General features: G+C 42.0%; 8 protein-coding genes across 14 annotated transcripts; 3 read left to right on the top strand and 5 right to left on the bottom strand.

Annotated features, from left to right (window-relative positions):
* The first annotated feature begins 2,871 nt into the window (after positions 1–2,871).
* On the top strand, positions 2,872–9,427 carry LOC116222545. 2 transcript variants are annotated; one of them, XM_031577017.2, is made up of 6 exons: positions 2,875–3,059; positions 3,720–3,751; positions 5,708–6,677; positions 6,773–6,931; positions 8,523–8,609; positions 9,019–9,424. In XM_031577017.2, the coding sequence occupies exons 1-6, from the start codon at positions 2,958–2,960 to the stop codon at positions 9,346–9,348; spliced, it is 1,680 nt and encodes a 559-aa protein (XP_031432877.1). In that variant the 5' UTR covers positions 2,875–2,957; the 3' UTR covers positions 9,349–9,424. The 2 variants fall into 2 exon arrangements, with proteins under 2 accessions (XP_031432878.1, XP_031432877.1); XM_031577018.2 differs by lacking the exon at positions 8,523–8,609 and having other exon boundaries at positions 2,872–3,059; positions 9,019–9,427.
* Positions 9,428–16,381: 6,954 nt separating this feature from the next.
* LOC105896114 (ankyrin repeat domain-containing protein 34A) lies at positions 16,382–25,965 on the top strand. 3 transcript variants are annotated; one of them, XM_031576713.2, is made up of 4 exons: positions 16,382–16,729; positions 17,126–17,193; positions 21,200–21,443; positions 22,474–25,965. In XM_031576713.2, exon 4 carries the CDS (start codon positions 22,574–22,576, stop codon positions 24,149–24,151), a length of 1,578 nt encoding a protein of 525 aa, XP_031432573.1. In that variant the 5' UTR covers positions 16,382–16,729; positions 17,126–17,193; positions 21,200–21,443; positions 22,474–22,573; the 3' UTR covers positions 24,152–25,965. The 3 variants fall into 3 exon arrangements, with proteins under 3 accessions (XP_031432573.1, XP_031432572.1, XP_012678291.1); XM_031576712.2 differs by lacking the exon at positions 21,200–21,443; XM_012822837.3 differs by lacking the exons at positions 17,126–17,193; positions 21,200–21,443 and having other exon boundaries at positions 16,388–16,729.
* Positions 25,966–33,166: 7,201 nt separating this feature from the next.
* LOC116222307 (membrane-spanning 4-domains subfamily A member 4A-like) lies at positions 33,167–55,672 on the bottom strand. Of its 4 annotated transcripts, none has more exons than XM_031575812.2 (8): positions 55,078–55,672; positions 53,928–54,111; positions 53,713–53,839; positions 53,430–53,486; positions 35,120–35,272; positions 34,901–35,002; positions 33,454–33,531; positions 33,167–33,346 (listed from the first exon to the last, which is right to left on the bottom strand). In XM_031575812.2, the coding sequence occupies exons 2-8, from the start codon at positions 54,038–54,040 to the stop codon at positions 33,287–33,289; spliced, it is 690 nt and encodes a 229-aa protein (XP_031431672.1). In that variant the 5' UTR covers positions 54,041–54,111; positions 55,078–55,672; the 3' UTR covers positions 33,167–33,286. The 4 variants fall into 4 exon arrangements, with proteins under 4 accessions (XP_031431672.1, XP_031431671.1, XP_031431670.1 ...); XM_031575811.2 differs by having other exon boundaries at positions 53,713–53,823; XM_031575810.2 differs by having other exon boundaries at positions 53,928–55,672.
* A 9,810-nt stretch (positions 55,673–65,482) lies between these two features.
* LOC105896113 (membrane-spanning 4-domains subfamily A member 4A-like) lies at positions 65,483–103,090 on the bottom strand. Its single transcript, XM_031575808.1, has 8 exons — positions 103,043–103,090; positions 69,255–69,453; positions 69,040–69,150; positions 68,736–68,792; positions 66,712–66,870; positions 66,483–66,596; positions 66,279–66,356; positions 65,483–66,173 (listed from the first exon to the last, which is right to left on the bottom strand). Exons 2-8 carry the CDS (start codon positions 69,426–69,428, stop codon positions 66,060–66,062), a joined length of 807 nt encoding a protein of 268 aa, XP_031431668.1. The 5' UTR covers positions 69,429–69,453; positions 103,043–103,090; the 3' UTR covers positions 65,483–66,059.
* Positions 74,698–86,056, bottom strand: LOC116222306 (membrane-spanning 4-domains subfamily A member 4A-like). Its single transcript, XM_031575809.2, has 8 exons — positions 85,897–86,056; positions 78,221–78,419; positions 77,979–78,089; positions 77,730–77,786; positions 75,915–76,073; positions 75,690–75,803; positions 75,486–75,563; positions 74,698–75,383 (listed from the first exon to the last, which is right to left on the bottom strand). The coding sequence occupies exons 2-8, from the start codon at positions 78,392–78,394 to the stop codon at positions 75,270–75,272; spliced, it is 807 nt and encodes a 268-aa protein (XP_031431669.1). The 5' UTR covers positions 78,395–78,419; positions 85,897–86,056; the 3' UTR covers positions 74,698–75,269.
* Positions 94,572–101,648, bottom strand: LOC116222309 (membrane-spanning 4-domains subfamily A member 4A-like). Its single transcript, XM_031575815.2, has 5 exons — positions 101,432–101,648; positions 95,804–95,953; positions 95,571–95,684; positions 95,366–95,443; positions 94,572–95,258 (listed from the first exon to the last, which is right to left on the bottom strand). The coding sequence occupies exons 2-5, from the start codon at positions 95,933–95,935 to the stop codon at positions 95,178–95,180; spliced, it is 405 nt and encodes a 134-aa protein (XP_031431675.1). The 5' UTR covers positions 95,936–95,953; positions 101,432–101,648; the 3' UTR covers positions 94,572–95,177.
* Positions 103,091–103,234: 144 nt separating the features above from the next.
* Positions 103,235–103,975, top strand: LOC105910031 (transmembrane 6 superfamily member 2-like). The gene is given in 3 exon segments (XM_042709210.1): positions 103,235–103,742; positions 103,745–103,920; positions 103,922–103,975. Coding segments are annotated over 3 exon segments (714 nt in total). The 5' UTR covers positions 103,235–103,258.
* A 3,065-nt stretch (positions 103,976–107,040) lies between these two features.
* Positions 107,041–113,715, bottom strand: LOC105910030 (membrane-spanning 4-domains subfamily A member 4D-like). The gene is made up of 6 exons (XM_042709209.1): positions 113,557–113,715; positions 113,305–113,409; positions 113,110–113,166; positions 110,523–110,771; positions 107,201–107,281; positions 107,041–107,115 (listed from the first exon to the last, which is right to left on the bottom strand). The coding sequence occupies exons 1-6, from the start codon at positions 113,713–113,715 to the stop codon at positions 107,041–107,043; spliced, it is 726 nt and encodes a 241-aa protein (XP_042565143.1).
* Positions 113,716–125,279: the final 11,564 nt, after the last annotated feature.

Below are 125,279 nucleotides of genomic sequence, written 5' to 3'. Positions count from 1 at the left end.
CGCATACAATGTTGGCTACAAATAGGCTCGTAAAATTCTTGTGGTCTTGACTTCATAATAATAATATCCATAATTATTATAAGTAATAATAATATCCTAAATATATCCTAATATCCTATCACTTATTTCCCTACCAGTTATCAAACTATAGCCTATAAGGCCACGGTGCAGTTAATCTTTGAAACGTTTAATTGACTACTGACCACTAAAACTGGCTTAAAATTAAATTTAAAAAGTGGGCTCATTGTTTGGTGCAGCCCGAACACCCCAAAGCCGATGAAAGGCGCCTCTAGTCTAATTTAATTTTGAAAGAAAGCGCCTCATTCTTCCCTTAAAAATGCACAAAATCAAAGACGCAATAGGCTACAGCATTGTCATTACTTTGCCTCCTATTGTGCTTTTTGATATTCTTGGAATTACAAGGAGACCTGCACTCTGGGAACTAAGTGATCTTGGTGGGCATAGGGGACCTGCACTCTGGGAAGTATGTGATCTTGGTGGGCATAGGGGAGGTTTTTCTACATCTTGGAGGGATAGGACTTTTTTTATTTTGGCAATGTTGCGTAGGTGAAAAAATTATATCTTTGAGATCCGTTTTATGTGTGAGTCAAGTTGGAGGTCTTGGTTGATAATTACGGCAAGGTTTTTGATACTACTGTTGGACGTTAAGGAGATGGCATCGAGTGTGGGTAGATGGCTAGATAGTGTCACAATAGGGCCTACAAGCATAACCCCATTCTTATCTGAGTTAAGGAACAGGAAGTTGTTAGTCATCCAAGCTTTTACATCATGCAGGCAGGCTTCTATCTTGGGTAGCTGTACAATTTCATCAGGTTTCAGGGATAGGTAAAGTTGTGTGTCATCAGCATAGTAATGGATGCCATGTTAATGCCATGATTCCTTATGACAGCACCTTAAGGTAGCATATACAAGGAGAAGAGCAAGGGTCCAAGCACAGCGCCTTGGGGAACACCATAATTTACACTGGTGTGATAGGATGACTTATTATGGACATGAAGAAATTGATGACGATCAGAAAGGTAAGACCTAAGCCAGGATAGGGCACAGCCTTTGATACCAACAAGTTTATGTAACAAAATATGATGATCTATAGTGTTGAAAGCAGCACTAAGGTCTAGAAGAACCAGTATTGAAATGCACCCATGATCAAATGCGATTGGTTTTTATGTAGAAAGGAAGTAAGTTGCATTGCAATTACTTTTTCAAGTATTTTTGACAAGAAACGGAGGTTGGATATAGGGCTATATAGTTAGCCAGATTATCAGCATAAAGGTTAGGTTTCTTGAATTCTATTTGGCTGCTATTTTAAATGATTGTGGAACCTATCCTGAAATTAATGAATTGTTCATTACTTTAAGTAGTGTGTCATTTAATAAGGGTAGTGTGTGTTTAAGTAGTGTTGTGGCGATAGGGTCTAGTAGGAACGTTGATTACATTTACATTTAGAAATTTAGCAGACGCTTTTATCCAAAGCGACGTACAAAGGATAGAACAATCAAGCTACGAGCAATAGAGACCTAGTGTAACAATAAATACTACTTTACATAAGAAATATAAAAAGTGCAGGAATGTAACTATGATTTAGATGAGAAGATCACTGAATGAGTTCAGGGAGGTCAATGGGTGTGAAGGATTCTAGGAGTGCAACAGGTTGTGGGTTCCAAGTTTTTAAAGTTTCAAGTATTTATTTGTCAGATGCACAGAAAAACAGAGTCAGACTGGGCACTGAAATTCTTAGGACAAGACACCGTACAACAAACTACCATAGCATAACATAAATTCCATAACATAACATATAAGTACACTGTAAAACGTAACAACTGTCCTTACTGAAAATATACAATTAATTGGACTCAGTTTTTGTTTTTTGTTGAGTTTACTTGTCTAAACTGAGTGTTATTAACTTTTTGGGTGAAAAAGTTAACAAACTCACTGAAATCTAGTCAACTACACTTAAACGGCTTTAGTTTGCTTAAGTTTGTGGTACAAGCTTAAGCTACAAGTTAAAATAACCATTCAAATAAAGTAAACTGCACTTAAACTGCTTAACCCTGCGCTACAAGCTCTGCCATTGTATATATGATACCTGCATATTGAGTAAAATGAACTCACATTTTATTTCTTGTCCTATTAACTTGTCTGAACTAAGTAGCCTATTATTGAATTTTAGATAAGGTCTACTTTTCTCAACCAAGTCAAGTAAACTGTAAGCCTAGCCAAGGGTACTTGATTTGCTGAAGTTTGTGCTACTGAATAAACAGGCTACTATTATTTAGCCTATTTTTTAAATGAAAAAGGCTATCTTGAAGACTTGCAATATTGTCTTTAAACTGGCCAGATTGCCATAACCTTACAGGACTGAAAAAAGACTGAAGTGTGCGATGACTAGCGTTCATTATTATTATTATTACAAATGCAGTACAAAATGTACAGCAACATGCAGCCTACACATAGCCTAACTGCATACAAAATACAAAGCAAGAGGTCACTTCATAAAAGTCCATAGCCTAGATAGCACAATGCATACAGGTGTCCAGGGCCAAAGAATTAGAAGAAAACTCAATTGATCTCATGTAAGTATTAAATTCCCCAATAAAAGATAAAAACAATGGTTTCCTTTCCAGGAATTTACATTATGAATGTAGAATTTTGCAATGAAAAGAAGTAGCCTAAGTTAGGCTAATTGTGAAGTCCTTTTTAGTGACATCATTGTCCTTAGGAAATCCAAAGTAAACATATTTTAGCGTTAAGATAAACTCTCTGAAAATGTTCCTCCTAACAAAGTTGGAAAAGTCTATCCAAAAGACCTTAATATACAGTATATGCATTCCCAGAGAGGTCGGGGACTTTTACGACTGTTGGTGACGTCAAGCCATAAGTTACGCAGCACTCGTGCATTCTTGTTACAAACGTCTGATCGACGAAGCAAGCACTCTATGACACGAAACAGAACATCTCTGGCATTTCGGTTATTTTTTGGTTTTGGAGTAGAACGGCGTCTCGGACGGTGCAGTATCACTCATTTACAACTTCTGCTGGTAAGTAACATGCTCCTTAAAATAATAGATGTAGCGCTGACATTTCAATGTTGTTTTCCTTCAAATGCTAGTTTATTGCTTGATACGGACCAGCTAGCCTGCTAGCTTCGAGTTCAAGGCGGGTTCCTTCGGTTGCCGCGCATTTGAAAAGTTGTACTAAACCAATTGTTCGATTAATAATGTTTTTCTAACCAGCAACTTACAGCTATATGCTATACACATACAATTTCACTGTCGTGCTAAACTGTGGCTAGGTAAAATGGCTTATATTTACTCAAATGCCAATTATATTCAATTTTAACGGTTAGCGATATAGCAGCTGTATCTAGCTAGCTTAGATCGCTTTTATGAAGGCAGATAGCAGGCTTAATCAAAAGTAGTTCCTCGTGTAACTTTCCAGAGGGAAGACTAAGGCGCTAAAACAGTTAGCACTACCCCCAAGATAAGCTGCTCTTTTATGCAGATGCAGATTTTGGTCGAGTTGCTACATGCGGGCATTTTACTTGATGTCAGCCTAGTTTTATGTAATTTTGCTTAAATGGTCATCATTTCATATGAAGTCACCGTTGCCACTATGTTGTGTAGAAAAAAAATCACTGCTGAAGCCTAATTATAATGTTGTATCCTAATGAGTCATTTTGTCTTTTTCTTTTGTTGCAGAATCAGATGGAAGAAAGGAATGCATTGGCCTTGTAAGTCCTGCACATTTGTCTCATCCAAAAGAGGCCAGCTGCTGAAGCATTGTAGACTAAAGCATGGTGGTCTTACCAGATCTTGCCCAATACTATGCCTCCATCAAAAGTGCTTATGCACATTCAACTCGTTTAATGCCCTGAAAGTGCACTTATCAAAATGTCACTTTCAGATCACACACACCGAAGAAAGAGAGCATGAGCACATATTTAACTGTCAGCTGTGTGAGTTTAATGAGACATGTACAGAACAGGACTTTCTCAGACACTTGCGCCAACATCTAAAATTATTCCAAAAAATTGAATGTCCCTATTTAGACTGCGATTTTGAGACAAATGTCTATTCTACTTTTAACACACTTAAAAGTAGAAATCATAATCAGACCTCTATTGATGTTAATCTGGCGTTCAAGCCAGAGATAGTTTCCCAGCTCTCCTGCTCTGAAGAGAGCGCTCCTGTTGCATCTTTAGATGAACTCACTAGTGAGGATGAGGAAATGGCAGACATTGATGTTCAGGACTTGGATATCCAACTGGAGCACAATTAGCAACATTGTTCCTTAAAATGCAGGCAATTTTGAATATCCCTGAGAGTGCAACGCAAGAAGTAGTCCAGGAGGTCAGTCAACTATTTGTGCTTTCTGAACCTTTAGTGTATACTGCCATTGAGGGGATTTTCAAACAGCATTATCCTGATGTTGACAGTAGTGTTATCAAGGAGATAATGAGGGCTGTTGCTGAGACTAATGCATTTCTGAAGCACACATCTACAGGGGGGGTCTCTATCAACGTCTAGAAGGAGAGAATCTTTCTTTGCCAAAGAATTTCCAGTAGTGGAACCTGTGGAATATGGCAGTAAGCATAGTCAAACATTAGTTTACATTCCATTGCTTCAAATGCTCCAGGCTTTGCTGAGAAAAGATGAGATTTTAGACAAGTTTCTTTCTGCAAGTTGCTCTCAATTGGGTGATTTTTGTGACCACAGGGATGGTTCTGCTTTTCACAACAATGCCATACTAACTGATGAGGAGTTTAGAATTGCCATTGGCTTGTATATTGATGATTTTGAGGTTGTGAACCCGTTGGGGACAGCAAGGAAAAAGCACAAATTGTGTGCTATAAACTTGGAATCTAGATAATCTTGCTCCAAAGAACCGCTCATGTCTTCATGCCATACAGTTAGCAGTTTTATGCAAGGCTACTGTAATTAAGGAAAAAGGATACCGTGAGGTTCTGCAGCCCCTCATAAAAGACCTGGTGTCATTAGAGGAGCATGGGGTGTACATTGAGAAGCTAGGTACAAGTGTAAAGGGAACTGTGTTGTATGTCGCAGCTGACAATCTGGCTGCCCATTCCCTTGCTGGTTTTCAGGAGAGCTTTTCTGGTCACAGGGTGTGTAGGTTTTGCATGGCTAGTAAGGAGGAGATTCAGGATTTTGAGGTCAGCTCAGGTTATTTCACCTTGAGAAACAAGGAGGATCATGATAGGCATGTTCAGGATGTGATGCAGGACTCCTCAAAGGCACTGGAATATGGAGTTAAAAGAGAGTGTATTCTTACAGAGAATCTCTGTTATTTCCATGCTGTTCATGGATATCCGCCTGATATATTGCATGATTTTCTGGAGGGAATTGTACCTTTTGAGTTAGCTCTGTGTATTAAAGATCTGATAAAGAATAAATACATAACCCTTGAAGTGTTGAATCGTGCAATCAAGGAATTCCCATATTCCTTCTCAGACAAAGTAAATTGAGAGGAAAGTGGTTTGTTTCTCCAAAGCGTTACATCTTCTGCTAATTACGCATAGGCCTAGCCTTTCCTGTAATTACTTTTAATTCATTTGATCAGTTGTGAATAGTCTGTCATACTTGATATGAGTAGTGGCAGCAGTACTCAGCTGACAGTTAAATGTTGTATTGCCACCCTCAAAACACAACGTAAATATTTTGTTTTGTAGGATTATGGAAGACAAATGGCATATCAGAGTATTTGTGACTAATGAAGCCATTAGAAAGGTCACTTTAGATGGAAAACCAAGCAATGTTGAAACATTGCTCTCAGTTCTGAAACTTAAATTGGGACTACAGTGTGATTTCACTTCACAATATGAAGACCCTCTCTTTGGCAATGCCCTCTGCAACCTGACTGATATGTCAGACTTACCAGAACGGCCTACAATCAAGATCATCAGTTCTCTGGCCCTCACTCCAGCTCACTCCAGCTCTTTGAGCACCTGTAGCACAGATATCCTGAGCCCAAGAAACAAAGATACCCATAGGCATGATCCTTGGCCTTCTGAATTTGAAATCCAAGAATTCTCTGTTGACATCAATTACAGGCTTAGACAAGGCGACCTTGTCTACATGAGAGATGGCACGCTGTTACAAATGTCTCGGGACATGAAACATGCAATCCTAGAAAGACTTGCAGAGGCCATGTATAAGTATATGGCATACCCCCGAGATTATCACTTTGATGAAGTTGCAGCTGCTCTCGTCAAGAAACACCCTTGTTTGAGGGAGCCTGGATCCTATAGTGGATATTGTGGATGGAAAAATAGTTTAAAGTTTAAAATGGGAAACTACCGCACCAAGTTAAGGAGATCTGGAATGGCTGATGTCAAAGTGAATGGCTGCAGAAGGCGCAGGGATTTCCCGGACGAGGATCCGCCAAGCCTCAACATCAAAAAGGCTAAAAGGAATGAGACTAACTTTTTACCCAATTTCCCTGATGGAGAGGATGAAGTTTCTCTTGAGGCAATTAGGCGTGAGCTTGACATGGACGCTAAAAAAAGCTTACCTGATGTGATTGGCATTAGAAAGAAGATGGATCAGACCTTCGCACTTAGAAGAAAGGAAATTGTGGAGGAGCAACCACCTGTGTCGAGAATAGTGGAGCGATGGCCAGCGCTCTTCACGGAAACTCAAGTAAGAGACTATGCATAGATAATTGTAAGTACAATTTATAGCAGATCATCCCCCATAAAATGTTGTTTCTTAAAGTTGTTTGTGTATGTTTTCAGATTTATGATGAATTCTCAAGAGTTGCCAGCAAGAATCTTCGTCAACAGTTCTATGAAGCACTGGACCGTCACACACCCAGCCTGATTCAAATGATGAAGTCCAAAAGAGGAAAAGTGGGCCAATCCCTTGAAGGCTTTCTCCACCAGATTGATACTCAGGTGATGATCATTTCTCATCCTGTAAGCAGTATAAATTCAATGCATTGACAATGTTCTACAGCTCCGCTTCTCTGAAAGACAGAGTTTCTCAAATGTTTCTTTTTGAATGAATTTGTCCTTTGTGTGATTATGCATTTGAAGCTATTTTTATCGGTAAAGGCTCCGTCACACCATGACGTTCTGGTCAACGTTCTCTGAACTTTCTAATCGTTCAATTTCGAGCGTTCTAGGGCGATGTGGACACATCTGGCGTGTTACTAACAAAAGAATAGCGTAGGACTGACACATGACTAGCGTGGGACTGACGCATGAGGAGTGTGTAACACCGACCAAGTGACGTGTCACTGGTCCGCGACAAACGTGTGCTGACGTGTCACTCCAGCGCGACAAACGATAAGTCAACATTAGAAGAGCGTGTTAAAGGTGTAATTAACGTGTGAATAATGACAGAAAAGCGTTTTGCGGCGTGTGGGTTTTATGGTCAAACGGGTATAAAACGCTGGAAAATCATAGTGGATTCAGTTGATCTGAACAGTGAACATCATGCCTCCAAGACCACGAAAAGGTGTGAGGGGGGCTTCTGCTACTAGCGCTGCTGAAAGTAAGAAGAATACAAAGCCTCTTTCACTAGCAATGTCTTCGGACAAAGATTTACTTTTATTATTACTGTGATTTACGAAATAACGGGCGTTATTCCTGGGGTTTTATGTTATTAAAATAAATGATTTAAATTTGACACTGAATTTGTGTTTCTCAATGTTTATTATTAGAAAACATCAACACATCCACACACATTGTCCATGTCACAAGAGTCTTCATATCATATCCATCTGCCATGGAACAGCACCAGCTATAACAGTGCTCAGCTATGTTCAAGTTCAGTACATCTACTTCATGCTGGCTCAAGCAAGCAAATACCCTCCACTCCGCTTTTCGCTAGATTATGCAATGACCTTGCATGACATGATAGCATTGGATATGTAGATGTATAGTGCACAGAATGACGTTTGCAATGATGTAAGTTGCGTTTGTTGATCACGTATGGTTAATAACATATTAATTGTATGTAAGATCTTCCCTTGGTGAAAAAACTTTCGCCAATATCTTCCTACGAGAGATGGGTTAGGTGCTCAAATTTCCCTCGATCAAAGAGGACGTTAGTAGGCATGTCCAAACTAAAAATCACGTCTCAGGATTGCTGCGCACATAAGTTATTTCGGGTGCATCAACTGTAGGTACTCGGTCTACCCTACCCAACGACTGACTACGATAGCCAAACGCGTGCAAAGTTAATAAAACGTTCCACGAAAGTTCTCCAGCGTTTAAATTAAACGTTGATGAACGCTGATCTCCATGAGAACTTTTGTGCATGTTCAAAACTTTTTTTTTGGACCAGCGTTCTCCTCCGATCACCGACGATTACAGCGTTCACCAGCTTTCACACAAAGCTCTTCTGGCGCAATACCAGCGACCATGGACGATTACCAACGTTTCCTCTAACATCATAGAACGTTGACCAGAACGTCATGGTGTGACGGGGCCTTAACGGAAATGTACTAATTTTCCCCTGGAATTGTTTTTGCATGTCTAGAACATCACTGTGACACGGACCGTTGTGCTGCGACGTCTGCCAATGTTTCTTGGAGATGATGACAGTGAGTTCTGCAGGACTTGCTTTGTAAGTTTTTTTTTTTTTTTTTTTCTTTTTTTTTTTTTCTTCAATTTATTTCTCACACACACTGCCATATAACTGATATACCTGAGGTGACTAAGAAGTGGTTTGATTGGACATTGAATATGGAATGCCTCCAATCCTTTGGAAATGTGCAAATATCTTTTAATAGTCCATATTTCCACCGTATTCACTTCTTTTTAACACACTCCTGGGTTAACTACTACACATTTTTCTGAACCTAATTTTACATGTTAACATAGTTTTACTTTCAGACAACATTTATTGGTGGATGGATTTTTCTCTCTCTTCGCTGACTTGCTCACACGTGCTTACTCATCATCTTGTGTATGTCTATTTACTGATTCTGTCCTCATCTATTGTCTCACACAGTATTGTGTTGATTTCTATGCAGGACTCGGACAACGGAGAGGACTCAGCCCATGTGCCAGTGGGCATACTTACCGTCATCCCAGAGGATGATCCAACGCCTAATGCTGCTGATTTGCACTTGCACCCTAGCAGCGTTGCGGTCATTCTTGAGGGGGACCTAGTCTTGGATGACTTGTCTTCATATCCAGAGGCGTTTTGTCTTTTGTTTGGACTTGTATATGCATTGCACCTTGACTATCCCAGATCAATGAGGTATTCATTTGAGTTCATTCAAAAGATCCTCTTGGATATTGGGCAAAACAAACTCAGCCCAAAAATGCAAACCTTAAAAAATGCTCTCATGAACTCATAAGCACAGGGCACGAAATCAGAAGTTGTTAAGTTACTGTTCAGAAGTTCAATAAACTTACGTATTTCAAGGTAATCGGTTTCCTCATTTTATCCAAGTTCACAGAACTTACAATTGCAGGGTATTTGAGTTCAATTTACTTTGAGAAATGTAGTATTGCTGATTGCTTTTTACTCATGTACTTGAGTTATGAGAACTTAGTTTCTTTGGTAAGTGCCTTTATTTGAGCCAAGTTCACTTTACTTAAGTATGCCAAGTACACTTTACTTAGTTTTCTCTTATTTTCACAACTGAAGTGAACTGAGTATTGCCTACTCACTGTGTGCTAGTTTATTTTAAGTGAACAAGTCACTTAGTTTAACCTAAACAGATACGTTCTTTTGAGTATTGCCTACTCACTGTGCTAGTTTATTTTAAGTGAACAAGTCACTTAGTTTAACTTAAACAGATACGTTCTTTTACTTAATTTTTTCAAGGTAATCGGTTTCCACAATTTTTTTAAGTAAAGTTAACTTATCAGGTTTTACAGTGTACTCTGAACATAGATTACACATATAATAAATATACAAATAAATATACAATACAATCTGCTAAACATATAATACACATATAGTAACCTATACTAACCTAATATACCTATACTAACCTAAAGACAAATCAAATGTGCCTGGTTTCAGATAGTGCAATATTACTGATAGTGCAAACAGTACAAAACTGTAACATGTAAAGTGTAAAGTGGCGAGACTGTATCACTGTCCATTTAAAAGCCTGATGGCCCTTGGAAAGAAACTGCTCTCCAATCTACGGGTGCGAGATCGAATACTTCGGTAACGTCTACCAGAAGGCAAAGGGGAAAAAAGTCTAAAGGATGGATGGTAGCAGTCTTTAAGGATCCTGCCAGCTTTTTTTTGCCAGGGTGTTACAGAGGTAGTCATAGTTCATCCTGGAAGGGCTATAGGGTCATGGAGGGGTAGGAGATGGTGAATTTCTTCTCTTATTATTAAAATGTTATTGAAAAGGTCATGAAATCGTTACTGCTACAGGTTAGAACAGAATGTTCTATTGTATTGTGGTTTTTGTTAGTCTAGAAATGGTGTTAAAGAGAAACCTTGGATTCTGTTTTTTATTTTTAGTCAATGATGAATAGTAAGCTGATTTCGCATCCTAAAATGCTCTTTCATAGCTTACAAGACTATCCTTCCACACCAGGTGGAATACCTCAAGTTTGGTGGAGTACCATTTTTTTTCTAGTTTCTGTGTAATTTGTTTAAGTGCACGAATCTGGTCAGTGCACCATTGGGTGAGTTTTTTCTGTTTTCTTATTCTTTTTTTTCAGTGGTGCAACAGTGTCAAGGGTTGAGTGAAGCACACATATGACGCCTTCTGTTAGTAGGTCGATATGAGGTGGGAATGTTTTTACGCCACTTTCAGTGCCAGGAGTAAGAGCTACTGTGCAGCTGGTAGTTTTGACATGAATTCTGCTGTAGTCTTGTCAGATAAACAACGGCTGTAGAAAGTGGGTTAATACCGATATTGTGCAGAGTTCTAATTGCAAGTTGAATGTAATTAGGTGATGATCTGGAAGGACAGTATTTTGAGGTAGAACTATAGGGTGGTCAATTTCTAAACCATATGTTGTTACAAATTCAATGATGTGGTTGTGGTAATGAGTTGGCGTGTTTACATGTTCGGGAAAACTCTATTAGTGATTGGAAGTTATTGTAAGGCTATTATTTTCATTGTCCATGTGGATATTAAAATCTCCCATTATGAGGACTAGAACCAAGGTGGATAGGAAGCCTGAGAACTCGGATAAAAATTCAGTGTAGAGGCCAGGTGGCCTATATAGTGTCACAAGAGTGACTGAATTGGTGGTTTTCCAGTTTGGATGTGTAAGATGAATTACGATAGCTTCGAATGATTTGAATTTAAATTATGATCTTGGGGAAATATCTAAGTTGGCATGGGAAATTGTTGGTACTCCACCTTCACGTCCTGTACTGCAGGGCATGTGGCAGGTAACATGACTTGGAGGCGTAGACTCATTTAAGGCTAGGAATTCGTCTGGATTTAGCCAGTTTTTAGTTAGAAAAAGTATTTCAATATGGTTGTCTGTTATCAACTCATTTACAAGTAGGGATGGGTATCGTTCGGTTTTTATCCGATACCGGTACATAACCGATACTTTTAAAACGATACCGGTGCCTAAACAGTGCCGGAACCGATACTTTTTTTTTTTTAAGCACAAAGCGACGATTGACAACATTAAAGAAAGACTTTTTTTATTGCCAAGGCAATTTTTTTTCTTCAAATTGAACAATATATTAACTGTTTAAAGTATATTATAAATATAAATACATACAAAACACTTGGCTTCCAACTACAGCTTCAAACTTTTTAACTTCAAACTATGAACATTATATTAACTGTAAACAACAGTTTATAGTATACTTAAATAAATACAAAAAACAGCTTCAAACTTCTTTTGCAAAAATATGAGCATATTTGCCTTTGGAGTCAAAAATGTATTATTTTGTTTGCATTTATTTCATGAAATTTCACCATTTTATGATTTGTTTATACCTATCTTTTCTATCTTGTTCATAGTTAATCTTGTTACTTGAACACACTGAGTACGAGAAAATGTGTACTGCCCCTTTAAGAGACTACCGTTGGTAGTTTATCTGTCATCTCCGTTTATTTTTCAGTCTTCAGTTGCTGATCTGCCGTTGACTCTTGCCTTCTCTCCCCTCTTTTCACGCAATTATTTTGTTGCATTTGCTGCACGTCGCGATGTTTGAATCTTTTTATGCGAAATACAGCCACACTTTTGACCGTTTACCTTTCGGTATTTTCTTTGTTAAAAGGTTGATGGCTAGGTCTGTTTGTGCTTGCCTGCTCTTCACTGTCATAAGACTGTTGCTATGGAAACACCAATGAGCGTGAGCGACACAGGACAAAGTTTACATTGGAAGCTGGGGCAGTTTTACATGTGCCCCACGGAATCTGCCTAGCGACCGTGTTCAATTGGCTCAGGCACCGAAATGAAGCACCGAAATCTGCGTTGCATTTCGGTCCGGGTAGGTACTGGTTGTATTGGAACCGGTTCCATATTGGTACCGGTTCTCGGTACCCAACCCTATTTACAAGTGCAGCTTTTGATGTTAATAAGGCCCAACTTTAGGTTTTTACTGGTAGCGTTTTGCACAGATATCGGGTTTTTTTTTTTATCTTTATCAGATAATACCCTTATCAGTGTGATTTACAGTGTGCTTAGATGCTCTGGGTAAAAATACCGTTTGTATGCGATTAAATATGGGCAATGATTCTATTGGGGCAGCAGAGGTTAGTATAGGGCAGAGGTGTAAAAAGTACTGAAATGTTGTACTCAAGTAAAAGTACAATTACTTTGATGACATTTTACTTAAGTACAAGTAAAATTACCCATCTAAAAATCTACTCAAGTAAAAGTAAAAAGTAGTTCATTTAAAATGTACTTTAAGTAAAAGTTACTTAGTTACTTTCCACAACTTGATGGGGGCCGCTCCTATATAGTGCAAAAAATGACAAGGGGTCATAAATCCAATACAAAAACTAGTTATTTTTTATTAAAGGAGAATCTTTAGAAATATAAGTGCAATGACATTAAACATGTCAAACATTAAACATGTCAACACAACATTTAAGAACTTTTGGGAGGACATGTCAAGACATGACAGCTAAAATAAAAAGTTAAAATACCGCTGCCCCACTTAAACTTTGGTTACTTTACTTGTGTCCACCTTTAGAGCATTAGTCTACAAACTTCTTGTTGAGTTTGAGCAGCAGCTGATATAAGATGAGTAGAGTTCATCCGGGCTAGCTTTGCATTGAACAGCAATCCAGCACAGCTGAAGAGTCGCTCGCAGGCGGCCGAGGCAGGTAGGCCAGTATTGGATTTCAGGGACAGTTTTTTGATATTCTGAAAGGCGTTCAGCAGATCCATATTGACTGAGACACAGGCTAGGTACCCTTCTAACTCCCCTGTACCTTCTGACCTTCTGGACTTCATTGAGGAAAATAAATCATCTTCATCTGATGAATGTTGTCCAACTTGCTCCAGCCTCCAACATCCGGTCAAGGTGTTGTCTGACATAGACTAGACCTGTAGAATGACAAACAACATTTCTGACAATTAAGTATTGAGCTGCCATCAAGATTCAAGAGTGCATCATAACACAGAAATAGCTATAAATAGCTACTTGAGATGACAGACCTACAGTATACAGAATTATAGCATTATTTTCTATTTCTACATGCATCACAATTCATAATCCTCAATTCTTGCTAACCGGGACCCCTTAGCATGAACATGAAAGACGTGCACGTTGCAAAGCCACCACTTATCGTTATCAATATCTGACTAAACATCGTGATAAATTGCAGATAACGACACGCAGGAAACGATGGTGTGCGCATTCACATTGTTCTGTTTCAAGGCATGGGAGGCAGCCAAATGATTAGCCTAATATCAGTTTATGTGGTGTATTGCTGATGACTGATCTGCAGTTTTTAACACAATATGAGAGACTGAACATAATAATTCTATGACCTGAAACGAATGGAAGACAGGAATGGTATTATTAGTCTATTGGATGACCGCTGTCGACGTTAGCATACTCAGGTCGGTTGCAAGTGCTAGCCAAAATTAGGCTACTACCTACTAGTGCCATGAAACGCATATTTTGCTTAATGGAGCAAAGCTAACTAAATGACAAAAACGCTGTCTGAACTACTAATGGAAAGGGACAAATACTGTACTTACCAACACATGCTTGCGCAGATTTGAAGATGAATTTGTATAAGCAGAAAGTTCTGACTGACGGATTAGGCACAGTTTACACAGCATATAGCTGTTGCCTCTTTTACGTTGGAAGGCAAACTGCTTGCTGAGATGTGCCACGGGTTTTCTTCATCTTCTTTAATTTCAACTGGCGGAAAGTTCGGTGCTTCAGCTTGTTGGTGGTCCGCAGCTTGTTGGTAGTCCGCACTATCATCTTCCTCCATATCTATCTCTCGTGACTCGGCACCGTACTGGCGCCTTGCATCGACTCCATCATCCACTCTATGCAGCATCCACCACTGCAGTGAGCATTGTGGTGCGCGATTCCTGCCTTGAACTATGTTTTTTTTTTTACTCAGTAACGGATGTAATTTCCAATGTAGCGAAGTACAATACTTCAGTCAAAATCTACTTAAGTAAAAGTAAAATTACCGATTTAAAAAACTACTTAAAAATTACAAAATACACAAAAAAACTACTCAATTACAGTAACGTGAGTAAAAGTAATTAGTTACTTTACACCTCTGGTATAGGGTAGTAGTTCTGCCTCCTAGTGTAACATAGCTAACTATCTGACCTGGTTGAAAATATGATTGTATGGACATTCTAGGGATGATAATGTGTGGGTGAATTAAGGTGAAACGTTTGTGTAGGTGATCTTATAATATAAGGTTTAGCTTTTTACAAACACGTACGGCCATTGATAACAGTTCTATTATGATTCAGTTTGTGATATTTCTGGAGTTAACTGGAAATAGCAAAAGCTAGGAATTTCATTTTTGTCTACATCCCTCTGATACAAACATAACTCTCACTCCAACTCTATCTTGTACTTTTTAATCATATTTTTTTTAGATATACTGGGTCTAAAGTAAACATTTGCATTTTATTGTACAGAATCGAATGCAGGGTCTCTCAAGCAGTTATTTAACTAGCACAAAAAATATTTTGACCATTTCCCAAAACCCCATTCAATCTCGCATAGGGATTTTTGTTTGAAACCGGAACTTGTGAAGTATTCTCTATTGTCATGAAGTATCTTACTCCGCCTATCTAAAAATATTGGCTGGACGCTAGTTTCCCTCTGTGCAGAAAGTGCTACACCGGGTGTTGTATTGAAAAAGGTATAGGCCCAGTCGAATAAACAAGTCATGCCGCACTCTGGCCCAGTGCAGCACAAAGGCCGCCAGTTGAATACGGCAAAACTATATGGTTTCCCCTCCATGTGCATGTCCATGTCACTGTGGGAACGCTTATGCAGGAATCTAGTGAATCAGTTGCCATAGAAACTGTGCTCCGTAATAGCAACAGTCACCGAATTAGTCTAGTATTTATGGACTGCACCCCCCACCCCACCTGCCCACACGCTTTAGCGCCTGATATGAGTGTACCTACAATTTTCAAAGTATAGCCTACTTTTTATCCGGTATGAAAAATGTGTCAATGTTTGTGCATGTTAATAACTATTTTACAAATTCATCATCAATGATGTATTGCAGGCTTCGTGTCCACTCAGAGTTTATAATTTTGGTACTTGGGGGTTGTAGTGATGGCCAAGATTGACATGGACCAAAGGAAGACTGTTGTGCTTTAGACTTGAAAATAAGCCCAATTGATCTGGTTTTAACCTTGTCAAGCCCACCATTGCACACAGAAATGGTGAAGAACTAGGCTACGCTTAGAACGACCCTTACACTTATACACATCTTTAAGACAAAGGCCTGGGTTTAATTGAACACTTATTGCAATGTAATACCACATATATTAATAATTGTAATTATACTATAGGCTACAATTTACAGTTAGATGCAGCTGACATTTGTCATCTTCAGTCAGTTTCCATACTGTGCATCTTAAATTCCATTCTACAAATAGTCTACTGTGAGGGTAGGCTTAGCCTAATGAACAGACTTAGATTACACCAATCATGCAGATACAAACATACAGACATGTCCCTACAAACATTGTTGTTACAAACCCCCAGTAGGCTATTCTTTTGAGTTGTGACAAGAATAACCAACTGCTTGCAAGTTGGTCATAATGCCTTATAAGTGGGCTTAAGTTATTAAACTAGGCTAGATATATTTATTTGTAAATGGGTTATGAAAAATTTTTCATTTTTTGTGCACTTCTTATCACATACAAACAGTTTGACTAACTGGCGGTTGGTAATATTCTGCCCATTCTCTGGAGTTCTTTAATTTAATATAAACCAGGCATGTCCCTGACAACCCGTTTTGGCACTGCTTTTCAGTCAGTGAGCTCTAACGCATGCAAACATCAATGCGCCACCGGACAGCGTCTATCTCCATGATTATTCTTGGAGCAGAGTGGGAGCGCATCACCTCTCACTCCCACGATGCTGCTGCCCACTCTCCACCCCCGCCAAGACGCCCGTCTCCTAAACTCGTAGTCGCGGGAGACTTGGGGGGAGGGGATTCAAAATGAATACAGAGCAGTTCCAGTTTGGAATACCTGCTTAGCATTTAAACCAATAAATCTGGACAGAGGTAGATCAAAACTGTTGGCCAATGGAATACAGAAAAGCGCACAAAAGGCAAGGTAAGAACATATATTGAAATAGACTACTATTGGAATGCTGAACGCGAAGCCTATGTTGCTTCAATAATCTGGATTACATTTAGTGTCATTTTTGGACTGTCCTTTTTGCATAGCTTAATACAATGGATATGTCGGACGAAAGCCTACACGTTGGAAATGAGCTCTTGTAGTCAAGCAATTTGTAATTCGGTTTATTCCAATGAAGGGAAGTATTTATTGGAAGTGAACTTTGCTTTCGCTCGCTTCATGATCACAACTAATATGTTGTTGGTGTATCCAACCACTTTTGCTCTTTGGCCTCGATCATCATGTACTTGAGTGCACATTAATGTTTAAATATGTGTACGTTGAAATGGATATTTATACAAGCTTTTCTTTTAACATCTTTGTTCAAAGGCAGATCTTCTAACAAGTGTGCTCTGAATGCTGCTTGTTTGTCCGTTCGTAGAGGTTTCACAAATATGGTATGTCGGCATTTTTTAAGACTTCTAATACTGCGGATGTCAAGGAATCGTTTTTAGAGAATCTATGTTTTGGCATTTTGATTCTATGGTCGAATCCTCAAATGAGCTAAGGAAGCCAAAGCGGTAAAAAAAAAATACCCTCGTTTGTTCACTGCAGTCCCCGAGAATCATTGCAGTCTCGAGGATGCGTGGATTGCAATGGAATGTTTCGAAGACGTGGCTCGTTTTCGTAAAAATAGATAGATGGCTGAGTTGCTGTTGCCTATAGGCTACTGAAAAAAGTAACCGCATAGAACCTATTACTGACAGCTGATGCGATGAATTTTACACCAGCACTGTAGACAATGTAAGCTGTGAGATCATGGTCAAAAAGATCTGACCATAAAAGAGGAGACATTTTATTGACTTGTGGTTTATTAATAGAAATAAAAATAGAAAATCACACGCCAGTGACTAACTGACAGTGACTTCTGCTACTGAATGCAACCTTTCAGTAGTAGCTTCACACGCGTAAGTCTTTTTGTATCAGCTACCATTAAGCAACCATTCAGGCCAATGAGGATATATTAAACACTGTCCTATTGGTGCGTATACAAGAACAATTTCAGCACCACGGACAGCAGCCGGCGAAACTATACTCGGCACTACAATTGACATCACAGCACCCAATTCAGTGTATGATTCTATTGGGGTCATTCAACACAGCCGTAGCCTTGTACTAAATGCGCCATGTCACTGATTTATGTCTTTGACAAACAGTCTATTTAATATCTGCAAGTACACGTCCATGACTAACATACCAATACCATGCCGTCCATAGTTTTGTTTATAGCTGGCCATATCGGTTAGGATTTATATATATATATATAACATTCTATTATTGATACATAAGATTTTCCATATCTATTCAATTTATATGGAAAATCTTATATATCAATAATAGAATGTTACATAACAGAAATAAACAGACAGAGAGGCTAATCTAAAAAAAGTAAACAAAATGTAATACCAGTAGGCTTAGCACATGGTATAAAATGCCAATTTTGTTATTACAAGGCAAAAGTTCAGTATTTTGACAGCAGCATCATTTTTGACAGTTTTGATTTAACAATGGCGTTTGAGAGTGCATGACTACCTCCTAATTAGAATTGGTAGACATATCCACATGATAAAGTACTTGACAGGGACAAGAACGCAAATCCCGGCCTCTTCTGCAGAACCACCAACTGTTGAAAAGGCTAATGCCATTATGGAAACAGCCACTAGCTCTCTCTCTCTCTCTCTCTCTCTCTCTCTCTCTCTCTCTCTCTCTCTTTCTCTCTCTCTCTCTCTCTCTCTTTCTCTCTGCGACAAAGGGAGCCAAAGCCCCAGTTGGTATAATCTAATGTGTCACCATCCATAAAGCCACAGGGATTGCAAGTTAGTGATAAAATGGTAGTGGTTGTGAGACAGTGAGGGGGGTCACTTTTGGCCAGAGTGAAACAACACATAGGCTCACCACTGACACTTCCAACACGGTCTCGGCTGAAATAGCAAGCGCTTGTGAGCCGGGGCTCCATCCCTGTGTGACATAATCGGTTGAGTTCAGAGCAGCGTCAGCCTTGAGAAGGTTTCTCCAGCTCTTTAGGGTGACTGCTAATTTGTAACAATGCCTCCGTCCGCTCACTTTAACCTCCCATCCCCCACTGGAAGCCTTGAGAAATTACATCAGTTTCGGGAGTCACACGTGTCCCCTGTTGCGTAACAGCTGAATGCACTGGAGATAGGCAGGCAGGCAGCGATGGCGGAGGCTGAGACACTTGCAGGTGATGGTGATGATGTTGCCACTGGGGTGTCACCGTGTGCAAATTCCAATCATTGGTTTCATGGTTCCCAGTAATGGCGGGGGATTGGGAAGTATTGATTTTACTTTTTCAGCCTGATGGAGCATGTGATAAAAAGGGGTGGGGGAAGGAGACAATCTATAGTTGCCATGAAATCAACCACGTTCTTGAGCAAATGCCTTCTTCAGAGCTTGCATGTTAACAATGCTGTCAGAGATGATGTGACATTGTAAATGTAGTGGACGGTTTACCTGATTTCCAACCAACAGGGCATTTATACATTGAAGTGCCTCGCTAAGGATCTTACTACCATGGCTATAGACTCCCTTGATTGATGACAACCAGCCCACTGTCCTCGCCTGATGCACATAGAGGGATAGGTCAAGCTGGGATGCAAAATGAATAGACACCACGCCACAGGAGACTGCGATCATCAGGGTGCTCTGTGAAATCCACAGACACAGCTATTAGTTCAGCATCACTGAGCGGCTGTGGTTAAACAGGACTGTGTCACTATACATCGCCAGGTATATATGGGATAGCATAGATATATGGGAAACCCCAGTTTCTGTGCATAGATTTTATAGTACACATCCAGGAAAATGATTGCATCAGTGTAGTCCATTACTGTCTGAGGAAAAACCTTACACACTCCATTCAGAATTGAAGAGAAGATTGTGTATTGTGCACTGAAAAAGGAGGAGAGAATTGAAAAAAATAAGGAGAATTTTAGAAGTCAGATAGAAAATGTAAAAATAAATATAACCATTTGGATCATGGCAAAGTGCTTTGCTTTGACAGTTATCTTCTGCCTTTCCTGGTGATGACTCATGCTCTTAAGCAGATGTCTCCATCCACAGACGAAGAGGAAGTTCTCTCAGACACCTCTGTGGTGCAGAGAGAGGGAGACGGATGGGGTGGGGGTGTTGGGGGGGGGGGGGGGGTATACTGACTGCCATCCTCTGATGGGGTGTGCAGCCATCAACCATCCACCCCCATGCTAAAATTCCATGGTGCTTTATCTCTTAGCATTCGCAGGCATCAGTATGCACAAAATGTGTACCCTGCACACTGAGGTTGAGCACGCCATAATGCAGAATCACAGTGAATTGTTAATGAGGCAGCCTTGGAATGAGACAGCTCCCAAGTCTGATCCTGCCTTGCTCAGTGGATGAAAAGTGTTAGACATGAAATGCCTCGTGCAGGAGTGCTGCTGTTACAAATGCCACACAGCAATGAAATAAAAATCCCTTGCACACTGCTCCTGTCCATGACTCATCTCAGCAAAATATGCTAAATTTGAAATGTCTACTATGGATTATCTGTGTTTATGAAAATCCCTGAAATTTTTTTTTTTTGAAGAGCTGTAGATGGATTATGACAACATTTTGAAAAACGTAGCATGGACACGATGGCCCTTACATGCCATCAACCCTGTTTGGGTATGAGAACAAAATCCTCCAAACACTCATGCATTGCTTTATTAAGGGATAGTATTGTATTGAGAAAGCTGCTCATACCTTGACACTGACAGACAGGTTCCAAACCACATGGCTCTGTATGACAGGATTTTAGGAGACACAAGAATGTCTGCATGTGGGTGATTGGTGGATGCCTACGCTGAACGCGGGCCAGTCTGGAATTTCCCTGTTGCGAATTTAAATAATACATGCCATGTATAAAAGATATCAGACTGTCCCTGGCAGTCTGAGTCAGTCTACATGCAAAAGAAGCATTAAATATTGAAACTGTGCTCAGCTACCTGGTATAAACACCATGTTGATTCTCCTCTTATGTGCCTAAGGAGGCTGTGATTGACTGCTCCTTTTATGTGTGACTGTCCATTTTTTTTCGCTGGTAGATTCCATGCCACAATATCAACACCTCAGCAGGGAGTTGTTGTTAAATAGGATTGTTCTTTTCATTGTAATTAATAGTGCGATTACAAAAGCAAGCTATGTTTGAAATAAATGTTCAAAATGAACATTTGAAAATATCAATTGAATAAAAAAAAAAATACATACGTAGCTTCATTCTTTTTTCTTACTGCTGTCCTCTGCCACAAAGGTGAAAGCACTGCCACGTAATAATAATTAAAAGGAGAGCATGACATTAAATTAATGTGGAGAGGCGCATGATTTAGCAAGAAGCTTTAATGGCCTCCCATCAATTTTGGTTTACAGAAGAGGAAGCAAATACAAGAGGCCCATCCTGACAGGCTATCTGATGGCGTAATCAGAGAAGAATTACCACAGCAGCCCTGTTGATCCACATGCAGTAGCTCCATGTGAGATTGCCCAACCTCGGCAGACTGTAAACCTTCAAACTGATGGTCAACATCATCAGCATTCTGCTGAGGACAGTACCAGACTCCTTGACTGTCAGAGCAGAGTTGAGATGCCTAAAGTCAACAGCATACTTATGCAGGTGAAACAAGTCCAATGTGTGATGTATTGCCATGTATGTCAATTAAAGGAGAGACTAAGACTGGAGAGGGTGTCAAGGGTGAGAGATCCATTTGGAACTCTGAAATATGGTATATTTTATATTCTCATCACTGACCCATACATACATTCATTATCCACTCTCATATGTTGGGGACGTAGTATTTTGTTGGACTCCAAAGCCAACTGAAACAAGCATGATGTTTTTGCAGACAGTACTGTTGCCCTGTCGAGTACATCACTGTAAGATCTTTAAAGAGCCTAAAGGCTATTTGATGTAGACTGTGTAGACCACAATTTTAAAGTTGTTTATGCTTCAATGTGTGCAAAGAAGGATACTTATTAGAAAGGTCTTTTCTACATTCTCTGCATTGGGCTGTGAATAATCAGATGCTCCATGCGAAGAGATCACCATAAATAAATCTCACAATGTACACCAGTACAGAATCTTATATTATAAATCAGTGGTAGATTTAAAAATCACAAATATGATATATAATATGCATTCTTATTGCCCTTGTTGTAATTGTTAATGTTATGATTATTTAAATCTAAACCCCTACTGTATTTTTCTCTCCTATCCTTCCACACAATGGTGTCAACATATCAGCTTTACTCCATGGGGTGGGGTCTCCCTCTAACCTCAGCTGCCAGGAAGGTGCTGGGTGAATTACAGGCCAGAGCATTGATCAGATTGGTTGCATATCAGCACCTGTGGGGATATGCATGAACAAGCCTGTAACTTTAAGGCGCCCCCATTTCCCACCCTGTTCTTCACGACACGAGAACCTGATTGTTATTCAGGGAGGCGACTCAGAGACTTCTGATCCTCTCCTTGGTTTGGCAGAGGCAATACATAATAGGAGCGATTGTGCACTGTTAAGGAGGCGCAAAGTGGATTGATAACATAGACTCGCTTTATGATTATATCTAGTAACACTTAAAGAATGTCCATATACGCATGACTTGTATGGCTGTATTATCAGTGCTGTCATTTTGTCTCTTCTGTTCAGGTCATCTAGTATCTCGCTCAGAATGCCAAACGAGTGTTGAAGGACCTTCCAGGTTATAAGAAGCCACTGAGAACAGAGAGAGAGAGACCGGGGAGGCACAATGGGCGACGGAGGATCTTTGCATATAGAGGGTAATGCCTTGCTCAAGGCTGTGTTCCAAGGCAAAATGAGATTGACTCGTCTGCTGCTGGAGGGTGGAGCCTACATCAACGAGGGTAACGAGCGAGGAGAGACGCCGATCGTCGCTGCCTGCTTGGCCAGCTTTGACGATTCTCAGACTCGGCAAAAGATGGTCCGCTATCTCCTCGAGAAGGGGGCTGACCCAAACATCCCAGACAAATGCGGTCGGACTGCTCTGATGCACGCATGTGCGGGGCAGGCAGGTAAGGAGGTGGTTTCCTTGCTCTTGGAGAACGGAGCGGACCCAAGCCTCAAAGACTACTCGGGTTCGTCCGCTTTGGTTCATGCCATCAACAAAGGTGAGAGAGACACCCTGCAGATCCTGCTTGATGCCTGCAAGGCCAAAGGCAAAGAGGTCATTATTATCACCACTGACACCTCGCCCTCAGGCACCAAGAAAACAAAACAGTACCTCAACTCGCCCCCTTCGCCGGGAGTCGTGGACAACCACTCCCCTGTCCCCTGCTTGTCTCCGTCTGAGGTGGAGATCCGCACTGCAAACTCACCCTCGGTGGGGGAGCAGGAAGGTATCTTCAGCTTTGCACTAACCTCAGCTTTGCCACTGCCTTCCAATCGCCCCCCCGGTGAAAAGAGACCCCCTCCACGCAAACTTCTGAAGAGACTCAACTCAGAGCCCTGGGGGCTAGTGGCCCCCTCAGTGCTCAGTGGCGCCCCCCAGGAGAAAGTCGAGGGAGAACTACTGGAGGAGGAAAAGGTGATCACAGCGATGAATGGTCTGTCAATCTCTGGTCCAGGTAGACCCCTTTTGTCTCGGAGACACAGTGTTGAGACTCACGATCCCTGCTTGACAAAGCTGATCGATCGCTCTTGCTCGGAAGACTGCGCCACCCTCTGCGGCTCGTCCTGGGCAGATAAAGTCCAGCAGCACCAGATACTGTACCGGAGGAACACTGCCCCGGAGTCTCAGGAGGCTGCGCTTCCTGTCCCAGTGGCCCTTCGTGGGCTGACACACCCTAAACTCATGCGCATGGATCACTATGAATCTGACACGCATTTGTGTCCAGAGTCCATCCCGGGTTCGCCAGACTCCGGGCGAATGTCCGTGGAACGGCGCAAATACAACGCCTCGCCACTGTCCCTGTTGGCTACCTCCAGGGAGTCACTGGAGAGCATTCCTAACTCTGTGTCTCCGATAACCATGCGACGCCGCCACCCAGGGCTCCTGGAGCGCAGGGGCTCCGGCACCCACCTCCTGGATCACATATCCCAGACCCGGCCTGGCTTTCTGCCCCCTCTAAATGTGAATCCCCAGCGCCCGATTCCCGACATCCGCACAAATGGCAAGGCCACCTCCCCTGTCCACTCAGGTAGCAAGATCCTGTTGCCCGTGGCGCCATCCTCGCCGAAACGAGGCCATGAATTTAAGGTAAAGAAGAAGCTGATGAGAAGGCACTCCATGCAGACTGAACAAATGAAACAGCTCTCGACCTTCCAAGAGATTCTGGCAGAGAAGGTGACTGAGTTTAGTGGGGACTAACACATATATCATGAGCAGTTTCTGGAAGTAGAGTGGAGATAAGATCATCGTTTTTTTTTTTTTGTATTTTACTTAACCACAACCACAAACACTCTGTGTAAACTCTCTTAATCACAGAGCAGAATGTTTACAAAAGAAGTATGTGCAATCCAAAGTGATAATATGTATGTAAGTCTTTAAAACTAGTCAAGGACAGCATGTTTACTGAGAGTCACCAGCTCTCTTCAGCCCCAGATTCCCACTTCCCTCACCGGCACCAGTGGGGAAGACAGGGAATATGTCTCCTTTGTTGACTTGGTGTTTACATGTTATTTAACAACCTGAGAAGTAGATCCATGAATTAAATCTATGAAAAATGGATTGCATAGGTGTACAGTGTCAAACTGAAAATTGAAGTGCAATTTTAAAAATGAAAAACTAAACTAATTCCAAAGAAATCCTGTCATCTCTGTTTACAAGAAAGGCTCAATTCTAGGAGAGTACCCCCCCCCCCCCAAAAAAAACAAAAAAAAACAATGCACAGTGATGCAGTACCTTTCAACAAAAGAGCGTATAGCACCGAGATACTGTAAATATTGTACAGAATAGCAAATTGTTTCGTGTTTTAAAAATTAACATGTTCGTGCAATATGCTGTACTGCAAAGTCAATGATTTCATAACTAGTAGATGTTAAATGATCATTTCAAACTTGCGGTGAAAAAGCAATCTGAGGTTTTCATATAGCCAGACAAGTTTTGTATTTGTAAACTTAGGCAAGAAAAAGAAGTCATAGAAGTCACAAACCCCCCAGGTTTTATTAGTCACAAAATGTTCAATATTAAATAGTAACCATGAGATGAGAGTGGCTGATAATAAATTGTGCACTGTCTGCACGCATGGATGGATGGATGACTGTATTTATGTTTGAATGTATGTATGCATGTCTGTGCGTGCATGTATGTGTGTGCATAAACGCACAGTCTGTATGTGTGTATTACATGAGCTAAGAAGTTTGCCTTAGTGTCAGCCAATTCATGATTATTAATAAGTCAAAGGAGAGGGAATTTGAGGTTACCTTAATTTGGATGGCCATTTTAGATAATTTACTGTCAAATCACCTAATTAACATATGAACTATACAGTGCATTCAGAACCCCTCACTTATTTCACATTTTGTTATGTTGCAGCCTTATGCTTAAATCGTTTGTATTCATTTTTTATATTGATTTTTTTAAAATAAATTTGCACAAATGTCTAGAACCCTGTTTTTGCTTTGTCCTTATGGTGTATTGAGTGTAGATTGATGAGGTACAAAATGAATTTAAATGTTTTTAGCATAAGACTGCAACAGAACATGTAAAAAAAGTGAAGGGGTCTGAATACTTTCTGAATGCACTGTATATGCCTAATGCCTGCCACCTAGTCCTAGATCTCAACGACCTGCCATCTAACCATTCGGGACCCTAAGGCCAGCCCCTTCCTCACACAAACTGTATCCTTTATCTTATATATCTAGCACCTTAACCTAACTCTAAGCTTCATAATCACTGAAATGTTTGTAGATGTAAAACAAGCTATCCAAATCAAGTGGAAACAAGATTTATTCAAGACCATCTTTCACTTACTGGTTATTAATGACTTCTATTAATGACTTTTAGAACAATCATAATAAAATGGCACTAAAAAGCTTGAAATATTTTTCATACACAGACACATTTGGAGCCGATTTAAAACAGAATCTCTGAGCTTACAGTATGGTTGATCATCTTGCTGTTGTCACCTCTGTGGAAATACTTCTACCTATGTGAGTAATTAAAGAATATTTTGAACATAATCTCTGTCTGCTGTATTTATAGAGAGCTCTCAATTACTCCATTAAAATGGAATGGATTGTTGTCCTGTACTTAAATCCAAAAAGAAAACCCATTGATTCCAAACGTTTAAGCTAGTCAGCTAGTCATTACTGTGTACAAATATTTAAAATAAGGGACTGTAAGATACTGTTTTGAAATTAAATTACCATTGTTTATTCTAATGTAAATTTATTTTCTTAATTAGGACTGTGAACTCAGGTTTGGTATCCTTGTAACATTGAGTGTTAGAACACTCAATCCAGGCCCTTTGGTGTATAATCTATGAGGTAAAGTTATCCTTGTCAATGCAAAATGTGGACAGGGGGCATATTGTCATACTGATCATATTTGAGTGTTAACTGGTAAAGCTGTTGGGGAGGACCAAGTGGCTTTTGGGAATCTTGCATAATCGTAAGATCGCACAGGTAACAAGAATGAGGAAAAGGATGGCTATGATGTGGGAGCATGCCTTTACAGCCTACTCACCCATGTTTCAGTAAAAGGGTGATTAACGTGGGTTTGATACAAACGCTACAAACAGAATCTAGTAGTTCACAAACCAATGGTAAGATACTGCCCCCTGGCGGATTGCAATGAAAATAAGCAGAATCACTTCTTCCCTGTAAAAAACGTGTCTTCTTTGAATTAAGGAATTATAAAGCTAAAGATCTTCCGTAATGAATACTACAGAGTACAGAGAAAGTGTTTTGTACACACATATGTTTCATATTTGTTGTTGTAAATGTTCATTCACACTGCTGTGTACATGATACGATTCTCTTCTAATCTAATCTAATAGCATCTAATGACATACCACAAAATCACAGCCTTAGCCAGCCTTGCTGTAATGACGGCAAAGCTTGTAATCACATTTGTTAGAAAATACAAGGTAAGGCATGTAAACATTGTCAATTGCTCCACTCAGCTCAAGTAACCTTAAAAGAACAACATGCTAACCAGATTTTCGTATGACCATTTAAGGCAAGTGTCGATGGCAGCGATTACCACTATTACAGTTTATGAATTCGAAATCCCAACCACCTCACCCTGCAACAATTATGAATTATGTACACTGCTCTGTAACACCATTATCTTATGTGCACTGTAGTACGGGAAACCCTTTCCAATTGTAAGTTATTGTTATCATTCAAATTGAAAGTAATCCAGTTATGCTCAGGCACACGTTGTCGCTACACGATAGTAGTCCTTTGTGGGATAGTAGTCCCTCACATTGCGCATGCGTCATTTTGCGACACTGTCGACTGCTATCGACAGCGAAGCCGCGCGCGCATGCGTCACAACGACAGATCCGTTTTCAATCATGGAGAAAAGCGACGAAAGCCAGTTTTTGAAAACATGACCATTTATTTAAAAACAAAGAAGATGTTGTCACAGTGGACAAAACAGATGAGGTGGAGGATCAAAAAGTCTCTCCCCAGTTTCGTTTCATATGTTGACGTAGAGCCTTATGCTGTTAGCCGTTTACAACATAATTAAATATAACATTAAATATACCCACATTATGCGTTAAGACAAGCCCCATATGTTGACGTTTAAACCGTTTACAACATTATTAAATATTACGTTAAATAAATCTACATTATGCGTTAAGACAAGCCAGATATGTTGATGTTGAGCCTTATGCTGTAAACAGTTTTGTTGTCTGAGCATGCGCGATTATGTTGAGCCTTATGCCGTAAACCGTTTGTGTCTGAGCATGCGCAATGTGAGGGACTACACGTTCATGGTTTCCTTTGGTAATCAGAATGGATTTCCCATTCATGATTTAGGGAAATTTCTGCTCCAAGTTATACAGATGATAGCTTTATACAGATGATAGCTTTAACTGTTAACTAACCTGATAGTTAGGAAATTGAACATAGGGATGAAAACACTTTCAATAAAGGCTGATTGTTTGTTTGATTTGGTAATACAAGTGTTACCAACAATACAATAATCAAATCAAATATATTATGTATTATAGGCTAAAATATTTTTGGGATATGGTACAGTCTTGTGTATGTAGTTGAGGGGAAATGATTTCTAAAAATATCCACAGAGATCCATATTGATTTGGTGGCAGGGGTCTTCACAAGAGGCTGAAAATCAATTACGTGATGTAAAGGTACGTGCTTCAACTAGCAGTGACTAGCTCTTCACATTGATTTGCGGTGCAAGTATGCACCAAGGAAACAGTTTTTCTTTTGGTAGAGCCAAAAATTGCTTTGTAACACAGGGAGGCTGAAAGAGAGTAAAGACACATTTTGGAACATTTCGAAGGCTACAGGTTGACAGCACATGTTCCAACACTGCGCTAGAAGATAAAGTGTTCATACATTTCATGTCAACAAAGCTGCTTTAAGACCTATTCTCAGTTGCTTTCATTTTCTATCAAATTTCCATAATGCCTTAAACACAGAAGTTACTAATTCTACTTTATAATGCCAGGCTGACAAAAGATTCAGGAAGAAAGCAAACTAATTTCTCAATGACTGCATAGAGGTCAATGTAATTTACTGTATATACAGTCTGTATATACATTCGATTGTATTATTTTTAGTTTTTCAGTCCATTTCTCATAATACATTTAAGACATTCTACTAGAACAAACTGAACCACTGTCACAGTGGAATGGAGTGGAATTAAAGAGTATGTGTTTGTTCGTTTGTTCCCAAGTGGGCTCTTAAAGCATAATGCGTTGTGATGACTTTCATGACATAAAGCATTGTGAATTATAGCATGACTTCAGTCCTTCCTACTAGCATTTTTTTTCACTGTGAGGATTTCCTGCTTCCCTGCAAGGACGTGGGCAGGCATGTGGGAATGAGGCCCTGGGTGGTGGTAAGAATTATACTAACTATAAGGCTACTTCAAAGCCTGCGTGATTTTTCTTGTCATGACTTTTGATTAAAACAAATTAGTCTTACAGAGAACGAGCATGCAACAGTTTCTACTGAACTAGTAACCAAGACCTTTGATATTATTATTATTCATTGCAGGTAATAAATAACAGAAGTGAAGTTACATTTCAGTTTCAGTAAAAATCATGTACAAATGTTATGTACCTCTGCCCTTCTGGTAGATGAACTGGTAGGGCAATGTGCTAACAGCCCAAGATACTGGGTTAGATTCCCCTGAAGCACACATAGGCTTCTGATAAAAATGTCTGTACTGTAAGTTGCTTTGTATAAGAGTCTGCTAAATCAATAAATGTAAATACAGTTGAATAATTTGCAAACAATATTATATATATTTGCAGCATAATATGTAATATTTTTTTTAACAAATCTTAAATAATATGGGTCTGTATATGTAAAAGTATATTTAAAGATAAACCACAATACTTTTCATGAGTTAACAGGAGAAAAGTAAACATACATCTTCATCAGTGCTGCACTCTCTTAATTGTGTATTGATGACACCTGCTGGTGACCTTCTAAATTGTAGTTTCACATTGTCTAATGAAAAGCAAGTGAATCAGGGCAGTGGTCCCCAACCACCGGGCCGCGGCCCGGTACCGGTCCGTGAGGCATTTCCTACCGGGCCGCAAAGAAAGAATACATTATTTATATAATTTCCGTTGTATTAATTATTAGAGTCTGAAAGGTGTTTTATTTTGAAAAACGATCGGATTTTCCCCGACGTAACATTCGCCTGTGCCTCTTGATACGTCAAGACGCTTGTCTCAATCACGTGATACGTTACTCAAAAAATAAACCCGCAAACTAGCGAAAATGAGTAACAAACGTCCTTGGAGAGATTATTTGCGAAGGGGAAAGGGCCTGAAGAGACGTGTGCACAATCCACAGACTCCACAGCAACGCGAAATCAACTTCAGACTGATCAAAATCATGTCAAAGCGGACCTAACTTCACCAGTGCAGAGGTGGAGGTATACTGTAATGTAGATGTGTCCATTCTATTCCAATATGGCTATATCCACGCGATTGAGTTTAATGCTTATTTAGTTATTCACTTACATTTGCAGTGTTCGTGTAGTGCTTTTTTAGAACATTAGAATCATGAATTTAAATGTGAAACGTAATTGTTAATGATTAAAATATTCTCATATTTTTTATTTTTATAATTATTTAAATCCAAGGATGTCTGTAGAATCGACGTGAACGCAATCGCCAACGGTTTCTCACAAATTAAGCCCTTAAGAACAATCTGGCTGATTCACCACTGCTATTTAGCGTTCTTAAATTCTGGTCCAAGTTAAAAAGGAATCCCAGATGAGATAACTTTCATGAATGCCAGAATTGTCCCTGCAGTTACTTTTATACACGGAGGCGTACGTGCAACTCGCGTTCAAATGATAACTCCATTTTAATTTGTGGATCAGAAATGAAACTGTGTATTTGATTTGTTTGTGTCAGTCCAACCCTTTGTATTTCGCCACAGAGGGAGCTTTCACTAAACAGTCATAGGTCCCCGACGTTTTTTTTTTTCTCCCTCTGTCACATCGCGCGCCCCCCGCCCCCCACTTTGAGAACCACTGCTTTATAGCATAAAGTACAAGTCAGTACAATGGTGAGTTGTATTTTTCATGCACTTTAAACATTCGTTTTTATGCCGGTCGCGTTATTTTATTTTTGCTGTATTTATCTGCCGGTCCGTGAAAATAATGCCTACATTAAACCGGTCCGTGGTGCAAAAAAGGTTGGGGACCCCTGAATCAGGGCATGCCAGTTAGCTACAAGTTCAGTTAAATAGATACACTTTATGGTATCAGTATGGAACCTCTCTTACCTGCATGCATGCACACTCTTACTAATGGTTCATGTTAAACATACCACTTAAATAATAGATTAAGTTGCAAGGTTACCATTTGCTTGAGAAATGGGCTCCAATGTTAAATATTGTCACATGACTCTTGGGCAGTGGTGTATTCTGGTGGCAGATCTTCAGGTTGGCCACTCCTCCAACCATCAGCACTGCTGCGATGAACAGGAGGAGCCACACTGGTTGGGAAGAGAGGAAAAGCACCACATGAACTGAAGGAAAAGCACCACATGAACTGAAGGATCCACACCCATCTCTTTACAATGATTTCAGTCATAATGCTCTTTTCCATTGAAATGTTCATTAATCTGTACCTCAGAGTGGTTCAGTGGGGGTGCAGACAGATGGGGGTGGGAAAAGAGGGGGGCACCTGGCTTGAAGCATACACCTTCAAAATCAAATACAAAACATGTAATCATATGCAACGTGCATTCAGACAGTGGTGGGCTGTAAAATACTTGCAGTTATATGCTCACCTCAGTGTTAGAGGAGCAAGTGGCTTTGCAAACAAATGCAGAAGCACATACGTATGTAGACAATAAACTCAGCAATGATAACACCAGCATCACCCCAGTGATCCCCCATACGTAATTGACTGGGGAGGGCTGATTGCTGGTCTGGACGACTTGAGATGGCTGTTGGCATGCTTGGATGGGACAGCTCGCAGTGTAGCCACCACGTGGATAGCTGCACTCTAGCTGCACTTCCTCATTGCTGGCACTGCACTGCTCTGCTTCAGAAGGCCGCCTGGACAGAGTGTGTGCATTTCTGTTGCTGTGTAGGCAGCCAGCTGGGTGGAGAATCTCAAAATCGCAATCTTGAAAAGTCTCCAGCCACCGAGCCAGCTGCCCCTCCGGCTCTTTGAAGTTCAGCAGCCAGGTAAGTGTAGCGTGATCAGCGCGCAGCAGGAACGGTCTCCTGTAGAGGTAGGCTCGGACATGGCAGATGCCCAGGCCCAGCTCTCGTTGAGTAGTTTCGACACGGTAGTTTGTCACAGTGTCACTCTCTGAAGTCCAAAAATTCAAAAGGAACTGCCTAGCCCCATGGTGCTAGGATCTCCATATCCCCATAATATATCACAGTAATATGTCACAGTATAGTTGTAAATAGATTCAGATTTGTATGTATTTTTATGAATGTGTTATATAGGCTAGTTATCTGGATTAGCCCAAATGATCACAGGGTGGACTGCATGTCATTTGATTACAGTCTCAGCAGAATGCATGCCATCACAGCTAGACCTACATGTTTGCCTTTTGTTCATCTGATACCAAAATTCTGGGTAAATTCAAAAAGGGTAGTTACTTTTAATATAGAATTTTGCATACAAGGACTTTAAATGTATTTACATACAACATTTCCTGTCTTTTGATTATGTTTCCTTGTGTTCCTCATAGACCTTTGCATGAGCCACTTTTCTGTTTCTGCAGTAAGCCTACTTCCTTGAATTTGAGTTGTGGGGAATTTCCAATTGCTGCTGTTAAACAAGTAAACAAATGACATTCATAAAACATTGGCTCAATTCTACAGAGACTCATAAGTCATTTAAAATTAAACAAATGTAATGATGGAAAAAATGAAGCAGGATTGTTTCTACCACTGAATTACCAGAGTGATCCAAATGTGTGTGTCTCAGGGACAGCAAACATAATAAAAGTAAGGAACAAACATCTGCTACACAGGAAGGTAACAGCACTATTTCTGCAAATTAATTTCTATAAACCACTAAGTCTCTTTCACCACTGCAAGGCAGAATAACATAATCTTATGAACTAAAATGACCTAAAATAATAAAAAAATATTCTAAGCTCTTTTTGACAGTTGCAATTATGGTAGAGTAATCCATGTTTCATTTGATCTCAGAGAACGATTTGATACATGCCAGTCTGTGTGTTGTCAAGGAGTTTTCAAATGCAGGGAAATTCCATTGTGTGTGATGACATGTAAGTGGCACTTATTAGTGGGAGCCCAATGAGAAATATGAAAGGCATCGTGGATCAAATCAATAATTTCCAGTAACTCTCAGGTCTTATCAGTTATCAGTTATACATTTTCTACAGTCAAATTATTTTATGTGGTCTAATATGTCCAGGAACAATTGTTTCAATCCTTGACATTTTTCAAGGAACAATAAAACTTGAAATAAAATTTCTATTCAATGAACTCTTGAGGCAATATGCATCAGATGGTCTTTTGTCACGTTCTGGGCTGGCCATGTTAGGCTATGACAATTAACTTTTATCCTGATGACGCCTGCAACAGATTCTGATTATGACAAAGATTTGGGAGTGAAAGAGTAGCTAACACAGAAAGGACTAGAAATAGGTGCTACTCTACTTTTAGTACATTACAAAGTTAAACATTGCAGGAGTTCAAAGAACAGAGGTGACACCTTATATTTGAATGTAATTATTTTAATTAAAATAAGCACCCATGTGTAATAAAATGGCAATGATTTGATGCTGCAGACAATAGAGCAACATTATCAATCATTTTCATATTCAGATTTTCCACTTCTTCAACCATGGACACTGCAGTTTTGAAGAGGAGGAACCACACTGGTTGGGAAGAAAGGCATCTGGAAAAGAAACACGTGAAAAAGGTAACTGAAGGATTCACACCCACCTATTTATCACAAGGTGATTAGTAATGATCTATTCCAATTAAATGTTCATGACTCTGTACCTGTGTACTCTGTGGAGGTGCAGACGGTTGGGAGGTAGGAAAAGAGGGGGGCACCTGGCTTGAAACGTATACCACCTGCTACAAAATCAAATACAAAAACATGTAAAGAGGGACAGCCTATTCAGTGTGGAGTCTAATAACTGACTGCATTGGGCAGCAAAAGTGCTGCTGGACTCAGTGCCGCTGCTCCCATAACGCGCACTACGCGCTGTGCGTCCCGAGGGGGCACCAAAAAATAGGCAACTGAAAAATCATCATAGTTATAATAATTATAATGCCGATATTATTTCAGTATAGAAATAGTAGGCACCTTTTAGGCATGTATATCACAAAACAGGCAATAAGAGATATATTTAATTGCTCAAAAAAAGCAATCAACTTCCCAAGCTCGCCGTGGGTGACCTTTCCTATCTCAGTGGCCTGACGAACTTTGAAGGTAGGCTAGGTCAACTTTTCAAAAATGGCCTCAAAAAGGCAACAGGAGTCAGGGGCAGAAAAAAGAAAGAGAAAGAAACTGCGAGATGATGCCCGTGCATCACTTTCAGGTAAGTCCATGTTTAATCATTGTTAAATACGGGAAATGTGTTGCTAATTTAATGGTTAGCCTATGCATACACCTCGAACTAGCTGACGTTATTGCTAATGTTAGCATACTCAAATATGTTATATCTTAGGTGCAAGCTAAATTGAGATTTTACTGTTAAACATTATACTTTTTACACGTAGGCCTAACTGACGGGGGCAACAGTGGTACAGGGGGTAGAGGAGTCGCGTAGTAACCGGAGGTTTGCTAGTTCAATTCCACTCTCCTCCCTACCAAGTGTATAAGTGTCCTTGATTGAGCAAGACACTGAACCCCTAACTGCTCCTGATGTATAAATGCAGTTTCCTTGTAGGTTGCTTTGGATAAAAGCGTCTGCTAAATGACTCAACGTCATTTAGCAGACTTTTTGGGAAAAACATGTCTGGTTCATTTTGATACTATTCTGTTTACTGAAGAAAAGTTTGCACTTTCAAATGTATAGTGTGTGTTGGCTATTCTACATAATATGTTTACAAAGTCAGCAAAGCTGTGAAGATTTTCTCAATACTTGAATGTGTGTGTTTTAGCTGTTCTACATAGTGTGTTTACAAAGTAAAGTAAAATTGTGTGAATTTTCTGCTTCTAAATCTTTGCTTTATTGAAGAAGATTGCTTACTTGTATACTTCTGCTTTTACGTTTGTATTTATGGATGACTATTTAATTCCTACGAAGATTTTGCACATCCCAATACTTGTGTGTATGTATGTTTTGGCTGTTCTGTGTACTGTGTTTACAAAGTAGATTTTCCTTTTTCGTTTCTGGGGGGGGGGGGGGGGGCGGGCATCAGGAGTTATGCTTAGGGCACCAAAATGGCTAGCAGCGGCACTGGCTGGACTGTAAAGATGTATCGCAGTTTTACTCACCTCAGTGTTAGAAGAGCAGGTGGCTTTGCAGGGAAACGCAGATACCCATATGGAGACAATGAACTCCAGCAGTGACAACACCAGCATCACTCCAGCAATCCCCTGTGATTGTTGTAGGGGAAAGAAATATTGCACATACCGACTGTGAGACAGATCAAGATTATTGTCATGTATGTTATAGTATAGTATGTTGTATACAATTTATAATGGTATACCTACCCATAATAATGCATTGTTCCTTCGGCAGTAATAGCTTTCACCATAACAGGCGTTATAAGGGTATATTGAGACGGTTAAATCCAAGCTATGCAAAATTATGGCAATCCCTGCAGTTGTTGTGCTTAAGATATTCATCCCAAGTGATGCCTTGACCTACATGAAAAAAAGCAAATCTGTAAAGGCCCTCCTTTACATTACAACATGCACTGTCTATAGACCACAAAACATGACTCCCCAACCATACAACCTGTGCAGCAGGACACATCAAAGCTGCCTTGGTGAGCATTTCACTGGGGTTTTCAAACAGGCACCTTCCTTCATCAGTGTTTCGTTGAATTAGGCCCACGACACCTCCAGAAGGCTCAACAGTGGTGTCTGGCATTCCAGACTCCTACTCATGATGGTATGAATAGAGTTCCAAATTGATAATTTTGTATATTTTATGAGACTGATCTTTATTTTGACCACTATGGTAGGCATAGGCGGAGATCCCGGGGGGGACGTGTCCCCCCCCTACCATAAAGTTGTCCACCCCAACAATCATTGTAAAGAAAAAAAAAATTGAAAAAAATTGAAATATTTAAAAAAAGCACGACGACACAAGCGGTGCTAATTATAAACGTAAAACAATGTGTTTTTTAAGTGTTGAAAAATCATGATCCCCTATTCCTCAAAGTGGTTTGGTTCACATGCTGTTTCCAATAAAATACCCTACCGGCAGCTCCGTGTTTCAGTCCTAGCCCAGTAGACGGTCAGATTTGTGAGATTGTTCCTCCTCTCTCCCCTGTCACTGCCGCTATGATACACGATGTGTAAAGAGATTTACCTCATTCTCGAACGCAGTTAAGATCTGTCTATACTATTTCAAGCTAGTTAATAACCTACAAAGATTCTTTATTCTTAATTCCGTCTCTGGCGAGAGACTCTGGGGAGGTATCTATCTAGCATAGCTAGCTAGCTAGGATGGTGACAATCTAGAGCAGGGGTCTTCAACCTTTTTCAGCCCAAGGACCCCTTGGCTGAGAAAGACACTGAGCAGGGACCCCCACCCCCGCCGCCCCAAATTTGGGCCTGATATTCATATAATTTATTTGGAACTAAGTGTCAGTCACACACACACACACACACTCCCCTACACATGTTTGAACAGAATTACAAATCATCTGTGACACACAACTCGTTTCAATTTATTCTGTTTATTATTGACATTTTTTCTCCCTTACAGTTAGCCATCACTCTGTATTAAATTAGGGAGGGACAAAGAATTAAGTTGCTTGAGAAGCTTAAGTATGGATGAAATATCTCATACCTAGTGAGAGATCTGACGTTTGAGAATTCATCATTCATGTCTTTGGCAACAACAATCTCCCTATGAAGCATGCAGTGCGTCATACATGGCTCTTGCACCGTCTGTGCATATCGCGACACATTTTGGCCAGGGTATATCATGTTCACGGAAAAAATTGTCGATCACTTTGAAAATCTCTGAACTTTTTTTTACCTCCAGGCAGCTGCTTACAGAATAGAAATTCCTCCTGCATCTCATTTTGGTCGACAAATCACAAAAAAGCTAAAAGCTGAGCGTCGTTTGACACATTGGTGGATTCATCTAATTGTTGTGCAAAAGTTTTGCGACTAGTAGTGCCCTCACATCAACTGCCAATTCATCAATAGGGCGGGCATTGGGATGCTTTTCAGTTTTTTTACGTACTCATCCTTCCCAAATATTGTTTTGCACATATCACTAGCTGTTGGCAATATTAAACTTTCCGCAATTATGTATGGCTGTTTGGTCTGAGCGACACGTAATGCAACTTAATAAGAGGCTTTTAAAGCTAGCTCGCACACTTTGGCTGATTGTCTCATCAAGGTCTGCTGGCCCTCAAAAGATTTTAAACGGGAAATATTAAATGTTTTTAAGTGAGCATGGGTTGTCTTTGAGTGTCGTTGCAGCTTTGATGGTTTCATAGTTTCGTTTGATAGCACGGGAGAGCAAACCACGCACACTGCTAATTCTTCACCATCGGTCTCTTTGTAGGTGAAGGCAAACTTCAGATAATTCTCTTAATATTTACATGTCTTCTCCCGTTTGCGCTTTTGGAAGGGGTGTTGGCATCCTCTGAAGGTAGATCATCTGAACCGCCATCAGTGGTGTCTGACGAGGAGCTTTTGTTCAGAGAAATTACAAAACGATCAATTATTTCAAATTGTCTGGTTATGGCAGGTAACGTCTTTTGGCACCAGATAGCTAAATGTAGCTAAAAGTGCATATGTTGCCATTATGATCAAATGATCGCGTGAAGACTCATGGGTAGCCTATGTATTATTTTTAAGGCATAGAAAGCAATTGTTACGTTCTGTTTATGTTCATGTAGTCTTTTGGAAGTTTTTAATTTTTGGAAGAGGGAAAAAATGCAAAAATGCTTCAGATGAAATAATTTGGCGGACCCCCTGCAGTACTTCCGCGGACCCCCGGTTGAAGACCTCTGATCTAGAGTACAGTACAGTAACCTATATCTAGCTAACTATCTAGTTGAGAGAAGATCCCCAAACAGTTATGGTTCATGTCAACTAGTATTATAAACACTTCTAGTACATAAATAGTCTCTCCAACAAATTTGTTAATGTTCAAATAAAAATGTTAATGTTACCGTCTGTAAAATTTCAAGCTAAGCTATCGATAGCAAACGCCAGCAAGTTGCAAGGAGTTTAATATACTGTATCAATGTTGAACAAAACGTCCCAAAAGGCCATTGTGAACTTTTTATATTTTAATCATTGTAGCATTTTGTGAATGGCAACATGCACACACATCCCTTGAACAATAATGTTACCGGCAGCTGTCTTGCTCCACACTGCTATGTACATTGTGCCAGATGTAAAATGTTATAAGAGAATTCGGTATTTAGCAGCTAAATTATGCTAGCTCTTGTTACAGCAATTTTTTCTGTATGGTTCAATGGTTGATATCTATCCAATCAGGTGAGATCACCAACATACGTATATTGGCGCCGTTGTCAGGATAGTACCAACATTATCTTGGTGGCCCTCGTGCAGAGAGAATGGCTATTTATGCACATGTAACAGGTACCGTAGCAACGGCACCTAGCTGACAGATAATATTCTGAAATTTCAGCGAAATAATTGAAGAGGCAGGGCAACAGCTTCTTAACTTTTGCGTTCTCCACAGTTTCTTTATTGAACTTCAGTTCACCGTTACCACGAACATTCTGGAGATCACTCCAAGACTCCGCCCTGCTGGCATGGAGCAAGTTTATTCTCTGTCAAAATAAAATACCCTAATAAAATCGATGAAAGCAGTATTATCAAAATAAAACACAATTATGAAAAACACAAAGTTTACACTTTTGTGGACGTCACACACTTCCCGGCAAAAATAAATGGGTCCCACCATTTACCACTCAACTTCTCTCAACTCTATTATTTCTATCTCCACACAACATTTAGAAAGTTATATAGTTCTGGTTTAAACATGACGAAAAATACCTTATCTTTAGGGAAACGATACAAAACTGTATTTTCTATACTTTACAGTTCTTCAATGTATGACATTTTTTTTACTTTGGTTGAAAGAGTAGTGTACAGCGGAGATGGAGCTGTTAATTAAGAAATATAACTCCATCAAGCAATGCAATATACACACGACCAATAGCCTACAGAGACTCATCCAAACAAACAACAGAGAGAAGTAACATTATCCAATGTACGTGTAAACAGACATTGATTGTTTAAGGTAAGTGCTTTGGCATCTTTAGCTTAGAAGGCTTTTTTCTGAGGTAGGATTTTTCAAAAGAATGATCTGAAGTAGAATATTACAGTCTCATAAAAACCTCACTGAGTAAATTCACTATAACATACTTAACACTGTACCTGTCCCTTTTAAATACCAAATGTACACACATACAATTTCCCTTTACAGTACAAACCAAGCATTTATAAAATATCAATAATAATGATCATTGAAGTGTTTACATCATAATGTAACTGTATGGCCAAATTTCCAAACAAATATCCCTACACACACCAACAATAAGCACAGTAACACTATGAAAGCTTTGAAAGGAAATGTTCTCAGAAACATAAGACCCTTAGAAATGAAATAATTCTGGACTGCTTTTCCTTGAAAGTAACACCCGCCTTGTTTTCCCTTCATCTAACAGCAACCAGGACTGGTAGTATGTATGGTGGTGGTGGGAAGTGTAAGGCATGTTATGCAACTGGGGGATAAGGGTTGCAGTATGGGTCAAAGGGGTATGAAGATGGTGTGTAGGGGGCAGGTGAGTGTATGTCTGTGTTTGCTGAGTTAACTGCAGCTCGTGTTGTCAATGTGGGCTGACCAAAGTTCTCATATGTAAAATTCTGTCTAGGTCTTCGGTCCCGACTTGACCTCCTGACCTCGGTCTGGTTGTCTGGCACAGGATGGACATAGTGCTGTTCCTCCTGATATCCATCTTCCTCTTCAGGTTCAGCCACGGCGGCCGGGTGTTCATCCACTCTTGGCTCCTCTATATGCTCTCTTTCAGTAACCAGGTTTGTTTCAGGTAAGTATTCTGTTATTACCCTATTCTCTTCCCTTGAAGGTACTGGGGTTGAACGACTTGAACTGGTGGTAGGTCGTTGGTGGGGGACTTCATCAGGTGTCTCCTGAATCCTTTCTGCTGGTACCCTCAGCCAATACCTACAGCGGTTTGAGTCCTGCTCAGAATCTGAGTCAGAATCTGATTCTTCTGGTGGTTCTTGAGTGTTGATGCTTCGGGTCCGGCTTGGGCCTTTCTGTGTTCTTTTTCTAGAGACAGTGGGGTGGGGGCTCTTCAATTGGAAGGTCATTGACTAGTAATAACAGGTTGTGTAGTGTTCTTGTCTTCTGCCTGTCGCCAGATTCAGAATAAACTACATACACTGGGTTTTCAGAAATCTTTTCTTTTACTATGTAGATGGCCTTCTCCCAATACGATCTTAACTTTCCTGGCCCGCCACGTTCAGGGAGATTCCTAACCAGGACCCTATCGCCAGGTTGTAGCACCACACCTCTTGCCTTCTTGTCATATAGTGCTTTGCCTTTAGCACTGGCCTGCTTGCTATTCTCACTGGCAATCTGATAGGCTTCCGACATCTGCTTTGCCCATTTCTTTGCATAACCCTTAGGAGAGTCTGGCTCTTTGTCTTCCACTAAACCGAACAGCAAGTATGAAATCATTGAAAATGCGCTCAGCTGCCGTCTTACCACTCTTATTCTTCGTGGGGTAGGCGTGAGTAAATCTTGTAAAGTGGTCAACTACTACGAGTATATACTCATAGCCACCGCGGCTGGTTTCCAGATGTAAATAGTCTATACACACTAACTCTAGTGGTGAGCTTGATGTAATACTACCCATAGGGGCACGCACGTGAGTTACTGGCTTTTTAGACTTTATACATGGACATCTTTTGGTGATGTGGTCCTCAATGTCTTTGGCCATAAAAGGCCAATAGAACCTCTCTCTTGCCAGATTCAGCACCCTTTCTGTTCCTACATGAGCCATCTCACTATGCAGTTTCTGAAGCACCAGGTTTTTATACTTGGCAGGGAGCACCAGCTGCTTTCTTTCATTAGCGTAGTTATCAATGTCCACAGGGAGGCGTGACTTTCCTGGTCTATATTTAATGTCGAATCTGAAGTCTGAGAGTTCCCCAACCCACCGATGGCCTACTGCATTTAGTTTTGCTGTGCTCATGATGTAGGTCAGTGGGTTGTTGTCTGTGAATATCGTAAAGTGGGGTGCGTAAAACAAGTAATCCCTACATTTTTCACACACAGCCCACTTCAGGGCAAGGAACTCCAGTTTTCCACTGTGCAGGTGATAGTTACGCTCAGCCGCTGTTAGCGTCCTAGACCCATATCCAATGACACGCAACTTTCCATCTTGGTGTTGATATAGGATAGCTCCGAGGCCCTGGTCTGATACATCAGTGTGTAATACAAAAGGTAGGTTAAAGTCTGGATACCCTAATATCGGGGGGCTAACAAGCAGTGAGATTAGCTGTTCAAGGGCTTGTTGGTGTTTGGCAGCCCAACCCACAGGTGTTCGGGAGGGCAATTGTGGGCCTTTGCTTTTACCATGCACTGGAGCTGTTTGCTCAGATTTGCCTTGAAGTAGCTCATAGATGGGTTTTGCTATCCGTGAAAAGTCCTGGATGTAGGAACGGTAGTAGCCCAGGAACCCGGTGAGCTTCCTCACATCTCCAACAGTCTGTGGTTTTCTGCTGGCTAGCGACCGCACTGCTTCCAGGTCTTTAGGATCAATCCTCACTCCCTGTTCTGACACAAGACGGCCAACGTATCTCACTTCCTGTCGAAAGAGCTCACACTTTTCAGGCCTTAGCTTCACTCCGTGTTTCTGTAGAGCCTGGAGGACTTTGCGGACCCCTTCCACATGTGCGTCAAATGTTTCAGCGTAACAAAGGACGTCATCGAGATAAGGGATACAGCAGTCGTCTCGCAGAGGACCTAACATCTCCTCCATACTCCGCTGGAAGGCTGCTGGGGCGTTAGAAAGGCCAAAGGGGATCCGTATCCATTCGTACAGCCCCCAGGGAGTAATGAAAGCAGTGGCGTGTCTGGAGTCCTTGGCTATGAAGCCTTGATGATAGGCCTTGCCTTGGTCAAGGATGCTGAACCAGGAATAGCCATCAAGCGTGTCTGTCAGGTCTTGTATCCTAGGTAGCGGATGTCGATCAGGGATGGTCTTCTGATTCAACAGACGATAATCTATGCAGAGGCGGAGTGTGCCATCTTTCTTACGGACACAAACTACTGGAGAGGAATAAGGGGATTTTTATTTCACAATCCAGCCTTTCATCAACAGATCTTGTATATACTCCTTCACCTCTTGAAATAATGGTTTAGGGACAGAAGAGTACGCTCTCTGCACCGGGATGTCGTCTTTAAGTGTGATTGACATTTGCAAGCTAGGAATACATCCGATATCATGCTATCTTCAGCAAAAGCAACTGATTCTTCCCATAGCATCTTTTTGACTTTCTCTTGTTCCTCTCTGCTAAGGTGGCTAAAGTCCACAGGAGGCTGCCACAAGGCTGGACTAGATTTAGCAGCTGATGTTGGTGCCACACTAACAACTGCTCTTGGCTTAGGCCACTCTTGTGAATCTGTCTCTTATCACCTTTGTCACAGTCTGGACACTACCCAGGGCTGTCTTCCTTGATAGAGTGACAGAATGTTTTCCATGTTATTTTTCACTGTATTGTGACATAAGGTCTTCCTGGCATTCTTTATTTCTAACAGGCCTTCTCAATCTCTAACTCTGTCAGGTGTGCATTAGTTTCATCAGGTTCAAAGAGAAGGAGAGTATCTGATGGGTCTATACTAGGCGGGACCTGGCATCTAACCCAAGCTACTTGTCTAGTTGGGATAACAGTGTCATGAGCGCCTGTTCTCAGTCGTCCATGATGTACGGAGGACCTGCCGGCTTGGATGAAGTTCACTAGCGCCTTAACCTTCTCTGTAGGTATTGATATTGCATCACATAAGAGAGTAGTAAGCGCTGTGGCAAGTTCTGCTGGCCGACTTTGAACTACTTCCTCACGCACATTGAATCCTAGTATCGGCTGCTCAAGCGGTACACTGCTTATGAGGAAAGGCACCATAATGGGCTGGCTAAAGTGGTCATTTCCACACAGGTTTACTGTGATAAGCATCCAGCCATCAAAAGGGAGAATGTCTCCATTAACTGCATGAACCTCTAACTCTACCTTGTCATCAAATATTTCGCTGAGGGGCCTAGCTGACGCGCCTTGTAAATATTTCTCCTTCCAGCGTCTGTCAATCATGCTCACTTGAGCTCCTGTGTCTAGTAAGGCATTGACTGTCAAGCCACTTAGGTTACATCGCACAAGAGCTTTGGCTCCCACGAACTTGGCCAGACGCCTACTCATTTGGGTGGGTAAGGAAAGTGGGGATTGAGGAGGTATTTGTCCTTTGTGGTCTGTTTGTTTTTTATCCACTTGAACTGGCTGAGATTTACAATTCTCAAAACTCTGTGTGTCAGGCGCAGCAGCATGGTGTAGGCGCGGTTGAGACTGAATGTAAAACCCGGTCACTGCTTGTCTCGTGGCAGAGACCGGCTTCAGTTTTCCTGACGCTTAGGCTTCTTCAGGCAGCCTACTGCTCTGTGGCCATCTTCGCCACAGAAAAAACAGTGAGTGCAACCTGGGCGGTTTAGTTCAAGGCATTTAGCACAGCTGTATGATTGGCTTCTCTTTTGGTCTACCTTAACGTAGCAGTGGTGGCAGGATTCTGACTTTTGGGCCTGCAACGGCTGCTGCATTAGTTCAACTTTGTTCATCAACTTCTCCACTTTCTCAGTTAATTGTTGGAGTGCATCAGCCATGGGCTTTTTATTTGAAGAATCTTTCCTTGCACTACTGTCTTGTGCAGCTGCTGCAACGTCAAGCTGTGTGCTATGCACATTTATGTGTTTTTGTCGCGCATTTGCACCTAGACGTCTCTGTCTCTCATCCTCAGTGTTTGTTATCTTCATCAATTGTTTTAGGATCATCTCATCAGACGCATTGCTGTCTGAGAGCAGTGGTTTAAGTTCTCGACGTATGTCATCATGTTTATGGCCGAGGCCCTGGTATATTGTGTGTAGGAAAATGTCTTGGACTGTGTTTGCATTGTATTTCACTTCTGTGTCAGCATATTTAGAAGCGAACAGGATCTTTTGTTTGAGGCCTATGACACGATATAAGAACTGTTGTGGCGTTTCATTGTCATTTTGTTTGGTGCACGTGTGCTCTTGGAATAGTTCTGTGTTACTTCGCACACCTAAATGAGACTGCAGGAAGCCTTTGAGCTCAGCTAAGGTTAAATCATCCTTGTGCATTAACATGTCCTTGAAATTTCCTGATTTGATGACTTTGAGAACACTTCTCAGTATTTCAGCCTCACTGAATCGTTCTTTAACTCCTTCATCAATTTGTCTGCATATGTTGTTGTAGCTTATGTCTGAGTTCTGATCACCAAATTTGTCCGCCTTGAATCTTGAACTCCCGCCGGAGTAGTGAAAGATCTCGAGGGGAAACCCACTCTGTCATAAGTTGCATGTGAGTGTTGTTCTGTTGTGTTATTACTGTTGTTAGGTGGGTGTAGATTGTGTGGTGAGGTGTTAATGTGGGGGGTGGTGTGGGTTGTTAATGTACTGCAGGACTTTGTTGCTAAGATCAGCATAGCTAGAAAGCATTTTCTGTAACTCTGTATCTGTGTTATGTGTAGTTTTGACATCAGTATGTGTGGGGGGAATTGTATTAGTGACTGGTGAAGCGTTAGCTAGGCTAACTGTGGTGGTTGGGGTTGCGTTAGCATTAGTAGCACTGGTTGCTATGCTATCAATATATGTATTTGTCAAACCTGTCGTCACATTCTCATTAAGCACTGGGTTGGATAACACATCGTGCACAACACCCTCAACATCTGTTTTAGCTTGAGCAACACGACTCTGAATGACATTATTCACAGTATCATTAAGGTCTAAAAACACAGCCATATCTGAATCCTCAGACTCTACCAACGTCTCACTGTTCATGAAAGCTAGAATGTACTCAAAGCAACCCTCTTCATCTCCAACCTGAAGCGTGGATGAATCCTTCTCCGGTGCAGGACCAACGTGCGTAGCCAATTGGAAAAGTTCATCAGCTGTCAGAGTGAGTAGACTCTTCTTGATGCTCCACACCAAACGTTTTCTCTCACCGTCCGCCATGACTACTTTTCCCTCTTCCTCACGGTTGATCTCTCTTCCAGGAATCTCGTTCACCCTCAACTCTCAGTGTTGTTCAGCGTGTGCAGCACAGTCTCAGCTTTCCATTCCTCACAGGTGCTCAGTATGGCGAATGCAGGGTCTGTCCATCTAGGTTGACGGTTGGATAAAGCAGGACGTCTCTCCGTCGTCAGTCGATAAGGGAAAAACCAGCGCTGCTTTAAACAGTTGATTCTGAAGGTGCTTGTAGCCTGCGTATTTGTTGCCGCTCCCCGTACTGGCCACCAAAAATCTGTAACAGGTACCGTAGCAACGGCACCTAGCTGACAGATAATATTCTGAAATTTCAGCGAAATAATTGAAGAGGCAGGGCAACAGCTTCTTAACTTTTGCGTTCTCCACAGTTTCTTTATTGAACTTCAGTTCACCGTTACCACGAACATTCTGGAGATCACTCCAAGACTCCGCCCTGCTGGCATGGAGCAAGTTTATTCTCTGTCAAAATAAAATACCCTAATAAAATCGATGAAAGCAGTATTATCAAAATAAAACACAATTATGAAAAACACAAAGTTTACACTTTTGTGGACGTCACACACAATTGCACCCACATTTATTATGTCGTCGTTCACAGGGTAAGGTAAGGCATTATTCTGGTGGCTGTGTGTGACAACAACAGATACACCTCAAGATACACCTCGACAAGATTTCACATCTCTCAGTGTTAGTTCAGGTTAATTCACAGCCCTTGCGAGCTCAGATGACTCGTGGCTGATTTAGCTACGAAGTCTCTAACACCTATCTCCACTGGTCTTTTGTGTGCTTGCCTCGTTTCCGCTACCAGATCCACATACTTCAGCTCCTACTTTAAAATGCTTCCTCAATCGCATCCTCAAAAGGAATCGTTTCTTCAATAAAGTAAACAATGCGCTCACACTCAGAATACACCATGTCTGGTCTCACTGTGGAGCTTGAACTTAAATCCCGCGCTTTGCCTCATTTGCTAGTACGGTTTATACGTGCCTGGTGTACACTTTTCACACAAATTAATTTAAAACCTGATTAAGTCCCTGAAAGGCTGCGATTCGTCCGCGCTCTTTTCTGAGCCCGCCCCCTCAGGAGCCTATAAATTCAGGAGTGAGGACCGGAAACATCCTCTTTGAAAACTTCGCCTCGAAGTAACCAGTCTGAGTATATCTCATTTACTACGCTCATATCTGTTTCAAAGAATCTGTGTGCTTTGCTCATTACGAGTTGGTGAGTTATTCGGGTTTTTTACCCTCACTAGCTCAGGGCGCAACAAGATTCAATTGATTTAAGAAAGTAGAGTCGCTATCCTAGCTAGTTAGCCGGCTAAGTTTCTGACTTGCCTGCTAGCTTTTTGCTAACCAACGTTTCAGTTGTTTGATAGTGTGCTTGTGAAATTAATACTTTTTTCTAATTTCAGAACAATGTCCAGGCAATACCCTGACTGCGGGCACACGAGGGTGAAGGGCGACCGCCACCGCCGTTGCGTGGCCTGCCTTGGCAGGACCCACGCGGAGGCAGCTCTCTCGGGCGTCGACCCTGCCTGTGGCGTTTGTGCTAGCTTGACGCTAGCTAAGGCTACTAAGCGCCTCGCGCTATGGGAGCGCTTGGACGCTGAGAGGGCAGCGCCGGCTCCATCCGGGGTTATCACCCCCGAAGGACCGAGCGCGCCTTCAGCCTCAGGCAGCATTGGTGCTGGCAGCCGCTTCACAGCCGCAGCCGCACATGCGAGCCTCTTCCCGTCGCCGTCGCCTGCTGGCCGCGGGCCACGAGGCGGTCGAGCTACCCCCTGGCGAAGACCAGCCCACGCCGGAGCTGGACTTCGGCCTGGATGACGAGAGTCTGCTGGACTTCTCGGACGAGGAGGACATGCAGCTCAGTCTGGATGTTCGGCCGCGGGCAACCTCTCCCCCGGCCACATCAAGGACTTTGGGCCAGCAGCTGCACGAGGTTGCGCTGAGGGCAGCCAGCTGCCTCGGTCTCCCTCTCCCTCCCCCTCCCAGCGTGCAGACCTCGCTGCTGGATGGGGGGTTTTACGCTGGCCCAGCCGTGCCAGCTCTCAGCGCCCTCCCATTCTTTGCGGAGGTCCACGGGGAGCTGATGACTACGTGGGCGACCCCCTACTCAGGCCGTGCCCCAGTGCCGGGGTTCGCCGCGTATATGCACCTGGATCAGGTCAAAGAGAGTGGCTACCTCTCTTTTCCGCCTGTCAAGGATGCAGTGGCGGGCTACCTCTCGCCCGCCTCCCCCATGATGCGCCTCGGCCAGAAGCCCCTCCTGCCCACGCGAGTGGCCAGGCACCAGGCGGCTCTGGCCGAGAAAGCCTACCTGGCGGCAGGCTGCCTGCACTACTGACACGGCGGCGCTCCTGCAGCGCTACCAGGCCAAGCTCCTGACAGAGCTGGCCTCGTCGTTGGGGGAGAACCACCAGACGGTGGTGGAGCTCCGTCGGGCGACGGACCTCTCCCTCCGACTCACCCGTTGCACCTCCCAGGCCCTGGGGAGGGTCATGGGAGCGACTGTGGCGAACAGTCCTCTTCGGGACACACTACTCCCACCCCGGGCCAGAAACGGAGCGGGTTCCGCTCTCCAGCCCCCCCGGCTAAGATGCCCACCAGGAGAGGCTGGCAAAAGCACCCCTTCTGCCCTGCTGCTCAGCCAGCAGCACAGCAGCAGCCAGCTGCGCGCCCGAAAGAAGGCGCAGCCCAAGCCCCACGTCAGCATGCTGCTCGCCGGGGGAAGGGCCAGGGCAGGCCGCCGGCCACCTGATCCAAACAGTCGCCCGACACAAAGACAGGGGGAGCGGTGGAGCCCCCACCGCCTCCACAGAAATCCGCCCGTGGCTCTCATGCAAAATTCATGTCAAGCACGGTAAGCAGGTTTTCACAAGCACCACACTCAAATGTCTCAGCCCCTGCCCCAGTGGGCGCAGTGCTATGGCATGCTTGTGCGACTCCCCCCGCGGTGCACACAGTGCACTCGCACCCCCCATTTTTTTTCAAAACCATGAGGGGGCAACCCCAGATCTCATCCCCCTCCCTAGGCGGAGCGGGCGCAGATCTAGGCTTAGACTCATTGACCATGAGCGGGTTAGTTCCCGACCAATTCAACTCAAAGCTGCAGTTCGCCCGTCCCCCTCCACAATTCGGCGGAGTGATCCAATCAGTGGTGCAGCAGGGGCAGTCTCATTTTCTACGAAAAGAGATAGACTCCCTGCTCCAAAAAGAAGCGATAAGTATAGTGCCTCCCGAGGAGGCAGCTTCAGGCTTCTACAGCCGTTATTTCCTGGTCCCCAAAAAGGACGGGAACTATCGGCCAATATTAGATCTACGTGTATTGAACAAAGCACTCATGCTGCTGAAGTTCAGAATGCTGAACTTAAAAGATGCATACTTCCATGTCGCGATCCACCCCAGACATCGAAACTTTCTGAGATTTGCGTTCGTAGGAATAGCATACCAGTTCCACGCACTCCCGTTCGGCTTGGCTTTGGCACCGAGGGTTTTTACAAAGTTCGTGGAAGCAGCCATCGCCCCATTACGACTACGCGGATTGCGTTTATTCAATTATTTGGACGATTGGTTGATTTGTGCTCATTCAAGAGCAGCAGCGGTGCAAGACTGCCATCTAGTGGTGGCACACCTGCATCGACTAGGCTTTGTGATAAACAAGGAAAAAAGCGTTCTGTGCCCAAGCCAGACCACGCATTTCCTAGGCATGATTCTACACTGTCTACACTGATTCTACATTCTGTCCCAAGACCGAATAAATGCAATCAGATCATGCGTGCATCAGTTCCGACTAGGACAGTCAGTCCCGTCGCTGTGCTGCCAACATCTGTTGGGCATGATGGCATCGGCCGCGATCGCTCTCCCGCTGGGGATGTTGCGCATGCAGCTTTTCCAAATGTGGTATCTGTCTCTGAGGCTCAATTCAGTCAAGGACAGATACTGCAGAATAACGGTGTCCTCCAGATGCAGGAAAACCCTGGCAATCTGGAGAACTCCCTGGTTCCTCGCGGCATCAGGCCCTATGGGCATAGTGACGCACCGCGTAGTGGTAACCACAGATGCCTCAACCAGGGGGTGGGGAGCGGTCTGCGAGGGAAGAGGCGTGAACGGTCTCTGGTCTGCGACAGAGGCCGCGCCACATATAAATGTGTTAGAACTGCGAACGTTGGCCCTGGAACTGCGACACTTTCTACCCAGATTAAGTGGTCAGCATGTGTTGGTGAGGACGGACAACACTTCGGCGTTGGCGTATATAAACCGCCAAGGCGGAGTGCGCTCCCTGTCACTGCACCACTGGGCGAACCGCTTGCTCCTGTGGGCAGCAGTTCACGTCCGTTCCCTCAGGGCAGTCCATATTCCAGGCCACCTCAACTACGGGGCGGACCTGTTATCAAGGGGCGAACCTCAAGCAGCAGATTGGTGTCTACGCCCTCAGGTGATAGAGCAGATCTGGCTGCGGTTTTTCAGGGCGCAGGTGGATCTGTTTGCGAGCAGACAGAACACCTGCTGCCCTCTTTAGTTCTCGCTAGGGGGGCGACGACCCCCCACTCGGCATAGACGCGCTGAGCCACCAGTGGCCGAGCCTGCGCCTATATGCGTTTCCCCTGATTCCGCTCCTTCAGCATGTGCTGAGCAGGGTAGCGGACAAGGGCAGAGAATTGTTATTGATAGCCCCCCACTGGCCCAACCAGCCGTGGGTGGCAGATCTAATCAATATGTCAGTGCAACAGCCCTGGGAGCTGCCTCTGCGGAGAGACCTCCTAACACAGGCGCACAGGACAGTGTGGCATCCCCATCCGGAGCTGTGGCGTCTCAGGGCCTGGCACCTGAAAGGTGCAGGCTCCTGGCGTCAGGCTTATCAGACGCAGTGGTCAGCCTGCCATGCAGGCATTAATGGCAGTTCCCCTGGCAGTCACCCGCTAGCGTCACGCTTTATGGCGGGGGTGAGACGGCTCAGGGTGCCTGATAGACACCTCATACTCTCATGGGATCTGCTGGTTGTGTTACGTGCTCTCACAGGGCCTCCGTTCGATTCCCTGGAGACAGTGGACATAAAATTTGTCTCTTTAAAGACCGCGCTGTTACTGGCATTGACGTAAGCAAAGCGCGTTGGTGACATGCAAGCCCTGTCCGTCAGCCCATCGTGCCTTCAGTTCTCGATCGCTGGAGACAGAGTGGTTATGCGACCTAATGCTGCTTACACACCTAAGGTGGTGGTGATGAACGACTCACGAAAGAATGAACCTGACAGCCACGACATGGATCCGTACGCGTGTTAGGCCTCATATTCATATCCATTCTCATACTCACATTCACACTCATACCTCATACTGATACTCACTTAACAAATGTACGCTTTGCTGAGATTGTTTGAAATATGTATTAATTAGTGCTGTCAAACGATTAAAATATTGAATCGTCATTAATCGCATTAATGTCATAGTTAACTCAAAATGAATCGCGATTAATCGCCATCATTTTAAATTTATTTTAATGCCCTTATCAACATGGAAAAGTGGATTGGCTTGCTTTATGCAAATGTTTTATTTTATTGAAAACCAACATTGCCAAACAGGGCGGTACAAAATAAAATTATAAAGTGCACATTTCAGGTAAACAAGGACTCAGCCTAAAGTGCAGTTAAATGATGGCTTAATATTTTCTTTTTTTCAAGTTTGTTGGGAACATAGCAGTCAGGCCTCTTATTTCAGAAACAATGAACCGTAACAGTTAGGTTAACAATAAAAGGTAAGTCTACTACTTCAGCCAGCTGCCTGTTGACATTTTCGGACAACAGGGAAGCTTGCTTCTTTTGCACAACACAACTTTTAAAAGTAATCTTTCCATTCAGAAGCTTTTTATCATCCATTTCGCCGTATCGCGCTCACCATTCACTCAAACCGTAACGTTAGCATACTACACAGTTTGCGAGGCCAAAAAGAACGTTAATCTAAAAAAAAAAAAAATATTAAAAAAAAAAATTGCGTTAATCTCGCAATAACATTTTTTACGGCGTTAAAATGGGTTTGCGTTAACGCCGTTAATAACGCGTTAAACTGACAGCACTAGTATTAATCATATGAAAAACGTATGCTTTTATGAAATTGCTGGAGCTATGCTTTATAATCATCTAAACCAATATATGCCTTTTAAAATGATTGCAGAATGTCTGAATCATGCCTTATAACCATATGATAGTGTGTGAAATTGCTTGAGTGATGTTTAACAAATCTATATCTGCTGCTGATTGCTATGATCAAGAGTGAAATGTGCTTGTTGTATAAGAAAAGTTTTTAGTGCAAATGCTTGTGAGGAAACAATGCTGATGTAAGCTTGAATGCAGTTGAAACTGTGAAGTGGGTTAAACACAGGAAGTGTACCCTTTGAGGGCCCGCGAGGAGGACGCCGGCTGTAAGAAGCCGGCCTATAGATGAATCACACCTCTGTTAAACCATGACATGGCAAAAGGACATTGTGTGATGGAATGAAGATTTTGTGACCTTATAAGGAGAAGTCCGTGATGAAAAGACGGAAGCAGGAGCTGTTAAAAAGCTGAGCTCAATGCATGTAGAGAGAGTCGCTTCTCTTCTTTTGCTGTGTGGGTTGTACACTGTTTTTTGAGAGCTTGTAGTTTTCTTTTCTTTTAAATTCTTTTTGACCCCTTTGTCATTAAATCTTGGGGTACTTTTTCAATACTAAAAACCTCGCTTCTGCGTCAGTTAATGAAGTGAGTTAAGCTCCGCGCCCCGCTACACACCTCGCCTTATTACACCTGTCAGATCAGCATCCTGTGGTCCGGAACGTCCGATACCTAAGAGAGGTGGGGGCCTTTGGCACAGAAAAACCTGTCGACTGCGTGGAAAAGGTGAGTTGTCCCTCTCTTTCACTCTAGAAGAGAGTACGGGAAGGGGATCTCGGAAGGCAGTCTGATTGATCCCTTTTCGTATCTTGGCTGGAACATACAATTAAAGGCTTGGTTATAATGTGACATGATTTTTCCGAACAAAGTTGTATTCTGATTTGCGTGGCCGATAACCGTATTAATTACTTGTGAGAGCATGTGAAAAGCTTGGGCGTCGAAAAGCACACAATAATTTCTATAGGTGGACACACTTATGCAATTCTTAACAGTGGCAACCCCATTCCGCAATCAGGTGATTGAGTTAGCAGTTTTCTCGCCTCCTCCTTTTGCGTCAGCAGAGGAGGAACGTTTGAATAAGCTTTGTCCAGTGCGCACTCTCCGCTACTATGTAGAGCGCACTGGGGCGTTCAGACAATCAGATCAGCTATTTGTGTGCTTTGGTGCACATGCAAAAGGCAGACCTCTATCAAAACCGAGTCTCTCCCGTTGGATAGTAGAGGCTATCGTGTTGTCTTATAAGAGTTCGTCTTTAGATCCCCCGGAGAAGTTGCATGCGCACTCTACGCGGGGGGTCTCTTCTTCCTGGGCCTTACTGAAAGGAGTCTCAGTGGAAGATATTTGTAAAGCTGCAAGCTGGAGTTCTCGCCACACTTTCATTAGATTCTATATGTTAGATGTGGCTGAACCTAGTTTTTTACAAGGTGTTCTACAGGCAGGCGATCTCTGAGTCCCCTGGCCTGAGAACGATATAATGATGTATGTGTTCATAAGTGTCTACGTGTTACGTTGCGGATGAACCATTCCAGGGTTGTTTCCTACAGGCGAGGGATCACTGATCCCTGTCGCCTATGTATAAAAGATGTGCCCTATAATGTTCACCACCAGCTGCTGTATGAACCTCTAGGAGGGAAAAAGCAATGTATGAAGTTGATGTGTGTGATTGGCTGCCACTGTATTATCACGCGGGAATATATACGGTCCCATACTGTTATATCGCAGTCCAACTGCGATAAGGAACATCTCGGTTACTTACGTAACCTCGGTTCCTTAAGCAGGGACCAGATATAACAAGTTTAGCGTGTACAGTGTTGCCTTGGTTTGATACTTCTACGCTCAGTTTTCTTTCCAAGGATGTTTCCGTTCCTCGCTCCTGAATTTATAGGCTCCTGAGGGGGCGGGCTCAGGAGAGAGCGCGGACGAATCGCAGCCTTTCAGGCGTGAATGGATAGATGCTTCGATTTGGGCCCATGACTAACGTCATGTACCATACTGGTATATCTGGTCCCTGCTTAAGGAACGAGGTTACGTAAGTAACCAAGACGTTAATGCTGTTAGTGTCCATCGCACAAAGTTCTCTCCAGCATTAACACATCCTTCATATATTATCACAATCACACAGATGTATTAAACTGCTCATACACTTAATCTATACTGTTATACATTCTTTATAAATACTCATTGTCACAAGCCAACAATACCTAAGAAGTTTGATTGTTTCATTGAAAATGAAGGAAAGGTCCTGTGCAATCTGTGAAAACATGAAAACTGAAAGGTAGTGAGAATGTAATGTATTACAGATGTTGCCTTAAGGTACAGGCCTGTAGACAGTGTTGAATGTTCTATCATCAAATACTCACCAAACACTGATTGAGCTTCTTATTGGCTCTAACCGTGAGAGAACCAGCAGTGATGTACTGAAAGAAAGAGTGTTTTCACATATTCAAAATACATATGGCATTAGGAGTGCCATTGGTAATATGATGACACAAAATATGAAATATATATAGTATATTAAGAAGCAGAATAATTATAGCAAGAAATATAACAAGAAATATTACAGTTTTATCATTTATAAAAACTACTTTAGTGTATACATTTTTAAAGAAGAAAATAATTATGTAATGAAAGAATAAATCTCACAATGATGGCTCCCCAGAACATGATGCCAGAGAAAGTGGATATTGTTGATGCATAAAATGCAGTCACGATACCGAAGAGGAAGACAACCACCCCAATCATAATTTGAACTGTCTGTGGAAAATAAATGCTAACAAATGGAGCTCCGTGGAAGTTGATTGTGAAAGTACAAGTTCCAACAAGAGTTATATTGAACTAGATCATTATCCTAGACTCACCCCCAGAGCTGTTGGTTCTCCTTTAAGGAATTTCCCAAGCATAGAGGAGGCTGGTGGAACAACTCCGCTCTGGGGTAAAGTGACACTTTGGGCACCTTGTTGTGGGTACACATGAGTGACAACAACAAAGCCACTGGCAGGGGGAACAGAGTCGGCCATGGTTGCTGCTGGAAGTTGCACAAACCTGAAATGACCAGCAGGTCAGTGAAAGAACAGTTTTCAGAGCACATTCTGATTAATTATTTAACCAAAAAAACTGCACCCAGGAAGAGAAACTGACCCTTTCTTGTTGATGCCTTCCTTGTCCCTAATGCCATGTATTTTTTTTTTTTTTGGCTTATGGCCACAATAACTTTTTATGAAACCCTCTTAGTCAGTAACTGTGATAAAGCCACGCAATTACATTAAAGGGAACGGAGAAGAGGGAGAAGTTCAGAGGAAAGCACAGAAGCACGGGTGGGAAGAGGCTGAACTCTGGCCAGATGTTTGAGTGTGATAATGTGGAAGTGGTTAGTCCAGAAGTTGCCCAAGATGGACCATTCTTCAGTGATGTCGAGTCCCACCCACCTCTCTCTGGATCTGTCTCTTGTTTGTTTTCTTCATCATCCCTCTCTGTCTCACGATTGCCTCTCTGTCCTAATTCTCATTACCCCCCTACACTCAAATCAGAGTAGCTTAATTACCATTGGGTGAAAATGTACTCATAAGAAATGTGAATGTTAATTTAAATACTGAAATAATAAATGAGTCCAGTTAGGACAAAAACTTGAGCCCTTGTCAAAGAGTAAAATTTGGATTGAATAAGACCTAAAAATACGGTCCAGGTTGAAAAGTTTCAATTTAAGTGTTTTTGCATATTAGAAAACACACATTCAAATTATCTGAGAAAGACAGTAATACATAAATATGCGCACTGCCTTTACACTGGATATTCATCTTAAACTGACAGATTTACCAACATCAGGTATGCCAAACATTTTCACCTTTTAACTATCTTTGTTGCACATAATGGGCAATATGTCAGTGTAATCAACTGCTACCACTCGTAGAAATATGTTAATCACGTTATTCTGTTATTCAGTTAAAAAAAAATCTCACTCAGTATAGTTAACTGCTCTCAAGTCGAGCCAGAAAACGACCACGGACTTACCTTTGACGAATTCTAATTGAAGGTAGAATGGGAACAGGTTTCCGTGTGGATACAGACTACAAATAAATCGCGATCCCTTCTGAAATTGTTCTTCCCAAGTTCTGAGTCTCAATTTAAGGTTACTGCCTTCTTGTGTCACTGTCAGCCGCACTAGTAGGAAGAGCTTGCGATGATCCTCAGTGGTCTTGACGTTGCGAAATGGCTGTTAGAAAGTGATTAAACATCGAACTCTAGTGGTAAACAAAAATGTTGCACACTGACTGAGGCACATATTGCTCCAATACTGTGTGTGCCTATCGCACACAGACGCTGAAGCCAGTCAAATGTAAACAGCCTTAATAAACACCCCTCGACTTTTGACATTGCAATTTAATTTCAATACATTTTACATAAATAACAATAATTACAGACCTAACTGTTTTTCATTCTTTTTTATATTGGAATGAAATACTCTCCTCAGCCAATCAGCCTCTTCCTTGCATGCATGCATTTGCCTCAACTCCTCTGTGTCCTCAGTAAAGTGTGTGGATTATTTGAAAATATTTGTGGCGCAGAGCAATGTGACTTTCTCTCTCTGTGGTTTTTACTGCTCATAGAAAAGGTCTGTTCAAAACATTTAGGCAAGGAATCACACTTGTCATGCATAATACTTGCATGATAAATCTGTGGTAATCAGCTTACATATACATTTCTTACTTAATATAATTGAATATTGTTTTCTGTTACTGCATATTTAAAGGGTCATAATTAAGTTATTGTACATGCTATATAAAAATGAATGCATATTATTGCATATTATTTTACAGACTTTTTCCATACCGGTGTCCTAATCCCTTTACAGTCTTACCTGTACAAATGGCAACATCACAGCTAAACCTTGACCTCTCTCATTTCCTCCATAAACATGTGTGGTTCACCAGAATAGCCTACTTCTCGTGGTGACCCAGATGTTTTCAGAAGCATATAGAGTTGTGGTATAAAACTAGCATGCTACCCACCTTAAAAGCATGCAAACACCATGAGCAGACCAAATGACACTGACAAAAGCTTAATAGGGTCGGGCGATAATACTTGAATGATAAATCTGTGGTAAAGAGCTTACATACATTTCATACTTAAATAGCAATTATAAGTAATAATTCAAAAAACAAATACAATACCAATTGTTGTTATTAGTAATTGTTACCTGATGTTAGCAATACCAGTTGATATCAATGCATTACTCTAGATAGAAGTTGGACTGTGCTGTATTCATGACTGATTTATACAATACAAATGAGACAGAAAAGCTAACAAAGCTGATGTGTGGGGACAGCCATCTTAGATTCTGAAGTCGGAGCTGGTGAGGTTCGTCCTATTATCCAAATTGAAATTCCGACTTCGGGTCACATTCCTGCTAAAATTTCCGACTTGGAACTGGGTAATTTCGTTCCATTCCACTACCATATCAAACCATTCCTCTCTGCCTCGACCTCAGAGACCACCATGAGGGCTTGATCATCCAAGAGACTTGATCATCATCATCCAAGCTCCTACCTTCCCCATGGTGCTAGGATCCTCCTGGAGATAGTGTCCCCATATCCCCATAATATATCACAGTAATATGTCACAGTATAATCTCTTTATAGAGATTTTTATGTATTTTTATGAATGTGTTGTATGGGCTAGTTATCTGGATTAGCCCACATGATCACAGGGTGGACTGCATGTCATTTGATTACAGTGTCAGCAGAATACATGCCATCACAGCTAGACCTTCACCCCTCTCATTTCCTCCATAGCTAGTTATACTTCAGAGTTGAAGTTCAAGGTTTTCTGTTAATAAGGAGTAGCCTGCTACTGTGTAGGTCAGACTAGCTGAAGAAATGTGTCAAGTTATACTTCCATTTAAAACATGCATGTTTGCCTTTTGATCATTTGATACCAAATTTCTGCAAAGGGTAGTGTTTTTTTTACTTTTGATATAGAAAGGACTTTAAATGTATTTATTTTACATACAACATGTCCTGTCTTTCGTTAATGTTTCCTTCTTCCAGTTATGTGTTTATGATGTTTGAACCTTGCTCTGTGTGTTCCTCATAAATCTTTGCATGACACTTTTCTGTTTCTGCAGTAGGCCTACTTCCTTGAATTTGAGTTGTGGGGAATTTCCAATTGCTGCTGTTAAACAAGTAAACAAATGACCTTCATAAAACATGAACTCAATTCTACAGAGACTCATACGTCATTTAAAATTAAACAAATGTAATGATGGAAAATATGAAGCAGGGTTGTTTCTACCACTGAATTACCAGAGTGATCCAAATGTGTGTCTCAGGGACAGCAAACATAATAAAAGTAAGGAACAAACATCTGCTACACAGGAAGGTAACAGCACTATTTCTGCAAATTAATTTCCATAAACCACTAAGTCTCTTTCACAACTGCAAGGCAGAATAACATAATCTTATAATCTAACATTACCTAAAGCAATAGATGGCAGTACATACTAGTGCTGGGAAAAATATTCTAAGCTCTTTTTGGAAGATGCCATCGTCTACCTAATGCACAGGGCTCACTCTTATCTGGACAAGGGGAAGGGTGCTGTGAGAATCATGTTCTTTGATTTCTCCAGTGCCTTCAACACCATCCAGCCCCTCCGACTGAGTGACAAGCTCGTGCAGATGGGTGTGAACGCCCACCTGGTATCCTGGATCACTGACTACCTGATCGAGAGACCACAGTTTGTCAGGCTGAAAGACTGCGTATCTGAGACTGTGTTGTGCAGCACCGGCGCTCCACAGGGGACTGTGCTCTCACCTGTCCTGTTTACTCTGTACACATCAGACTTCACCTACAACACGGAGTCGTGCCACATCCAGAAGTTCTCTGATGACTCTGCTGTTGTGGGATGTATCAGGGATGGACAGGAGGGTGAGTACAGGAGCCTGGTGGACAACTTTGTGCAGTGGTGTAGGCATAACCACCTGCAGCTGAACGCCACCAAGACCAAGGAGATGGTGGTGGATTTTAGGAGGTCTCAGCCTCCTCTGCTACCAGTCTTTATCGGGGGTGTCAGTGTGGAGGTGGTCAAAACCTACAAGTACTTAGGAGTTCATCTGGACAGTAAACTGGACTGGTCAGCCAACATAGATGCCATCTATAAGAAGGGTCAGAGCCGGCTCTACTTCCTGAGGAGGCTGAGGTCTTTCAATGTCTGCAACAAACTCCTGCGCATGTTTTACCAGTCTGTTGTTGCCAGTGTCCTTTTTTATGCTGTGGTGTGCTAGGGAGGCAGCATGAAGAAGAGGGATGCAGGGCGACTAGACAGGCTGGTGAGAAAGGCAGGAGCTGTTGTTGGCATGGAACTGGACTGCCTAACATCAGTGGCGGAGAAAAGGACATTGAGTAGGCTGCTGACCATCTTGGACAATGACCACCACCCACTACACAGTACTCTTAACGGACAGAGGAGCATTTTCAGTGGCAGACTCCTGTCACTGTCATGCTCATCGGACAGGCTGAGAAAGTCCTTTGTCCCCAGGGCAATACAACTCTACAACGCCACGCAGAAGGGGAGGGGGAGGGAGATGGACTTCTCTGCATGAGTCTACCTCAGTCTCCCCTCCTCTTCTCAGCTCTTCATTTTTTTCATCCCACTGTCCATCTTTTCATCTTTTTACTCTTTTACTGGCTATACTAGCCCATTGCACAGACTGTACTATTTATATCACTTTGCACTATCCTCACACACACAAGCACAAGTACTCAATCCTTGCACTATCCACACAAGCACATGAACACTATCTCTCTGCACTCTTTGCACTACTTTCCTCGTGAACATCAACACTGACACAACCAATGCACACCGGTATATCTGTATACACCCCACTCCCTGTGAACATGTTCTCCCTATGTGTATTGTTTTTCTACTGTTATTCTACTGTGATTTGTGTATGTATGTTTGTGAGTTAAGTTAAGTGTATAAGCTACTGGATGACCTAAATTTCCCTCTGGATTAATAAAGTATCCATCTATCTATCTATCTATCTAGGTGACAGGGATCCGTGATATATATCGTTCTCAGGCCAGGGGATTCAGAGATCGCTTGCCCGCAGAACGCTATGAAGAAAACTAGGTTCAGCCACATCTAACATATAGAATCTAATGAAAGTGTGGCGAGAACTCCAGCTTGCAGCTTTGCAAATATCCTCCACTGAGACGCCCTTTAGTAAGGCCCAGGACGACGAGACCCCCCGCGTAGAGTGCGCATGCAACTTCTCCGGGGGATCTAAAGACAAGCTCTTATAAGACAACACAATAGCCTCTACTATCCAACGGGAGAGGCTCGGTTTTGATAGAGGTCTGCCTTTTGCACGTGCACCGGAGCACACGAATAGCTGATCTGACTGTCTGAAAGCTCTAGTGCGCTTTGCGTAACAGCGGAGAGCGCGCACTGGACAGAGCTTATTCAAATGTTCCTCCTCTGCTGACGCAAAAGGAGGAGGCGAGAAAACTGCTAATTCAATCACCTGATTGCGGAATGGGGTTACCACCACTTTAGGTGTGTAGGCAGCATTAGGTCGCATAACCACTCTGTCACCAGCGATCGAGAACTGAAGGCACGATGGACTGACTGACAGGGCTTGCATGTCACCAACGCGTTTTGCTGACGTTAACGCCAGCAGCAGCGCGGTCTTTAAAGAGCGGACTTTATGTCCACTGTCTCCAGGGGCTTGAACGGAGGCACTGTGAGAGCACGTAACACCACTAGCAGATCCCAAGATGGTATGAGGTGTCTCTCTGGCACCCTGAGCGGTCTCACCCCCGCCATAAAGCGTGACGCTAGCGGGTGACTTCCAGGAGAGCTGCCATTAATGCCTGCGTGGCAGGCTGAAATGGCAGCCATGTACACTTTGAGAGTAGAAGCCGCCTTCCCCTCATCAAACAACTGCTGTAGGAATTCTAGAATAACGCCCAGCGCGCAGTTAATGGGGTCGTGCTGACGCGCAGCCCACCACCGCTCAAAACTGCGCCACTTCAGCGTATACAGAGCCCGTGTCGATACAGCTCGGGCGCTCTGTAGCCACCACCGCATCTGACAGGCCTGACGCTATGAGCCTGCACCTCTCAGGTGCCAGGCTCTGAGACGCCACCACTCTGGATGGGGATGCCACACTGTCCTGTGCGCCTGCGTTAGGAGGTCACTCCGCAGAGGCAGCTCCCAAGGCTGCTGCACTGACATATTGACTAGATCTGCCGCCCACGGCTGATTGGGCCAGTGGGGGGCTATCAATATCAATTCCCTGCCCTCGTCCGCTATCCTGCACAGCACCTGCTGGGGGAGCGGGATCGGGGGAAAAGCATATAGGCGTAGAGCTGGCCACTGGTGGCCCAGCGCGTCTATGCCTAGTGGGGGATCGTCGCCCCCTAGCGAGAACCAGAGCGGGCAGCAGGTGTTCTGCCTGTTTGCGAACAGGTCCACCTGCGCCCTGAAAAAGCGCACCTAGATCTGGTTTATCACTTGTGGGTGAAGACACCAGTCTGCTGCTCGAGGACCGCCCCTCGATAACAGGTCCGCACCGTAGTTGAGGTGACCTGGTATATGAACTGCCCTGAGGGAAGGACGTGCCCGTGCCATCGTGCCTGACGTGGCGAGAAACCAGGGGGTTCTCCAGATCGCCAGGGCTTTCCTGCATCTGGAGGACACCACTACTCTGTGATGCCTGTCTGTGACTGCGTTGAGCCTCATAGACAGGTACCATATTTGGAATGGCCGCATACGCAGCATCCCCAACGGGAGCGCCATGACGGCTGATGCCATCCTTCCTAACAGGCGTTGGCAGCACAGCGACGACACTGACTGTCCCAGTCGGAACTGGCGCACGCATGTTTTGATGGCATTTATTCGTTCTTGAGACAGCCTGACCTCCATGGATCGGAACGTGGAAATATGCGTCTTTAGAGTCTATCGTGATAAACCAATCGTTTGGCCTTATAAACTGCACAAGCCTGCGTGGGGTCAACATTCTGAACCGTCGCGGCATAAGTGCTTTGTTTAACACACGTAGATCTAATATTGGCCGATAATTCCCGTCCTCTTTGGGAACGAGGAAGTAACGGCTGTAGAAGCCTGCAGCTTCCTTCTCTGGAGGAACTCTGCTTATTGCTTCTATTCTGAGCAGGGAGACTATCTCTTCCCGTAGGAAGTGAGACTGTTCTCGCTGCACCACAGATTGTATCACTCCGCTGAATGGCGGAGGGGAACGGGCGAATTGCAGCACGTAACCCCTTGTGATCGTCTTTAGCACCCATGGTGACACTGCGCATGCGCGCCAACTCGCCACCCAACCAGGGAGGTTGTGCTTTGAGTTGAATTTGTCGGGGACTAACCCGCTCATGGTCAATGAGTCTAAGCCTAGATCTACACCCACTCCGCCTAGGGAGGAGGACAAGATCTGGGGCTGCCCCCTCATGTTTTTGAAAAAATTTGGGGGGGTGCGATTGCACTGTGTGCATCGCGGGGGGAGTCGCACAAGCATGCCTGGGCACTGCGCCATCTGGGACAGGAGTTAGGACATATGATTGTGGTGCTTGTGAAAACCTGCTTACCGTGCTGGACATGATTTCCACATGTGAGCGACGGGCTGATTTCTGTGGAGGCGGTGTGGGTTCCACCGCTCCCCCCTGTGTGACGAGTGGCTGACTGTCATGATCAGGAAGCCTGAGGTCTCCCTCTGCCTCGCCCGCGGCGAGCGGAGTGCAGCCGGTTGTTGCTGTGCCCGGTGGACACCTTTGCTGGAGGCGCTGGCGAGCGGAACCCGCTTCTCTTCTGGCCCGGTGCGGGTGTGGTGTGTCCTGAGGAGGACGTCTCACCCGTGCCACTAGAGCGAGGCATCCAAGCCTGGAATACCTCTCTGCTCTTCTGCTGTTCTTCGAACTTGGCAGCCATTGTGACCACTGCCTCCCCGAAGGCGCCCTGGACAGAGACCGGGGCGTCGAGGAGTGGTGCTTTTTCTCTGTCTGACAGCTTAGCCAGTGATAGCCACAGAGACCTCTGGGTAGCCACTGCGGCACCCATCACCCTCCCCAGTGCCTGTGACATGCACCGAGTAAGTCTGAGCGACAGATCCGTCGCGCGACGGAGTTCTGCCACAGATGGGTGATCTTCCCCCAGCGACAAGGCAAGCTCAGTCAGGAGCTTTGCCTGGTAACGCTGTAGCAATGCAGCCGTATTGGTTGTGCAGGCAGCCTGCCCTGCAGCCAAGTAGAACTTCTCTGCCAGCTAAGCCTGGTGTCTGCCCACCCGCGTGGGCAGGAGAGGCTTCTGGCCGAGACGCATCGTGGGGGAGGCGGGCGAGAGGTAGCCCGCTACTGCATCCTCCACCTGGGGAAAGGAGAGGTAGCCCCTCTCCTTAGCCATGTGGAGCTGCATGTAGGGCGCGAACCCCGGCACCGGGGCTCGGCCCGAGTAGGGTATCGCCCATGTCGCCTGCAGTTCCTCGTGCACCTCCTCGAAAAAGGGGATGCAGCTGGGAACTGACGCGGCGGAGCCAGCATAAAACTCCCCGTCTAGCAGCGAGGACCGCACGCTGGGAGGGGGAGGGAGAGGGAGCCCGAGACAGCTGGCTGCTCTCAGCGCAACCTCGTGGAGTTGCTGGCCCAGGATCAGAAACGAGGTAGGAGGTGTATCCACCCGCATCCTAACGTCTCGGCTCGTCTGCATTACCTCCACGATTGAGCTGTGCTCATCGGAGAAGTCTAGCAGACTATCATCATCCAGGCTGATGTCCAGCTCAAGTTCAGGCTGAAGCTCCTCAGCCTCGCTGCCCGCAGCGCCAGGGCTGACAGGCGGCGGAGACGGGGAGAGACCCGGGAGCGGAGCTGCAGCTGCAAGGCGACTGCTCACACTCACCAAGTCTAAGGCTGGAGACGCACTCATTCCTACGGGGGCGTTAGTCCCGGATGGAACCAGTGCAGTCTCCTCGGCGTCCTTAAGCTTCCAGAACGCAAGGCGCCTGGTAGCCTTAGCTAGCGGGAGGCTAGCACAGATGGAACAGACAGGGGCTCTGCCCGAAAGCCGCCCTCTGCGTGGTCCCTGCCTAGGCAGGTCACGCACCGACGGTGGCGGTCGCCCTTGGGACGGACGTGACCGCAGTCGGGGTAGTGTCTGGCCATCTTTTTTCAATCTGAAAGTAGAGAAGAATGTTAAAACACAAGCACACTATCTGCAACGAACACGTTGTTAGCAAGCTAGCAGGCTAGTCAGAAACTTAGCCAGCCAGGCAGCCAGGATAGTAGCCACTACTTTCAAAATTAAGTTGAGCCAACGAATTTTGTAGCGCCCTGAGCTAGTGAGGGTTAAGGAACCCAGATAACTCACCAACCCGTAGAGAGCGAAAGCACACAAAACTCTTTTGACTGTGGTAGAGCGTTTGAGATATGCTCGGAGATGTTCACTCCGTCTTGCGAAGTTTCAAAAGAGGCAGTTCTGTCTGCATGTAGGCCCGGGGTGGGTTTCAAAAGAGGCAGTTCTGTCTGCATGCCAGGCCCGGGGTGGGTAATCGGGAGAATCGGGAGAGTTCCCGGTGGGCCGCTTCACTTCTGGGCCGGTCGAGAATTTAATTTTTTGACATTTGTCACGTTAGTCCATCTTCTCTTAAAGTAGGCTACACACGTTCTGCATTCTGATACCGCAGCCTCTGCATGGGTTGTACCATGCGAGGGAGTTCTCCCCTCCCAAATAGAGTTGGTTGGGTCCATAGCCTGTCTTTTCCAAAAAGTTTTCTCAGACTACCGATAGCTGGGCCGGCCCTACCCCAACGATATGCGTCAGAGAGGATGGATGGGAGGAAGAGGGGCTGAAAAAGCCAGGTTGAAAAAAAGAAAGGCATTGGAGGAGGATGCTGCTAAATGTGCCAAGCTTACCGATTTATTTTCAAGAGGACAAACACAAGTGGCAACTGGTAAAGAGAGACATAGGCCTAATGATTAGCAACGTAACTATTAGGCTAATGTTGTAGCGTTGGTTAATATCGTTGTAGCGTTGTCAACCTATTCGCAAGCAAAATATTACCAGAGATGGAGCTTGAAAGCAGGACCTGTTCCTCCTGCAAAAACTGTGCCATTTGTGTCCATTTAATAGCTACTCTCACAGTACAACCTCCTCACAGATGCTTATCATGTCATTGGGTTAGCATATAAGTTTCTGTTGACTTTGTCCATCACACAGGTTGCATGTGAGAGAAGCTTCTCAACCATAAAATTTGTGAAGAATAGGGTACGGAGCTCATTGAGTCAGGACCATTTGGAGGCTTTCATGTTAATGTGCACAGACAAGGAAATCCTCATGTCTATAAGCAGCGACAGCGATAAAGTGGCTGAAACCAGTGCACTGCTTAGGCGGTTACTGATGCTGTAGATGCTGTTGGTGCTATTCGCAATGTAACTTCTGTACTGTGAGTTGAACTGTAAACATTAGTTCAATATGCCTCTTTGTTGAAGAGTGGGATACGTTTCAAATGCTTTATTTATTTATTTCTGATTTTGTTATTTATATACCTATCCTTGTGGAATAGTGGAATATTTTTTGTTAACTTCTCAGCTTAAGTGGATTATTATTTAACCTTTACATTATTTGTTGAACCATGGTATTAATAAAGAGAAAACTACAGGATAGTAAGAGCTGAACTGTTGCTTCATTTATCCAATTTCCACTACCATGGAAAAAGTGGGCCGGTCTTGGGCCTGAAATTCCCGGGCTGAAAAGTGGCCCCACTCCGGCCCTGGTGGGCGCGTAATAAGATAAGGGCTCCTGAGGGGCGGGCCCAGGAGCGCGCGCTGACAGATCTCGCGGCCTTCAGGCGTGAATAGATAAATGCTTCGATTTGTACCCCATGACTGACGTCATGTACCATACTGTTATGTCGCAGTGAACTGCGACAAGGAACTCCATTGTTTGTGATGACATGTAAGTGGCACTTATTAGTGGGAGCCCAATGAGAAATATGAAAGGCATCGTGGATCAAATCAATCATTTCCAGTAACTCTCAGGGCTTATAAAGTTAGTACATCAGTTAAATATTTTTTACAGTAACATTATTTTATGTGATCTACGTCCAGGAACATTTGTTTCAATCCTTGACATTTTTCCAGGGACAATAAAACTTGAAATAAAATGTCTGTTCAATGAACTTTTGAGGCAATATGCATCAGATGGTATTTTGCCATGTTCTGGGCTGGCCATGTTAGGCCATGACAATAAACTTTTATCCTGATGACGCCTGCAACAGATTCTGATTATGACAAAGATTTGGGAGTGACGGAGAAGCTTACACAGAAAGGACTAGAAATTGGTGCCACTCTACTTTGAGTACATTACCAAGTTAAACATTGCAGGAGTTCAAAGAACAGAGGTGACACCTTATATTTGAAACAAATATTTAATTGAATGTAATTATTTTAAGTAAAGTAAGTACACATGTGTAATACAATAGCAATGATACTGTATGATGCTGCTGACAATTGAGCAACATTATCATTTTCATGTTCATCTAAATAATGTGGGCCTATATAATATTTTCAAAGTCGACAATCACATATTTAATGCATAAAGATTAAAGAAATAAACAACAACTTTCATTCATCTTATACTTTCCTCTATGTGTTCATATCATTCCTATATCATTCCCATATCATTCCCATATCATTCCTATCATTCCTTCCCTCTAAGTGCTCATATCATTCCTATATGTAAAGGTGACTTCATAGGTTGTATTCTCATTGCTAATAGGATGCTTTCCAATAATTGCATTGATTGATTGAGACCCTAGAATGCAAAGCAAGTCACTTGGAGCTTGCTAGTTAGCTAGAGTTTCAATTAAATAGATACTTACATACATGCACACACTTACTCTTCACAAATTATTCATAAGAGAGTCACAAGGTTACCATTTACTTGAGACATAAAGCCTTCCCTGTAAATCTAGATGTAGTCACATGACTCATTCTTGGGTAGTGGTGTATTCTGGGGGCAGATCTTCAGATTTGCCACTTCTGCAACCATCAGCACTGCAGTTATGAAGAGGAGGAACCACACTGGTTGGAAAGAAAGGCATCTGGAAAAGCAACACATGAAAAAGGTAACTGAAGGATTCACACCCACCTATTTATCACAAGGTCATTAGTAATGTTTTTTTCCAATTACATTTTCATGACTGTACCTGTGTACTCTGTAGAGGTGCAGAGGGGTGGGAGGTGGGGAAAGAGGGGGGCACCTGGCTTGAAACGTATACTACCTGCTACAAAATCAAATACAAAACATGTAAAGAGGGACAGCCTATTCAGTGTGGAGTCTAATAACTGACTGCATTGGGCAGCAAAAGTGCTGCTGGACTGTAAAGATTTATTGTTATAGTTTTACTCACCTCAGTGTTAGAGGAGCAGGTGGCTTTGCATGCAAACGCAGATACACATATGGAGACAATGAACTCCAGTAAAGACAACACCAGCATCACTCCAGCAATCCCCTGTGTCCTGCTCTGTTGTAGGGGAAAGAAATATTACACATACCGACTGTGAGACAGATCAAGATTATTGTCATGTATGTAATGAACAGTATAGTATGTTGTATACAATTTATAATGGTATACCTACCCATAATAATGCATTGTTTCTTCGGCAGTAATAGCTTTCACCATAACAGTCGTTATACATGTAAGGGTACATTGAGACGGTTAAATCCAAGCTATGGAAAATTATGGCAATCCCTGCAGTTATTGTGCTGAAGATATTCATCCCCAGTGATGCTTTGACCTACATGAAAAAAAGCAAAATCAAACCACAATAACCACAATAGCAATTTCAGTCCAATATTTTTGAAGATAGTCAATTTTTTGGTTATACACAGAATTTTTTTTAAAATTCCGGTTGCTATTGGTTTGGGACTCCCCACGGCACCCAAACCTCTCACTGTCACTTGCAAGTGGTCATACGCAGTAATCTAACCATTATAACAACTGCCCAACCATAGGATACAACAACAACGCAAATAACCGCATGTTGTACCTTGGATCTGTAAAGGCCCTCCTTCACAGTACAACATGCACTGTCTATAGCCCTCAAAACATGACTGCCCAACCATAGAACCTGTGCGGCAGGATACAACAACAACAACAACAACAACAACAACAAAGGCGCATTCATTTTTATGTTCCCAGCCTTTGGAATACTCTGAAAGAAGACCTAAGAATGGCTGAAACGGTGGAAACCTTTAAACGTGCACTTCAGACATACCTCTTTCATTTTCGCCTATCATTCTCTGAACTATTTATCTGTTCTCAGTGGTCTGCTGTATATGTGTTTGGACACCCCCCCCCCCCTCCCCCCATTTCCTTCTGTGAAGCGCATTGTGTTACCTCCTGGTATAAAGTATGATGAGGATGATGATCAGTGTTAGTTGAATTAGGCCCATGATACCTCCAGAAGGCTCAACAGTGGTGTCTGGCATCTCAGACTCATACCCCCCCATACTCATGTTGGGTCAGGAGACATGCCACTGTTGGTTCACTTGGAATTCATTCATTGTTTGATTTAATTAGGAGCCCTCAACCTTTACTAACTATTGATATGGTAATTATGATTGTAGTTATTAATTTAGTTATTAAATTCCAATGATTAAGTATCAAATTGATAATTTAGTATATTTTATGAGACTGATTTGTTACTGATCTTTATTTTCTCCACTATGGTATCTTGGTGGCCCTCATGCAGAGAGAATGGCTATTTATGCTCAATTGCACCCACATTTATTTTGTCGCCGTTCACAAGGTAAGGTACCGGCATTACTCTGGTGGCTATGTGAGACTGGTACCTATTGTACCTACACCACTACCACAGACAACACAAGATACACCTCAAGGTACACCTAAACAGATACACCTCAACAGATACACCTCGACAAGATTTCACATCTCTCAGTGTTAGTTCAGGTTAATTCACAGCCCCTGCGAGCTCAGATGACTCGTGGCTGAATTAACTACGAAGCCGCTAACACCTATTGTGTGTACTTGCCCCGCTTCTGCTACCAGTTCCACATACTTTAGCTCCTCCTTTCAAATGTTTCATCAATCGCATCTTCAAAAGGAATCGTTTTCTCAAAAAAGTAAACAATGCGCTCACACTCAGAATACAACACCATGCTTTGCCTCATTTGCTAGTACGGTTTATACGTGCCTGGTGTACACTTTTCACGTGAATGAATTTAAAACCTTATTATATCTCCACGGGTAGTAACCTTGGGTCAGGCTAGTTTCACATCCAACACCAAATGCAGCCTCTGTCTTCACCCACACACTGACTGAAGTTAATGCTGTTAGCCACCATCGCCCAAAGTTCTCTCCAGCATTAATACATCCTTCATATTGCATCACAATCACACAGATGTATTAAACTGCTCATACACTTAATCTATACTGTTATGTATTCTTTATAAATACTCAGTGTCACAAGCCAACAATACCGAAGAAGTTAAGATTGTTTCATTGAAAATGAACGAAAGGTCCTGTGCAAACTGTGAAAACATGAAAACTGAAAGGTAGTGTGAATGTAATGTATTACAGATGTTGCTTTAAGGCACAGGCCTGTAGACAGTGTTGAATGTTCTATCATCAAATACTCACCAAACACTGACTGAGCTTCTTATTGGCTCTAACAGTGAGAGAACCAGCAGTGATGTACTGAAATAATGAGTGGTTTCACACATTAAAAATACATATGGCATTAGAAGAGCCATTTGTAATATGATGACACAAAAAATATTATATATATATATATATATATATATATATATATATATATATAGTATATGAAGAGGCAGAATAATTATAACCAGAAATATTACAGATGGCAATCATTTAAACAAACTACTTTAGTGTATACATTTTTAAAGGAGAAAAAATTATGTAATGAATGAATAAATCTCACGATGATGGCTCCCCAGAACATGATGCCAGTGAAAGTGGACATTGTTGATGCATAAAATGCAGTCACGATACCGAAGAGGAACACAACCACACCAATCATAATTTGAACTGTCTGTGGAAGATAAAGGCAAACAAATGGAGCTCCATGGAAGTTGATTGCGAAAGTACAAGTTCCAACAAGAGTTATATTGAACTAGATCCTTATCTTAGACTCACCCCCAGAGCTGCTGGTTCTCCTTTAAGGAATTTCTGAAGCATAGAGGAGGCTGGTGGAGAGGAGGCTAGTGGAACAACTCCGCTCTGGGGTGAAGAGACACTTTGGGCACCTTGTTGTGGGTACACATGAGTGACAACTACAAAGCCACCGGCAGGGGGAACAGAGTCGGCCATGGTTGCTGCTGGAAGTTGCACTAACCTGAAATGACCAGCAGGACAGTGAAAGAGCAGTTTGAGAGCACATTTTTGAAAAAATAGCTATTTTTCCCAAAAAACTGCACTCAGGAAGAGAAACTGACACTTTCCTGTTGATGCCTTCCTTGTCCCTAATGCCATGGTTTTTTTTTTTGGGGGGGGGGGGTTTATGAAATCCTCTTTGTCAGTAACTGTGACAAAGCCACACAATTACATTAAAGGGAAGTGAGAAGTTAAGAGAAGAGGAAGTTCGGAGAAAAGCACAGAAGCAAGGGTGGGAAGAGGCTGTACTCCCACCCACCTCTCTCTTGTTTGTTTTCTTCATTATCCCTCTCTGTCCTAATTCTCATTACCCCCCTACACTCAAATCAGATTATCTTAATTACCATTGGGTGAAAATGTACACAAGAAATGTGAATGTTAATTAAAATACTCAAGAGTAATAATACATGAGTTAAATTAGGACAACGACTTGAGCCCTTGTCAAATAATACAAATTTGGTTTGAAAAAGAACTAAAAAAAGTGCCCATGTTGAAAAGTCTTTCATTTTAGGCAGATTAGAAACACACATCATTCGACCCATTTGAGAAAGACAGTAATAAGTAAATATGCACTGCCAGACAGATTTGACTGACATATTTATCAACATCAGGTATGCTAAACATTTTCACCTTTCAACTATGAAACTAACTGTTTGTTGCACATAATGCGCAATATGTCAGCGTAATCAACTGCTTCCACACCTAGAAATATGTTAATCACGTTATTCTGTTATTCAGGAAAAATAATCTCAGTATAGTTAACCGCTCTCAAATCGAGCCAAAAAACGACCACGGACTTACCTTTGACGAATTCTAATTGAAAGTAGAATGGAAACAGGATTCCGTGTGGATACAGACTACAAATAAATGGCGATCCCTTCTGAAATTGTTCTTCCCAAGTTCTGAGTCTCAATTTAAGGTTACTGTCTTCTTGCGTCACTGACAGCCGCACTAGTAGGAAGAGCTTGCAATGTTTCTTGGTGGTCTTGACGTTTTGAAATGTCTGTTAGAAAGTAATTAAACATCTGCCTCTAGTGGTAAACAAAAATGTTGCACACTGACTGAGGTACATATAGTATGCTCCAATACTGTGTGTGCCTATCGCACAAAGACGTTGAAGCTACTGAAATGTAAACAGCCTTAATATACACCTCAAACAACAGTGGCAAACCGGTTGCCTCTGCACTTGACATTTGACATTGAAATTTAATTTCAATACATTTTACATAAATAACAATAATTACTGACCAAACTGTTGTATTGCACATAACACCGATATTACACTCACTACACTGGCTCCCTGTCTACAAAGTCCTAATACTCACCCATACATACATAAATGGGCATGCACCTCCCTACCTGCAATAACTAATTACTCCCAAAACCTCCACCTGCACCCTCAGATCTGCAAACAGATCTGACATCGCTTTTTCAATGCTCAATTAGTATTTCATTGACTTTCCATTTTTCTAATGCAGGTGCCTCTTTATTCTTCCAGTTTTGCTAAATCAATTTTTTCAATATTAAAGAACAGAAAAGTATCTGCCAACTGGTTGGGTATCTCATTCCCTCTACATCTTGAAAAAGACATGTTTTTGGAGTATTGTATTGTAAGTAGCCACCTACCAATATCCTCCCATTTCTTTTTACATTTTTCACAATTCCAAAAGGCATGCATGAGAGAATCAGTGTGTTGGTTACATTTTCTGACAGATACCAGATTGCCCTTTATCAAATTTTTGAATTTTCTCTCTACTATAGTATTTTCTTGTCATTAATTTAAACTGGATTAAGCGCACATTTTCATTAGTGGTTGTCTTATTTGAAAGAGTCAGGCAGTCCTTCCATTTATCTTTAATGTTATATCCTAAGTCTTCAGTCCACAAATATTATAAATATTTTCTAGTAGCTGGTCACTGCCTTCCTTTTTTATCAAGACATTGTATACAGAGCCTATCAGCTTCTTCCTTTTTCCCCTCCTGGTTTAGGAGGGTCGACAACTCTCGACTAACCTGCATACTAAGATCAAAGTTGGAATTTAACCAGTTTTTTAATTGCATATACCTAAAAACATCTACATCTTTTAAATCATATTTACTTTTAAGCTCCTGGAAGGGTAGAACTGAATTCTGTCTAATGATGTCTGATATCTTCTGAATACCCTGGTTTGACCACATATCCCACTGTAGCTGGGAATTTTGGATATTTATTGAAGGGTTGTTCCAAATCTGTATATGTCTAGGTAGCCCTATTTCTTGGCCTAGAATTTCCTATTTCTTTACCTAGATTTTGTTCCAAGCAATCTCTGTACAGTCTTACCTGTACAGATGGCAACAACATCACAGCTAGACCTTGACCCCTCTAATTTCCTCCATAAACATTTATGGTTCATCAGAATAGCTTACTTCTCGTGTTGATCCAGATGTTTTCAGAAGCATATAGAGTTGTGGTATAAAACTAGCGAGCTACCCACCTAAAAAGAATGCAAACACAATCAGCAGCTCAATTGACACTGACAAAAGCTTTATAGGGCCGGGCGATTAATCAAATTTCAATTTTAACCATAGGTGCATTTCCGCAAGAAAATGCAAAGTGTGATTGCTCAACAGTAGCAGACCCCCTGGCTCTAGTGTGCCACGGTGGCCTCACAGCAAGAAGGTCCTGGGTTCGATTCCCGCATGGGGCGCTGTTGGGGTCGGTTCTCCCCAGGCCTCCATGTGGGCTATCTCCCGGGCCTTTCTGTGTGGATTTTGCATGTTCTCCCTGTGTTCACTAGGGGTTTCCTCCACTAAGAACCCCAACAGAAAAACATGCAGAAGAACTGAACTGTCCGTCCCTGACCAAGACGGATCACTTGACTTGGTACCCGGGCGTCTAAAAGGCTGCCCACTGCTCCTGGGCGTCCTGGAGGAAGGACAGTCCAGGATGGGAGAAATGCAGAGAGTAAATTCACAGCGACCTCAGACCTGTGTGTGTGTGTGTCCTTTGATTGCCACTATATATCCAAGTGTGTGTTGCAGTGTGTCGTTTTTCGAATAAAATCAATTATTATTACAATTGCCTCAACAACTCTGTGTCCTCAGTAAAATGTGTGGATTATTTGAAAATATTTGTGGCACAGAGCAATGTGGCTTTCTCTCTCTGTGTTTTTTACTGCTCATAGAAAAGGTCTGTTCAAAACATTTAGGCAATCACATTTCTTATGCATAATACTTTTATGATAAATCTGTGGTAAAGAGCTTACATATACAGTTCATTTCACACTTAAATACAAATTATAAGTAACAATTCGGAAAACCAATACAATACCAATTGTTGTTATAAGTAATTGTTATTGTAACAGATGTTAGCAATACCAGTTGATATCAACGCATTACTCTGTATTTTGTGCATACAAGCACCATAGCAACATGTCCACAGATAGAAGTTGGACTGTGCGGTATGCATGACTGATTTATACAATAGTATACAACAAGTTAGACAGAAGAGCTAACAAAACTGATGTGTGGGGACAGCCATCTTAGATTCTGAAGACGGAGTTGGTGAGGTGACTTGCGACTTGGAACTGGGAAATTTCGTTCCACTCCGCTACCATACCAAACCATTCCTCTCTGCCTTGGCCCGAGACCACCATGAGGACTTGATCATCATCCAACCTCCTACCATCCACATGGTGCTAGGATCCTCATGCTGCTAGGGTCCCCACATCCCCATAATGTATCACACTAATATGTCACAGTAAAGTTGTAAATGAGATTTGTATGTATTTTTATGAATGTGTTGTATGGGCAAGTTATCTGGATTAGCCCACATGATCACAGGGTGGACTGCATGTCATTTGGTTACAGTGTCAGCAGAATACATGCCATCACAGCTAGACCTTCACCCATCTCATTTTCTCTATAGCTAGTTATACTTCAGAGTTGAAGTTCAAGGTTTTCTGTTAATAAGGAGTAGCCTGCTAATGTGTAGGTCAGGCTAGCTGAAGAAATGTGTCAGGTTGTACTTCCATTTAAAACATGCATGTTTACATGTTTGCCTTTTGATCATTTGATAACAAAATTCTGCAAAGGGTAGTGTTACTGTTTTACTTTGATATAGAATTTTGCATACAAGGACTTTAAATGTATTTACATACAACATTTCCTGTCTTTCGTTAATGTTTCCTTTTTTCCGTTATGTGTTAATGATGTTTGAACCTTGCTCTGTGTGTTCCTCATAAATCTTAGCATGAGACACTTTTCTGTTTCTGCAGTAAGCCTTCTTCCTTGAATTTGAGTTGTGGGGAATTTCCAATTGCTGCTGTTAAACAAGTAAACAAATGACCTTCATAAAACATGAACTCAATTCTACAGAGGCTCATAAGTCATTTAAAATTAAACAAATGTAATGATGGAAAAAATGAAGCAGGATTGTTTCTACCACTGAAGTACCAGAGTGATCCAAATGTGTGTCTCAGGGACAGCAAACATAATAAAAGTAAGGAACAAACATCTGCTACAGCTGAAGGTAACAGCACTATTTATCCAAATTAATTTCCATAAACCACTTAATCTCTTTCACAACTGCAAGGCAGAATAACATAATTTTATGAACTAATATTACCTAAAGCAATAGATGGCAGCACATACTAGTGTCCTAAGCTCTTTTTGACAGCTGCAATTATGGTAAAGTAATGCATTTTTTTTTTTATCTCAGAGAACGATTTGATACATGCAAGTCTGTGTTGTCAAGGAGTTTTCAAATGCAGGGAAATTCCATTGTTTGTGATGACATGTAAGTGGCACTTATTAGTGGGAGCCCCATGAAAAATATAAAAAGGCATCGTGGATCAAATCAATCATTTCCAGTAACTCTCAGGTCTTAAATTTAGTACATCAGTTATATATTTTCTACAGTAACATTATTTTATGTGATCTACGTCCAGGAACAATTGTTTCAACCCTTGACATTTTTCCAGGAATAATAAAACTTGAAATAAAATGAATGAATTTTTGAGGCAATATGCATGTTCTGGGCTGGCCATGTTAGGCCATGACAATTAACTATCATCCTGATGACGCCTGCAACAAATTCTGATTATGACAAAGATTTGGGAGTGACAGAGTAGTTTACACAGAAAGGACTAGAAATAGGTGGCACTCTACTTTGAGTACATTACAAAGTTAAACATTGCAGGAGTTCAAAGAACAGAGGTGACACCTTATATTTGAAACACATATTTAATTGAATGTAATAATTTTAATTGAAGTAAGTACACATGTGTAATACAATGGCAATGATTTGATGCTGCAGACAATAGAGCAACATTATCAGTCATTTTCATATTCATCTTAGCAAAGTCTAAATAATAAATAATGTGGGCCTATATAATGTATTCAAAGTCGATTAATCACATATTCAATGCATAGAGATTACAGAAAGAATCAACAACTTTCATTCATATTATGCTTTCCTCTATGTGTTTGCTCATATATTTCCTATATGTAAAGGTGACTTTATAGGATGTGTTCTCATTGCTAATAGGATGCCCTCCAATAGTTGCAATGATTGATTGAGACCCTGGAATGCAAAGCAAGTCACTTGGAGCATGCTAGTTAGCTAGAGTTTCAATTAAATACGTACATACACTTGATAGTGAGTGTATGGAAATTGCTTTACTTGCATACATGCACACATTTACTCTTGAAGACATACATTATTCAAAAGAGAGTCACAAGGTTACCATTTGCTTGAGACATAAAGCCTCCCCTGTAAATCTAGATGTAGTCACATGACTCATTCTTGGGTAGTGGTGTATTCTGGGGGCAGATCTTCAGATTTGCCACTTCTGCAAAAATCAGCACTGCAGTTATGAAGAGGAGGAACCACACTGGTTTGGAAGATAGGCATCTGGAAAAACAACACATGAAAAAGGTAGCTGAAGGATCCACACCCACCTATTTATGACAAGGTGATTAGTAATGATCCAATTAAATGTTCATGACTCTGTACCTGTGTACTCTGTGGAGGTGCAGACAGGTGGGAGGTGGGAAAAGAGGGGGGCATCTGGCTTGAAACGTATACCACCTGCTACAAAATAAAATACAAAACATGTAAAGAGGGACAGCCTATTCAGTGTGGAGTCTAATAACTGACTGCATTGGGCAGCAAAAGTGCTGCTGGACTGTAAAGATGTATTGTTATTGTTTAACTCACCTCAGTGTTAGAAGAGCAGGTGGCTTTGCATGCAAACGCAGATACACATATGGAGACAATGAACTCCAGTAATGACAACACCAGCATCACTCCAGCAATTCCCTGTGTCCTGCTCTGTTGTAGGGGAAAGAAATATTACATATACCGATTGTAAGACAGATCAAGATTATTGTCATGTATGTTATAGTATAGTATGTTGTATACAATTTATAACGGTATACCTACCCATAATAATGCATTGTTCATACGGCAGTTATAGTCGTAGCGATCACCATAACAGGTGTTATAAGGGTATATTCTGACGGTTAAATCCAAGCTAAACAAAATTATGGCAATCCCTGCAGTTATTGTGCTGAAGATATTCATCCCCAGTGATGCTTTGACCTACACGAAAAAAGCATAAATAACACCACAATAACCATAATAGCAAGTTCAGTCCAATATATTTGAAAATAGCCCATTTTTGGTTATACACTGGAAAATATGTTAAATTCCTGTAGCTATTGGTTTGGGACTTCCCACGGCGGCCAATCCTCTCACTGTCACTTGCAAGTGGTCATACGCAGTAATCTAACCAATATAACAACTGCCCAACCCTAGGATACAACAATAACGCAAAGAACCGCATGTTGTACCTGGGATCTGTAACGGCCCTCCTTCACAGTACAACATGCACTGTCTATAGACCACAAAACATGACTGCCCAACCATACAACCTGTGCAGAAGGATACAACAAAGCTGCTTTGGTGAGCATTTCACTGGGGTTTTCAAGCAGGCACCTTCCTTCATCAGTGTTTCGTTTAATTAGGCTCACGGCACCTCCAGAAGGCTCAACAGTGGTGTCTGGCATTCCAGACTCCTACTCATGATGGTATGAACAGAGTTCCAAATTGATAATTTAGTATATTTTATGAGACTGATCTTTTTATTTTGACCACTATGGTAGGCACCACACTTTGTGTTCAACTGAATTGATCTGCTGTTGTGTTGAATGGTTGATATCTATCCAATTGGGTGCGATCACCAACATTTATTGGTGCTGCTGTCAGGATAGTACCAACATTATCTTGGTGGCCCTCGTGCAGAGAGAATGGTTATTTATACACAATTGCACCCACATTTATTTTGTCGCTGTTCACAAGGTAAGGTACCGGCATTATTCTGGTGTCTGTGTATAAGACTGGTACCTACTGTGCCTACACCACTACCAAAGACAACAACAGATACACCTCGACAAGATTTCACATCTCTCAGTGTTAGTTCAGGTTAATTCACAGCCCCTGCAAGCTCAGGTGACTCGTGGCTGATTTAGCTACGAAGCCGCTAACAACTATCTCCACTAGTCTTTTGTGTGCTTGCCTCGCCTCCGCTACCAGTTCCACATACTTTAGCTCCTCCTTTCAAATGCTTCCTCAATCGCATCTTCAAAAGGAATCGTTTACTCAATAAAGCAAACAATGCGCTCACACTCACAATACAACACCATGTCTGGTCTCACAGCAGTCCCAACAATACACTGTGGAACTTGAACTTGTCTTCTTAAATCCCGTGCCTTGCCCCATTTGCTAGTACGGATTATACGTGCCTGGTGTCCACTTTTCACGCAAATTAATTTAAAACCTGATTAAGTCTCCATGTGTAGTAACCCTGGGTCAGGCTAGTTTCACATCCAACACCAAATACAGCCTATGTCTTCACCCACACACTGACTGAGGTTAATGCTGTTAGCGTCCATCGCCCAAAGTTCTCTCCAGCATTAATACATCCTTCATATTGCATCACAATCACACAGGTAGGTATATTAAACTGCTCATACACTTTATCTATACTATTATATATTCATTATAAATACTCAGTACAAGCCAACAACACCTAGGAAGTTAAGATTGTTAAGAAAGAAAGAAGTTAAGCATGAAAGGTCCTGTGCAAACTGTGCAAACATGAAAACGGAAAGGTAGTGTGAATGTAATGTATTGCAGTTGTTGCCTTAAGGTACAGGCCTGTAGACAGTGTTGAAAGTTTTATCATCAAATACTCACCAAACACTGATTGAGCTTCTTATTGGCTCTAACAGTGAGAGAACCAGCAGTGATGTACTGAAAGAAAGAGTGTTTTCACACATTAAAAATACATATGGCATTAGGAGAGCCATTGGTATTATGATAACACAAAAAAGGTTAGGGTTTCACATAGTATATTAAGAGGAATATTACAGGTGGCAATCATTTAAACAAACTACCTTATTGTATACATTTAAAAAAAGAATGTACTGAATGAATAAATCTCACAATGATGGCTCCCCAGAACATGATGCCAGAGAAAGTGGATATTGTTGATGCATAAAATGCAGTCACGATACCGAAGAGGAACACAACCACACCAATCATAATTTGAACTGTCTGTGGAAGATAAAGGCAAACAAATGGAGCTCCATGGAAGTTGATAGCGAAAGTACAAGTTCCAACAAGTTCAAACAATACTCACTCTGTAATATGAATTATATTGAACTAGATCATTATCCTAGACTCACCCCCAGAGCTGCTGGTTCTCCTTTAAGGAATTTCCCAAGCATAGAGGAGGCTGGTGGAGAGGAGGCTGGTGGAACAACTCCGCTCTGGGGTGAAGAGACACTTTGGGCACCTTGTTGTGGGTACACATGAGTGACAACCACAAAGCCACCGTCAGGGGGAACAGAGTCAGCCATGGTTGCTGCTGGAAGTTGCACAAACCTGAAATGACCAGCAGGTCAGTGAAAGAACAGTTTTCAGGGCACATTTAAAAAAAAAAAATAACTATTTTCCCCCAAAATACTGCACCCAGGAAGAGAAACGTCTCGGTTACTTACGTAACCTCGGTTCCTTAAGCAGGAACCAGATATAACAGAATGGTACATGACGTCAGTCATGGACCCAAATCGAAGCATTTATTCAATCACGCCTGAAAGGCCGCGATTCGTCTGCGCTTACTCTTGGGCCCGCCTCCTCAGGAGTCTATAAATTCATCAGCGCAGCACAAATTCATCCTTGGAAAGAAAAACTGAGCAAGAATATCAAACCAAGGTAACACTGTACACGCCAACTTTGTTATATCTGGTTCCTGCTTAAGGAACCGAGGTTACGTAAGTAACCGAGACGTTCCTTATCGCAGTTCACTGCGATATAACAGAATGGGACCCTATACATTCCCGCGTGATAATACAGTGGCAGCCAATCACACACACCAACTTTATTCAAGCCTTTGCCCTCCTAGAGGTTCATACGGCAGCTGACGGTGAACATTTAACAGGGCAACCTTTAACATAGACGGCAGGGATCCTTGATCCCGCGCCCGTAGGAAACCACCCTGGGATGTTTCATGTGCAACATAACATGTAGACACCAGTGAGCACACTCATCATTATACCGTTCTCGGGCCAGGGGATTCAGAGATCGCCCGCCTGCAGAACTCCATGTAGAAAACTAGGTTCAGCCACATCTAACATATAGAATCTAATGAAAGTGTGGCGAGAACTCCAGCTTGCAGCTTTGCAAATATCTTCCACTGAGACACCCTTTAGTAAGGCCCAGGAAGACGAGACCCCCCGCGTAGAGTGCGCATGCAACTTCTCCGGGGGATCTAAAGCTCTTATAAGACAACCAGAGACAAACTTTATGTCCACCGTCTTCAGGGGCTCGAACGGAGGCCCTGTGAGAGCACGTAACACAACCAGCAGATCCCAAGAGGGTATGAGGTGCCTCTCTGGCACCCTCAGCCGTCTTACCCCCGCCATAAAGCGTGACGCTAGCGGGTGACTGCCAGGAGAACTGCCATTAATGCCTGCGTGGCAGGCTGAAATGGCTGCCAGGTACACCTAGAGAGTGGAAGCCGCCTTCCCCTCATCAAACAACTGCTGTAGGAATTCTAGAATAACGCCCAGCGCGCAGTTAACGGGGTCATGCTGACGCGCAGCGCACCATCGTTCAAAACTGCGCCACTTCAGCGTATACAGAGCCCGTGTCGACACCGCTCGGGCACTCTGTATCGTAGCCACCACCGCATCCGATAAGCCTGACGCTATGAGCCTGCACCTTTCAGGTGCCAGGCCCTGAGACGCTACAGCTCCGGATGGGGGTGCCACACTGTCCTGTGCGCCTGCGTTAGGAGGTCTCTCCGTAGAGGCAGCTCCCAGGGCTGTTGCACTGACATATTGAATAGATCTGCCGCCCATGGCTGATTGGGCCAGTGGGGGGCTATCAATATCAATTCCCTGCCCTCGTCCGCTACCCTGCACAGCACCTGCTGGAGGAGCGGGATCGGGGGGAAAGCATATAGACGCAGGTCTGGCCACTGGTGTCCCAGCGTGTCTATGCCCAGTGGGGGGTTGTCGCCCCCTAGCGAGAACCAGAGCGGGCAGCAGGTATTCTGCCTGTTCGCAAACAGGTCCACCTGCGCCCTGAAAAAAACGCATCCAGATCTGCTCTATCACCTGAGGGTGTAGACACCAGTCTGCTGCTCGAGGGTCGCCCCTCGATAACAGGTCCGCACCGTAGTTGAGGTGACCTGGAATATGAACTGCCCTGAGGGAAGGACGTGAATCGCTGCCCACAGGAGCAGGCGGTTCGCCTAATGGTGCAGTGACTGGGAGCGCACTCCGCCTTGACGGTTTATATACGCCAAGGCCGCAGTGTTGTCCGTCCTCACTAACACATGCTGACCACTCGATCTGGGCAGAAAGTGTTGTAGAGCCAGGACTACTGTCCGCAGTTCTAACACATTTATATGAGTCGCAGACCAGAGACCGTTCACGCCTCTCCCCTCGCAGACCGCTCCCCACCCCTTGATGGAGGCGTCTGTGGTCACTACTACGCAACGCGTCACTATGCCCATAGTGCCCGACGCAGCGAGAAACCAGGGGGTTCTCCAGATTGTCAGGGCCCTCCTGCATCTGGAGGACACCGTTACCCTGCGGTGCCTGTCTGTGACTGCGTTGAGCCTCAGAGACAGGTACCATGTCTGGAACGGCCGCATACGCAACATCCCCAGCGGGAGCGTGATAGCGGCTGACGCCATCATTCCCAACAGTCGTTGGCAGCACAGCGACGAGACTCACTGTCCCAGTCGGAACTGGCGCACACATGTTTTGATGGCATTTATTCGTTCTCGAGACAGCCTGACCTCCATGGAGGTGGAGTCTAGAACCATGCCTAGGAAATGCGTAGTTTGGCTTGGGCACAGAACGCTTTTTTCCTTGTTTATCACAAAGCCCAGTCGATGCAGGTGTGCCACCACTAGATGGCCATCCTGCACCGCTGCGGCCTTTGAATGAGCAGCTATTAACCAATCGTCCAAATAATTGAATAAGCGTAAACCGCGTAGTCGTAATGGGGCGATGGCTGCTTCTACGCACTTTGTGAAAACCCTCGGCGCCAGAGCTAAGCCGAACAGGAGTGCGTTGAATTGGTACGCTATTCCTCCGAATGCAAACCTAAGATATCTCCGATGTCTGTGGTGGATCGGAACGTGGAAATATGCGTCTTTTAAGTCTATCGTGATAAACCAATCGTTTGGTCTTATGAACTGCACTAGTCGGCGTGGGGTCAGCATTCTGAACCGTAGTGGCATGTGTGCTTTGTTCAACACACGTAGATCTAATATTGGCCGATAATTCCCGTCCTTTTTGGGGACCAGAAAATAACGGCTGTAGAAGCCTGAAGCTTCCTCCTCGGGAGGCACTACGCTTATTGCTTCTTTTCTGAGCAGGGAGACTATCTCTTCCCGTAGGAAGTGAGACTGTCCCTGCTGCACCACCGATTGGATCACTCCACGGAATGGCGGAGGGGGGCGGGCGAATTGCTGCACGTACCCCTTTGTGATCGTTCTCAGCACCCATGGTGAGACTGCGCATGCGCGCCAACTCGCCGCACAGCCAGCCAGGCTGGGCTTTGAGTTGAATCGGTCGGGAACTAACCTGCTCATGGTCAATGAGTCTAAGCCAAGATCTGCGCCCGCTCCGCCTAGGGAGGGGGGCGAGATCTGGGGTTGCCCCCTCATGGTTTTGAAAAAAAATGGGGGGTGCGATTGCACTGTGTGCATCGTGGGGGGAGTCGCACAAGCATGTCTGGGCACTGCGCCTTCTGGGGCAGGTGTTGGAACATATGAGTGTGGTGCTTGTGAGAACCTGCTTACCGTGCTGGACATGGTTTTTGCATGTGAGCAACGGGCGGATGTCTGTGGATGCGGTGTGGGCGCCACCGCTCCTGTGTGGTCACCGGGTAACTGTCACCATCAGGTAGCCGGAGGCTTGCCCTTGCCCCGCGGCATGCTGCCGCGGGGCGTGGGCTGCGCCCTGGGCCGGGCACGCAGCTGACTGCTGCTGGGCTGCAGGCTGAGCTGGCGGGCGGAAGGGGTGTCTCTGCCAGCCACGTCTGGTGGACACCTTTGCTGGAGGGGCTGGCGAACGGAACCCGCTTCGCTTCTGGCCCTGTGTGAGCGTGGTGTGTCCCAAAGAGGACTGCTCGCCCGAGCCGCTAGAGCGAGGCATCCAAGCCTGGAATACCTCCCTGCTCTTCTGCTGCTCCTCGAACTTGGCAGCCATCGTATCGACTGCCTTGCCGAAGACGCCCCGGACACAGACCGGTGCCTTCTCTCTGTCCGAGAGCTTGGACAGTGACAGCCACAGGGACCTCTGGGTAGCCACCGCGGTACCCATCACCCTCCCCAGGGACTGAGAGGTGCACCTGGTGAGTCGGAGTGAGAGATCTGTCGCCCGACGGAGCTCCACTACCGACGGGTGATCCTCCCCCAACGACAAGGCTAGCTCAGTCAGGAGCTTTGCCTGGTAGCGCTGTAGTAGCGCCGCCGTGTTGGTTGTGCAGGCAGCCTGCCCTGCAGCCAAGTAGGCTTTCTCAGCCAGCGCCGCCTGGTGCCTGGCCACTCGCGTGGGCAGGAGGGGCTTCTGGCCGAGGCGCATCGTGGGGAAGGCGGGCGAGAGGTAGCCCGCTACTGCATCCTCGACCTGAGGGAAGGAGAGGTAGCCGCTCTCACTAGCCCTGTCGAGGTGCATATACGGGGCGAACCCCGGCACTGGGGCACGGCCCGAGTAGGGGGTCGCCCACGTCGCCTGCAGGTCTTCGTGGACCTCCTCAAAGAAGGGGAGGGCACTAGGAGCTGGTGTGGCGGGGCCAGCGTAGAACTCCCCGTCCAGCAGCGAGGACCGCACGCTGGGAGGGGGAGGGAGAGGGAGCCCGAGGCAGCTGGCTGCTCTCAGCGCAACCTCCTGGAGTTGTTGGCCCAGAGTCCATGACGTGGCCGGAGGTGTGGCTACCCGCGGCCGAACATCCTGGCTCGTCTGCATTGCTTCTGCGTCCGAGCTGGGCTCGTCGGAGTAGCCTAGCAGACTATCATCATCCAGTCCGAAGTCAAGCTCCAGTTCGGGCAGGACTTCGGCTGGTGGCAGCTCCACCGCCTCGCGGCCCTTGGGCTGGCAGGTGGCGGCGACGGGGAGAGGCTCACGGGTGAAGCTGCGGCGGTAAAACGGCTGCTAGCACACACGTTGCCTAAGTACACGGCGCGTTGCCCAGTCAGTACACGGCGCGTTGCCCACTCAATGCATCACACGTATGGACCAGTCAGTGGCCTACTTGGTAAAATACCCATACACTTAACATTATTTTGGATGATTACAAAGAAATTACATCATATATGTTTGTTTTTTAATAACATTTGGATCCACCAATTTGCCTGGATGGACACATGGAATAAAATGATACTGGCTATTGTAACACTCCAAGGTAGGTATAGTTTGCTAGATGAATATGCCTAACTCTGGGCTAGTATCAGATGGTTATACGTATAACTACAAAGCCTTAAGGAATGAGGCTGCTATCCCTATCACTGTCATCTTCAGCCTACATGAGTGGCAAATAGGGATTATTATGTAAGTATGTTAAACCATTGACACAACACTATCAGCAAACTATGGTAGTATTTAGTATTAGTGCCCCAGGTGAAAAAAAACTACACTTAAGTACATTACATTTAAGTGTATTAAGTATACTTTTTTGTACTTAACTTTCCACTATTTGTTAGTACACTCAAAGTGTATTAGATAAATATACTTTAAATACATGTGCTGAATTGAAATACACTATTTTTGTATATTAAAGTGTAACTTAGGTGGACGTTGTAGCCTACCCTGGGTCTTATCTTGGCTCTGGGGTCCCTGGCTGCTGCTTCTAGCAGCAGAATCATCAATTTAGATAACATATTAACATTGTTTATAATGTAAGTGTTGTGTGTAACACGGTGATTTTAGCATAACAAGCTATTTGGTTAACTTAAGTGATTAGAAATGATAAGATTGCCCTCTTTACAACTACCACCATGGATAGCTTGCTCATCGATTGTAAGCAAGTAACTACGGCTAACATGTTAAAATAGATAATTTCGATGATGACAACAGCGCCAGCTTGCTTATTTTACCAGATCATAAAGGTCTCAATTTTGGACATTTATCTACCTAACGTTAGCTAGGCTAGCTTGTAGGGAACGTTACCTCATCTGTGAAAAGCAAGTTAACATTGACCAAGTCAACAACTTACCTTCTTATCACTGTCAACAGTCGGTGGTTTCCCAAATAAATCAGAGATTTTTGCATATTTTGATGCACCTTCCTCCAGACATCTTTTCTTTTTCTACCTGCCACCTTTGCGTTTTGGTGCCGATGACATGCTCTCACTCTCAAAAACAACTTTGTCTGCTAGCGAGTGATGCAAGTGTTGAGTAGGCAAGGCAACTTTATTTATTTATTTATTTATTTATGTATTTTACATATACAATAACAGGAAAGGCCACAAATAATTAAAATAAATAAAATAAAATGTAGGTTAGAGTGATTGACATTTAATAACACATAAAACAAAGTTAGACTAACGGAAGAGATTAGATGAGTAAAGCAGATGGGAACCATGAGCCTAATTCTCGAACGCAGTTCAGAAGAATTTAAAAAGGAATTTCTTTTGAACTCCACTAATGATGTTTTAGGGCATTCATGAACGTTTTCTCATCTGGGATTCGTTTTGAATTTAGACCAGAATTTCCGAACGCGAATTAACAGCCGTAAATGGCCCAGAGTTTTCAATCAGGCTAGGGCTGACTGCACACTTCACTACGGTTGCGTGCCCTGGCGGGGCGTGTATGTATGCAAATCCAAATTTAAGAATCCTCATCCTCAATCCACACAGCTGAGAACACTTCGGCTGTGTAAGAACCCATTTTCTGGCGCTGATTAATAACGTGGAGATCTTTTCTTACGTTAAAATTCCGAAGTCCGTATGAACACATTTCAGAAGACACTTCAGAATTTTTTCGAAAAATAGGCACCATGAGTGTGAATACAGATCGCAAAGAGGACTATAAATTTCAGTCAGTGCTGTGAGAGCAAAATAGCTCTTAGAAAAAGCTACGTGTTCAGTGTATTATGTAATTCAGTTAGTATAGGTTCAGTATGAGAGCACTGCTAGCTAGCTGGAGGAAAGTGTGGAATGGAATGAGTAGCTTAATTAGCATTCCAATACGGATATATGTAACATCTACAATTTGTTTCTATTGCTACATATCAGCACTCTATACAAAGATATTTACAATAAAAGCCAATATAATCAATACATTCAACCGCTGTCAATTTAAACAATACATTTGAAGCATGGAAAGTTCCAAGCGAACTTTACAGCTAATCACAATATGTATTGGGTGAAAATGTACACATAAGAAATGTAAATGTTGATTTAAATACTCAGAGTAATAATAAATGAGTCAAGTAAAGACAACAACTTGAGCCCTTGTCAAAGAGTACAAATTTGGAATGAAAAAGACCTAATAATAGGGCCCAGGTTGAAAAGTTTCCCTTTAAGTGTTGACAATGTTCTGTAGGGCTAAATCAGTCTTTCATTTTAGGCAGATTCGACTTATCTGAGAAAGACAGTAATACATAAATATGCGCACTGCCTTTACACTGGATATTCATCTTAAACTGACAGATTTACCAACATCAGGTATGCCATACATTTTCACCTTTTAACTATCTTTGTTGCACATAATGGGCAATATGTCAGTGTAATCAACTCGTAGAAATATGTTAATCACGTTATTCTGTTATTCAGTTAAAAGAATCTCACACAGTATAGTTAACTGCTCTCAAGTTGAGCCAAAAAACGACCACGGACTTACCTTTGACGAATTCTAATTGAAAGTAGAATGGAAACAGGATTCCGTGTAGATACAGACCACGAATAAATCGCGATCCCTTCTGAAATTGTTCTTCCCAAGTTCTGAGTCTCAACTTAAGGTTACTGCCTTCTTGTGTCACTGACAGCGGCACTAGTAGGAAGAACTTGCGATGTTCCTCAGTGGTTCCTTGACGTTGCGAAATGGCTGTTAGAAAGTGATTAAACATCGAACTCTAGTGGTAAACAAAAATGTTGCACACTGACTGAGGCACATATTGCTCCAATACTGTGTGTGCCTATCACACACAGACGCTGAAGCCAGTAAAATGTAAACAGCCTTAATATACACCTCACACAATAGCTCATTCGACTTTTGACATTGCAATTTCATTTCAATATATTTTACATAAAAAGTACCATGTTTTCTTTTAAACCCAATCAATGAGATTACATATACATTTCATATTTTAATAGCATAATGCCCATCAACATACAAGGTAGGTCAAATATGAATTGAATATGTCTCCTGTTACTGCATATGAAAAGGGCCATAATTAAGTTATTGTATATGCTATATAAAAATAAATGCAAATGAGTTTTACAAACTTTTACCATATCAGTGTCCTAATCTCTCTACAGTCTTACTGGCAACAACATCACAGCTAGACCTTGACCCCTCTCATTTCCTCCATAAACATTTGTGGTTCACCAGACTACTTCTCGTGTTTATCTCTATGTGGTTTTTACTGCTCATGGAAAAGGTCTGATAAAAACATTTAGGCAAGGAATCACACTTGTCATGTATAATACTTGCATGATATAATACATAATACAAATAATACATTTCACACTTAAATAGCAATTATAAGTAACAATTCGGAAAACAAATACAATACCAATTGATGTTATTAGTAATTGTTACCAGATGTTAGAAATACCAGTTGATATCAACGCATTACTCTGTATTTTGCACATACAAACACCATAGCAACATTTCACAGATAGAAGTGCTGTATGCATGACTGATTTATACAATACAAATTAGACAGCAGAGCTAACAAAGCTGATGTGTGGGGACAGCCATCTTAGTTTCTGAAGTCGGAGTTGATGATGTTTGTCCCATTATCCAAATTGAAATTCCGACTTCGGGTCACATTCCTGTTAAAATATCCGACTTTGGAACTGGGAAATTTCATTCCATTCCGCTACCATACCAAACCATTCCTCTCTGCCTCGACCTCAGAGACCACCAAGAGGACTTGATCATTTATGAGACTTTAAGCTCTAACCTTCCCCATGGTGTTAGGATCCTCCTGGAGATAGTGTCCCCATATCCCCATAATATGTCACAGTAATATGTCACAGTATAGTTGAGATTTTTATGTATTTTTTTATGAATGCTCTATGGGTTAGTTATCTGGATTAGCCCACATGATCACAGGGTGATAGATGAGATGATGATTAGGCTCCTGGATCAACAACAGTATGGTATTCTGCATACACATTGTGTACAGTAAATCATTTGCACATTTACATGTTCATATATCCTTCAATCAGTGATTTATCAAGTGATGAGAAGTTTGTCAGTGTTTGATAATGGGGCATGATGCCAGGATCTTACCAAAGACTTTGAATCTCCAAACAGTCCCTCCAGGATTTCGCTTTTTTTTTTTTTTTTCGTGTTCAAAATTATTTTTTGTGAACTTTCACAACCATACTTATATGGACATTTCATCCATACTAGAATGTAAATTGAAATGAAATGTCATGGCTTGGTTTGAACCTTTCAACTCTAATAATCATGTAATGAGTAGGGCTGGGCAACGATTCAAAATTTGCATGATATCCCTGATTAATCGCATTTGTATACGCAAAATCCAATAATTAATTCAAAAGTAGTGTATAGCGCACTATTATTTTAAATGTTCTGCCATATGAACGAAAGTGCCATAACATTTGTTGAGCAAACACTTTTAACATCAGCATTTTAATACAGTAGCAGTTAAATAAAATATTCAGTTTAAATCTCAACTTAAACAATGTTAGCAAAGCAAATACAACATGAAAGCTCATTGCCACTGCCAGGGCATTAATGTTATCCTGTTTGTTATGAAAAAGAAAAAAACTGGCAAAAAAATCCTGAGCCACAATCATATCATTAAAACAGGCAATTTCTGAGGTAACAGCAGAAACATTTTACTTTCATCAAGGAGCAGCATAACCAGTCTATGTTCAGTACCAAATGTCTCTGAGTGAGAAACCAGAAAACACTTTCAGTGCAGTTTGTCAATTCCTATACTTGACACTGTTATTTTAAATGTACTGCCATATGAACTAAAGTGCCATAACATTTGTTGTGCAAACATTTAACGTCAGCATTTTTATATAGCAGCATAAAATAAATACTTTGTGTAATTCTCAACTTAAACAATGTTATCAAAACAAACACAAAACTAAAGCGTATTGCCACTGCCAAGGCATTAATGTTAGAGTGTGATAAAGCACCAAAAAGTTCACTGCTGGCACTAATTACTGGTTCACCGGTTACTCTGCTGTACGTAGTCTGCCGAAGCCTCCCTCCACTGTCTGTTTCGTTGAATGATTTGCAATTATCACAAGTATGTATATATATATATATCTTTGGCGATTTTAGCCTAACTATCGAGATTCTAAGTAACATGGAGACCAAACTTTGTTTGGTACTCCACGTAGATCATAAACCCTTGAATATACAAACGACTCAATTAAATCGGTTGAGAAATGTAAACGCTATAGTGCTTTTTATCCAGCTCCACCGCAGCTCCATCGTTCACTTGCGTCTGTTTACAGTCCAGCCTTTACCTTACCAAGATGGCTGCGAGTTGGCACGTCGCAGCAATCATAATCATATATATATATGTCTATGGCAGCAATGCCCTTCTCCATGTTTGTTTATCTGCCCATTCTTTTCTTTTCCGGTTCCGCAGCAGTCAGCAGCAGACTTTTACAAAATAAAAGCCTGTGAGCAACCGACTTTTACAATAATAAAATAAATAATAAAACCTGCGTTAACGCGCGATAAAATAATTGTTGCGTTAACGCAATAATAACGCGTTAACGTGCCCAGCCCTAGTAATGAGTAATCATGAGCAATCCTGTACTATTGTTTAAGAAAACTGAACAGAAAACATGATTATTCAAAATGTGTTGACCGTTCCTGACCTTCCTTTGCCGCTATTCTACTATGTCATACTACCCTTTATAAAACAATTGGGTTCTATTGAATTATTTAGCTGTTTCTGAAAGAATTTAGGAACGTGCTTTTATTTTGAAATGTATTCTCCATTCAAACCCAACGGTTGAATAAACAGTTGAATGCAACAATGTCTTACGTTTAATATCATGTTCGAACACTATTCAAAATTTCACAACTGCAAAGCAGAATAATATAATCTTATAATCTAACATTACCTAAAGTAATAGATGGCAGCACATACTAGTACTGGACAAATTATTCTAACCTCTTTTTGACAGTTGAAATTATGGTAAAGTAATCCAATTATTATTTTTTATCTCAGAGAACGATTTGATACATGCCAGTCTGTGTTGTCAAGGAGTTTTCAAATGAAGGGAAATTCCATTGTTTGTGATGACATGTAAGTGGCACTTATTAGTGGGAGCCCAATGAGAAATATGAAAGGCATCGCGGATCAAATCATTTCCAGTAACTCTCAGGTCTAAAAAGTTAGTACATCAGTTAAATATTTTCTACAGTAACATTATTTTATGTCCAGGAACAATTGTTTCTATCCTTGAAATTTTTCAAGGAACAATACAACTTGAAATGAAATGTTCAATGAACTTTTGAGGCAATATGCATCAGATGGTCTTTGTCATGTTCTGGGCTGGCAATGTTAGGTTATGACAATTCAAATGTAGCCTGATGACACCTGCAACCAATTCTGATTATGACAAAGATTGACAGAGTAGTTTACACAGAAAGGACTAGAAATAGGTATTACTCTACTTTGAGTACATTACAGATCTGTTATGTAGGACAAGGTGTTAATATCCCTTTCTGCATACTCGAGACTCTGTGGGTTGGTCGAATGATTGATGGCATCCTATGGGTTGTCAAGTGGGCGCCCTCCTTCTTCGATGTTTCGCTGATTGACCCACGACACCTCCAGAGGGTTCAGCAGTGAGATCCGGCGTCACGGGCTCACTCCCTAGATGCCATCACTCATCCGACAGCCCAGGCGGAGTCCTTCCTCTTTATCCACAGCCACTGACTTCCATTTTCAGCAGCCCTGGAAAGGTCTTTGACTGCCTGCCTGTGGGCCTTCCCCCGCACTCCCATCTCTCGAAGAAGCCTGGATGTTGAGGTGGCTACAAATCCTCTGCAGCCTACTTCAACTGGGCAGACCTTAGCTTTCCAGCCTCGTTGTTGTGCGTCTGCTGCAAGGTCCGCATACCTTAGCTTCTTGCGCTCGTAAGCCTCTTCCACCGCACTCTCCCAGGGCACCGTGAGCTCGACGATATACACCTGCTTGAGTGAGGCCGACCAAAGCACAAGGTCTGGTCACAGATTTGATGTTGCTATTTCTGCTGGAAATCGGAGCTTCTGGCCTAGGTCTGCCAGCATCTTCCAGTCCCGTGCCCCACCTAGCTGTCCAGTTTCTGGTCTTGTGGTGGTGAGAGTGACTTGGCCCCCGCCCTCCCGGACAAATGTTGTTGCCGGCCTACGAGATGGTGGAGGAAGGGCATTGACGCTCATCCGTCGACTCTCCATCACTGCCGCAAGACACTGTAGCACCTGGTTGTGCCGCCAGGTGTACCGGCCTTGAGTGAGGCCGGTCTTGCAGCCCACCAGGATGTGCTTTAGTGTAGCTGGAGTCGGGCAGAGGGAGCATGTCGGGTCTTCTCCGTACCACTGGCTAAGATTCTTGGGAGACGGCAGTACATCATAAGCGGCCCTGATGGTGAAGCTAGCCTTAAATGCCTCCATCTCCCACAGCTCCTGCCAGGAGATCTTCCTCTTCTCCACTCCCTCCCAAGTCATCCACTGCCCCTGCTTTGCCTGTGAAACAGCTTTTGCACACCTTGCTGCCTCCTCTTGCTGACGTACCTCCTGGACCACCAGCTTGCGTCTCTGGAACGGAGTAGCCTTGTTCCAGGCCGGTGTACTGGCTCCGGCTCCAAGACCACTCCTCCCGTGCTGCACTCGGCCCACGATGTCCTGTGCTTGAGTGCTGCCTTTGCCTGCTTGGTTGCTTCCAGTGGGGTCCACTTCCTCCCAGTAGCCAGGATGGGTGCAGCTTGGGCTACAAATGGATCACTCGAATCCAATAGCATCATCTCCAGTCTAACTTTGGCGCATTTATACTCCTCTGCTAGACTGGAAATGGGCAGTTCTAATACTCCTTTGCCATAGAGCCCTATACTGCTGAGGCACCTGGGAAGCCCAAGCCACTTCCTTGCATATGAGCTGACCAGCCTCTCCAGCTTTTCCACCTTTGAGATCGGGACTTCATACATGGTAAGTGGCCATAAGAGGCGTGGAAGGAGCCCAAACTGCATACACCAGAGCTTCAACTTGCCAGGTAGTGCGGTTCTGTTGATGTTCTCCAGGCCGCTGGCTACATCCTTCCTGAGCTGATCTACTTGCTCTTTGTCCTTAAGGGAGGCATCATACCATCGGCCAAGGCTCTTCACAGGCTTCTCAGAGACAGTTGGAATAGGCTCATCGCCAATGAGAAAGCGTTGGTCTGACAGCTTCCCCTTGACGATGGAGATGCTTCTGGACTTGCTCGGCTTGATCTTCATCCGAGCCAGCTCGATGTTATCTTGCAGCTTTTTCAGTAGCCGTACAGTGCAAGCCTTGGTCGTGGTGAGGGTGGTAAGATCGTCCATGTAAGCTCTCACAGGCGGCAGCCTCAGGCCAGGTCTTATAAGCTGTCCTCCAACCACCCACCGAGATGCTCGAATTATCATCTCCATGGCCATTGTGAAGGCTAGCGGGGAGATGGTGCAGCCGGCCATAATTCCCACTTCTAGATGCTGCCATGCTGTGGTGTACTCTGCTGTTGATAGGCACACCTGCACGTCCTGGAAGTAGGCCTTGACAAGGCTTGTTAGGGCTACAGGGACCCTGAAGAAGTCAAATGCGGTCCAGAGGAGGTTGTGAGGGACTGAGCCAAAGGCGTTGGCGAGATCCAGGAACACCACGTGAAGATCTGTTCCCTCCGTCTTGGCAACTTTGATCTGATGCCAGATGGTACTCGCATGTTCCAGACAACCGGAGAAGCCAGAGATGCCTGCTTTCTGGATTGATGTGTCAATCAGATGGTTTCTTTGCAGGTATCCTGCCAGCCTGTGAGCGACCACACTGAAGAATATCTTCCCTCAACGTTTAGGAGGCTGATCTGGCGGAATTGGCCGATTTCTGAGGAGTCCTTTTCCTTTGGGATAAGGATTCCTCCAGCTCTCTGCCAGGATGTTGGTATCTCCTTCTTTTGCCAGACCACCCTCATGAGCTTCCAGAGGAATCGCAGGGCATCTGGTGCATTTTTGTAGAGCCTGTATGGAACTCCGTTAGGACCTGGGGCTGAAGCAGCCCTTGCTCTACGCACAGTTTTCTCCACTTCGCTCCATCTGGGTGGGCTGATATCTAGCTGGTGCTCTGGCGGGTTGATTGGTGGCATATCAGATGGGAGAATAACCTCTTTGTGGCGTTTGGCATCTGTGCAGGACTTTTCCAGATGTTTTTCCAGGTCTGCCTTTGACACTGAGAGGCTTCCACTCTTCTCCGCTGTAAAGAGACTCTTCACAAGTTTGAAGGGGTCTTTGTAGAAGCGTGATCTTGTCTGTTCCTTCCTTCTGCGCTTCTTTACCAGATTTTCCGCTCTTCTCAGTGTCACAAGTCTACTCCGGATGGCCTCCTGCAAGACGTTGATGCCCTCCTTTTCCTCCTCTGTGGCTTTCCTCCACTGCTTCTTCAGCTGCCTCCTCTCTCTGACTAGGCGATCTATTTCCTTCTGCCTCCTGGACTTAGTGGGGATTGTCGGTTCAGATCTCTTTCTTTCGACTGCTCCAAACCTTTCCGATCCATAGCTGTATATAAGATCTCCCATTTTCTCCAGCTTCTTCCTGGTGGTGCCTTTGAGCCCCTCTAAGATGTTGCAGAGGTCGGTGTTGACCTCCATCCACAGTGCCTTTTCGCAGGATTTTGGCCAAATTTAAACAAAGTTAAACATTGCAGGAGTTGATAGTATTTCGTTTTATACCATATATTGGAAACTCAGTCTTGCGTTTGTCAGTCATGGCTTCAGGTTTATTCTTGAACAATGGCGGCCGACATTGTTGAGACAGAGACTTGAAGATTCACCCTCCCTCACAGAGCTTCACCTCAGCATATCTAAATCTTCATCCAAGGACAGTCTATTAAATACACTGAATGTAGGTGTTTCCGTCTATTCAAATAGGCCCTAGAGCAGGGAGTAGATGTTACATTTAGGCTATCAAAAAAAATTGGTGCAGGCATAGTAAAAACGGCAACATTATTTAATCAACATTTAATCAACATTCACCAAAACGATTTTAAAATGGGCATGTTTTTGCAGTATTAAAGGTGTTCCCAGACGATCAATACACATGGCACACACACACACACGAGAGCAAGCTTGCAATTCAATAGTATAAGTATACAAATTAATAGTAGTGATGGGAAGTTCGGATCATTTTACCGACTCGGTTCTTTGAATCTCGTTCAGTAAAATGAACGAATCTTTTTTCGAGTCATTCGTTCATTTCGGGGGGGGGGGGGGGGGATGGTAAGAGAAATTCCTGCATTAAAATAATGTATCATGACAGTCTGGATGATTTGAAGTGGTCATTTATTATCACACTAGCATTAAATTATCACGGCAAACTATTACGCTGAACTCTAAGTAAAGTACAAAAATGTTAAAATAACGAAACCTGTAATTATTACTTGTGAAGAAATATCATTCACGTCTTACTAAACCTAGCCACGCGAAAGTGAATGGGGTAAGCAAATCCTTTCTGTTTCCTCTTCTGAGCCTATGCAGGTCACGTGAAAAATGATCCTAAGATCCGTATCCGAAGACCCAGTCAAAATGAACGAATCATTTCTGTTTTCACTAGCTACCAGTGCTGAGCCTATGCAGGTCACGTGATGAATGAACGATGAACGAATCATTGATCCAAAAGACTTGGTTGGCAGAAAAACAAAACATTGATCCGAAGACTCGGTTGGCAGAAGAACGAAACATTGACCCGAAGACACGGTCGGGAGGTGAACGAATCGTTCATCTGCCGGATACGGATCTGATCTGTATCCGGCAGATGAACGAATCGTTCACCTTCTGGATCATTTTTCACGTGACCTGCATAGGCTCAGTACTGGTAGCTAGAGGAAACAGAAATGATTCGTTCATTTTCCGACTCGGTCTTCGGATACGGATCTTTGGATTATTTTATCACACCTCACTCCCCAGGTCAACCCAAAGTATATTCACCCAGGAATGCTTACATGCTAGTTAAATCCAAATAAAAGTAACAATTATAACTAGGTATAAGATACATTGAATTATTGACTATGGCATATCCTTATTAACTATACAATTTCAAATTCCGGTCCTTTCAGAGTTCAAAGAACAGAAATTACAACTTATGTTTGAAACAATTATTTAATTGGATGTAATTATTTTAATTAAAGTAAGTATACATGTGTAATAAAATGGAAATGATACTGTATGATGCTGAAGACAATAGAGCAACATTATTAGTCATTTTCATATTCATCTTGGCAAAGTAATGTGGGCCTATATAATACATTCATAGTCGACAATCACATATTCAATGCATAGAGATTACAGAAAGAAACAACAACTTTCATTCATATTATGCTTTCCTCTATGTGTTTGCTCATATCAATCCTATATGTAAAGGTGACTTTATAGGATGTGTTCTCATTGCTAATAGGATGCCCTCCAATAGTTGCATTGATTGATTGAGACCCTAGAATGCAAAGCAAGTCACTTGGAGCTTGCTAGTTAGCTAGAGTTTCAATTTAATACATACAATTGATAGTGAGTATATGGAAATGGATTTACTTGCATACATTCACACACTTACTCTTCAAGAATGTATTGAAGACATAAATTATTCAAAAGAGAGTCACAAGGTTACCATTTGCTTGAGACATAAAGCCTCCCCTGTCAATCTAAATGTTGTTACATGACTCATTCTTGGGTAGTGGTGTATTCTGGGGGCAGATCTTCAGATTTGCCACTTCTGCCATCTGCCATCGGCACTGCAGTTTTGAAGAGGAGGACCCACACTGGTTGGGAAGAAAGTCATCTGGAAAAGCAACACATGAAAAAGGTAGCTGAAGGATTCACACCCACCTTTTTATCTCAAGGTGATTAGTAATGATCTTTTCCAATGTAATGTTCATGACTCTGTACCTGTGTACCCTGTGGAGGTGCAGGCAGGTGGGAGGTGGGAAAATAGGGGGGCACCTGTCTTGAACTGTATACCACCTGCTACAAAATCAAATACAAAAACATGTAAAGAGGGACAGCCTATTCAGTGTGGAGTCTAATAACCCACTGCATTGGGCAGCAAAAGTGCTGCTGGTCTGTAAAGATTTATTGTCATAGTTATACTCACCTCAGTGTCAGAACAGCAGGTGGCGTTGCAGGCAAACGCAGATACACATATGGAGACAATGAACTCCAGTAAAGACAACACTATCATCACTCCAGCAATTCCCTGTGTCCTGCTCTGTTGTAGGGGAAAGAAATATTACACATACCGACTGTGAGACAGATCAAGATTATTGTGATGTATGTTATGAACAGTACAGTTTGCTCTATACAATTTATAATGTTAAGTATATCTACCATTAATAATGCATTGTTCCTGTGGCAGTTATAGTCATCAAAACAGCCGTAATTAGGGTCTGTTATAAAGATGAAATCCAAACCAAACAAAATGATGGCATTCACTGCAGTTATTGTGCTGAAGATATTCATCACCAGTGATGCTTTGACCTATATGAAAAAAGCAAAAATCACACCACAATAACCATGATTATAAGTTCAGTCCAATATATTTGAATGTTAAATTCCTGTAGCTATTGGTTTAGGACGGCGGCCAATCCTCTCACTCTCACTTCAAACAAACAAGGCTGACTTCAGTCAGTTCTTTTATTGCCACAAGCAGCACACTGCAACACACACGTGTATTTTATGGAGGCGACACAGGACACACACACACAAACACACGCAGGCTGAGGTCGCTGTGAAATGTACGCTCTGCATTTGACCCATTTGACCCATTTGACTTGCAAGTGCTCATACGCAATAATCTGACCAATATAACAACTGCCCATAGGATACAACAACGACGCACAAATGGGCCCCTTCCTTCATCATTGCTTTGTTGAATTAGGCATTTCAATTAAACTGTGGTGTCTGGCACCCCCCTATACTCATGATGGGTTAGGACACATGGCACTGTTGGTACACTTGGAATTCATTCATTGTGTGATTAGTAATCAACATTTACTAGCTATTGATATGGTAATTATGGTTGCAGTTATTAATTTAATTTTCTAAAACTGATTGTTCCAATCCTTGATTGTGATTGGCTAAATCACGTTCCATGCCGTTGTAAAATCCAGCATTACCTTTCAAGTTGTCCTCATAACATTCTATGATAACATTCCATATTACTGCGCATGGAATATTTCAAAGAAAGAAAGACGTTACAAAACTGACGCTGGCCTAGAGGGGAGAGAGATTATGGCAGTGACGGGACATAGGTGCGAGTCGTCACTGAAATCTTACTGCCGTCCAAATTACAGCAAGAGGAAGGAGTGGAGCAACATCCTTGCAACATCATCTGGGACACTGAAGCATCAACATCAAGATACCCCTGTCGCTGCACCAGCAAAAAGGGGCCCGTTTGAAAACTATTTCAACAATTGCACTATTAATGGCGATATACAAATTAATGTGAATAAATAAGCACCCCATTTTTGTCGGTAGCGCAAGTGTTCCATCTGGCTGTTGCGTGGCAAAGATTTATTTAGGAACTGTACTTTGTAGTGGCGGAAGAATGACGGTTTGTTATTAAACTATTTAGTTTGTTAAATTGTATTGTCGTTATTTAATGAAACCATATCAGATATTTGTAGTGACAGTTTTAGAAAAGCAATAAGCTTCGCAATAAGCTTTGCGTCGTGCCTAACAACTCCCCTTACCTGTTCTAAAATCAGCGCAAAACATGGCCTCTTGGGGCTTATTGCTTAAATTAAACAGAGTTCCAAATGAATAATTTAGTCTGTTTTATGAAACTGATATGAGACTGATCTTTATTTTGACCACTATGGTAGGCACCACACTTTGTCTTCAACTGAATTGATCTGCTGTTGTGTTGAATGGTTGATATCTATCCAATCGGGTGTGATCCCCAACATATATTGGCGCTATTGACAGGATAGTACCAACATTATCTTGGGGGCCCTCGTGCAGAGAGAATGGCTATTTATGCACAATTGCACCCACATTTATTTTGTCGCCGTTCACAAGGTAAGGTACCGCCATTACTCTGGTGCCTGTGTGAGGCTGGTACCTATTGTACCTACACCACCACCACAGACAACACAAGATACACCTCAAGATACACCTCAAGATACACCTCAACAGATACACCTCAACAGATACACCTACAACATACACCAACATACACCAACAACATACACCTCGACAAGATTTCACATCTCTCAGTGTTAGTTCAGGTTAATTCACAGCCCCTGCGAGCACCTCAGCCACAACCACTGGCTCACATTTTCATCAGCCTTAGATGACTCATTTCAAGCTGATTTGAGCGACTGTCCTCAAAAAACGAAATCCAACATAAGTGTTTTGGCTGATTTAACCACAAAGCCTCTAACACAGGGCTCTTCAATAGGCGGCCCGCGAGCTGCTTTGGACTGGCCCCCGGAGTGTGCTCCGGTAGCATCATTCAGTTCATGACTATGACTAATAGTACACTCTCACATGCAGTTGGTGGCGGTATGCACACTATAGTTGGCGGTATATTTTTTCGTACTCTGATATATATGGCCAGAAAACGTTTGCCTGTAAGTATTTTCTTAAACAGTTGATCAGTTATTACTTCAAACAAACATTACTTCTTGTGGAAACCACTTGTAATGAACCGAAGTTGGTTTGAATTGTTTACTTTGATGAATGCAATGCTAAGTGATTGTTTTTAGAAACGAATGTTACAAGATGAGATTACTAAGATGCATTCTGTATGTCTGCTCAGTTTTACAGTGCTTCCTAAGTAAAGGTTTGAAAAGAACTTCAAGCTTCAGACTTTCTCTTGGGGAAACTGTTATCTATCTATGTAGCAGGCTAGAGTGACCACGCCACGCACACAGAAGCGGGGACAGAATAGTAAAAAAAAGATGGGTGCACTTGGAAGTTGTTTGCCAATTAAATGAATGATTCTAAACAACTGATACAGTTCACCTGAACAGTGATGCAATTTGAAACACATTTCCTTGATAGAATACCATGCACTTGTAAGTTGTTGCAATTCTATTCAGTTCCATGCAATGCATTTTGTTGGTGGAGATACATTTGATTCTGCCTGTCTCTCAAATCAGTTTAATCTTAAATATTGAGGATAATGACCAGTAAAGTCGTGTTGGTACAGCTATGTGCAATGAAGTGCATGTTTTTGTTAGTTAATTGCATTTCTCCAATTGTCTGTTAATATGGCTTGGTTATTGCTCACCTGGTTTGATTTTTGAATCCTTGGGCCTATGTGGCCTCTTGGGCATATCTTGTTAAGCACTTACAAAATAGAATATATTGATTACTTCAGTATGTTGTTGTAATTTCTTTATTTGTTACCGTGATTACTCATATCCTCCGACCCCTGACTTTGCCTCAGTTTCAAGAACCGGCCCCAGCTCCAAACTAATTGAAGAGCCCTGCTCTAACACCTATCTCCAGTGGTCTTGTGTGTGCTTACTGACCTCTGCTACCAGTTCAGTGGCGTAACGTAGTTACGACGGGCCCAGATGCAGGCTATTATGATGGGCCCTAGTCAGTGGCGTAAGGGTACAGTCCTGTACCCTTTTTTTTTCATGTTTGTAACCGCGTCAGCCATCACGCCCCTTTCCCCCGCACACATATTCTGCCTATAACACTTAAAACTGTGAAATTATCAAGGTAGATCTCTAACCGCTGCTGCAAAGCCCCCTCCCCCCGCGCACATATTCCGCCTATAACACTTGTCGGTGTAATTTTTTTGGCTATTCAGACTATTTAAATTGACATAAATATGTCTACGGGCCCCGGCTATGGGCCCCCTAGACCCACGGCCCAGGTGCGACCGCACCTGCTGCACCCCCTATAGTTACGCCCCTGTACCAGTTCCACATACTTTAGCTTCCTCCTTTCAAATGCTTCCTCAATTGCATTTTTTCAAAAGAAATCGTTTACTCAATAAGTCAAAAATGCGCCCCAGTCAGAATACAACACCAGGGGGGTATTCTTCGTACGTGGTTCAATGAAGTCGATCAAATGTCCCATTAGCCAGTTTAAATTAACGCGATGATTGAGGACAGGCTATCTCGGTTCTTCCAAGGCTGATCCGCGCTCAAACAATGTTGTTAATTCGAACCAGACTTCACTTATCAGGGTAATTGCGTGTGCCCGTCCTACTTCAAAAGGGGGAAGGGTCGATCACTAAAACCATGATTTTCTAACGGTACAATGGCTACTAAACTCTAACAAAGAGTCTCTTTTTTTCTCCGCTGGCGAGCAGGAGATGATCATGAACGCTTATGAAGACTACAAGACCATAATCATGGCAAAATCCAACACCGCCACCGCTGTGAGAGCAAGACAAGAAGCTGTGTATGGGGATGTGTATTGGGGGATGAAAATATATGTATGTATGTATGACAGCAAGTGCGACAGTGGTACGGGGGTAGAGGAGTTGTGTAAAGGAGTTGTTTAGTATTCGCAAGGTCCCTAGTTCAATTCCCCTCACCTCCTTACCATGTGTGTCCATATATTTCCTTGTAAGTCACTTTTGATAAAAGCGTCTGCTAAATGACTAAATGTAAATGTATTAATAAGAAATGCAATACATTGAAGCAGTGAAAAGAAATTGTGTATATTTCTTATCATGAGTCCACCTTAATCATTTCTTACAATAATGATATGCTATGGTGTACTAATAATACTGTCATATAATTATGAGTGCTTTGTTCTCCGCATCGGCGACACTACAAAAATGTACCTCTCGCAAAAAAGCGCAAGGCTATGCAGACAGTTTGTGACACAGTCAATGCTTGGCTGCGGTGTGTGGTGTTTGCAATAAATGGCTTATTCCTTGTCGGCTGAATCGGTAGCGCTCATACAAGAACTCATCATTATGGAATAACGGATCTTGGTGATCGCGAAGAACTCTCTCCCTATGAAACGCTAATCTAACTAATATCGCTCCTTGGTCAATGGGATCTCTCAGGAAGGGAGCTGCCATTTTTTTTCGGGGGTGTGGCAAGCTTATCCAGCTTCACTTAAATTAGCCTGCGCTGGAGCAGGTTCAAGTTTATTGATGTGTTGCTATGGTAATTTAGCCAAAGTTGCTTTGAAGAACCGAAAAGGCGGACCTATGTTATCTTATCCTGAAAATTATCTCTGTAACTCGCTAAGCGAGGTACGAGGAATAGGGCCCATGTCTGGTCTCCTAGCAGTCACAACAATACACTGTGGAACTTGAAGTTGTCTTGCGACATCAGCCAGCAATCTCCAATCCTGCACTTTGCCCCATTTGCTAGTACTGTTTATACGTGCCTGGTGTCCACTTTTCTGCCCCTCTCACACAAAAAAAATTGTACTGTCCCTGTCATTAACCGGCAAAGAGTTAACCTCAACTTGTTTATTCTTAAACAAACACACAAATTATTTTAAAACCTGATTATGTCTCCATGTGTAGTTTCACATCCAACACCAAATGCATCCTCTGTCTTCACCCACCCACTGACTGAGGTTCTGCTGAGTTGGGAGGACATCATAAGTGGCCCCAACGATGAATTTAATGCGGTTAGTGTCCATCGCCCAAAGTTCTCTCCAGCATTAATACATCCTTCATATTGCATCACAATCACAATCACATTAAACTGCTCATACACTTTATCTATACTATTATATATTCTTTATAAATACTCAGTGTCACAAGCCAACAATACCTCACATACCAAATAAACGAAAGGTCTTCTGCAAAGAGACATGAAAACATGAAGTAGTGTGAATGTAATGTATTGCAGATGTTGCGTTAAGGTACAGGCCTGTAGACAGTGTTGAATGTTCTATCATCAAATACTCACCAAACATGGACTGAGCTTCTTATTGGCTCTAACAGTGAGAGAACCAGCAGTGATGTACTGAAAGAAAGAGTGTTTTCACACAGTGTTGAATGTTCTATCATCAAATACTCACCAAACATGGACTGAGCTTCTTATTGGCTCTAACAGTGAGAGAACCAGCAGTGATGTACTGAAAGAAAGAGTGTTTTCACACATAAAAAATACATATGGCATTAGGAGAGCCATTGGTAATATGATGACACAAAAAAGGTTAGACTGTGGGTTTCACATAGTATATTAAGAGGAATATTACAGGTGGCAATCATTTAAACAAACTACTTTATTGAATACATTTTTAAAGGAGAAAAAATAATGCAATGAATGAATAAATCTCACAATGATGGCTCCCCAGAACATGATGCCAGAGAAAGTGGATATTGTTGATGCATAAAATGCAGTCACGATACCAAAGAGGAACACAACCACACCAATCATAATTTGAACTGTCTGTGGAAAATAAAGGAAAACAAATGGAGCTCCGTGGAAGTTGATAGTGAGTTAATAGTCATTTGGGTTATATGGAACTTAGGTTATCCTAGACTCACCCCCAGGGCTGCTGGTTCTCCTTTAAGGAATTTCCCAAGCACAGAGGAGACTGGTGGAGAGGAGGCTGGTGGAACAACTCCGCTCTGGGGTGAAGTGACATATTGGGCACCTTGTTGTGGGTAATGATGAGTGACAACCACCATGGTTGCTGTTGGAAGTTACACAAACTTGAAAGGTCCAGAGGATCAGAGAAAGAACAGTTTTGAGAGCACATTCTAAATAAAAAATGACTATTTAGCTAAAATAATCTACACTTAAGAAGAGAAACTGACAATTTCCTGTTCATAGCTTCCTCGTCCCTAATGCCATGTTTTTTCTTTTTCGGCTCATGACCACAATAACTTTTTTTGAAATCCTCTTAGTCAGTAACTGTGACAAAGCCGCACAATTACATTAAAGGGAAGGGAGAAGTTGGGAGAAGAGGGATACGTTTAGAGGAAAGCACAGAAGCAAGGGTGGGAAAGGCTCTGGCCAGATGTTTTGAGTGTGATAATGTAGAAGTGGTAAGTCCAGACATTGCACAAGGTGGGCCATTCTTCAGTGATGTCGAGTCCCACACACCTCTCTCTGGATCTTCTCTTGTTTGTTTTCTTCATCATCCCTCTGTCTCACTATTGCCTCTCTGTCCTAATTCTCATTACCCCCCTACACTCAAATCAGAGTAGCTTAATTATCATTGTGTGAAAATGTACTCATAAGAAATGTTAATTTAAATACTTGGAGTAATAATAGATGAGTCAAGTTAGGAAAAAAAAATTGAAATTTAAAGTGAAATTTGGAGCCATTGTCAAAGAGTAAAAATGTGGATCGAAAAAGACTTAAAAATAGGGCCCAGGTTGAAAAGTGTTTCACAATTTACTGTAGAGCTGAATCAGTCTTTCATTTTAGGCAGATTAGAAACACATTCAATTTATCTGAGAAAGACAGTATTACAAATATGCACTGCAATTACACTGGAGAGTGATCTTAAACTGACAGATTTACCAACATCAGGTATGCCATTTTTACCTTTTAACTATCTTTGTTGCACATAATGCGCAATATGTCAGTGTAATCAACTGCTACCAGTCCTAGAAATATGTTAATCACGTTATTCTGTTATTCAGGAAAAAAAATATCACTCAGTACACAGATTTACCTTTGACGAATTCTAATTGAAAGTAGAATGGAAACAGGTTTCCGTGTGGATACAGACTACAGATCAACGACGATCCCTTCTGAAATTGTTCTTCCCAAGTTCTGAGTCTCAACTTAAGGTCACTGTCTTCTTGAGTCACTGACAGCCACACTAGTAGGAAGCGCTTGTGATATTCCTTGGTGATCTTGACGTTGTGAAAGTGATTAAACCCTATTGATGAGCCTGTTCTGGGCTGGCTCATCTATAGCCAATCAGATCGTGTTCATCCCAGGAATTGTCATTGGTAAATATGGCACCAACATTCTTCCTGCTTTCTGGCGCAACATCCCTTTCCTGCTGCTGCCAATATGGGCTGCTGTAACCCTCTTGTGTAGGCCCAGAGAGCTGCCAATCATTCCTGCAGATCAGGTTGCGGAACAGCAGAAGAAGACTGTGTTGACATGGCCTGTTGACCTGCTATTGTCTCTGATGCTGCTGGGGGGAATGGCCTTCACGCTGTTCCGGGCTTTTGTGGTTCTGGACTGTCGATTGGATGTCTGTTTCACCAACATCTACCAGTATGAGCCCTGCCTGAAGGACAATGTGGCCTTCTCCAAAGTCATGATGCTGGTGTTCTTGTTCTATGCTCTTCCCCTCATGGCTGCATGTGTGTATGGGCTGAGCACTCCAGGAAGCAGCTGGATGCTGGACTGGACTCTGCTCATGCTGGAGCTATGGCCCAGGCTCAGTGGTACCATATTGGGGGTTCTCTGCACTCTCGTACCCCCTTTACCTACCGGATCCCTTCTGATGCCTGCCGTGGGGTGATGGGGCTTAATGTGGCATACACAGCTGTGCCTATCCTCCTTGCCCTGCGGTGTGCCCTCCGCCCCGCCTACTTTCATGCCCGCTGTGCCCAAAGGCCAAGCTGATAAGGAAAAGAAACAGAAGTAGCAAACGAACATACTGAACTGGACACTGTGTGTGAGTGTGTAGAAGTATGTATGTGAGTGTGTGTATGTTGAGGTAATGAGACTCAATGTGCGTATGTGTGTATGTGTCTCTGTTTCTGGACTGCCACCTTGTGACTCCTGCCAGCTCCAGATCCTTGTAAAGATTCTCTCAGCTGTTGAGGCGTTGGCTCAAGGCGGCTTCCTCTGGTGTTTACTGTTGTGCTTCTGAACATGAGTTGACTTGATCCCAAAGAAGATGCCATGTCATGTGGACCTCTGGACCCACACCAACCGCTCCTTCACAGAGACTGGTTTATCTCACTCCAAGCTTGACATGCAAGTGATGTAAAACGACGCCAGCCCTATCTCTTTGGACTCTCACCTCTTCTTAATCAGACATGAGTAATGATTTGGATTGTCTTTTATTTCCCTTGGGCACACCCAAGGGGCGTAGGTTTGGTCTCAGCATTGGTAGGGACACTGCACAGTCCCTATGGACCATATGCAAACCTACGCCCTGTGGCACACCCCAATGTGACAACAAGGAGCGTTTTGCATCACAGTGGCCATCGCTGCTGTATTACTCTGTATCAGGGAAGATAACGAGGAACGATAAGTGTCCCTACCAATCCTGAGACCAAACCTACGCCCTTGGCCTCACGTACAATCCCAGCTGGCCAAAGGGCCAGACGAATGCCGTATTTCAAATCGTTGGCTGTATAAGCCTTTTGGTTTTGTTCTTGAGGAGATTTGTTGTGGTGTTTTTGTTGTGGTGTTTTTGTTGTTCTTTTTTGAGCATTAAAATGTGATCTCATTTTCACGCAAAAAAAAAAAAAAAAAGCTTGCTATGTTCCTTGGTGGTCTTGACATTGCGAAATGCTCCAATACATAGGCCTATCGCACACAGACGCTGAAGCCAGTGAAATGTAAACAGCCTTAATATACACCCCTCATAACCGTGCATTTGACTGTACACTGTACATAAATAACAACAATTACAGACCTAACTGTTTCATTCTGTTTCATTCGTTTTTTATATTGGAGTTAAATACTCCCCTCAGTCAATCAGCCACTTCCTTGCATGCATGCATTTGCCTCAACAACTCTGTGTCCTCAGGAAAATGTGTGGATTATTTGATAGTATTTGTGGCGCAGAGCAATGTCAGCCTGGTGATTTCCACATCACCAAGGGCCCCAGTTCTCGGACAACCAGGTCGCTTTGATCCTTTGTTTCCTCTCGCGTTCTTCCAACGTCCGACCGGTGAATTCCACTTCACCCAATGCCACAGTTCCACGACTCGCAGGTCGCTTTGCTAAAGTATTTGTTCGTTCTGTTCTGCCTCGCCCCTATGCCCTAAATACTCCCGTGCAGCGCTCCGGCCTCACAAGGTTTTCTGTTATTTGCGTTAGTTTGAAGTATCTTCTGTGCTTTGCCTTAGTTTGAATTATCTTCTGTGCTTTACCTGCGTTAGACGCTATCCTCAGCGTTTTGTTCTTTTGTTATTTTTGGAAGCCTGTTTTCTTTTGTTACCCCTGTTCCCCCGACTTGGCTCTCCATAATAAACATTCTCAAACTCATCCTACATCCTGGTGTCTCCTGAGGTCTGTGATAAAGCTAGAGAGATAGAGAGAGAATAGGAAAGAGATTGAACAAAACAGAGAGACAGATAGATATTGAGGAGTTATATGTTTAAGATAAAAGAGACAGAGAGAGTGAATTAAACAGAAGGAGTGAGTGACAGTCTGGTAATGGTGTTACTCTCAAGCATTTTTCATTTATTTTAAATGTAGCCATCTAAGGTTTCAAATAACCTTAGCTTAGCTATCATGCTTTATACAGTAGACATTTGTATTTTGATGATATTTGATAGTTGATGATTTGGTATCACTCTCTCTCACACTCTGCAACTGCTTACCTGGAGGCAGGATAAGCAGCTTGCACTCCACTTACCCTTTTCCCCCTATATAATAATAAATATAATTCTAAATCTATTTTGGGGGTTTTGTGTTCTCATTATATTGCTTCCCTACGAACCGGGTCGTAACAACAGTTCAGATGGTGTACATAAAAAGTTAAAGACCAAAAAAATGACTGTCTTGGAAATAGCAACAAGTCTCATGCTATGTATGTAATATTTGTATGTGTAATTTTTATAACCCCATAACTCGATTAAGAAAAAAATCGAACAACCAGTGCTATCTGGAAGCACTTTACAACCAGCCCAACCAAGGAGACTTTGATAGTGCAAGGTCTTAGTAAGCAGAGGTTGAGATGAGAATTCAATGATAAAAAATGTTTAATTGGACTGTCCCTCCCACTGGTGTGTGTAGTGACCAACTCTAAAGTTTTGTTTCTCCATATTTCTCCAGAAGCCCTTGAACAAATGATAGAAGACGGTCAATGATAATAGTTAAGTAAACTATTATTATTGGGTTTATATCTCATATCACACACCATATGCACTCCTGTAAATTTCAACAGCAAAAAAAATAACAAATGAAGTTAAAAAAAATGTATGACAATAATGACCCGCTGGATTAGCCTCCCAATCCGACATAAGCTTGCTATCAGGGAATTGTTATATTTTGGTGGAATATCTGGCTATTTCCATGCTATGAAATGCCATGCTGTAAAAGCTGTTCTTCCATTTCCACAGGGATAACTTGAGCACAAAATTGGATTATCAATAACCTGGGCAGCTAGTGGGAACAACAGGTGTGTTTATCTTGGCTACTCATCAACCGTAGGACGCAAAAAGAACTTGAGCTTAATACATAACTATACTAACCAAAGTGATAAAACATGTGATTTATTGCTTTATGTATATATATTTATGTATATATTTTGAATACAGTTGAAAGAATTTACAGCAAAACAGCAGGGGATAACAGACCAGCATTGTCTGTAGGCTAATATAGATTAGCAGCCTTAATAATGTAGGCCTACAGAATATATTATATGATGACAGTTATCCTATTCATGATTAATAAACATTATACATTTTGTGCTCTTTTATATGCATGCTGATATCTTTCTAGTACGTGACGTGATGGTGACTTTCTAGGTTATATTTTCTTGTTGCCACTGTTGGCTACATCTTTTCCACCCATTCTTTCCACACTGGTTGGTAAGAGAGGCATCTGGAAAAGCAACATGAGAAAAGGGTAGCTGAACATGAGGTATGTCATAATTGCCTTCTCCATTTAAATGTTTGTGACTCTGTACCTCAGAAGGGTTCAGTTGAGGTGCAGACAGGTGGAAGGTGGGAAGAGAGGGGGGCACCTGGCTTGAAACGAATACCACCTGCTACAAAATACAAAATGTAAAGAGATATATTTCATGTGTATTTTTCTGACTGACCGTGGGTACACTGTAAAAAATGTGCATAAAATTCACACTGAAATGCCGTAAAATCATGACATAAAAAAATGTTAAATAGAAATACAATAGAGTATTGCTTATTTCACAACACTTTTTGGTAAAATACTAAACAAAATATAACTGTTAATTTTAAAGTAAGATTATGCATATTTCTCTGTAGAAATGACATATGGCTGTAATTTACACAAAAAAAACGTAATACAAGAAGCAATTCAATGCAGTTTAAATTACAACATGGTGGTGTTAAAATACTAAACGAAATACAACTGTTAATTTTAAAGTAAGATTATGCTTATTTCTTTGTAGAAATGACATACACTGGGAAAAAAAGGTTGTTGTTTTTACGGGAAAAAAACTGGCAGCTGAGTTGCCAGAACAATCCTGTAAAAAATACATCCAACTGTAAACCTCTTTACAGAGCAGCATGTCAATTTAACATTTTAAACCTGTATATTCAACATTGAACTTTAGCTATATTTACATCACTGCTATACTACATTGTAAAACCAATCCTGTTGTTTTTACTAGAAAAAACTGGCAGCTGTGGTTGCCAGAATAATTCTGTAAAAAATACGGCCAAACCATAACCATCTTCACAGAACAATATGTACCTTTTACACTTTATAATGTATAATATTACATTGTAGACCAGTACATTTAACATTGGATTTATGCTGATTTTGCATGACCATTATGCTATGAAAACTAATATTTCAGTAAAATGTACATCCAGTTGTTGTCTATTGTACATCAAATCCCATTCAATTTCACTGAGAAATACCAAGCAAACAACATTATTTAACTGCTTAATTCTCATTATAACACTGTTATTCAACTGATTTGTCATGTAGATCCCCCTTAAAAGTTCTTTATAGTATAATGTATTTATAACAGTTTGGGCCAGGGCCTCAACTATAGGGGGTGCAGCAGGCGCGGTCGCACCTGGGCCCGGGGTTCTTGGGGGCCCGTAGCCGAGGCCAATAGACATATTTATGTTCAAATTGATGTCATCCCCTTAAACTGCATCTGACAGAAGTCCATGACTCCAATTTCCACAGCTCAAATAAGGATGTGTTCAGAAAAGAACTGGTAATACATTTCGGAGAGTGTGTAATGATATCTAGCCACTTGAAAAGGTAAACTTGTCTCCATCATGGTAGGTATTATTTGTGGGAAAAATAGTAACAATCTATAACAAAATGATATGCTTATCTTACATACACTATAGAAACTATTAAAAAACGATTCAATGAAATTAATAAGTTTCTATTTTCTTTGGAATTTTTGTCATATTCAGATTTGCAATGATTGCTGGGTAATATGTATGTTGTTGTCCAATGAAAAAGTCTCTATTTGATCATGTGACGATACGATATAGCTAGTTTAGGCGCAAAATATGAACGTCAAGACCGACAAGTTGACTGTGCACAGTCAGAGGCACAGCACACCTGCAAGCCAAAATGATGCCTTTCAAACAGAAAGGTGGTGATGCGTGATTTGCTTTTTCAATAGACAGGATAGCCAGACCATTCAGCCTCTCCTTCTCCTCAGGTAGGTCTTAATAAGTTTCAATTTGGAAAAGGGTCGCTCGGCTGTTGCCACTCTCAGAAACAATAGCAGGGCAGTGCACACGGAGTAATAATCCATAATCAGCATCTTCGGCAAATTGAGAGACTGCGGACTGCTGAGCAATCTCTGCTCTAAGGAAGGCCCTGAATGATAGGAGTTGTGCACCAAACATTATTGCTATGTCCCTGTTGTAGTGGTCATTAGCTCTCAGGCAATAATGAGCTATATAACCAGGCAAAACGTCTGTCTGACCACTGCAACAGGGACATAGGAATAATGTTTGGTGCACAACTCCTATCCTACCCACCATGATGGAGATAAGTTTGCCTTTTCAACTGCATATATAGCATATAGCAAATAGACTCTTGACATTGGACAACAACATACATATTACCCAGCAATCATTGCAAATCTGAATATGACAAAAATACCAAAGAAAATAAGAACTTATTAATTTCATTGAATTGTTTTTTAATAGTTTCTATAGTGTATGTAAGATAAGCATATCATTTTGTTATAGATTGTTACAATAAATATGTCTATTGGCCCCGGCTACGGGCCCCCAAGAACCACAGGCCCAAGTGCGACCGCACCGCAACTGCTGCGACCCTGGTCCAAACTGTTATTAATACATTAAAATACATTATATTTTAAATAACTTTTAAGGGGAATCTAAATGAAAAATCAGTTGAATAACAGTGTTATAATGAGACTTAAGCAGTTAAATAATGTTGTTTGCTTGGTATTTCTCAGTGAAATCGAATGGAATTTGATGTACAATAGACAACAACTGGATGTATATTTTACTGAAATAATTGGTTTTATAGCATAATGGTCACGCAAAATCAGCATAAATCCAATGTTAAATTTACTGGTTCTGGATGTATTTTTTACAGGTTTGTTCTGGCAACCACAGCTGCCAGTTTTTTCCAGTAAAAACAACAGGATTTTTTTTACAGTGTAGCATAGCAGTGATGTAAATATAGCTAAAGTTCAATATTGAATATACAGGTTTAAAATGTTACATTAACATGCTGCTCTGTAAAGAGGTTTACAGGTGGATGTATTTTTTACAGGATGTTTCTGGCAACCACAGCTGCCAGTGTTTTCCAGTAAAAACAACAGGATTTGTTTTACAGTGTAGCATAGCAGTGATGTAAATATAGCTAAAGTTCAATATTGAATATACAGGTTTAAAATGTTACATTAACATGCTGCTCTGTAAAGAGGTTTACAGGTGGATGTATTTTTTACAGGATTGTTCTGGCAACCACAGCTGCCAGTGTTTTCCAGTAAAAACAACAGGATTTTTTTTACAGTGTAGCATAGCAGTGATGTAAATATAGCTAAAGGTCAATGTTGAATATACAGGTTTAAAATGTTACATTTACTGAACAAACTTGTCCAATATAACATAACAGTGATGTAAATATTGCTCAAATACAATGATAAAATACACAGGTTTAAAATGTTAAATTTACATGCTACTCTGTAAAGAGGTTTACAGGTGGATGTATTTTTTACAGGATTGTTCTGGCAACTCAGCTGCCAGTTTTTTCCCGTAAAAACGATGGCAGATTTTTTACAGTGTAGGTACTGGACTGTAAAGACTTATCACAGATATACTCACTTCAGTGTTAGAACAGCAGGTGGCTTTGCAGACAAACGCAGATACACATATGGAGACAATGAACTCCAGCAGTGACAACACTATCATCACTCCAGCAATCCCCTGTGCACTACTCTCATCAAACCTATCGAGGATGAAAACATTAAAGCTATGTAGAATTATGGCGATCCCTGCAGTTATTGTGCTAATGATGTTCATCCCCAGTGATGCTTTCACCTGCATGAAAAAAACAGGAAAGAGTAAATCATCAGAGGCATTATTGCTCAATAGATTTCAAGGTATGAATATCTGCTGCATAATGTATTACAATCACACAAATGCATTAAACTACCCAAAATGCATTAAAATGTGGCTAATACTACTGACCTGTCAGTGTTCATACAATTTCCACATTTCATATCAAATTTGAACATGTCTCCATACTTCATAATCAATCATAATGTCTTAAAGAGAAATTTTTCAACCTGAGCCCTATTTTGAGATCTTTTTGGGTCCAATTTTTCTTTTTTGAGATCCTTTCTACAGAGCTTGATATCATTCCAACCAGTGTCTTTGGTTGGCAATGTAATGCTGTAAAAGCTTTTCTTACATTTTCATGTGGTGACCACAGAACTACATAGTGGATAGCCTGGGCAGCTAGTGGGATGGACAGGTGTGTTTATCTGTCTTTCACATGATCAAATACCATCAAAATGAATTTGAAGACGATACTAAAACTAGTGCCTTATAAAGCATAGCCTGCCTTTAAAAGCTACAAATTGCTGCATATTGTTGTACTCCTGTATGATTACTTGGACTTAATTGTATTGTAATGTGAGCATCACACTAATTAATGAAAGATATTAATAACAAAAGTGATTTAGAGGTAGTGTGATTGTCACTTCAGCGCTGAACCCAGCTCCGGCCACGCCCCCCTCAACTTCAACGCATCTCCGCTACATTCACCCGAATACTAATCACACTTGCCTGTCACCTTCCCAATCTCCTGATTACACAATCACCTGCACCTGTCACTCACACTACCTATACTCTTCACCTCCCTGTCTGACCTTGTTTCGTGACGAATCATTCATCAGATGTCTCAGGATTCAGACCGGTGGATTCTAAATCAACCAACCTCTCTTCTACGACTCCCAGGTTGTTCCGTTCTCTTGTACCCTCAGTTCTCGCTTTTTTAAGCCTTTTTCGAGTTATCTTCTGTGCTTTTCCCGTTTTTGAAATTCGATCTTTTGTGCTTTATAATCCCGTTTTCTTTGTTTTGCCCGTGTGCTTGGACGTGTAAAAGGCCCCCCTCCCCCCTTCACGCGCGAAAAAAATATTGTGCGCTCACAAAACATGACTTAAATGAAATAACATTTTTTTTCGACTGCACAATAACTAAATTCCCCTGTACCTCAACAGGATTTACAGCGCATATACACATTTTCTAACACAGTGCAGGTACACTCAATTAAAGCCAACAGCAAATTATCAAAATACACCGCTTCCAACCACAAATAAGAGATACATTTAAGCCACCTCTAATATTGACTATGCAACAAGAAATACAAAGTTAAAAACAGCTACTTCACGCAAAGGCTCTGGCTTAGGGGCCCCCTGAGCTCATGGGCCCCTGGGCCCGGTAGGCCCGTTCGGTAATCCATCCCTGTTCCCTTGGCTTTGGCTCTCTGAATAAACTATCACATCTACATCCTTTGTGTCTCCTGAAGTCTATGACAGATTTATAACAGCCAGATAATATTCATGTACAGTAGGAACAATGCAAGAATATGGCCTGGTTCACAATGATTTGAACTAGGGTATACTAACAGTCTTGTTGATTGAGTACAACTAATGTAGACTAGTAATGAGTACTCCAGTGCTCACCAATACAGACTACCTGTACAAATACTTTTAAATTTACATTTCATAGCCAGGTAGGAACTGCTGTTATCAATTTAAGTAAATTAATGTTTATTGAATTTTAAGAATAATGAATCCTATTTGAAGCACAGAACTAATATCAACATATTCATCCAAACATGCTACATTGGTTGGTCATCTACTCAGCAAAAGCCTCTGATCTTCAGTGTTCTTGGGTTACTGTTAAGCCTGAGGCAATAGGCTCCCTCTGTCTCCAGGGGGAGGGTTGAACCAAGTCGGTACACACGGGTTGCCGATAGATTTTGTGAAGTCCCCATAGCTACTTGTTACTCTCACGATTGGTGCTTTTTAAGATTTTGAATTCATTTGCTCTTACTAAAGGTAGCTGACTGTGTCTCCTATTCATATATTTGCAGAACATTTCTACAGCCTGAAGATCTGATGTCCTCTTTGTTACAGTAATATGCCCAATAAAATAATCTACTCCCAGAATGCCTGACTAAGCTCGTATCATGGTATTGGTCACTTTCCCAATGCCATGAGGATTATGAGACATGGTATCTCAGCACACTATATGATGGCAGCACTCATACCGGTTGCACCCCTTTGAACTGTTAGATATGAGCTTATTACAGAAAAAATGTCCATTTACCTAATAGCTATATAGTTTTTCCCTCACCCAAATACTCACCAAACACTGACTGAGCTTCTTATTGGCTGCCACATTGAGAGAACCTGCAGTGATGTACTGAAAGAGAGACATTTTACATTTTAGACAGTCAACCCCAGTGCTATAATATTGAAAAAAGGTGAAGGACAACCACAAATACCGATGCCATTATGAAAACACATTAATTTAGCATATGGATTAAAAAAAATATCTCACAATGATGGCTCCCCAGAACATGATACCGGAATCAGAAGAGGCTGTGCGTAATACTGTCACGATGCCAAGCAACATTACCACCACGCCAGTCATTATTTGAACTGTCTGAGGAAAAAAAAAGGAAAAATCTATTGTCTCAGAATCTCTCCCTGCTCCCTAAAAGTTGATTGCAAAGGACATATTTTACCTCCTGAAAGCATGCTGCTATTCTTCAGACATTTAGAAAGAACTCATAAGAGTTACAAGACTCACTCCAAGGGCTGCTGGTTCTCCTTTTAGGAATTTCCCAAGTGGAGAGGACGCTGGTGAAACAGCTCTGCTTGGGGGGGAAGTGGCACTTTGGGCATCTTGTTGTGGGTACACATGAGTGACCACCACAAAGCCATTGGCAGAAGGAACAGAATTGGCCATTGTCGATGATTAACCTAAAACATAAAGTACATATAAATCTGTATTTCAGACGCCAAGTTCCATATAAAATAACAGACATACAACTATAAAAAAGAGAGAAAAACAAGAAGATACAACATACATTCATTAAAAAGTATGAAGACTTTTGTGCCAATGTCGTCTTAATGTTGAAGTAAATCGATAGCAGCTCTTTAGAGGGTTGACTAGAGCCTCTACTATACAATTCTCAGATTTGTCCAGTCGACACATGAAACCATACATCAATTGTCTCAAGAGCGCCTCACAGGTTGGTACGTGCTTAGACACAAACAACTGACTAGCACTATGCCACCTAGGCACATGAAGCAGCAATCTAAAAGCATCATTGTAAGCTACTTTCAGTCTCTGTATACTCCTAAACAGGGAACATTTAACTGAGTCTGAGCACATACAAAACTTCCTTAATAACATATTGGCATGAGATTATATTTTACAGCGCTGTCGATATATATCGTTGTCATCTGTCCAATCATCAGAAATGACAGATATTTTATTTCCTCACAAACACCAAGGGGACTGCCAGATAGATAAAAGGTAGGGAAGGTTAATTTCCTGTCCTGATTACTTCTGACTATCATTATGTGGCTTTTCTTTGCATTATATTTTATATCATGATCTATGCCATACTGGGAGCACACCCTCAGCATCTGTTGCAGCCCAGCACTATATGGGCTGAGTAACACCAAATCATCTGCGTACATCAGATGATTGACAATAGATTCACCTACAAGACATCCTGTATTTGTCTTATTCAGCTGGCTTGATAAGTCGTCCATATAAACATTAAACAAAAAGGGAGATAAAATTCCTCCTTGTCGAACTCCGTTACCAACATAGAAAGGAGCTGATACAACATTGTCCCATTTAACATGAAACATTTGATTGGCATACCAGAACACCAAAATCCTCACAAGAGGTTTAGGGACCCCTCTCGCTAGCAGCTTCATGAACATTGTTTCATGACAAATTCTATCGAAAGCTTTAGAAGCATCAATGAAGCATAAAAATACAGATGTGTACCTAGAGACAATCTCCTTCAGAGCATAGATACAGAGATCAGTACCATGTTTTCTTTTAAACCCAAACTGATTGTCAGCAGTCAGAACATACATTTCCAATTTCATTAATAGAATTCTCTCAAACACTTTAGACAAGATACTGGCTAATGCAATGGGTCGATAGTTGTCTATGCTGTTCAGTTTACCAGCCTTATCTTTAAGAACAGGCACTAACAGTACTGACATAATAGAGTTCGGTAGAACACCATGAACCATAATTCCAGTAAGACACATGGCTAGTAATGGACTGAGTCTATAACTGGCATTTTTTAGATGCTCTGCAGAAATACAATCCATACCACAAGCTTTGTTGTTGTCTAGCATGTGGATGGAATCATAAATATCTACTGATCTAACTATCATGTCTGTAGAGAGACCTTTATATTCATTATCAATTCTAACGGTGTTACTTTTAACACAATTAAATAGTTTACTGTAGTGCTCACGCCATAGATCAGCAATCTTCTCTGGACAACTAACCCCCTCGATATCAGAAGGGAGGGGAGTTCTGTTATTATTTATGCAAGTACGGCAGTCCAGACTATTCTCATTTGTAGTTCCACGTTGGTGGAATGAACTACCCAGCACTACCAGAGCAGGGGCGTCCCTCTCTACCTTTAAGAAGCTCTTGAAGACCCAACTCTTCAGAGAGCACTTCCCGTCCTAACTGGCACTTCGACTAGTGCGTAACTTGCAATTACAGCAGTTACATTTCTGCACTTCTTTCTTTCTTTTTTATTTCATTTTGTTATATTTCTTATGTAAAGTAGTATTTATTTATTGTTACACCAGGTTCTATTGCTCGTAGCTTGAATATTCTCTCTCTTGTACGTCGCTTTGGACAAAAGCGTCTGCTAAATGACTAAATGTAAATGTAAATGTTATGATCTTGACCTCCTTCCAGAAGTCAGTAAGATTGTTATTCTGCATCTTTCTGGCCAGCGAGTCTGCTCTCATTGTGTTTTCATTTTTCTTAATAAAACGAAGTGCATATTTAAATCTAGCATTTGTGAGTTTTTTTGTTATCAAGCAACACTCCCTGTCTGGGTCTGCCTGCCTCTGACCAAAGTCTAAAGGCCTCTCTAGCAGCAGCATGTTGCTCAGACACAAACTCATTCCAGCCAGGCCGTATGTTAGGGACCTTACTCCTGTGATTAATAAAAGGTTCACTGGAAGCATAAAGACATTTGACAATATCATCATACATGGCACAGAGCTTTTCAGCATGATGTTTATCCTTGCAGTTCATATCCGTGCACATTAGGGCCTCCCTAGGCAATTCAACATCACTGAGTAAGCTGTCAGTTAACAGAGAATATCTGTGCATATCCTCTTTGGTCAATTTTGACCAGTCCAGTTTACTTGAGGGAGCAGCATTACCATTGTTGGCCAGCAGGGGTACACTCTCAACATTTAGCAGCATAGCAACTGGTATGTGATCAGTGGTGGCTAGCCCATAACATATCTCTATACTTTCCAGTGAGTCATGAGCATCGGCTGTGGTCTCAATATGGTCTAGCCAGGAAGTTGTGTGCCACGCTTCACTTACATAGGTAAAACTTGTATCAGGCAATAAAGCCTTACTTGATATAATTAATTTAGTTTCATTACAGAACTGCTGCAGATGTTGTGTGAATAAAGACTTATCTGACATGTCAGCATTAAAATCACCCATGATAAAGACACAAGATGAGCTGTTGTCCTCTATGAAGGACTGAATAAAAGCCAACCTGTTCAGAAATTCATCATCATGGTCATAGGATTCATATGGTGTGTACGCATTTAAAATAGTACATTTCTTTTCATTATAATTAAACTCCAACCCAATAGCCCAGTCAACATTAAGACGCACCACCTTCACCATTGGGTCATATTTTATGTTTGTCAGGGAATTTTTCACCCTTTACCAGGACTGTATTACCTCAGAATTAAGACTCACACAACCAAGAATATAATCAATAACAGACGTTTACTCTGGCCAAGAGGAGTGTAGTGGTTTCAGATCGCTCTTCAACCATACACTAACTCTCTTCTAAAATGTCTGCTCTTTATTCACAGAAAATGTTCACAGTTCAAACATGAAGACACTCCCAGTTCTTTTTACTATTTTACCATCTGGTCTCTGGTCCCCAGAGATAAGAATATTTACCTAAGACCCCCTCACCCAAACTCTGGGTGTCTTCCTCTTTAACACAACAATCAAGAAGAGTTCACAAAACACATGGCATCTTACAACACTAACTCAGTCAAACTAATAACAAACTACAACACATATCATGATAACAATTATATAGCATATTTCTTTCACATGTTCCACAGTATAGCTACAGCACCAGCTATCCTCCCATGAACGATTCTCATGTTGAGATCGGTAGTGGACTCTCCAGCACCATGAAAGTTCTTGTGTAGGGTGTTCAATTTGTCCAGATCTTGCTTGGCCATCCAGGTTTCTTGAAGGCAGACAATGTCACTCTCGTCCAGCAATGTGTCCACCACCAAACGTCTTGATCTATCAGCAGCAGTATGTCCTACTCGGAGGCCACGAGCGTTGTAGGATACGACCCGCATTAATGATCTTCCACGGACCCATCAGGGCAGCTGGCCGATGTGTCTGTCTTCCTGGTCTCTGCAGATAGGCCTCCGACATTCACCCCAGCATCATGACTAAGCTGAAGCTCAGTACCCTGAGAGCGGGGGGTTGGCTCTGGTCTAGACGAGCCTCCTACTGCTTCTTTAAAGCGACGAGGCTCATAGTAGCGTCGGACAAAGGCCCCTGAGGGCCAGAGCAGCGGGTCATACATCTCTGCCACATCATTGCATTCGGCGGTGACACAGCCTGGTATAGCCTATTTAGGGGAAATGCAAGTAATTTCCTGAAATGAATCTTTAAATAAGGCTTGTAAACATGGTAATTAATATATGATTAGTTTATTATATGTACTTGCTCAAGATACTTTGCACGAGAAGGGGTTTAATAGGAGCTGAATTCGTGTATCTTTGTGTGGGCAGGAAACCACATGGCATGTAGGTGAAACAAGAGCGAGCCTGTGTTTAACATGAAAACCAACAGTCAAATCATCTTGAAGCTAGATCTACGCTGTGGTTAAGGTAGGTCACAAAATGTACTGATTGTTTCTAATCAGAATCAGAAGAGCATAGTCTTCTATTATAGTATAGTATAGAATCAGAATAGAGTAAAGTATAGCATGGTCACTTGTCAATACAAGAATAGACTAGAGAAAATAAGTAATTGTGAGAAAATATGAATCTGCCAGTTTTGGCCAAAATCTGAATTATTTTCACCATTATTTCAATACTACTATTGAAGCTTCTTTAGACTATTTCCTGCAGATCAAAGCAACATTATACCGTGGTAGTGTCTATGTTAGTATTCAGGCTGTTGACTCAAGAAGCACCCAGACCACATCTGACATTTTCCCCTGCAGAGCGCACATATACTTAGAAAAACAAACACATCCTAAAGGCAGCACCTTTTTCTGTGAGAAAGTTTAATCAACAATCTGCATCTCCCTGCATGATTGTATTCTGCCTCACATATATTGAAATGAGCTGGTGAAAATTTAGATAAGTAGATACACATTTAACATAGGATACACACACACACACACACACACACACACACATATATATATATATATATATATATCATTTTGCCTTTTCTGCAACTTTTCATATGGACTTTGAAAGCTAAATAAAATACATTTACAAAATGTCACACAATTGTTTAGAAGTTTATCTATAAAATAGTTTTATATGCCTACAGTTATTTTCCATACTAACAGAAACAGAAGATATGAGCCATTGTTTACCAATACTAAGGGGAGAGAGTTACAAAGTACACAAGGTGACATTTAATGACACTGGATAGTAATTCCACCAACACCCACAGAATAGTGGCTACCTGTTTCCTATGAACTTATGGAATTTTTGGCAAAGTTGCGAAAAGATATTGACCGCTCCGGTCATTTAACGTAACAGACTCATTGTAATTTGAAGTCAGCAAGTAATGGGTTGCTACGCAACACCTGAAACTTAAAAGCTTGAAGAATTATTTATTAACGGCAACTAAATCATTAATAAGAGATATTTTGGAGGAATGTCTTCTATCGTTTTGGCAAGTAACCCTTCCTATAACAGGGATAATGTATTGTCCGTCAGTCATTATCCAAAAATAAATCCCTCCAGGACGAAACAACACCCCTCCGCTGCGCTGTTCGCCCCGTGGGATTTATTTTTGGATAATGACCGACGGACAATACATTATCCCTTACTTAGTACATGAACTTTGCCAACAATTCCAGGTGTACCAACAATGCCCACAGATGGCACCCAAAAATCAAATCCTGCGCACTTCACAGTGGAGACTCTAATTTCACTATGCACTGATATCTATGAGCTTAGGTCAACAAGTTTATGAAAATTAAACACCACCGTGTTGATGTTTTCTCAGAGTTGTAGGCCTATTAGCACGGTCACTTTGAATGCGAAATCAAATACTTTTTAAGAATCTATCAATCAATTGTATGTCTTCAGTAATGCAATTTATTGTAAACATGTATTGTGATTTTAATACAGTTTGTTAATAGAATGTATTTCTACAATTAATATGTTGAAAATCAAATCTGTTTTGTGTCTTTAGCCTACCCAGTCACACAAATGAGACATTATGGGAGGAACTGGACAGTAGGCCTATGTCTAGACATAGTGTCCAAATAGTATACCAACTGATACCAATGTGTTTTTTTTTTATTAAATCCAAACGATTTTCTATGCTCATAATTTATTAAGTCATTACATTTAATAAAATATGACTCAGACCACAAACCACTGAAAAACTGACATTTTCCTCTGCAGAGCCCACATATACTTAGGAAAAAAACACATCCTGAAGGCAGTTCCTTTTTCTGTGAGAAAGTTTAATCAACGATCTGCATCTCCCTGCATGAGTATTCCCGTCAAAATCCACATATGATCATTGTCAGAGTGGGAGAACCACTTCAAATAAAAGTTGAAATTTTATTTTGGACTAAACCAGTACTTTACTTTGTTTTTGATTGAGTCTGTCTTTCATTTTACATGGTGCTTCTGATTTGTTTGCTCTAGTAAGTAGTTTAAGTAGTTTTATTGTTTATAACTGAGTTTTAACAAAGACTGCTGCAAACAAATATTGAAATTAGCTGACTCAAATTTAGATAAGTAAATATACATTTAACATATGATATATATAAGGCAGCACCTTTTTCTGTGAGAGTTTAATCAACAATCTGCATGATTTTATTCTGCCTCACACATATTGAAATGAGCTGATGCAAATTTAGATAAGTAAATATACATTTCACATATGATATATATATATATCACAAAGTAAAATCCAAGGAAATAATAACAATAAAAATAACTAAAAAGTATTGTTACACACGTATTAATGAAAATTCACTCAGTACTAAGTTTAAGTCATGACCAAAAAAAACACTTAAAAACTTGACAAACAAATGTTTCCAGGAGGATAGAAGTCATCAACAGTACCTTCTGAGTGGGCTGCTGCTGCTGTTGCTCGACTTGTAGTCTCAACTGTACTGTCCCCTTATTTCCGTGATCATCATCTTTCAGTATCTCGGTTTGGATGCGAGTCAAATGTGAGGATGCTTAGTGTTTGCAACTGATACCAATGTGTGGTTTTTTTTTTTGTTATTGAATCGAAATAATTTTTCAATGCTTAATTTATTGTCATTACATTTAATCAAATCTGACTCATTAGCTTGAGTTGTCACTTACCAATATGGTGGAATCAAAAAATAGGATGTATACATGACTGCATGCAAAGTCTTTGAAATACTAAGGTCTAGAGAACATTGTATGGAAACCTACAAATCACAACAATCACACAAATACTCTTTTATCTATATCTAAAATATATTTGAAGCTGTCAATGCTTCTGTGTGCAAAAAGACACATTTTGCAGGAGTGAAAACTGCTCTGACCAGAAGGAGAGCAAAGGCCATCTTAGTGGTGCATGCATCACAAGAATTATAATAGAGGAAACAAAACCAAGTGAGTCAAACCAGTCTCTCAAGTCAAAGCAACAACTCAAAATGTTTGATCAAATAACACAATCAGCCTATACCAGAACTTGGGTTGGAAAAATACACAATATTACACAAAAAGTAAAATATAGTACATTCTGCTTAGAAAACAATACTATGGTCCGACCTCAGTGACCTCAATGCTGTGTATGGCCATATTATATTAGATAATGCGAAAGCTTTTTTAAACTTTTGGAGGGTAGCATAGTACACAGATTGTATATTAAATACATCACCCTCTTAAATCACATCAGCACGTGCATTGTACTCTGAGATGTAATTGACTGAGAGATTATGCTAATCATTTAGAAAGTCGTTTTTTAAGCTCTCTTATTCATTACAGAGCCTGGGGAAAGGGAACAGAATTCTTCCTTTCACTATATTGACCACTACCTAAATGATGAGACACATTTGTGAAACATTACAAACATCACAAAAAGCAATAATATTTAGCCTTGCCTACTGTGGAAGGTAGCACTTGTAGTCTTTGTGTCAGGGTATGGTATGACTATTACTGCACAACCAAGTTCAGTTGTGTCTTTGGCACGGAATTGATTTAAAAAAAACTTCTACAGTTTTCTTTCTTACCCTAGCTATAATCCATTCAGACTCGAAAAGCTAGAGAACAATTTATTTATGGCACACATGAAGAGGTGAAAACAGTGGGTTTTAATCATCACATAATAATTCAAATAAGTCTCCTTGAAATATTTAGAGGCTTGTTTGTAGCATTACTATTAAAGGAAATCTAGAAGGGACTGAATAAATAAACTGTTACTGTGTTCTTTGCCTATTTGTACAGAAAGGGCAAGCATTGTGTGTCCCATGGAGATTGAATAAGCCTGTTGACAATTAACCATTTCAACTGAGGAGGCGCTACAAACACGTAACAGTTTGAAAGCCAGCAATGACATGCTGAGAGAAGAGCGTGCGCGTGCACACCAAGGTTATTATAGTTAACGAAAACTAACGAAAAAACGAAAACGAGGTGTGATTTTTTTTTTCGTTAACTGAAATAAAAATAAAAACGAGGCTTTATAAAAAAACGATAACTAACTGAAACTGTATTGTGTCTTTACAAAACTAACTAAAATAAAATAGAATTATAGAGAAAATGTCCTTAGTTTTCGTCTTTGTCAATGTATTTCATAGATGTCAATTTATTTCATACATAGTCTATCTTCCGCCGTACCCCTTTTAGTACACGCCCCTCACCTGGTTTCATGGCGGCAAAAGTCGGGAGAAAGCGACAGTCCTATTTGGGATTACTTGGAACAGTAAAGTGCGGTGAGGTTCGTGACTGGTGAGGCACTTCAGAGTCAGATTTACAAATATATAAACCCAATACAGTAGCTTAAATCACCATTCAATTGGCAGCTTGCACATTGACTACTGGTTGTTTTTCATATCAGCATTCTTTAAACACACATCACACACAAGCTAGCAGCTGCCAACTGTATGTAGCTACCTTACCTACCGTATGTAAGGTAGCTACATACAGTTGGCAGCTGCTAGCTTGTGATGAACTCGTGTTAATATGTGTGATTATGCACTCGTGAATATGAACTCTTACGAAGTTGCACAGGCCCCCTGGGTCTCTGCTGTACGTCCAAAACCATATCTATTCTTGAGGTTCAAAATATTTTCAAAGCAATTTGGCTTTGGGTGTGAGAAGTCGATTGAGTTATCTTCTGTCCCGTCGTTTGAAGCATACCTTTTAGCTACGGCATTCTCCCATTATTGATCAATTCACGTTTTGATTGAAAGTCCAGTTATAAGAATGTTTTAGCTTAGCTATAGAATCTTTCATTTTCGTAGTCAAGGTCAAATATAAGAAGAGTAACGGCAGAACAAGCATTAACCCGACCGGTGGGCTCTCGCATGCTCCCTTCATTGAAGCAGAGGTACTGTTTGCCTCCTCTACGTGCTTTTTCACTGCAGCTTTACGTCAGATCAGCAAGAGTAAATAGGTTCTACGCATGCGCTCAACCCAGTTTGTGAGGGATTGCGCAATCTGAGATGAGGCACAGCTCATCGCTGCCTCACCGTCTCGCTGTCTCCTGTCTGCTTCAACAGGACATGCGCAAATTCTGACTGACACAGATCTTTCATAGTTGTCTTTTTTGTGGATGGCTGTTCATCTGTCCTAAGTGAATCATTTTTTTTAAATGGTATGTTTGGTGAGTTTTTATTACATATTATTTATTATAGGTTGTATCTTCTATTAATTTTGAGCATTTTGTTTTGCAAGCAAAAAAATTAAGCTTCCCTGACTGGCCCTACCTTGGTCTGTTGCATTCCACGGTAAAGACTAAAACTAATACTGAAACTAATAAAAACTAAACTGAAACTAAGCATTTACAAAAAATAGAAACTAAACTAAACTAGCAAACCCGCTTTAAAAACTAATTAAAACTAAACTGAAATTGAAAAAAAAAAATAAAAACGAAATAAAAATAAAAACTAGTGAAAAATGCAAAACTATAATAACCTTGGTGCACACACACACACACACACACACACACACACACACACACACACACACACACACACACACACAGAGTATTGTAGACAGCTTAAAAATATGTTCATATGCTGTATTAAACTGAAAAATTACTGAAAGCCATAACCATTAAATGAACTATCATGCTGAATAATACTACATGTATTATGCAATACTGCATATTATGCAATATTAATGTAATACTGAGTAGGTTAACACATCAATGGGTGAATGAATATTACAATTAGTGAGCCCCAGAACATGATATCACACATTGTTGATATGGTAATGGCATCAACTGCTATCACAATGCCGAACAAGAACACAATCACACCAATCAGTATCAGAACTGTCTGAAAGGTGGAAAAATCATTGTTATTTGTCATTCTGTAAAAATATGTTATTGATTTTAGTTATCATCTAACTGGTAAATGATGTAATTATGAATTTGAGGACACTTACTCCCAGTGTGGTCTGCGCTCTTCTCTCAAATGCTTTTAACAAATGGAAGAGTGGCACAACAGCGCCATCCTGTGGTGGAACTCCTCTTAGGGCAATTTTGTAGCACTGATGAAACTGGTGGAAACACCATATTTGGCGGAGCATCTCCCCTCAAGACCTCTTGTTCTCGATACACGTGTGTAACGACCACTAAGCCATTACCAGAGGCAACACTGGTGGACATCATCATCAACAGAGGTGAAATTAAGTTACAAATGGCAAGATTAAGAACCAATTTTATTGCAAAATACAAAGTAGATGCCATTCCATGATCCAGTATTCAAATATATAAATCATACCTCCATAACGTCTATCTGCAGTCATGCATTTGGTAATTGTAAATGTATCCAAATACATGCATTTCAAACTACTTTTTCTCTGTGACATACTGTATACTGATTTAACTAATATTTAATATATTGTAGCTTACCATGATCCACTATTCAAATATATAAATCATACCTCCATAACGTCTATCTGCAGTCATGCATTTGGTAATTGTAAATGTATCCAAATACATGCATTTCAAACTACTTTTTCTCTGTGACATACTGTATACTGATTTAACTAATATTTAATATATTGTAGCATACAGTAAATGTCACACGATTCACAAATGTATTGTGTGATTCACATCACATTCACGAAGATATTAAAAGACCAGAAAATGCATTTACCTCACAAGCTCTGAGTCTCTCAGAGTCTATTGTTTGAAAATGGTTGTGGCCAAGAGCAATGTGTGTCTGTGAGTGTGTGCTCTTTACTGTACTCTCTTTTTACAACCTTTTTACAAACTGTAATGTATTTGTATCAATGCAAACAACATCACAACTAGACCTTGGCCTCAATTAGACATTTATGGTTTACCAGAAGGCTTCATGTGTTAACCCAGATATCATTGGGAAGGAGTTTCCTAAGTATAACCTGTCGTGCCAAGCAACCACGCTGAGGTCCCAGATCCTCCCTGGTCAGACAACACGCTAGCCTAATTACGATAATTCTAGTCAGAATATGAGTCTGATACCGCTCCAATGGGCTGTGATTATGGGGCGTGTTTCAACCGAACCAGGAAAAAAAATGCCTCTTCGCTCAATTGGATATATCTAGAACCAATCAGAGCAACGTAGTATGACCATAACGTAGACCATGGGGCCAGCTGATACATTAAACTTTTACCGGATCCCGTAGGAAGGACGGCAAAAACATATTTTCGATCGACAAATGCCTTGATCGCGTTTCTCTGTTCCTCTTTCAAAATGAATGTGCTGTCAATGTCTTCTAAAACAGACTCGAATCTCCACATTTCAGCTCTCCAACGGTAGCCATGTTTGTTGAAAACGAATTCACCCCAAAAGCTCT

This window comes from Clupea harengus, chromosome 11 (assembly GCF_900700415.2).
Source record: "Clupea harengus chromosome 11, Ch_v2.0.2, whole genome shotgun sequence".
Lineage (NCBI taxonomy): Eukaryota > Metazoa > Chordata > Actinopteri > Clupeiformes > Clupeidae > Clupea > Clupea harengus.
Note: the sequence above shows the minus strand (reverse complement) of the source record. Positions and strands in the feature narration are given on the sequence as shown.

What these genes read in the sequence shown, in the direction of transcription:
- LOC105896113 (XM_031575808.1), bottom strand. Translation starts at nt 69,428, where the DNA reads ATGGCCGACTCTGTTCCCCCTGCCGGTGGCTTTGTAGTTGTCACTCAT. An exon ending in GAGAACCAGCAGCTCTGGGG is followed by an intron (nt 69,151 to 69,254) that starts GTGAGTCTAAGA and finishes TATCTTCCACAG; the next exon opens with ACAGTTCAAATTATGATTGG. An exon ending in CCTGCTCCTCTAACACTGAG is followed by an intron (nt 66,357 to 66,482) that starts GTGAGTAAAACT and finishes TTGATTTTGTAG; the next exon opens with CAGGTAGTATACGTTTCAAG.
- LOC105910030 (XM_042709209.1), bottom strand. Translation starts at nt 113,715, where the DNA reads ATGGCCAATTCTGTTCCTTCTGCCAATGGCTTTGTGGTGGTCACTCAT. An exon ending in GAGAACCAGCAGCCCTTGGA is followed by an intron (nt 113,410 to 113,556) that starts GTGAGTCTTGTA and finishes TTTTTTCCTCAG; the next exon opens with ACAGTTCAAATAATGACTGG. An exon ending in TGATAAGTCTTTACAGTCCA is followed by an intron (nt 107,282 to 110,522) that starts GTACCTACACTG and finishes TGTATTTTGTAG; the next exon opens with CAGGTGGTATTCGTTTCAAG.
- LOC116222309 (XM_031575815.2), bottom strand. Translation starts at nt 95,935, where the DNA reads ATGAATATCTTCAGCACAATAACTGCAGTGAATGCCATCATTTTGTTT. An exon ending in GGAACAATGCATTATTAATG is followed by an intron (nt 95,685 to 95,803) that starts GTAGATATACTT and finishes CCCCTACAACAG; the next exon opens with AGCAGGACACAGGGAATTGC. An exon ending in CCTGCTGTTCTGACACTGAG is followed by an intron (nt 95,444 to 95,570) that starts GTGAGTATAACT and finishes TTGATTTTGTAG; the next exon opens with CAGGTGGTATACAGTTCAAG.
- LOC116222545 (XM_031577017.2), top strand. Translation starts at nt 2,958, where the DNA reads ATGACACGAAACAGAACATCTCTGGCATTTCGGTTATTTTTTGGTTTT. An exon ending in GAAAGGAATGCATTGGCCTT is followed by an intron (nt 3,752 to 5,707) that starts GTAAGTCCTGCA and finishes TTTGTTTTGTAG; the next exon opens with GATTATGGAAGACAAATGGC. An exon ending in AGTTCTGCAGGACTTGCTTT is followed by an intron (nt 8,610 to 9,018) that starts GTAAGTTTTTTT and finishes ATTTCTATGCAG; the next exon opens with GACTCGGACAACGGAGAGGA.
- LOC105896114 (XM_031576712.2), top strand. Translation starts at nt 22,574, where the DNA reads ATGGGCGACGGAGGATCTTTGCATATAGAGGGTAATGCCTTGCTCAAG.
- LOC116222306 (XM_031575809.2), bottom strand. Translation starts at nt 78,394, where the DNA reads ATGGCTGACTCTGTTCCCCCTGACGGTGGCTTTGTGGTTGTCACTCAT. An exon ending in TGTTCTGGGGAGCCATCATT is followed by an intron (nt 77,787 to 77,978) that starts GTGAGATTTATT and finishes TCTTTCTTTCAG; the next exon opens with TACATCACTGCTGGTTCTCT. An exon ending in AGAAGCTCAATCAGTGTTTG is followed by an intron (nt 76,074 to 77,729) that starts GTGAGTATTTGA and finishes TTTTTCGTGTAG; the next exon opens with GTCAAAGCATCACTGGGGAT.
- LOC116222307 (XM_031575810.2), bottom strand. Translation starts at nt 54,157, where the DNA reads ATGTGCTCTGAAAACTGTTCTTTCACTGACCTGCTGGTCATTTCAGGT. An exon ending in GAGAACCAACAGCTCTGGGG is followed by an intron (nt 53,840 to 53,927) that starts GTGAGTCTAGGA and finishes TCCATTTGTTAG; the next exon opens with CATTTATTTTCCACAGACAG. An exon ending in GGAACAATGCATTATTATGG is followed by an intron (nt 35,003 to 35,119) that starts GTAGGTATACCA and finishes CAACAATCACAG; the next exon opens with GGGATTGCTGGAGTGATGCT.